Source organism: Rhinichthys klamathensis, unplaced genomic scaffold (assembly GCF_029890125.1).
Source record: "Rhinichthys klamathensis goyatoka isolate OS25496 unplaced genomic scaffold, OSU_Roscu_1.1 h1tg000027l_1, whole genome shotgun sequence".
Classification (NCBI taxonomy): Eukaryota; Metazoa; Chordata; class Actinopteri; order Cypriniformes; family Leuciscidae; genus Rhinichthys; species Rhinichthys klamathensis.
In genome coordinates this window covers 1,911,961-2,049,000 of record NW_026606577.1, presented here as the reverse complement: position 1 = coordinate 2,049,000, position 137,040 = coordinate 1,911,961, and the positions used below count along the sequence as shown (strand labels likewise).

The 137,040-nt window shown below is 39.2% G+C and overlaps 8 protein-coding genes across 9 annotated transcripts; 6 read left to right on the top strand and 2 right to left on the bottom strand.

The window, feature by feature from the left end:
• Positions 1-26,944: 26,944 nt before the first annotated feature.
• Positions 26,945-52,643, top strand: b3gat1b (beta-1,3-glucuronyltransferase 1 (glucuronosyltransferase P) b). 2 transcript variants are annotated; one of them, XM_056244317.1, is made up of 5 exons: positions 26,945-27,006; positions 29,362-29,480; positions 51,518-52,029; positions 52,104-52,400; positions 52,512-52,643. In XM_056244317.1, exons 2-5 carry the CDS (start codon positions 29,369-29,371, stop codon positions 52,596-52,598), a joined length of 1,008 nt encoding a protein of 335 aa, XP_056100292.1. In that variant the 5' UTR covers positions 26,945-27,006; positions 29,362-29,368; the 3' UTR covers positions 52,599-52,643. The 2 variants fall into 2 exon arrangements, with proteins under 2 accessions (XP_056100292.1, XP_056100284.1); XM_056244309.1 differs by lacking the exons at positions 51,518-52,029; positions 52,104-52,400; positions 52,512-52,643 and adding exons at positions 34,178-34,689; positions 34,764-35,060; positions 35,172-35,337.
• A 2,178-nt stretch (positions 52,644-54,821) lies between these two features.
• LOC130078655 (beta-galactosidase-1-like protein 2) lies at positions 54,822-62,562 on the bottom strand. The gene is made up of 19 exons (XM_056244238.1): positions 62,309-62,562; positions 61,721-61,906; positions 61,579-61,647; positions 60,777-60,872; positions 60,329-60,437; positions 60,159-60,251; positions 59,995-60,076; positions 59,463-59,527; positions 59,304-59,388; positions 58,932-59,069; positions 57,838-57,918; positions 57,000-57,106; positions 56,775-56,921; positions 56,615-56,686; positions 55,770-55,848; positions 55,576-55,663; positions 55,381-55,492; positions 55,183-55,299; positions 54,822-54,962 (listed from the first exon to the last, which is right to left on the bottom strand). Exons 1-19 carry the CDS (start codon positions 62,398-62,400, stop codon positions 54,879-54,881), a joined length of 1,902 nt encoding a protein of 633 aa, XP_056100213.1. The 5' UTR covers positions 62,401-62,562; the 3' UTR covers positions 54,822-54,878.
• Positions 62,563-63,296: 734 nt separating this feature from the next.
• On the top strand, positions 63,297-68,451 carry ei24 (EI24 autophagy associated transmembrane protein). Its single transcript, XM_056244297.1, has 10 exons — positions 63,297-63,408; positions 64,046-64,191; positions 64,714-64,774; positions 64,867-64,933; positions 65,036-65,160; positions 66,542-66,661; positions 66,762-66,873; positions 66,966-67,077; positions 67,848-67,922; positions 68,010-68,451. The coding sequence occupies exons 1-10, from the start codon at positions 63,367-63,369 to the stop codon at positions 68,170-68,172; spliced, it is 1,023 nt and encodes a 340-aa protein (XP_056100272.1). The 5' UTR covers positions 63,297-63,366; the 3' UTR covers positions 68,173-68,451.
• A 1,661-nt stretch (positions 68,452-70,112) lies between these two features.
• Positions 70,113-88,339, top strand: stt3a (STT3 oligosaccharyltransferase complex catalytic subunit A). The gene is made up of 18 exons (XM_056244214.1): positions 70,113-70,260; positions 70,899-71,021; positions 71,102-71,162; positions 71,243-71,364; positions 72,292-72,437; positions 74,328-74,418; positions 75,145-75,251; positions 75,401-75,565; positions 75,658-75,838; positions 75,961-76,116; positions 80,463-80,554; positions 80,643-80,798; positions 80,885-81,073; positions 81,173-81,289; positions 81,406-81,508; positions 81,641-81,829; positions 88,083-88,198; positions 88,291-88,339. The coding sequence occupies exons 2-18, from the start codon at positions 70,934-70,936 to the stop codon at positions 88,327-88,329; spliced, it is 2,118 nt and encodes a 705-aa protein (XP_056100189.1). The 5' UTR covers positions 70,113-70,260; positions 70,899-70,933; the 3' UTR covers positions 88,330-88,339.
• Positions 88,340-89,094: 755 nt separating this feature from the next.
• Positions 89,095-96,231, top strand: foxred1 (FAD-dependent oxidoreductase domain containing 1). Its single transcript, XM_056244262.1, has 11 exons — positions 89,095-89,270; positions 90,052-90,269; positions 91,880-91,990; positions 92,216-92,334; positions 92,475-92,569; positions 92,651-92,752; positions 92,898-92,974; positions 93,113-93,273; positions 95,422-95,551; positions 95,650-95,754; positions 95,962-96,231. Exons 1-11 carry the CDS (start codon positions 89,165-89,167, stop codon positions 96,214-96,216), a joined length of 1,479 nt encoding a protein of 492 aa, XP_056100237.1. The 5' UTR covers positions 89,095-89,164; the 3' UTR covers positions 96,217-96,231.
• Positions 96,232-96,927: 696 nt separating this feature from the next.
• cry5 (cryptochrome circadian regulator 5) lies at positions 96,928-103,465 on the bottom strand. The gene is made up of 10 exons (XM_056244251.1): positions 103,193-103,465; positions 102,888-103,082; positions 102,695-102,813; positions 102,459-102,613; positions 98,962-99,102; positions 98,716-98,883; positions 97,844-97,984; positions 97,602-97,753; positions 97,295-97,506; positions 96,928-97,170 (listed from the first exon to the last, which is right to left on the bottom strand). Exons 1-10 carry the CDS (start codon positions 103,405-103,407, stop codon positions 97,112-97,114), a joined length of 1,557 nt encoding a protein of 518 aa, XP_056100226.1. The 5' UTR covers positions 103,408-103,465; the 3' UTR covers positions 96,928-97,111.
• Positions 103,466-104,707: 1,242 nt separating this feature from the next.
• On the top strand, positions 104,708-108,062 carry dcps (decapping enzyme, scavenger). The gene is made up of 6 exons (XM_056244286.1): positions 104,708-104,923; positions 105,363-105,513; positions 106,504-106,649; positions 106,758-106,871; positions 106,962-107,072; positions 107,728-108,062. The coding sequence occupies exons 1-6, from the start codon at positions 104,756-104,758 to the stop codon at positions 107,992-107,994; spliced, it is 957 nt and encodes a 318-aa protein (XP_056100261.1). The 5' UTR covers positions 104,708-104,755; the 3' UTR covers positions 107,995-108,062.
• Positions 108,063-119,828: 11,766 nt separating this feature from the next.
• kcnj1b (potassium inwardly rectifying channel subfamily J member 1b) lies at positions 119,829-120,980 on the top strand. Its single transcript, XM_056244580.1, has one exon. The coding sequence runs from the start codon at positions 119,831-119,833 to the stop codon at positions 120,974-120,976; it is 1,146 nt and encodes a 381-aa protein (XP_056100555.1). The 5' UTR covers positions 119,829-119,830; the 3' UTR covers positions 120,977-120,980.
• The last annotated feature ends 16,060 nt before the right edge of the window (positions 120,981-137,040 follow it).

Sequence of the window (137,040 nt, the reverse complement as noted above, 5' to 3'; positions counted from 1 at the left end):
CCACAATGCTTACAGAATGTAATACCAAGAGGCCATAGGTAATTCTTAGAAAATATATTTTTGAAATTATTAACATTTCCTGATCTGATCTGAACACAGGCATAACATAAATATTGGAGAGAATTGGCAAAGCTCATACATTGCTCTTGGTCTTGAATCTCGCTCGTGGACAATATTATTTTACTAAGAGATATTTAGTTAAGGACTAAATCCGATTATTACTTACACATTTATATAAATAATCATTGTTTTATTATTTTTTATTATTCATTTTATTCTTTATTTATAAATAAAATCATTTGTATTTATCACTTCTCCTTTTTGATTAGATAGATCTCACTGCATCAGGTAAGTAATTATTTTTAATGACTTATGAATTTCCGGTTTGACTCGAAAGTTTACTGAAGTTAAAGGATTAGTTCGCACAAAAATGAAAATTCAGTCATTAATTAATGAATCCTCATGTCGTTCCAAACCTGTAAGACGTTCGTTCATCTTCGGAACACAAATTAGGCCTATATAGCCTATTTGGTGAAATCTGAAAACTTCCTGTTCCCATTGACAGATACGCATCTGACACTGATGCTTCAAAGAGTTCATAAAGAGAAACTAATCAATATGGATTGAGAGGTTTAGTCCAAATTTTCTATAGAGACTTGGTCACTATATGACGAACAGATTTAATATTAGGCTGATGTGTTAGGCTAGTTGATGAATGTTTATGTGAATAAAAGCCTAAATTCAATCTGTTTATCATATAAAGAGATGTGTCTTTAGAAAATATATTGTAGGTATAGTCAGACAGTTTTACGATCTCTTTATGAACTTTTTGAAGAGCCAAAGTGTAACAACAGCTGTCAATGGAGGGACAGAAAGCTCTCAGATTTCATTAAAAATATCTTTATTTGTGTTCCGAATCCGAAGATGAACGAAAGTCTCGGAACGGAACGACATGAGGATGAGTAATTAATGACTTTTTATTTTTGGGTGAACTATCCCTTTAACATGACATCATGTCCTATGGTGCTGAAGCAAAGATGTAGCCAGCCATTGCCATAGGCCATTGCACTACAGCCACTAGATGGCGGAAATAGAAACATAAAGTATGCCTGTATTGTCTTTATGGACTGGTTTCACAGACAGGGCTTAGATTAAACCAGGATTAGGCCTTAGTTTAATTAGGGCATTTAAGTATATTTTATAAACATGCCTTTTTTTATTGCATTATAATTTTTTTTTTTTTTTTACATTGCTAGTGTGCATCTTGAGACAAAACAATGGCACTGAAATGTCAGTTCCAGTTGATTTAAATTAAAACAGCTCAAACATGCATTTAATCTGGGACTAGGTTTAAGACTGGTCTGTGAAACCGGGGGAATAATTAATATAAAACCAATTCATATTTATGGTGATATTGTGTTTATTATTTCAAATAACACAAATATTATTATAAATAATGTTTTTTTATGTTCCATAATTGTTGCAATGTCTTTCTGCTGAAATGTAAGCAAATACTAAATAATTTCTTTTTAAATTATATTATTAATTGAAATTATTATTAAAAAAAATATTATGATTTCCACTGTGACAACCTCCCATATAGAGTGACTTTGACAACATGTTGGGGAATTTTGTCAGACAAAATCAGCCCTGAGAAATAAAATGACTAGTAGCCTTGGTGACTCAAAATTTCAATAATAATGTCTGTACTAAAAAACACTGGTAACCAAAAAACAACTAAAACAAAAAAAATCTAAATTAACAGATTTTAATCAAGTCAAAAATATTATTTAATATTGCTGAATCAACCTAATTAATACATTAATTTGTACCAACAAAATTCATTTTACGGGTTAAATCAATAAAAACAAAACGAAAAACCCCCAGCTTTTTAAAGGGGTCATATAATGCCATTTTTGTACAAGCTAGTATGATTCTTTAGGGTCTAAATTAAAAGTTTGTAATATACTTTAATTAAAAATTCTCATTAGTATAGTAAGAAAACACTTATTTTACCTGGTCAAAAAAAGCTCTGTTTTCAGCACGCCGTTTCAGTGCATATGCCTTTAAATGATAATGAGGTTTGCTCACCCCCCCTCTCTGTTCTGTGCGTACATACACAGTGTGTAACACAATAATACAATAACCATAACGCGTTGTTTATGGAATAGTATAAACGTGGGATTATGAATTATATTGAGAACATCGTACATAGAAAACATGCCGTGATGTACCCTAAGTGTAAACCTTAGACGCATTCATTGTGAAGCGTGCACCTAGCGATTTGCAAAGATTAATATAAATATTAATATAAAGTTTAATAAAACGTTACACTCACTTCAGTTGTTCTAGAGCAGGGGTCTCAAACTCAACTTAACTGGGGGCCGCTTGAGGTAGAGTCGGGGTCAGGCTGGGCCACATCAAGTATTCCACAAAAAATAGTATTCAAGTATTCCAAAAAAGGAGCACAACTGATCCAAACTTCTCAATATTTATTATTAACGTTTCTTCTGAACTGTTCCTCTGAATTTGAACATTCCTTTCTGTACATGATTGGTTCTTCATGAGCTGTCCTTCTGACAGTTGAAGTTCATTTTACAAACTTTCTTTGTCTATAACACATATTTGTGATATTTATATTTGCTTATGTCCTTTTTATTTTCTCTATACAACACATTAATGATATTGAATTTTTTTTTTGGAAGGCACATTTCCTTTTATTATACTTAGAAAAACAATTATTGCTTTTGAAATACAAATATTTGCAGTCATGTCTGCCCGTCTTATTGAATTGTTTCTACACATGTATAGTGTCTCAAATTACTGACTGCACAAATCAGAGCAAACCTTCTTATCAACCTGTTGGACACATTACAAGCTCAAAGTGATTATTCTCACATTGTTTTAGGGTCTCTCTCCAACACGTCGCTCGCGAGCTACCAGTAGCTCGTGGCCTGATTGGTGGTAGCTCGCCAAGGGGCCGTTCACATATCGCGCTCACATATTTTGCGCGCTCAAGTTCGTTATTTCAAATGTAGGCGCGCGGTAAGCGCGCTCATAATTGAAGCGACGCGCTCATTTTTTCCAGGCGCAGTATGTTTGTACTTCGCGGTTGTCTATGACAACTATTGACAACAAACCCACCGTAAGCTGTCACGAGACTATCTATGGTAGCCCATAAGGGATAAAAAAAAAAAAAAAACTCGGCACACGCAATGACGGGCCGCACTAACATTAAAATTTAATGTCAAGTAGGGGGCCACAAAATATCACCCGCGGGCCGCGAGTTTGAGACCACTGTTCTAGAGGTTCAGCTTCAGCAGGAACACGAATAGCTGGTACCGATCCTTTTTCAGCTGCTTAGCAAATCCAGCTTTATACTGACCCTCGTTTATAAAGCAGTCTAGTGAGAAATGATTCGCGCAAACATGAGAGCATTGACGTTGCTCGTGGGGAATATTCCCTTTGAAAACAAACTCAGCCACTGCGTCTTCAGCGGTTCGGATTTAGGAACATTAAAATGACTGCTGTGTTCGTTATTACACCCAAGAACAGAACACCACAATCGCTTACACGCCATTCTGCTTATAGACTGATCCAGCATATCAACAATGACCGCGCCGGTCCGCGCAGACTATGATTGACAGCTCTCACGAGCGAGGGCGGGTCTGTGTTGAAACGGTGCTGTCATTCAACAATCGTGGGAGGGGCGTGCGAGCTTGTAACGTCACAGGCTCGGCTTGATTTGAGTCAGGGGAAAACATATAAGGAGATTAAAACAAAAACACTGGATGGATTTGTATCATTTTATGATGGTTGTGTACAGGCACTGCCAAAACACATTTCAGTACAATCAACTTGTAAAAGTGCATGTACCATTATATGACCCCTTTACGAAAAAAAATGCAGGTTTCCACTTTTTACAATGTGGGGTTTAAATTCCCCTCACTTTTAAACACAGCACAAAGTTCTCTGTATCCTTCTGACATGCTGTTTAGATTTTTACAGCCAAAGTCATATGAAACACTTAATAATATTGCAGTTCAAATAACAGTTTAATGAGTTTAAAGTCTCTAATCTGTCCACCCATGGAAATGTTCAGAAATCGACATCTCCATGTTTAAACTCATTACGGGTGTGTTTGTGCATGTGTGTGTGAGAGTGAGACATACGAGAGAAAGAGAGAAGCAGCACAGAATGCTTTAGCTACTCCTCTTCAGATAAGGTTGTTACAGTGTCTGTCTTGTTTTCTTTGTTTTGTAAAAACTTAGATTAGAATGTCCCTTTAAATTAATCACTAAAAGCATTTGGAGGAGCAAGGGATGAAAAACAAAAATGAGTGAGGAATTTGTACAGGGCGGGAATCGGCACACTTGAAAGCATTCAGGTAAAAAAAAAACTCTTCTACAATTAATGGACTGAACCATCATTAATTCATACTCTGACATTGCTAATGTAATTTCTAAAACAAAGAGACCCAGCCACATGGAAGTGCTGTGCTAAGACAAGGCTGTTAATACGTCGCTGTATGTTTCCTTTCTGGGTTTTGTCTCTCCAGCTGAGAAACTGTGATTACTGTAGCACATGGATGTGACCGTGCAGGGTTTTCTATCTGCGGGCTGAAGGCATCGAGTAGGACAGGGTGTTTCTAAACTCTGTGACATGTGCATGGACATCAATAAATGGACATCAGCCAAACCGCCCCAGGAGCTCACAGCACTGTCCCGTAGTAAAGGATTGCATAGCTTTTAATGACCTGAATAATTTTTTTTTTTTCTGAACCCACTAAAACTTGTCTCTTGGTATATGTGTGATTTGTCAGTTTAACCAGGGCAAGGCATTTTCAGCTTCTGTATTTGCACATCTTTTGTGGAAACGATACATATCAGTTCGAGAGAGAGAAATACAGGGAGAGAGAACATAAGAGAGGAGCGAACGTCTGTCGTTTTTACCAGCGATCTGCCGCCAGATTTGTTCCCTCTGTTGCCATAGCAACAGTCATTATTCATACTTTCAGATTGTAGAGTTTGCATTCAGGAACTGGTTCTATTTGCACAATTTCCAACTCAGTCTGATCTCCTCTTCTGCCTGATTTCCATCTCAGTCTGATTTCACTATCCAGTCTCCACCTCAGTCTGATTTCCAGCTCAGTTTGACTTTACTGTCAGATATCCACGAGTCTGATTTCACTCTCCGATTTCCAACTCAGTCTGATCTCTTCTTCTGCCGGATTTCCATCTCAGTCTGATTTTATTGTCTGATATCCACCTCAGTCTGACTTTACTTTCAGACCGTCTGATTTCACTCCTTGACATCCACCACAGTTTGCTTTCACTGTCTGATTTCACTATCCGATTTCCAACTCAGTCTGATCTCATCTCATCCACCCCAGTCTGATTTTTCAGTCTGATCTTCTTCTCTGCTGGATTTCCACCACCTTCAGCTCAGTCTGATTTCATTATATCCACTTCAGTCTGAATTTACTTTGACAGTCTGATTCATCTAATCTCCACCTCTGTCTCAGACTTCGGAGGAGCAGGTTCCCTAATGCCTGGTTCAGATTACCCGATTTTTTTTTGTCTGTTATAGTCAGATTACGAGATTTTGACTCCTAAAATCTTTTCGTGTCATGGACAAAAAACATGACTACACGTTGCTTTCCGACCAGTCTTCGCGTCCCGTCGCACACGCACGCACACACACACTCTTGCTCTCACACACACGCGCGCACTCACTCGCGCGCGCACACACACTCAATCACTCTTGACGGAACCCGTCGTGGACATGGTCGTGGAGGACCGTTAAAAATAAATCGTGATATCGTGACTCGTGAAGCATCGCAGACGGCGTCGGTTGTCGTCCACTGTGAAATAGCCTAGTTACTCAAGATGAAATGATCGAATCTTGCCTCCCGAAGCCCGTTGTCGATTACGAATCCCCACGAAACCCTACGTCAGTAGTAATACGATGCACCTCCTGTCAATTTGATTGATTGACAGGTAGGCGTGTCTATCCTTTGATCTTCCCCCGCCCCTTCCGGTTCCTCCCCTTCCTGTCCCGCCCCTTGTCCCGCCCCTTCCGGTTCCTCCCCTTCCGGTTACCTTTGACCTAGTTCCGCCCCTTCCTGTTACCTTTGACCTAGTTCCGCCCCTTCCTGTTAAACTTTCTGTCAAAATGATGGATGGCGAGCTTTGACCTAGTTCAGCCCCTTCCTGTTACCTTTGACCTAGTTCCGCCCCTTGCAGTTAAAAAGCTTCTGTCAAAATGATGGATTGTTTGAAGTTTGTTTGATCTAGTTCCGCCCCTTGCGGTTAAAAAGTTTCTGTCAAAATGATGAATTGTTTGATCTAGTTCCGCCCCTTGCAGTTAAAAACTTTCTGTCAAAAATGATGACAGTTTGTCTAATCGTTTGAAGTTTTGCTTGAGATGTATTGGACTTTGTTGTTACAGTTACAAAGCGATGGATTGTTATTTTTTAGCGCATCCCCTCGCTATGCCTAAGCTTATCATAGCAGGTGTGTGTAAAAGTGATAAGAAAAAACTGTAAAAGTGTATCTGTTCTGTAAAAGAATATAAAATAAAATCTTACTAAAACCTCACACAAAAAGTTTAAATAAAATGGAACCACAAAAATATTGCAAACAGTTAAAAATGTATTAGAGAGTTGAAGAAAAAGACATACAGCTTATAAACCAGTGTATGAATGATCTCACACTGACTTAAAACAAAAAGAGGTGCTCTATGTGTGTGTGTGTGTGTGTGTGTGTGTGTGTGTGTGTGTGTCTTTGTCAGAGCAGTAAAGGATGCGCCGCATGCACTTATCTGTCTGTTTAGATAAAATAAAATAATCTTACATGTTTTACAGAGTTGGAAGAAAAATCCCGCGCTAGAGCCGGATCTCTCTGAAAACTATCTCCAATTATATATTTTTTGGACCGTAGGGAGTTAGGGAGTCGTTTGTGTGTGTGTGTGTGTGTGTGCGTGTGTGTGTGTGTGTGTGTGTGTGTGTGTGTGTGCACGCGTATGTTGCAGCGGGATGGATCTCCTCCCCTCCCTCCACATTGCTGGGGACCTTGAAAGTTTATCTCACACAGAAGCTGAAAAACCATGTTGTTCATTTAAAATCTTACTAAATTACTGAAGTTGAAAAGCATTCTGTTCCTTTAAAAGTGTATAAATTAAAATATGTCATATATAAAATAAATAGTTTACTAAATTACTGAAGTTGAAAAGCATTCTGTTTATTTAAAATAAATATTTTACAAATTTACTGTACCAATTATGTTAGATTTAGATAAAAATAAAATCATCTTACATTTTCACCAGGGTTGAAGTAGCTCACATAGATGTCCATATTGACCATTTAAAGTTGAAAAGAACCCCAGAGTATTTCTCTCTTTCTCACACCAGCGTTTGACAGTCAGAGGGGTGTGTTCAGTGATCAGAATGAGACTGTGAATGTTCTGCTAAATTTATTTTCATAGTGTATAAGCATTAAAAGTTTGAAATAGACCTTTTTAAAAATATGATTTTAATTAAATTCAATGAATTCATAAAAAACAAATATGCTATATCGATGGTCTCTGGGGAAAACTTGACTATATTTTTTTATTTATCAGGCTGCATGTAAAGAACTTTGAAATTTGTGGCTCTCACAACTTATCACACACATTGTGTGAAATGTTTAATAATTCCTCAAGTAGTATCTGTGAGAAAATCCCCACATATGGCTATAGTGAGAGAGCTACAATGAAGGCTTTTAGAATCTGTGATGCCTCAGGCCGAGCCCCATTGATAGCCTGCTTATAAGCTCCTTCCGATCACCAGCACATCTTCAGAGAAATACGTTACTTTACAATAATGTTAGCTTCAGGATATAGGGTGACAGAGCAGATGAGCCTCTGTGCATCATGTAATGTTAGTCTGCTAACGCCTTTCCAGAGCCAAAGTTTTGTTCGTACTAAATTTATTTTAAAGCATAATCGTAAAAGTTTAAATATGATCTTTTAAAAATGAAAAGATTGTTTAAATTAAATCTTTATAGTTTTAATACATTCGTATCTTTTACAAGATTACTGTAATGATTTTGTTTAATGGCGACCTAAAGTATAATTGTTATTAATATAGCCATAATGATTTTTGAACTGTAACAGTATATTCTACCCCGTACACCTAAACACGACCATCACAGAAAACTGCATTTTTACATTGTTTTTTACATACTGTTTTGCACTAAGTTGGTTCCATAAAATCAAATAAAGTATATAACTCAATGTATAATGACAAATTTATTCAAACTATTTAACCTTAGTTTTAGCTAAATTAATATAGCCTATATAAAAATTATATATATAAATATAAAATATAAAAACTCCTTACATTTTCATAGAACTGAAGAAGTAGTAGAAACTAACAATTAGTTTTAGATGTCATAAACAAAAACCCACCCAGATCCTTCAGGGATAAACTACAGGGTGAGATGAAGCTTCACACCCTCACAGAGACGAGAGGAGTGACAGTCCAGATGAGCCTCTGGGGTCACAATGCCCCAGCATATGCAATGCTAGTCTGCTTTTCAGAGGTTTATTCATATTAAACTCGTTTAAAAGCATAATCTTAAAAGTTTAAATTAGATCTTTTAAAATTAAAAGACTGTTTAAATCAAATCTTTAAAGTTTTATTAAAACCGTATCTTCTATTTATCTTACAAGATATTCAACTTCTCTACTTCTGTATGATATAAATGATTTGCATAAATTTAACCTAAGGTATTATTTTTACTAAACATCGTTTGTTCAAAAATAAAATCAAAAATGTTATAAATCAAGAACTGTGCTTTGGAGTCTTAGATCTCATTTCAAATAGTTTTTTTTTTGTACATGTTTAAACATGTTGTCAAAGTTTGTCACAATGTTTTTGTTTTAAAAGAAATCCCAGGACTCTACATTGCTCTTATTTAGATTAAGGTGTATCATTTAGAAAATCACCACACATTTTCAGAGACGCGATGTGCCTCTGTGCTCCATGACGCAGCATAAGTTTGTCTTGAGCGAATATTTAATTTTACTCGTCTTAATTCAAAGCATGATCTTACTTTTTCTGCGGTAGCTATGACCTATTGTACGTATAAGATATATCATTTTTACTTTTCTTGCATCTCTCAAACTATCCTTATTCATTGTGGAAGCACACAGGGTGAAACCCTTCACTGAGAATATACTATCGGTTATCTACTCAAAATATATGTAGAAGTTTAAAATGTTAGCATTTGTTGATGCGACAGGCCACATGAACAGACTTTGGGGAGAGCTGATGATACTATAGCAGGAAACATGCCCCTTTAACCTCCTCCATTTTTGTAGGCTTTTTGTTAAATACCCTATAGCTTAGTCCTTAAAAGGTACGCTGTGTAGGAATTCCCCCATCTAGCGGTAAAATTGTATTTTGCATTCAAACGCATAGTGCTCTCTAGCGCTTCGCTTTTTCAAATGCATGTTGCAACTACGGTAACCGCTACGTGCCAAGAAGCTACGACATGTCGTCCAATTGCACTTCATCGAGTTTAACTATACACATTCTACCGTTATGTTGCCTATATAATGAATTACACAACCACGGAATGAAAAAGCTTGTAATTTAGACCATAACACTGACTTAACTGTCGACGAGAAAGCAGGACTTCAGTGTCCCTTTCAAAGTCTTTCTCCTTCATTAGCTCTATCCACCTGGGAAAAGCTATCCCGGTATTTACCCTCGTTTTGAATTTACCGGGCACGTTTCACTTTAAATTAATTTTTAAAGTTTTATCATGGCTACGGGGATTGCATTATGAAGTGCCGTGCAATCTTTCAAATTTGCAGGGGTAGTGACAAGCGCCTCTCACTGACCTTCTTGTGTCCGTTTCAGATGGTTTCAGTCAGCCGGCTCTGAATGAAAACGTGTTGTAGAAACGCGTTGAGGTAGCCTAGTGCTTTTTTGTCCCTCTCCGCTATTATAGTTTTTCAAGATGGCGGAACGACATGGAGGCCTCCATGGACTTACCCGTCAGAACATTGGCAGAGCTAATTTTACACCAATGAAGTCATATTTATGAATAAAGCCATTGAGCTATAAAAATACTTTTTAAAATGTATTTAATTCCCCTTAAAACCAAAGATTAAGTTTAATGACACAACGGTCCCCCCAAAATCAAATACTTTATACGATTTGTATTACACTTTTCAAAGGGTAATCCTACTTTAAAGTTTGAAAAAAATGTAAAAGCACTTCTTCATGTTTGCTGTGTTCTGACACAATGCCATTAATTGGTACTTTTTTACTTTAAACTTCTTTTAAAATATACTTTTCTTATTTATACAAAGGTTCAATTTCAATTCATTTCCTAGCAAGTATAAAGTAAAAAATATGATATATGATATGTCTGATGCAAAGTTTTTTGCAAAGGAAATATGTGCCGCAAAACACCAAACAGTTCAACTCAGACGTAGACTAAAAATTCCCTTGGCTAGAAAAAATCTCTACAAAAGATCGTTTCTTCCTATGGCAGTGATTATCTTACATCGTACAGTGTTTTAATTGAAACAATAGAGCAACTGTTTAACTATATTATTTTTTGTATTTGTGTTGTTGATATGTGATGTGTCTTATGGTACAATGTCAAAGAAAAATTTCCACTCTGTGAAAACAGACTGGACAATAAAGTTCAATCAATCAATCAAACGTAAGGTGGTTTTTCAGATTTTCCGCCAAAAATCAAATACTGTATTATCCTTTTCAAAGATTAATCTAGCTTATAAAGTTAGAATAAAAAACCAAAGATATCTTCATACCTGTTGTGTTCTGACACAAGGCCATTAGCTGATTCTTTTTTCTTTTATAAATTTACTGTCTACAAATATCAGCCTGATAAATATGTACTTAATACACGATTAAACAAGATAATCATGCTACCAAATACGTCTGACACAATGTTTTTAAGAAAAAGCAGTGTTTTAAAATGCAACTAAACCAGATGATTTTTCTTTTGACAGACCTACAGAAATGCCTGTTGATTACTAAGTTTCAGGCATAGCTCAACCATGCAATGTTTGAGAAAGCTAATATTGGTGTAATCTTTGGTCGATCTCACCCTCACGCTGATCCAGGCATAGCTTTTTACTAAAAGAAAATATTATGGAAGTCATTATCAAACTATTTTATTTATTAATATTATGGTTTCCTGCTGATTTAAAGTTTTTGTTTGTTATTAACTAATACCTTTATTTTTTTACATCCAGCACAAATTTTTTCAAAAATTGTTCTCTGACCCCAAATAAACAGATAATGGAATGTTCACAAGCTACAGTTAGATATTCTCCTGCTTAGTATGTGTGTAAATAGTAGTGCTTAAATGTTTGGCTGTATTTTGTCACACCGTAGTGATGCAAAGTTTCACACTCTTGTAAAGACTATGGTCTAACTGTAAAACATCATCTTTATACATGAATTCAAAAGACCAAATCAATAAGAAAAGCACCGTTTATAATAATACATACACAAAAGTTCAAAAATGATGGTTTTATTACTATTACTATTCAGATACCAGACGACACTGGTTCACATTTTGAATGTGTGTCTGTTTTAGGTGTGACTTTTCTTTGAGAGCCGTCAACATTCATTGTTTATAGGAATAAATGACCATTAATTCCCCAGATTAATTAGTGTTTGTACTCTGATGTATTTCTGTTTGACTAAATTGCAACTTTCCCTCTATCTACGATGTGGCATCACACAAAGTATTAACATGCTGTTAATATAAGCAAGTATTACTTGAGTTACTTACTTATAAGTAACTATTAACACGAAAAGCAATTACAACTATTACAACAGAATCACATATGACTATTGCACTGAGAGAGGGGTATTCATTAAGACTGTTAAACAAAGTTCGGTGTTTAAAATTAAAATTGCACAAAAGTAAATGCTAGTGATCAACTTGCTAAACGTAAATACAACATGAGCCATACAGAAAAGCGATTCGTGAGCAGTTGTGAAAGTTTGTAATTGACATCATGTTTCTTTTTGTACAGTTTCAAAAACTATAGTCTACGAACGTGGTCAAACATAGGAATTTATGAAAAACATGAACAGATATTTCTACATGAGATATTTATTTTAGAACATCTTTCAGCTATGTCTATGAAACATCGACATGAAAGATGAGTATTCTGTTTTTCTGTTACCTATAAAACTATTATACTTCAAACTCGTCTAGCTATTTCCCATTTCACAGCACAGTCATAGATACATCGTTATGTTGTGTATGTCGCTAAACAACGGTTAAGCTAATGAATAACCGTTGAAAGGCGGGATGATTCATTTTTTTTAATCCATCTACACCGATACTTTGACACAAGAGTTTTAGGCAGGGGTCTTTTAGGAAAACAGACGTTGTGTTTTATGTCTTAATAATCGTTCTTCTTTTTATGAAAAGTAAGCTGTTTTGTGGCCTCATCATCAAAAATGTTTTAACATATTGTAAATATCAATTGTTATATAAATTATATGTGAAACACGCTCAGTCGCATTAGAGTCGGATTCTTGTTTATATTGAACATTGTTATTGAACCGCTAGTGTTCTTAAATTGTTTACCACGGTTTAATTTTTAACAACACTATCGTAACACTTTTCGTATTTTGTACGATGTTTTCTTTACACCCATGGATATCCGTTTCCTACGGTTAGCTGTAATGTTAGTGAACTCTAGGCCTTCTCTTTTTTCATATACGACAGTATTTGCATGAATTGGCTTGATTTAATAAAATGATGGTTTAAACCACAGTGTAATTTTATACCATCCTAGTTTTTAAATATCTCTTAAAGGAGTCATAATGTAGTATTAACTTTGATACCCACGCTCTATTATAGTCATTTCATGCCCTTCTAAAAAAGAAAAATTGGAAAAAAATAAACACAGAGCTCGTTTGACCCTTATTTCTGAATTAATTATTGTCTCGCGAGATCTGATGCCAGGTTTTGGCTGTCGTGGACGGTCATTTTAATAATGCAAATGAGGGGCGCGTTGATTGGTGGCAGGAAGGAGGGGGCTTGACACCGCAGGTAACTTCAGCATATCATTCCAAAAAGAGATCATGGCGCAAGTTGTTAATGAACCCGACCTGGCCGCGACCCACGGGATTCAACCGTATATGTTTGAGCCAGACTCTGAACCAGAGCTGGAAACGGAAGAGGAACAACAGTCAATTGAAGGACGTCTACATCAACATGTCTCTGAATGGTAAAGACAATTTTTTTGACTGAGACATACATTAACATCAGTAACGAGCTAAAACGTTTTTTTGCTATTTTCTCCCACATAAGTTTAGCTTTAATTTAATGTAGATTACATTAACGGAGATGTAGTCTACTTTGTTTTCAGCTTACAGTGGTTATAGAGATTAACGTTTGCTATGTGTTGTTTTTGCCTTTTTTGACGTTGTGGTTTTTTAGATATTTAATAATTTTCATCTGCAGACATGTAACGTTATGTTTTTCTTTATGTTTATTAATTCTTGACTGTTAAATTTATCTATCCTTATCACATACATTAACCGCATTAGTAGTTAGCTGCTGTTTGTTACACAAAATATAGTAATAAAAACACAGTCTTACCGTTTCAAATTCAGGCAAGTCCCTGATTGTTGGAATGACACCTTTTCCCAAACGTAGCTTCGATACCAACTTCGCCTGATATTGCCCCAAATTTGTAAAAGATTCTTTTGTGAAATGTTTAGCGCAGACACCTAACGTTGAGCAAGTTGAGATGGTTGTTGGAACAGCGTCATTAAAAATAAATTTCATCCACTTGTCCCTTGTAGTTTGGTCAGTTTTGGGTAAAGAAAAAAGATTAGAATGTGGATTATGACAGTGAACCACAGAGCAACTCACGTGTGCACTACGTTTCTGCATCTTTCTTGACTGAATATGATGGGGAGAGGGGCAGGGCGGGCCTCCTCTGCGGTGTCCATATATGGTATATCCGGCCCCGTCTTGACGTCAAGTCGGGGGAGAAAGTGAAATCTCGTATTTGAGTGCGCGTGCACGTTGGCTAGTTTAAGAACCCTGGGGTAAACAAACGCTTCACTTTTGAATATCGGCATCCCGGCCAATGTATAATCGTTAGTCAATCATAACATACATTGATTCTCATGGAAAAGTGAAAATTGCACATTATGACTCCTTTAAATTTGATATTTTAACCCTTTATGCGAATGCGAATATAGAATAGTGCACAAGGATCTCTGAAATATTTTTTTTGTGTAAAAAATCTATGTAGGTCATAGATCTATCTATGTTTTTAAAAATACAAATACATCTTTCTCTAAGTGACCCTCAAAATCTGGGGATAGCTTCCGTGTAGCTATGATGATTGATCAGAAAATTACTTTTGTCGCTTTGTTTGAAGAAACACTTTAATCAGCTGGTGGTTGATAATTATTAAACAACCCTCAATTCGGTAATGACGTGTTTTACGCGATATTGATATCGCGTTTTAATTTAAACTCAATGCGTTAAAGTTCTATAACTGAACTTAATATTTGGTAAAGTTAACTTAAAGCCTTGCTTTCTAACTGCTTTTTACAGAACTTGTTGCAAACAATTCATCCCCCTTTTTTAACCTCTTAATCTTTAATGAAAATATCATTACTGGATCAAGAGAAAATATTTGTCTGTGGCGTGGCTGAGCAGACCAACCCTCGGGCGTCCAGGGCGGTGGAGACCCTTCGGGCGGCCATGGCGGTGCGGACCCTTCGGGCGGCCATGGTGGCGAGGACCCTTCGGGCGGCCATGGTGGCAAGGACCCTTCGGGCGGCCATGGTGGTGCGGACCCTTCGGGCGGCCATGGTGGCGAGGACCCTTCGGGCGGCCATGGTGGCGAGGACCCTTCGGGCGGCCATGGCGGCGGGGACCCTTCGGGCGGCCATGGCGGAGCCCTATGGCCCCCCCCCAAAAAATTCTTGGGGAGAGTGACGGAGTCTGACAATGACTCTAGAATAGAGTCGGGGACAGGCTCTGGAACAGTCTCTGGCTGGGCAAGTGGTGAGGGCTCATTGCTGGACAGGACCAGTGGAGAAGGCTTTGAGCTGGGCAGGACCAGCGGTGGAGAGGGCTTAGTGCTGGACGGAACCAGCGGCGAAGGGGTCTCTGGGCTGGACGGAACCAGCGGCGAAGGGGTCTCTGGGCTGGACGGAACCAGTGGCGAAGGGGTCTCTGGGCTGGACGGGACCAGTGGCGAAGGGGTCTCTGGGCTGGACGGGACCAGCGGCGAAGGGGTCTCTGGGCTGGACGGGACCAGCGGCGAAGGGGTCTCTGGGCTGGACGGGACCAGCGGCGAAGGGGTCTCTGGGCTGGGTTCATGGGCTGTAATGCATGTGTGTGCTGCCCACACACACAAAACAGCCATGGATCCCACAAGGAGCACTGCGTCCTCCAGAGCTGGCTGGACGGTCTCTGGCTGGACGGTCTCTGGCTGGACGGTCTCTGGCTGGACGGTCTCTGGCTGGACGGTCTCTGGCTGGACGGTCTCTGGCTGGACGGTCTCTGGCGCAGGACCGTGGAGGATGACGTGACGTGGCTGACGTGAAGCTCTGGGCTGGACGGGACCAGCGATGAAGGCTCGGCTGGGCAGATGACAGGAACTGGCTCAGATATTTCTGGATCAGCTGGTGTTACTGTGAGGGAAGAACCACAAACCCACAGAGCTCTGTCCATAAATTCAGCAAAAGAAAGATTTAAGTCTTCTAGCAGCAGTATCTGGGTTAGTGGATCATCCAGTCCTCTCCAGAACCGCTGCTTTAAGAACTCCTCCTCCCAGTAAACGTCCTGATGCAGATGCAGGTAAACTGCAACAAATTCCTCCAGAGAACTCCCATTCTGATTAAATAGAAAAGCCTCCATAGCGTCCTCCATATTTTGGTCGGTTCTTCTGTCACGGGTGGTGTATGGCAGGAAGCATGAGAAGACGAGGAATTCCAATAAACAATCAACTTTACTATAAATCAAAACAACAAACAGATACAGGCAGACAGATGGGTAGCAAATGCAAACACCAGGTAACATTGACGAGAACCGACAAAGACAGACTGAACAGAAGAAACTAAATACAGAGACAAATGAACCATAATGATGTGAAGACAGGTGACACAGATGATGATAACGAGGAACAGGCTGGTAAGTGAGGGAGTGAGTTCAGGTGTGGAGACAAGGAGGATTCTGGGAAGTGTAGTGCAGACAAGGACAGACAGGTGCAGACGAGGACTGTGACAACAACACTTGATATGCATTCATTTAAATAGTATATTATCCTAGTTTATTACTATAATTATATTTTGGGGCGGAAAGTGGACATCGAATGTGGCGCGAGGGTCTTTGAAATATTTTAAATGCAATTTAGATGTAAGGTTTTAATGAGATCGGACATGACTATAAAATAAATAATTTTAAAGTCATTTATTCATAAGTCATTTTTTTTATTTCAACATTATACTTTTGAGTATACAATCATATATATTGAAGTAGTGAAGAAAATGACAGACCGGCATTACATCCTGTACATAATGTAAACAATAACGACACTTACAGGTGATCCAGCCACAATATAAAGTCGCGGCACGCAATCATGTTTTGCTCCAGGGCATAGCTGACCATTTATTCAACTATTTCATCAATATCTGTTTTAACATTTTTTGACAACAGTGACACACAGAGATCTGTTACAAACGTACACATACAGAGTAGGTCGTCGACTTCGAATTCCTCACGAGATTCAAGCATCACATCCAGAACTTTTCTGAGGATTACGCCGATCGGTTGTAAAAAACATGGGCGTAACATCTGTCCAGGATCCAACCAAGCCTCTTATGACATCCATTTCTTTTTTGAGATTTTTCACACGTTTGGTATCCCTCGCACAATCATTATTCTCATCACACGCAGCCTCGATGATCCTGTGCATCAAGCTAACCATCGGGCCTCTAAAATGATCTTTAAACATAGAGTCTAGCGTAGCTCTTAAACGACACTCTTTCCCTGTGGCGCACTCACACGCCGGATGGCGCAGTGTCCTCGCTAGGCCAGAACTCAACGGGGACTCCATCAGCTTTTGCGTCGCCATTTCTGAAGTTTTCAGATTTTTCGGCCCCCTATTCGATGGTGAAAGATTCTGTTAGTTCCTGGAATCTCCTGGAAGTCCTTACAGCACAATCGTATAGACTTTGTGCGTTAACGAAGTTTTTGGTTTAGAAGTGTGAGTCGAAAAAAGTGTAGTTTGCGTCTGACAAACAAGAAGGTTGAAGCGGGGTTTTGACAGTCCATGTAACAACCAGACAATGTTCCTTCGACTTTTGATCAATGTTGCAGTAGCACAGCAGTCCGCGACTATTAGAGCTAGAGCCAGGGGTTGTGTGCGATAACTCAGGCTGGGCTCTGTGTAGAGTTTATCAGGACAACTGATAGTGCTCAGCCCACCCCCGTAGGAGGAGTTGTATAGGGGTGTCATCGTCATGACGTCGTAAACCGCTACGTAGGATTAAAGCCTCATTGAATCATAAGTAAAGTCATGGAGAAGTTATGCATATGCCGCCAGAGAGATGTCCACTTACCGCCCCAAAATATAATTATAGTAATAAACTAGGATAATATACTATTTAAATGAATGCATATCAAGTGTTGTATACAAGCAAAGAGATGCCGAGAAAACCAAGAGTTTGCTAGCATCACGGCTAAATGTAGGAAACATTGTTTTCCTGACAAAGACAAATATTTTCTCTTGATCCAGTAATGATATTTTCATTAAAGATTAAGAGGTTAAAAAAGGGGGATGAATTGTTTGCAACAAGTTCTGTAAAAAGCATTTAGAAAGCAAGGCTTTAAGTTAACTTTACCAAATATTAAGTTCAGTTATAGAACTTTAACGCATTGAGTTTAAATTAAAACGCGATATCAATATCGCGTAAAACACGTCATTACCGAATTGAGGGTTGTTTAATAATTATCAACCACCAGCTGATTAAAGTGTTTCTTCAAACAAAGCGACAAAAGTAATTTTCTGATCAATCATCATAGCTACACGGAAGCTATCCCCAGATTTTGAGGGTCACTTAGAGAAAGATGTATTTGTATTTTTAAAAACATAGATAGATCTATGACCTACATAGATTTTTTACACGAAAAAAATATTTCAGAGATCCTTGTGCACTATTCTATATTCCCATTCGCATAAAGGGTTAAAATATAAAATTTAAGAGATATTTAAAAACTAGGATGGTATAAAATTACACTGTGGTTTAAACCATCATTTTATTAAATCAAGCCAATTCATGCAAATACTGTCGTATATGAAAAAAGAGAAGGCCTAGAGTTCACTAACATTACAGCTAACCGTAGGAAACGGATATCCATGGGTGTAAAGAAAACATCGTACAAAATACGAAAAGTGTTACGATAGTGTTGTTAAAAATTAAACTGTGGTAAACAATTTAAGAACACTAGCGGTTCAATAACAATGTTCAATATAAACAAGAATCCGACTCTAATGCGAATGAGCGTGTTTCACATATAATTTATATAACAATTGATATTTACAATATGTTAAAACATTTTTGATGATGAGGCCACAAAACAGCTTACTTTTCATAAAAAGAAGAACGATTATTAAGACATAAAACACAACGTCTGTTTTCCTAAAAGACCCCTGCCTAAAACTCTTGTGTCAAAGTATCGGTGTAGATGGATTAAAAAAAATGAATCATCCCGCCTTTCAACGGTTATTCATTAGCTTAACCGTTGTTTAGCGACATACACAACATAACGATGTATCTATGACTGTGCTGTGAAATGGGAAATAGCTAGACGAGTTTGAAGTATAATAGTTTTATAGGTAACAGAAAAACAGAATACTCATCTTTCATGTCGATGTTTCATAGACATAGCTGAAAGATGTTCTAAAATAAATATCTCATGTAGAAATATCTGTTCATGTTTTTCATAAATTCCTATGTTTGACCACGTTCGTAGACTACAGTTTTTGAAACTGTACAAAAAGAAACATGATGTCAATTACAAACTTTCACAACTGCTCACGAATCGCTTTTCTGTATGGCTCATGTTGTATTTACGTTTAGCAAGTTGATCACTAGCATTTACTTTTGTGCAATTTTAATTTTAAACACCGAACTTTGTTTAACAGTCTTAATGAATACCCCTCTCTCAGTGCAATAGTCATATGTGATTCTGTTGTAATAGTTGTAATTGCTTTTCGTGTTAATAGTTACTTATAAGTAAGTAACTCAAGTAATACTTGCTTATATTAACAGCATGTTAATACTTTGTGTGATGCCACATCGTAGATAGAGGGAAAGTTGCAATTTAGTCAAACAGAAATACATCAGAGTACAAACACTAATTAATCTGGGGAATTAATGGTCATTTATTCCTATAAACAATGAATGTTGACGGCTCTCAAAGAAAAGTCACACCTAAAACAGACACACATTCAAAATGTGAACCAGTGTCGTCTGGTATCTGAATAGTAATAGTAATAAAACCATCATTTTTGAACTTTTGTGTATGTATTATTATAAACGGTGCTTTTCTTATTGATTTGGTCTTTTGAATTCATGTATAAAGATGATGTTTTACAGTTAGACCATAGTCTTTACAAGAGTGTGAAACTTTGCATCACTACGGTGTGACAAAATACAGCCAAACATTTAAGCACTACTATTTACACACATACTAAGCAGGAGAATATCTAACTGTAGCTTGTGAACATTCCATTATCTGTTTATTTGGGGTCAGAGAACAATTTTTGAAAAAATTTGTGCTGGATGTAAAAAAATAAAGGTATTAGTTAATAACAAACAAAAACTTTAAATCAGCAGGAAACCATAATATTAATAAATAAAATAGTTTGATAATGACTTCCATAATATTTTCTTTTAGTAAAAAGCTATGCCTGGATCAGCGTGAGGGTGAGATCGACCAAAGATTACACCAATATTAGCTTTCTCAAACATTGCATGGTTGAGCTATGCCTGAAACTTAGTAATCAACAGGCATTTCTGTAGGTCTGTCAAAAGAAAAATCATCTGGTTTAGTTGCATTTTAAAACACTGCTTTTTCTTAAAAACATTGTGTCAGACGTATTTGGTAGCATGATTATCTTGTTTAATCGTGTATTAAGTACATATTTATCAGGCTGATATTTGTAGACAGTAAATTTATAAAAGAAAAAAGAATCAGCTAATGGCCTTGTGTCAGAACACAACAGGTATGAAGATATCTTTGGTTTTTTATTCTAACTTTATAAGCTAGATTAATCTTTGAAAAGGATAATACAGTATTTGATTTTTGGCGGAAAATCTGAAAAACCACCTTACGTTTGATTGATTGATTGAACTTTATTGTCCAGTCTGTTTTCACAGAGTGGAAATTTTTCTTTGACATTGTACAAGACACATCACATATCAACAACACAAATACAAAAAATAATATAGTTAAACAGTTGCTCTATTGTTTCAATTAAAACACTTTACGATGTAAGATAATCACTGCCATAGGAAGAAACGATCTTTTGTAGAGATTTTTTCTAGCCAAGGGAATTTTTAGTCTACGTCTGAGTTGAACTGTTTGGTGTTTTGCGGCACATATTTCTTTTGCAAAAAACTTTGCATCAGACATATCATATATCATATTTTTTACTTTATACTTGCTAGGAAATGAATTGAAATTGAACCTTTGTATAAATAAGAAAAGTATATTTTAAAAGAAGTTTAAAGTAAAAAAGTACCAATTAATGGCATTGTGTCAGAACACAGCAAACATGAAGAAGTGCTTTTACATTTTTTTCAAACTTTAAAGTAGGATTACCCTTTGAAAAGTGTAATACAAATCGTATAAAGTATTTGATTTTGGGGGGACCGTTGTGTCATTAAACTTAATCTTTGGTTTTAAGGGGAATTAAATACATTTTAAAAAGTATTTTTATAGCTCAATGGCTTTATTCATAAATATGACTTCATTGGTGTAAAATTAGCTCTGCCAATGTTCTGACGGGTAAGTCCATGGAGGCCTCCATGTCGTTCCGCCATCTTGAAAAACTATAATAGCGGAGAGGGACAAAAAAGCACTAGGCTACCTCAACGCGTTTCTACAACACGTTTTCATTCAGAGCCGGCTGACTGAAACCATCTGAAACGGACACAAGAAGGTCAGTGAGAGGCGCTTGTCACTACCCCTGCAAATTTGAAAGATTGCACGGCACTTCATAATGCAATCCCCGTAGCCATGATAAAACTTTAAAAATTAATTTAAAGTGAAACGTGCCCGGCAAATTCAAAACGAGGGTAAATACCGGGATAGCTTTTCCCAGGTGGATAGAGCTAATGAAGGAGAAAGACTTTGAAAGGGACACTGAAGTCCTGCTTTCTCGTCAACAGTTAAGTCAGTGTTATGGTCTAAATTACAAGCTTTTTCATTCCGTGGTTGTGTAATTCATTATATAGGCAACATAACGGTAGAATGTGTATAGTTAAACTCGATGAAGTGCAATTGGACGACATGTCGTAGCTTCTTGGCACGTATAGGTTACCGTAGTTGCAACATGCATTTGAAAAAGCGAAGCGCTAGAGAGCACTATGCGTTTGAATGCAAAATACAATTCCACCGCTAGATGGGGGAATTCCTACACAGCGTACCTTTTAAGGACTAAGCTATAGGGTATTTAACAAAAAGCCTACAAAAATGGAGGAGGTTAAAGGGGCATGTTTCCTGCTATAGTATCATCAGCTCTCCCCAAAGTCTGTTCATGTGGCCTGTCGCATCAACAAATGCTAACATTTTAAACTTCTACATATATTTTGAGTAGATAACCGATAGTATATTCTCAGTGAAGGGTTTCACCCTGTGTGCTTCCACAATGAATAAGGATAGTTTGAGAGATGCAAGAAAAGTAAAAATGATATATCTTATACGTACAATAGGTCATAGCTACCGCAGAAAAAGTAAGATCATGCTTTGAATTAAGACGAGTAAAATTAAATATTCGCTCAAGACAAACTTATGCTGCGTCATGGAGCACAGAGGCACATCGCGTCTCTGAAAATGTGTGGTGATTTTCTAAATGATACACCTTAATCTAAATAAGAGCAATGTAGAGTCCTGGGATTTCTTTTAAAACAAAAACATTGTGACAAACTTTGACAACATGTTTAAACATGTACAAAAAAAAAACTATTTGAAATGAGATCTAAGACTCCAAAGCACAGTTCTTGATTTATAACATTTTTGATTTTATTTTTGAACAAACGATGTTTAGTAAAAATAATACCTTAGGTTAAATTTATGCAAATCATTTATATCATACAGAAGTAGAGAAGTTGAATATCTTGTAAGATAAATAGAAGATACGGTTTTAATAAAACTTTAAAGATTTGATTTAAACAGTCTTTTAATTTTAAAAGATCTAATTTAAACTTTTAAGATTATGCTTTTAAACGAGTTTAATATGAATAAACCTCTGAAAAGCAGACTAGCATTGCATATGCTGGGGCATTGTGACCCCAGAGGCTCATCTGGACTGTCACTCCTCTCGTCTCTGTGAGGGTGTGAAGCTTCATCTCACCCTGTAGTTTATCCCTGAAGGATCTGGGTGGGTTTTTGTTTATGACATCTAAAACTAATTGTTAGTTTCTACTACTTCTTCAGTTCTATGAAAATGTAAGGAGTTTTTATATTTTATATTTATATATATAATTTTTATATAGGCTATATTAATTTAGCTAAAACTAAGGTTAAATAGTTTGAATAAATTTGTCATTATACATTGAGTTATATACTTTATTTGATTTTATGGAACCAACTTAGTGCAAAACAGTATGTAAAAAACAATGTAAAAATGCAGTTTTCTGTGATGGTCGTGTTTAGGTGTACGGGGTAGAATATACTGTTACAGTTCAAAAATCATTATGGCTATATTAATAACAATTATACTTTAGGTCGCCATTAAACAAAATCATTACAGTAATCTTGTAAAAGATACGAATGTATTAAAACTATAAAGATTTAATTTAAACAATCTTTTCATTTTTAAAAGATCATATTTAAACTTTTACGATTATGCTTTAAAATAAATTTAGTACGAACAAAACTTTGGCTCTGGAAAGGCGTTAGCAGACTAACATTACATGATGCACAGAGGCTCATCTGCTCTGTCACCCTATATCCTGAAGCTAACATTATTGTAAAGTAACGTATTTCTCTGAAGATGTGCTGGTGATCGGAAGGAGCTTATAAGCAGGCTATCAATGGGGCTCGGCCTGAGGCATCACAGATTCTAAAAGCCTTCATTGTAGCTCTCTCACTATAGCCATATGTGGGGGTTTTCTCACAGATACTACTTGAGGAATTATTAAACATTTCACACAATGTGTGTGATAAGTTGTGAGAGCCACAAATTTCAAAGTTCTTTACATGCAGCCTGATAAATAAAAAAATATAGTCAAGTTTTCCCCAGAGACCATCGATATAGCATATTTGTTTTTTATGAATTCATTGAATTTAATTAAAATCATATTTTTAAAAAGGTCTATTTCAAACTTTTAATGCTTATACACTATGAAAATAAATTTAGCAAAACATTCACAGTCTCATTCTGATCACTGAACACACCCCTCTGACTGTCAAACGCTGGTGTGAGAAAGAGAGAAATACTCTGGGGTTCTTTTCAACTTTAAATGGTCAATATGGACATCTATGTGAGCTACTTCAACCCTGGTGAAAATGTAAGATGATTTTATTTTTATCTAAATCTAACATAATTGGTACAGTAAATTTGTAAAATATTTATTTTAAATAAACAGAATGCTTTTCAACTTCAGTAATTTAGTAAACTATTTATTTTATATATGACATATTTTAATTTATACACTTTTAAAGGAACAGAATGCTTTTCAACTTCAGTAATTTAGTAAGATTTTAAATGAACAACATGGTTTTTCAGCTTCTGTGTGAGATAAACTTTCAAGGTCCCCAGCAATGTGGAGGGAGGGGAGGAGATTCATCCCGCTGCAACATACGCGTGCACACACACACACACACACACACACACGCACACACACACACACAGACAAACGACTCCCTAACTCCCTACGGTCCAAAAAATATATAATTGGAGATAGTTTTCAGAGAGATCCGGCTCTAGCGCGGGATTTTTCTTCCAACTCTGTAAAACATGTAAGATTATTTTATTTTATCTAAACAGACAGATAAGTGCATGCGGCGCATCCTTTACTGCTCTGACAAAGACACACACACACACACACACACACACACACACATAGAGCACCTCTTTTTGTTTTAAGTCAGTGTGAGATCATTCATACACTGGTTTATAAGCTGTATGTCTTTTTCTTCAACTCTCTAATACATTTTTAACTGTTTGCAATATTTTTGTGGTTCCATTTTATTTAAACTTTTTGTGTGAGGTTTTAGTAAGATTTTATTTTATATTCTTTTACAGAACAGATACACTTTTACAGTTTTTTCTTATCACTTTTACACACACCTGCTATGATAAGCTTAGGCATAGCGAGGGGATGCGCTAAAAAATAACAATCCATCGCTTTGTAACTGTAACAACAAAGTCCAATACATCTCAAGCAAAACTTCAAACGATTAGACAAACTGTCATCATTTTTGACAGAAAGTTTTTAACTGCAAGGGGCGGTGACAAAACAAAACTTCAAACGATTAGACAAACTGTCATCATTTTTGACAGAAAGTTTTTAACTGCAAGGGGCGGAACTAGATCAAACAATTCATCATTTTGACAGAAACTTTTTAACCGCAAGGGGCGGAACTAGATCAAACAAACTTCAAACAATCCATCATTTTGACAGAAGCTTTTTAACTGCAAGGGGCGGAACTAGGTCAAAGGTAACAGGAAGGGGCTGAACTAGGTCAAAGCTCGCCATCCATCATTTTGACAGAAAGTTTAACAGGAAGGGGCGGAACTAGGTCAAAGGTAACAGGAAGGGGCGGAACTAGGTCAAAGGTAACCGGAAGGGGAGGAACCGGAAGGGGCGGGACAAGGGGCGGGACCGGAAGGGGAGGAACCGGAAGGGGCGGGGGAAGATCAAAGGATAGACACGCCTACCTGTCAATCAATCAAATTGACAAGAGGTGCATCGTATTACTACTTACGTCAAACTGATCGTGCCAAAATCGTGTAATCTGAACCAGGCAGTTTAAATCTATTTGAAGAATCTATTTGTTTTAATTCTTTATGTTTTAATTCTGTTTGAGGGTGTATCATTTTCATCCAATTGGTTTTTCAGATGTTTTTAGTATGTTCTTTATTTGTTGTACAGCACTTTGGTTTCAACATCTGTTGTTTTTAAATGTGCTTTATTAATAAACTAAACTAAACATTGGTAAAAACAAAGCCTCATTCTTGAGGTAGCCTAATATTATTCCTCATGTTTTGGAAATTTCAGTTGGTGACGTTGTTGATGATTGCCCTTTGTTTTTGCTGCCATCTCCCATCAGCATCCACAATTGCAGTCTTTGTTGTCAGAATGAGAGGACGCATTCTTCCGGAGGGATGACCTCTCATCCCCCTGCTGGCCCTGGCCCTGGCACCACTGCCCACACTCTCTCTCCATCTCTAATTGTCTTTTCTCTCTCAAAGGCAACTAGCAGGATATCTGACTGATACAATGTGTAAATGGTTGTGTCAAGACAACGAGAGATAGATTCAATATGTAAGTATAACTGGCTTTAATATAACATTTTTAAATGGTGATATGCTTTCTTCTTAAATGCAAAAGTGTGAGATGTATGGGGTTTTAATGTTTTATTGTCACAGTTTTAAAAATTGAGAAGAAATTGTGAAAGAAAACTAAGCTTTTTTTATGCAAGCTTCAGTTGTGCTGAATATATAGATCTCCGGCTTTCTCTTCCAGACAAATTTAGCAACACATCCATATCTCCCTCTGGGACACGCGCACAATAAACAAACCCGAGACAAGTGTGAGGCACTAAGCAGTGCTGCCTTTTTATTGGTTGTTTAAATGTTTGTCTAAACAAGTAAGGAGTGAATCTAGGCCTCTTGCATAAGAAATGGGGACAGACAAAATATTAGGATGCTTATGAAGGATCTTCAGAAATATTGAACCATTGATTATGAAGAAAATGTAAACGAGTTTGGGTTATTTGACAGTGTTTTGGAGAAAATTATGAATGAATCTCATAAAATCATGTCCACAATGAAAAGATTTGTTTGCATTATGCCATTTTTTATGACAAATAAGCACAGTCCTCCACATTCATTTTTTTATGTTTATTTTTCATTTTCCTTTTAAGTTTTACTGTTAAATGCATGCATGCGTTTATAAATACTGATAGATATATTTTTAAATAATTTTATATTAGGTTTTTATATAATATTATGAATATATACAAATATTTATACACTGCCCGGACAAAAAAAAAAGTCCCTGTTTGGATTTAAATAAGCAAATGCTTAAGAGTCTATGACTGGATCATTATTACAGTGATTGTTATGTTTCTAGCATGTTATATGTTAGCCAACAGTTCTTCTAACCCTAATTGATGGAGTGTGTAGCTTTTAATTTCTTAAACAACCATGTATAGCCTGGCGGCGCTCATTATTTTGTGACTTACTGAGACACACAATGGTCTGACCTAAATCTAACACCCAAATTATTGACAGAGAGAGAATGTATGTGCGTGTGTGTGTTTACAACTTGGATGCTCTGCTCCTGACCAGATTTTCATTCATTCATCTTCCTGTTTATGCAAATCTGTGACATTTATTTGTTCTAGTTATGCTCTAAAATATTTCTAAACGATTCTAAATGTGATTATGTGTCTCAATTATTCGCATGTCTCAGTTCCTGATGGAGTTGCCTGCTGCGGGGACTATGAAAAGAGAGGGATAAACACCGGTAAGCTCATTTAACATGCAGAGACACAGAAAAACATCTCTATCATAGGGAATGTCCTGCTGGAGTATCTACTGAAGGCATGAAATTGAAGACACATACTCAAACACCTCTTAAGAGACCAGAGATTGTGAGGATGCATTCAAATTTTTGGTCTCTTCAAATCTCTATTCAATTGCTACTGAAGCAAAGTTTAAAGCTTATACTGACCTATTTTCTGGGAAAAAGAAGCTGCAGAGAATCTCAAGTAGAACCTGACTTACTTAACTCATCCTAAAAGCTATAAATCATGCTGCACATTACAGGGATGTGTGCAGTGATGGCAGCAAATGCTTTCAAAATTGTTCAAATCTCTAACCCCAAGCATTGATAATAATGATTCTTGCCTTAGCAAATGGCACTTATGAAGCAGGGATGCTCGATTATGGCAAACATTTAGATCATGGTTATTTAAAACAATTACTCATTGACTTTGGAAACATCATGCATTTATTAAACTTTAAAAAAACGTTATATATTTTAACTGGAAAACAAATGAAAAATAAATGTAAAAAATTAGGAAAATAAAATAATATCGAAATAATAAATCAAAATAAATATGATCAGCTTTGTTGTAGTGCAATGTAAAAAATTAGGAATATAAAATAATATCGAAATAATAAATCAAAATACTGAAATAATTCAGTTAGACAACATACTGAAAACTCCTAAAAAACATATTAGTAAATTATATTCAACTTATTAAAAAATTCTAATTATTTTTTTAATATATTTGAACTAGAGATATTATTTCAGTTAGACCAACAGGACACAAAAGGGAGCAATGATTAGCCTAAATCATGCCCAGGGCTGTATTCGACAACGCCCCCTATACCCTCATTGACTATTCCCTACATTAGTCCACTAATATATTTCACTTGAGGGAGGGAATGAAACGAGTGATTGAATTCAGCTGCCGCTTTTGCATAGTTTGTGCTTGCTGTTTAATAATCATTTGAAACTGGCAGCTCCAGTATAATGAAAAGATTTATCTTGAACTCAGTCATGGAAACTATGTATAAACCCTAATTAAACCATTTATTAATCAAGTAAAAAGGAATTTATACCTGTATGATATTACACCTTAGCCACATTGGACCAGCGGGTTGGAAAATGGACGGATGGATGATTTTGACAAACACTGGCCTACATACAAATCGTGCCTGACTGTTAACAAATTGTATTTATTTTCAAACTATAAAGTTTATAAAATTATAAAATCAAAGGTTTTAACCTACACTCACTGGTCAGTTAGTGTTAATCTTCACTCAGTTTTAGTCTTTTCACTAAAATTTGACTTTTTAATTTTAATTTGAGCAGTATTAGTCATGTCATTTATTGGCAAAATGGCATCAAATACCAGTCAATGGCATTGTAGTTGACAAGAATTAAAATAAAAAAAATATATAAAACAAAATGGTCAGATATTTTATATATTAATTTAAACGTGTATCAGCCCTTGTGAAAATGAGTACACTTGCAATACAATATTGTGAATTATTTTATTTTTTATTACAGAAAGAGCTGAGATTATTTTTTTTTAATTAATCATACAACATTTATTTTTCTAGCAGGATTAACAATTATATGCTTTTGAAACCTGAAATGTCCCCAAACACTCAGTCAGTCAGTGTGTCTGAATCATGTCCGAACATAACAAAAGGCGAAATGAAACTAGACAGATATCTATATTTATAAACTCATGACTTTGAGTTGAGTGAAAAGTGAAGTAAATCAAGAAATCCAGAGTTTGCTACATATTAACAGAAGGGTTTGCTGAATTATGCAAATGAAGAACCAATCATATTGTAGCAAAATTATGTAATGTATCTTGTCAACTTTGCCATGCTCCTCTTCTATAAAAACTGTTGTATTCTTTTTGCTGGTGGGATTCTCTCTGAAATTTGTCTGAGATCCTCCGGCCGTGATTAAAGCATATTCGAAGGGATTGTCTGGAGTCTGTTTAGTTATTGCTGTTAGGCAAGTTAGGAAAAATCTACCACAGAGCGCATTTACAACATGATTTAAGTTCATGTTTACTTGTGCATTTGCGTTATTTTGTGCAGATGCAAGTTATAATGTCACGCTGTTTCCATCGGATTCCTCTGGTTAGTAGGCTAAATAAATGCCTTTGGGTGAGTTAAGTAAACTGCTTTATTTGACTGGTTTTACTGGTTCATTCACTGTTCTTCCTCACAAAACCCTTTTTTTAACAGAACAATTGAGATCATCTCAATTATCATGTTTTCATAATCGTTGAAAGCTTAAATTGTATCATTTGGTTTAATACCAATCACTAAGGTGACTTGTTTGCCACAGGTAAGACATGCCGAAGAGAAAGGACTTCCTGGCACTTGTTTTGATTGTAGTACCATGGACTTTACTCCTCACGCTTTGGCACCAGCGTTCTGGTAACCCGTTGCTTCCAGTTCCGAAGGGTAAATACTAAGATCGTTCTTTCAAATGCTACAAGTTGAATTTAGTGGTATGGTATCTTACGTTATGGTGCCACTGGCACATGCCGTTAGATGTTGTGGCACATCCATTTAGTCATTTCCATTTTAGTCTGGGACTAGACTTAAGCCTTGTCTGTGAAACCAGGGGTATATCTGCAATAAACTTCAGCGGATAATTTTGCTAAACTAACACAATACAACAATATGAAGGCGTTAGCTAACACAACATTAAAAAGTTACCATAATGTCATTAGGTGCCATCCAGGAGCTTGCGATCTGCAAGTGAAAGGCGCCTTGTGGTGCCATCCCAAAGAGGAACACAATCACTTTCACAGACCTTTATTTTGACTGTCCCAAGTTGGTGGAATGACCTGCCTATATCAACCCAAGAATTTTCAAGAAACTGCTGACGCATCTTTTTCGTCAACACTTGACCCATTAATACTAACACTTACTATTCTATAGCTATTTTTTTTTTAAACCCCACCTTGCTACATGTACTGTTCTGGATTAACTGGCACTGGTCACTGCACTTGCGTATTGTTGCCCTATTGTTAGTTTGATTGCTTCTATTGCTCTCCTCATTTGTAAGTCGCTTTGGATAAAAGCTTCTGCTAAATGATTAAATGTAAATGTAATAAAAACCTGTAATATTGAGTTAATACATATAAAATCACGAACCAACACATTCTCATCTGTGACAGGTTATCCCATTTCTTAAGGGAATTGAAATCTCTGCGGTATCACAACCAGAAGCTGTGCAATGTTGTAGCATCATTGTTTATACTGTGAGTGATGACACGCTGACCGTTCCAAGATGGCGGGCGTGCAAGTGTGTCGGAGCGGTCGAATGTGGAATCTACGTATAGTATGTATGGTTGAGGGCATGTATACCTAATGTATACGTAGATGCCACATTCTCACCTTTCACAGGAGAGAATGTGTCGGTTTGTGTTTTTATATGTAGTAACTCAATATTACAGGTTTTTACTATGGTACCTTTTTATGTTTTTACTTTTAATATGGTAACTTTTTAATGTCGTGTTCGCTGACGCCTTCGACTTGTATTGTGTTAGTTTAGCAAAATCATCTGCTGAAGTCTACTGCAGATATAGATATTCATACATGCGTCTTACTATGGTTGCAGACGCACAGTCAACTTGCTCTTGAGTGGTCACGGACCGGCTTTGACCGTTCCAATATGGTGTACAGGTTACGTATAGCGACCCATAGAAACAGCCACTAATGAGGCATCTGTATACACTCACCTAAAGGATTATTAGGAACACCTGTTCAATTTCTCATTAATGCAATTATCTAATCAACCAATCACATGGCACTTGCTTCAATGCATTTAGGGGTGTGGTCCTGGTCAAGACAATCTCCTGAACTCCAAACTGAATGTCAGAATGGGAAAGAAAGGTGATTTAATCCATTTTGAGCGTGGCATGGTTGTTGGTGCCAGACGGGCCGGTCTGAGTATTTCACAATCTGCTCAGTTACTGGGATTTTCACACACAACCATTTCTAGGGTTTACAAAAGAATGGTGTGAAAAGGGAAAAAAATCCAGTATGCGGCAGTCCTGTGGGCGAAAATGCCTTGTTGATGCTAGAGGTCAGAGGAGAATGGGCTGACTGATTCAAGCTGATAGAAGAGCAACTTTGACTGAAATAAGCACTCGTTACAACCAAGGTATGCAGCAAAGCATTTGTGAAGCCACAACACGCACAACCTTGAGGCGGATGGGCTACAACAGCAGAAGATCCCACCGGGTACCACTCATCTCCACTACAAATAGGAAAAAGAGGCTACAATTTGCAAGAGCTCACCAAAATTGGACAGTTGAAGACTGGAAAAATGTCTCTCTGTTGAGACATTCAGATGTTAGAGTCAGAATTTGGCGTTAACAGAATGAGAACATGGATCCATGGGCGTCAGTTTGGTTTGAAATGTGGGGGGGACAGAGACGCATTCGGAAGGGCATTTTCAAAAGTGCTGGGTACAATGACGCGTTCATTCTTTTTTCTCTTTCGCGCAGGTCATGGTTTGAAAGACGCCGATGTCCTGTAGCTTACTGATTTAAATAAATAAAAATGTATACAAAGATGTGATGATGTCCGACCAAAAATGTGATGGTACTTTGGGTTTAAATTTAATATTATATTAAGATCTAATATAATGTTGTTAGTATCGTGAATTTTTACGTGAATATATATATATAGATCCGCCTGCGATGCGTATGTACTGTAATGGTCCAGTGGCAGAATTTTTGCCAAGCGTGTCGGAGGTTGAGGGTTCTAATCCGCACTCGTATAGTTTTTTTCCCCACATCAAAACCGATAATTGTATATCAAGAATCTTGATATACTTTATCACTGATAAACATTATCGGTTTTGATGATGGGGAAAAAAAACTATACGAGTGCGGATTAGAACCCTCAGAAGCAGGGACACGTTTGTGTGCATTTTGAATTGTGATTTCTCTGGAACGAATAGAATCTCTGCAACGGATTGAAGCGCGCGTCCGAGTGAAGACAACACATTTCAGCGCTAGATCGCCTCTTATTTAACAAATGAATTAAACGAATGCTGCTAGTTAACTAGAGATTTTTTATTTGTATTGGTACATCCGTGACGCGAGATGTTTCAAAAGTGGTGGGGACAATATCGACCCTGGCAAAAAGTGGTGGGGACATGTCCCACCCGTCCCCCCCGTAAATGACGCCTATGCATGGATCCATCATGCCTTGTTACAACTGTGCAGGCTGGTGGTGGTGGTGGTGGTGTAATTGTCAAGTCAAACTGGACAAAATATAAATTAATTATAAACAAGAAAAGAGAAAAAAAAAACTATAGTAGTATCTCGGCCAATCGGAGCAAGGGGCGGAAAACGGGAGAAGAAAAAAAGAGTTGGTGTGTATGAGACGAGTCGGACACGAGCTCTGTCGAAAACTGAACAGCTGGACACGGAAAAAGTGCACAAACTGTAAATACATCGTCAAATCCCGAAGTGGCAGCCGGTGAGAACTTTAATAATTCGTTTGCTTCTGTGAATGGAAGAGAATGACGCTTGTGTAGCGGCAAATCCCGGATTAGTTTGTGACGCAGCATGTCTGTGCTCAGCACGGAAAGTTTCCATGACCTACTTTCTGTTACTGCTAATTACGTGACTATTTCAAGCTAAATTTAGTTCTGTGTAGCAAGCCTTAATGTTATTAAGTTACTGGTGTTTTATTTGTGTACCTTTGGTTTGTATTTCGATTTAATCGCGGGAGAGAGTGACGGATTATTTACAAATTATTTCTGAAGTTCACGTGTGATTAAGCAGATTGTTAAACGTGATCTGATTTCATATTAAAAATGTGATAAAGTGTATGAAGCTTGTTAATATATCGTTTGAGAGTACTCCATTTCAAAAGAGATACAAAAAATGACAACAACGGATGTTTAATAAGCTTTACTTGCTATTCATGTACATATTTTGTATTTTTATTTCTGTTAAAGGCTATGTGAACATTCATCATAATTGATACAATAAAAAGAAGAGTGGAATCCAGTTAAGGCCTTCGTTGATGATGTGTCTGTCCTTTTCAAGCGGGGAAATTGTGCACAAAAAAGCAAAGCTTGACAGTAATGGTGTGGGGGATGTATTCTTGGCACACTTTAGGCCCCTTAGTGCCAATTGGGCATCGTTTAAATGCCACGGCCCACCTGAGCATTGTTTCTGACCATGTCCATCCCTTTATGGCCACCATGTACCCATCCTCTAATGGCTACTTCCAGCAGGATAATGCACCATGTCACAAAGCTCAAATCATTTCAAATTGGTTTCTTGAACATGACAATGAGTTCACTGTACTAAAATGGCCCCCACAGTCACCAGATCTCAACCCAATAGAGCATCTTTGGGATGTGGTGGAACGGGAGCTTCGTGCCCTGGATGCGCATCCCACAAATCTCCATCAACTGCAAGATGCCATCCTATCAATATGGGCCAACATTTCTAAAGAATGCTTTCAGCACCTTGTTGAATCAATGCCACGTAGAATTAAGGCAGTTCTGAAGGCGAAAGGGGGTCAAACACAGTATTAGTATGGTGTTCCTAATAATCCTTTAGGTGAGTGTATGTCTGTAATGGTTGAGTGAACATCAGTTGTACACTCGTTATTGCGGTGCATTTTGGGATTGATTGAGTGCACTCTATAATGTTCACTATGGTTTCTACTACAAGAAACACTACTACACTACTACAAATGGCTGTCCCCTCAAATAATGCCCTATTTAGGGGTATAGGGGGTGATTTCGGACACTTGGCAGTACGATAGTAACAATGTGGTCACATTTAACAGATTAGCTCACAAACTCCTTTATGAAATGCCTACAACCTTCTGGAATTTGCAAGTAATTTGCTCAATTACTGAGTAAATGAACAAATGATCACCTTTTTTTTTGACAAGCTTGATATAAAATGCCACATCACTATTGTTTAATAACTTCAAGCATTGTGTACCGTGACACTGGATGTGCCACAAAATAAAAATGCACAATAGTATATATATCCAGTAATATCCAATATCCACCAAAACTGCTAAAAACGTATATCAGCTAATAATGTGGTACCGATATATTGTCCATTCCTACTCTAAACTCTTTATTTTTTATATTTTCTTATGGACAGTTAACAGAACTGGAGTCAGTAAAGCTCACCAAAGAAACTTTAGACTTCATGATCCCTGCATCATAAAAAACAAGCACGTCACAGAGGTCACCCAGATGAAGTACGTCCACAGCCGCTCTCCACCCTGGTCTGATGCATTGCCAACTCTTCACGTAATAACTCCTACCTACAGGAGGCCCGTCCAGAAGGCAGAGTTGACCCGCCTCACCAACACTCTCCTACACGTCCCCAACCTTCACTGGCTAGTGGTGGAGGACGCGGCGGAGAGGACGGCGCTGGTGTCCAGACTGCTGGAGAACACTGGATTGAATTACACTCACTTGAACATAGAGACGCCTCAGAATCTCAAAGTGCTAAAGAAGCCCAGAAATGCACGCATTCCTCGTGGCACCATGCAGAGGAACCTGGCTCTCCGCTGGCTGAGGCAGAACATCAACCCCAGCTCGGGTCATAAAGGAGTCGTGTATTTTGCAGATGATGACAACACTTACAGCTTGGAGCTGTTTGAGGAGGTACAGTACATTTGATCTGCTGTTCATAGTTTGTGTTCTTTCATATTTCCTATTCCATCCTCTTTGCACCGCAGATGCGTTGGACTCGTAAAGCATCTGTCTGGCCGGTCGCCTTCGTTGGAGGTCTCCGGTACGAGTCCCCCAAAATCAACTCTCAAGGCAAAGTGTTCGGATGGAGGACAGTGTTTGACCCTCGTCGACCTTTTGCCATTGACATGGCTGGGTTTGCATTGAACCTTCAGCTCATCTTCAGCAAACCTCAAGCCTACTTTAAGTTAAAAGGGGTAAAAGGTGGATACCAGGAGAGTAGTTTGCTACAGGATCTGATCACTCTCAGTGACCTGGAACCCAAAGCCTCCAATTGCACAAAGGTGAGTCGAGTCCTAAACCTGAATCTTCATAACCTTTCCAAATCATTTTAGTTCCTTTTTTGTTTTTGGAATTTACAAGGTTTGTAAAAGAAAAATGGGTTCTGGTTTCAGGTACTGGTTTGGCACACCCGGACAGAAAGACCCTTGCTTGTGAATGAAGGGAAAAAGGGATTCACAAATGCCAGCGTGGAAGTATGATGAACTGCTGTCATGCTGTTTTTTTTTTAAATACTGAAGTATCCTGTCAACTGGACCGACAGCAAGAAAGTATTATTCAGTGCACTGAATTTAAATGGTCTCCTTGTCAAAGACAGACTTGAGTATTTGACTAAAACACTCTCACTAAAGGAATTTAAAGGAACTGTAAAGAGTTAAACTCTTGAAAAATTCGCAACAACTACGACTTTTGTCCAGATTTTTGCCCCGTTTGCAGTCTGGATTAGTCTGCCAAAAGTCAGAGCCAGTCTTCCAATTTTAGGAAGTTGAAGATTTTACAGAAATTTGCATGGTGGCCACCGAAGATATCAAACATGTTTGATATTTTGAGCCAATTTTAGAATGGATATTATTTTCATTTGTCACGTGTCTCCTGGCAACAAGGCGCATGTTTCTACGTGAGTTTGTTGTGTTGGAACCATATATATAAACATAGATGCTGTTATGTTACTGTTTCTATGGGCCACTCTATGTAAAGCCTGGTTCACACGGCAGGATAATTAGGCCGATTTTAGCCCCGATTTCCCCCTTCCGACAATCTTAAGGATGCTCCGATTATCGTAAAATAATTTGATCAGACATACCTGCCATGTGTGGTGTGTTAAGAGTGCTCTCGTCTGCCCGGAAGGACGTCGTGACCGCTCCGATCCCAAATCGGGGATATCCAACATGTTGGATTATTTTGGCCCGATTTCTCCTCATGTGTGGTGTCCCCCGGGGACAAACGAGCACGCAGCTTGTGGACTGTGGCGTATAGCCAATCAGAAAGCGAGGTGACGAGGCGCAGAGGAAGCACCGGGAAACAAAATCAAAACAGCCGGCGGCATGGCGCACCAGAAAGTCCGGTGGACGTCGGAGATGGATTCGGTTAAAAACAAACTACAAACTATCGCCACTGCATCCTCTTCGTCCGCCATGATTGTTTACTCTGAAGTCACGTTTGATCTCGAGGGATTTTGCGAGATTTTCCGTCTGACCTGGGAATGCTCGGGAGTCAAATCGGTTTGTGTGTGATGTGTTGATTTTGCCGTGTGGCTGCGCACCACACACGGTACGACCAAAACGGTTAGACCCCTGATTTTTTATCGCCGTGTGTGGGGTCTCTCAGGTTTGGAAAATCGGCCGACCATTTTAAAATCGTCCCGTGTGAACCAGGCTTAAGCCGTCTGCCATATTCGAGTGGACAAAACACCGGTCTCGAGAGCAAGTTGACTGACCGTAGGAAGATGCATGTATGAATATATTTGCAATAGACTTCAGCAGATGATTTTACTAAACTAACACAATAAAAACATAATTTTAATGTCATGGTAACATTTTAATGTCACAAATGTTAAATCGCGTAATGTATACCAGACATAGGACTGCTGCACAACAACTTGAAAAATTCTCTGGAAAACTTCCATTCTAAGAGTGCTTTACTATGCTGATTTGATTTGGAAATTCAGATACAATTTGGATAGAAATAGAATTTGCAATAATCCTAACATCATTGCAATGCATTAACAAAAACTTAGCATCATTGCAATTAATAACATTTTTTAAAGTAACATACTGTAGGCTATAACGGTTAGGTCATTTAATTTTTTTTTCAGGCACTTTGATAGCGTTTCGTACTGTTTTGTAGTTTTACTCTTGACTAAAATGGCATAGAATACCATTCCGCAGCATTGTAGTTGACGAGAATTAACATTAAACAAAATTAATTAAACCAAAATACTCATTTTATACTACAACCCCAATTCCAGAAAAGTTGGGGCATTATGTGAAATGCAATCAAATCGATAAACTGATTTTTTTTTTCTATTCTCTTGAAACTTTATTTACCTCACAAAAGTACAAAAAAACCAATGTTTTCACTGGCCAAATTGTGTTTTGTAAATATAAAGAAATTTTGATTTTGATGGCTGCAACACACTCCAAAAAAGTTGGGGCAGAGGCTAAATAAAAGTAAAAAGATTACAGAATATCCAAGTTTAACTGTTTTGAAACAGTCCACAATTAGCAGGTGAATTGGTAATGGGTGAGGGGGTTGTGTTTGGGTATAAGGAGCATCCACCAAAAGCTCAAGTCTTTGCAAGCAAAGATGGGTCATGGCTCACCACTTTGTGCCAAATTTCATGAGAGAATTGTCAAACAATTCAAAAATCACAATTCTGAATGAAAGATTGCAAAGTATTATGGTCTTTCACCATCTACCATACATAATATTGTGAAAAGATTCAGGAAATGCAGAGAAATCCCAGGCTATGCAAGGCAAGGAACCCCTGTTGAATGTGCATGACCTTCGAGCCCTCAGATGGCACTGCATGAGGAACCATCATGCTACTGTGTTAAATAGCCACATTGGCTTGGGAGTATTTTGCAAAACCGTTTTCACTTAAAGGTACAATATGTAAGAATTTTGTAATAAAATATCCAAAAATCACTTGCACTGTGTGATATATTTCCTGCAGTTGTGTACTTACGATATCCCAAAAGTTCCCAAAGATTTTTTATTTCGGAGAAATTCCAATTTTAAATAATTGGCCGTCCTGGCCAATTTTCACTTGTCGCCTGTCACTGACGTAATATCCGGGTTATCCATGGTTTCCGCTCGTGCAGTACGAGCATAGTAACCATGGCGACAGACGTGGACAACAGCGTTACTTCTAGCTGCACGCTCACGCTATTGTTGTTGTTTTTTTCAAACATTATGGACCATGGCAAGCAGAGTTTGGGGAAAAAGGAGAACTAAAACGAGGATCAGTATCAGCATGGCGGTTTCGAGATGCCGAGAGCTCCACGTGACGTGACTAACTTCAACTTGACAGAGCTCTTACATGTACTTGATTAGACAGGTGAGCAAATGTACATAAAACTAATCAATGTTAAATACGGTAGTTTAACATGATGAAATGTTAGAATATGATCTATGTTATTCTAATGTTGATCTAGCTTACTGCTAGTCTCATACAGCCAACAAACTAACACATAGAATAACATTAACTTTCAACACACTCAAATGCAGTTTAGTGTGATAGTGTAGAGTAGACCAAGTGAAACAGCGCTGCTTTACCTCACAAGCTTCATTCGTCAAATAAACTGACCTGTGTGAGTAATTCAGCACTTGCGGGTAACGTTAGTTTGGTAGAATTAAATGTCCGTATTCCTTTATATCCGCGGGACTCGCTGTGGCGCTGATATCTGTCTCTCATTACGCAATCGCCCCCTACTTCATACCACAGTCATCCATAAGCTTGACGATAAGTTCCATAATTCAACTGGAATTTTGAGTCATCAACCTACGCCTTTGTTGTTGTAAGGTTACAGCATGTTTCAGCTTGTTTTTTGGAAAAAATGGACATTGATTTCTCAGTCCCAAAGACGAAAGGGACCATCCAGACTTTCATTAGTGACAGGTGCAAAAGCAAACATCTGTCATTGTATGGGAGTCCATCAGTGATGTGTGGAGGTGTGTATTGGGATTGTACAGACATATAGGCCAACTGCCATCAAGATGACATCTTTCCTGGGAAGCAAGACAATGCCAGGCCTCAGAACAGAGTGGTTTCTAGATACACTAACGTTACACATTAGAAGGGATGTGCTTGACTGGCCTGCCTGCAGTCCAGGGGTCGTATTCACAAAACATTTTATCTTACCACTAAGAGTTCTCCTAAATAGCAGTAAAAGTTCTTAGTTAAGAGTTTTCTCTTAAAACCTATTCACAAAGCTGCTGAGACCAACTTTTACTAAGGAATAGAGAGAAGTCTTAAGCTAAGAGAAAGGGTGGGGTTGACGTCATTGCTATGGATGATGTCAACACGACTGGCTGATGAGGGGGTCTCTGTCAGTGATTTAATCACTGAAATATTGTAGAACGAGGTATTATGTTGCCATATTCAAATAAAGATTTTAAAATGTAGGCTAAGGGTCACTATTAAACAAGTATATGTTCAGCTAATTGTCAGCCTCTTACATGTCTGCAACTCGAGAGATTACAGAATTCAAGAGACAAATTTTGTTTTATAAACAAAGTTCGGGAAAGCACATTCCAATGGTCTATCTAATCAGTTCCAGAGGAGGCATATACACAGACGACTCACCTACCTTGACAAATTTTCTGCATCCCTCCGCCACCCCAACTCCTCGCTCTCGGCTGGTTCCTTTTCCCAGCCAGGGACAGGGAAATACTCTGGATTTGGGCTAAATTCCGAACTCTGAGCCCTCAATCCCCTCCGATGGCACGCCAAATATGCTTATTTTACTCTTTTACTCCATTCTATCATTTGTAAGTGTGCACGCGTGAAAACAACTGCCACATGTAATCGGACATTATTTATTTATTAAAGATTTATTTGTGTTTTTGTCCTTTTATTATGATAGGACAGTGACAGAAAGCAAGGTGGAAGAGAGAAAAGGGGGACGGGATCGGGAAAGGTCCACGAGCTGAAACTGAACTCGGCTCACCCGACCTGCACACAAGGCTATCGGTGCAGACAATGGGACGTTATTTTCAACTTGACCGCAATGTTTTATTCTCCATCATTCAATGCATTTTGCCTGTACATAATTGGACATTTTTATGTAATGTCATCGCAGATTAAAATCTATAAATCAAAATATTTATTGCATTTATGAAGAAAAGGCTCAGCACCCAAGGCCTATTGCCTCAATGGTGTACAGTGTCTTTGGGGCGGATTGCTGAGGAAAAAGCAATTTTAGGATTTTTTGTTAATTGGTTTTATTGACTTAAGAGTCCTCTTGACTTCCCCTAACCTTTCACAGATTAAGGAGCTGGTTTTAGTGCTAAAATGCTTTGTGGAATACTCTAAGAGCAAATACTTAAGATGTTTTGTGAATACGGCCCCAAATCTGTCTCGGGCCTCGGCCCATCATGAAAAGGAGAATCAGACAACGACGATCACAGACTGTTGAGCAGCTGTCCTGAATCAGGTGAGATTGATGGGCAAAAATTCCACTTGTAAAACTTTGCAACAATCAATTCTCAAATGAATAAAAGGGTGTAATTAAAAGGAAAGGTGATACGACACACGGACACAGTGGTAAACATGCTTCTGTCCCAACTTTTTTGGAGTGTGCAATTGCAGCCATCAAAATAAAAATGTGTTTATATTCACAAAATACCATTTAGTTGGTAAGTTAACACATTACAAATCTTTTCGTTGTACTTTTGTCAGTTAAATAAAATAATTAACAAATCACGGATTACTGATTTTATTGTAGGCTATAGAGGGAATGCATTAACGTCACTTCCCCGCCGGAACACGCCCCCCTCAGCGGGACTGAGTGGCAGAAGAGCTGCTGCGTGACTGGAGTTAATAGGGGAAACGACTCGGTTACTAACGTAACCTCGGTTCCCTGAGAGGAGGGAACGAGTATTGCGTAAGCTTACGCTATGGGAAAACTTTTCTCGAGAAATATTGAAGTCTTTATGAAAAACGCATTGCAGCTGCACAGCATACAGCAATGAGCGAGGCAGCTCGGTCATTGGCTGTGCTGCAGCAACTGCACGAACCTATGACGGGGCGACTCTGAACCCGCTTCCAATGAGCGTGCTTCGCGCCCACGCGCGTCAGAGCCCGCCAAGATGGGCGTGGCCAAGGGCTATATATTGGGCGCCCCGTCGTCTGAGTTCTTTAGGTTCAATCGACTGAAGCAAACTGACCAAGCACAAGCACGGCAGATTACGCAATACTCGTTCCCTCCTCTCAGGGAACGGAGGTTACGTTAGTAACCAAGTCGTTCCCTTTCGAGAGGTTCCTCCTATTGCGTAAGCTTACGCTATGGGAACGCCATGTAAAACGCCATGCGTGCTGACTTCGCTCTATTAAGCCGGAGGCAGATGCCTGAGCCTTCGAGCAAAGTAATTATCCAACGAGCCAGCCGAAGGCGGGCTTTATAAAAAGGACAACGTGGAACGGCCCGATGGGCGTCCAGAGACACACACAAGCACATTTTTATGTATTGTCATGTATGAAAAATCCTCTACATCAGTCAAAGACGGATTCTATGAGGGAGGAGACAATGCTCAGCATGTACACACCCCAGCCTATGCATAGTTAGACCGACAGTATGTTAGAGTGCAATGAGGGGACCTGTAGGTTATAAAACCTGATAAATGTGGACGGTGAGGCCCAGCCTGCTGCCGCACAAATATCTTGAATGGGTATCCCACTCGACCACGCCCACGAGGAGGCCATGCCTCTCGTAGAGTGAGCTCTGATGCCCAAGGGGCACTGAAGGCCCTTGGCTTCATAAGCCAGCGCTATAGCATCAACTATCCAGCGCGATATTCTTTGCTTTGAAACAGCCAGACATTTAGTGCGGCCGCCAAAGCATACGAACAACTGCTCTGTCTGTCTGAACAGGGCAGAACGTTCCAAATATACTCTGAGTGCCCTGACCGGGCAGAGTAAATTAGCGTCGCTTTCGTCTGCTGGAGACGATAGCGCGGCCAAAGATATCACCTGTGCTCTGAAAGGAGTAGAGAGCACCTTAGGAATATACCCGTGTTTTGGCCTGAGGACAACCCTACTGTCGTAAGGTCCAAACTCCAGGCAGGTAGCACTTGATGACAGCGCGTGCAGGTCGCCCACTCTCTTGACCGAGGCGAGAGCCAGCAAGAGAGCAGTTTTGAGCGAGAGCTGTTTAAGGTGCACAGTTCGGAGGGGTTCGAACGGGGCACGTTTAAGTGCGTCCAGGACCATGGCCAGGTCCCAAATCGGCACCGAGGGGGGGCGTGGGGGATTTATCCTCCTGGCGCCCCTCAGGAAACGAACAACTAGGTAGTTTTTCCCTAGTGTGCGGCCTTCCACAGGGTCATGTGATGCCGCTATGGCAGCCACATATACTTTGAGCGTGGAGGGGGTGCGGCCTGCCTCCAGCAGCTCTTGTAAGAAAACGAGCACACTCGGTACTTCGCATGACTCAGGGTTCAGGTTCCTGGATTTACACCAGTCACTGAACACCTTCCATTTCTGGGCATATAAGCGCCTCGTAGAGGGCGCTCGCGCCTCAGTGATGGTTCTCAACACTCCACTGGGGAGGTTCTTGGGAACCCGTTGAGGGGCCACGCATGGAGGGCCCACAGATCGGGGCAGGGATGGAGGATCATCCCGTTGGCCTGCCTGAGGAGATCTAGCCTCAGTGGAATCGGCCATGGGGCAGAGTGGGGCTACCAGGAGCACTGCACATTTCTCCTCCCTGATCCGGCTGGTGACCTGAGGTAGCATCGCGACCGGAGGGAAGGCATACAGCGGGCGGCTCGGCCAGACTTGGGCGAGCGCGTCTGTGCTCTTTGAAAAGAAGAGAGGGCAGTGCGCATTTTCCTTGGAGGCAAAGAGGTCGACCTCTGCTCTGCCAAAGGTTTGCCATAACCACTGAATCGTCAGGGGGTGGAGAGACCATTCTCCTGGGAGAACCTTGTCTCTGGACAGCATGTCCGCTCCCTGGTTCAGAGCACCTGGCACATGCGCTGCTCTCAGCGAGCGCAGGTTGCGCTGGGACCATAGGAGGAGCTCCCTGGCCATCGAGTGCAGGGAGCTCGATCTGAGTCCACCCTGACGATTTATATGCGAGACTACCGTCATGTTGTCCGTTCGGACTAGGACGTGCTCGTTCTTCAGGTACGGGAGCAGGGCTCTGAGAGCCAAAGCGACCGCTTTCAATTCCAGACAGTTTATATGTAGGCGCTTCTCCGGGTTTGACCACAAGCCGGAGACAGGCCTGCCCTCGTAAAGGGCCCCCCAGCCTATTTTGGAGGCATCTGTCGTGATCATTTTTCTCCTTGTGTTCACGCCCAAACTCACGCCGGACTGATACCAGTCGACAGCTTTCCAGGGCGTCAGGGCTTTTATGCAGCCGTGATTCGCTCTGATTAAAAAGTGGCCCGAGTGCCACGCGTGAGTGGGGACACGGCTTTTGAGCCAGCGTTGGAGAGGGCGCATGTGCAACAATCCTAGCTGGAGTACAGCTGATGCTGAGGCCATGAGACCGAGCATCCTTTGAAATCGCTTGACGGGGGCGCGCGCACCCGCTCTGAACGATGTTGCAAGGCGCCGGATAGTGAGCGCGCGCTCTGACGAGAGGCGCGCTGTCATCTGCACTGAGTCTAGCACTATTCCCAGAAAAGAAATATTCTGGCTGGGGGATAGCCTGCTCTTTGCAAAATTGATTCTTAGACCCAGGCGATCTAGATGACTGATAATCCAAGACCTGTGTGTCACTAACTGGCTCTCTGATTGTGCTAGGATTAGCCAATCGTCGAGATAATTTAGTATTCGCACTCCCCGCTGTCTCAGGGGGGAAAGTGCTGCATCCATACATTTCGTAAATGTACGGGGTGCCAGTGACAGGCCGAATGGTAGTACTGTGTACTGGTATGACTGTCCCTCGAAAGCGAATCTCAGAAAAGGCCTGTGATGAGGCGCTTTTGGAATGTGAAAGTAAGCGTCTTTCAGATCCACTGATAGAAACCAATCCCCTGGGCGAACTTGCGCGAGGATATGTTTGGTTGTTAACATTCTGAACGAGCGAATCATTAAAGCTTTGTTCAGATGTCTGAGATCCAGAATGGGGCGGAGACCGCCATCCTTTTTCGGGACGAGAAAATAGCGGCTGTAAAAACCTGCCTCGCTCATAGAGGGAGGGACTGTCTCTATAGCGCCTTTCTCTATCAGTTTGAGCATCTCGGTGCGTAGAACATGTGAAACATCTTCTCTCACTTTCGTCTCGTCCACTGCTGTGAAGCGGGGCGGTCTGCGAGCGAATTGAAGCGAGTAACCGTGTTTTATTATGTTCAAAACCCATTTCGGCATGTCGGGGATATTTTCCCAGGCTTTCGCTCGCACAGATATGGGCTGAATGCTGGCTGGGGGCGTGTCGCAGTGACGTATGGCTCCCGCCAGCGAATCGCCTTGTGCTAATGTCGAGCTTACAGCTCTCAGCGGCGCGGGCGCGCGCTGAGCAGCTTTGTTGAATGCCGAGTGCAGGGGTGTGTGTGAGAGTACAGGCACGCTCGCCGTAATGCTCACAGAGCGAGATGGGGAAATGTTTAACACTGTATGGGTAGTGCTTATGGGTGGGGAAAAATAAACTTAGGGTGAGTTGGGGTGCATGCATAACAGCGGGCACACACGCCACTCTTATAAAACTTCCCGCTTTTACTGGGGAAGTGTTTATAACTGTGGGAACAGTGCTTATGTGTAGTGGTGCATACGTGACAGTTGGCACACAATCTACATTTATGGGGCGTCCAGCTTGAGCTGGGAAAACATTTGGCACTGCGTTGACAGTTTTGATATGTGGGAATGCGCACTTTGGTGTGGACACGTGACCCTTTAATGACACAGGCAGAAAATAGCTCTTTATGTGATTTCTGTGTGTCGCCGCAAAAACGGCGTTTGTTTGCAGGTGGGCGAGCTGTGTTGCTGGCACATTGGCTGCTGTATAGACATTTCCAGCCGCCTGTAAGGGGACTGGGTAATGCTTTAAACGTTTTGGAGAGAACGGTCCGGCTCTTGCGAGACACGCGCTCCCCCTTTTTCTCCCTGTAGCTAGGAGGACTTACGAGGCTCTGGGTTCAGCACAATCTTGGGCCGAGGTCCCCGTCGCTCGGGCGGTTGCTTCCTGTTGGCAGAGCGCGAGCGGCGTCGAAAATCTGTTTCAGGTCTGGGCTGAGAGACGGGAGGCGCCGTCTTAGCTCGCTGCTGCTGAGGCGGCCTTTGGCGGCTCTGCGATGAGCTAGCTCGTTTGGGCAGGAAGTGACGCATAGCCTGCGAGTCCTTACGGGCTTCGGTGAAGCGCTCGGCGAACTCCTTCACCGCTGGTCCAAACAGGCCGCTTTGTGAGATAGGCGCGTCGAGAAATGGCGCCTTATCTGCATCCTTCATCTCTGTTAGCGTCAGCCACAGATGGCGCTCAAGGACAGTCAGGTTAGCCATAGCACGGCCGATGGATTGGGCGGTGGCTTTTGTAGCTCGCAGCGCTATGTCAGTGGCGCTGCGTAGGTCCTTAAATGCCTCAGGATCGGGTCCAGACTCGTCCATACTGCGGAGAAGTTTAGCTTGAAACACCTGGAGGACAGCCATAGAGTGAAGCGCTGATGCAGCTTGGCCGGCGGCGGCGTATGCGCGACCGGCGAGAGCTGAAGTAGACCGGCAAGGCTTCGAGGGATGAGAAGCTTTAGCTTTCCATCCAGCGTTGGAGGGTGGACACAGATGATTGGCCACAGCCTCCTCGAGGGGCGGAGCCCCCTCATAGCCTCTTTCTTTCGCGCCGTCCACAGAGGAGAGCGACAAAGAAAAAGAAGGCTTCAGGCGAGCGGAGTGCGGGGCTTTCCACGACTTCGTGAGTTCATCGTGAACCTCCGGGAAGAAGGGGGAGGGTCTTTGTCGAGGGGCTTGTCGGCGCCCCTGCAGGAACCACTCGTCCAGTCGGCTGCGGGCGGGTTCTTCCGGGGAAGACCAGTCGAGCCCGAGGTCTTCCACGGCCTTAGACAGGATGCGGACGATCTCAGAATCCATGCTGGAGCCCGCGCTCGTGCCCGCTAATGTCGATGGCGCGGGGTCGAACGACGAACCCGGCCACTCGTCGGATGCAGCATCACACGAAAAACTGTCATCCTTGTCATCGTCATCCCCTGACGCGCCAAACGAGACGAGCCCCATCGCTCCGCTGGAGGGGTGCTGGTCCGCCTGTGTGAACTGGACTGGCGGCGGGGAGTCATCAGGTGGTGGTGAAGCACGCGGGGATTGGCCCGGCGTGACACCACTGCAAACCGCGTGCTCCGGCGGCCTCTGTGAGCGGCGCTTTTTCTTGCGCGGCTTGACCAGAGGAGATGGCAGCACGGAAGAGGTGGGGTCTTTCGCGGTGAAAACGGCGAAGCGAGCGCGCAGCTCGGTGAGGCCCAGGGCGTCACACTCGGGACATCCGCCTCGAGTAAGGGCAGCCTCTGCGTGGTCCGGTCCCAGGCAGCGGGCACAGATGATGTGATGATCCCCGTCCTGAAGAGGGCCTCGACACGAGGCGCAGGAAGGCATTTGAAACAACGGCTTGTAAAATTTGCTCTTTTAGAAAGTGTCGCGGGGGCGAACACTGAAAGCTTTTGTAAAAGGATATTCAGATGATGCGCGCCGGATGGCTTAGCAGAAGGGCGATCGAAGGCGGCTGAAGGCGCCGGCGTCCTCAAAGCAGTCCTGCTGTAGGCTTGTTGATGGCGGCGGCGAAAAGACTCCAACAAATCCGGAGGATCCAGCGAAGAGAAGGTTCTTTGCTGAAGGAGATTAAATCTAAAGAACTCAGACGACGGGGCGCCCAATATATAGCCCTTGGCCACGCCCATCTTGGCGGGCTCTGACGCGCGTGGGCGCGAAGCACGCTCATTGGAAGCGGGTTCAGAGTCGCCCCGTCATAGGTTCGTGCAGTTGCTGCAGCACAGCCAATGACCGAGCTGCCTCGCTCATTGCTGTATGCTGTGCAGCTGCAATGCGTTTTACATAAAGACTTCAATATTTCTCGAGAAAATGAGTTTTCCCATAGCGTAAGCTTACGCAATAGGAGGAACCTCTCGAAAGGGAACTGCGTTAACGCGAGTAAAACAAACTATTATCAGTTTAAACTAAAAGTTGGACTCGATATAGTGTTCCTTACAACTTATCAAAGATCCAGTGATCCATGGATATTGACATGCAGCCAGGAATCGTGTTTCCTGACATTTATATGTGCCTGATTTCGACGCCGGGGAAATAAATGAAGACAATTTGCCTGTAAACGTTTTATATAAATACAATATAGATAGGTCTAAATCCGAGTGATCACTTACATTAATGTTATACTGTATATCATCATATCGTCCAGCCCTAAAACTTGTATAGTTTTTTGTCAGTGTTTATTTAAAAACATCCAATTATGCAGAATATAGTCTGTTCTGTAGCTTTTTGCAGTCTGTAAAAATATACAGTACCTCAGATTTCTGGTCAAATCTAGTTGTACAGTCAATCGCAAAGCTCTTTCCCGTTTTAGATGTGTTTTGTGTGATTTTCACGGCGTTCACGCAGAAAACAAATGCTGCCGCTCAGTCTTTTTGCCACTAGTGGGCGTGACCGCATTCACTCCGGCCGACGCTGACGTCATGCGCATACCCTCTATTTTACAAAATGTCTCAACTTTTCTGGAAAAGGGGTTGTAGCTATATTAAAGGGCATATTGCAGGTTAGAGGACCCAACGAGTCAATGTATAGAAAAATAATGTAGGAACTAGATTTTCTTTAAAATATACTTATAAATACGCTACAGAAGCTTCTGGAGTCGTTTTTGTGAGAAAATTTTACTTCCGCGTCTGAAAATGGGTGTGGCGGGCGTGACGTAACGGGCGGGAGAGCGGTCGATTCAAACAACAGGAAAACAATGGATCGCAATGACATTTCGGACGCTGAGGAAGTACTTACTCGTATGACGGACCACAGCCATACAATTATGAGCCTGCTATGCTGCCAAGAGAGCAGGACAGGCCAGGACTAATGTCAGACAGAACGGTCAGAGACACCATGAGTTGTGGTGTGAGAACCAGTGGAGAACAGGACAGGTGTCTTGGTGAGAGACTAACGATATACACTGTGCTGTGCTCACAATATTGTACAGATTATTACCATCGTATATCAGGCCAGCAGACATTCGTATTTTTAGGTTAGATTTATACTATTAAATGTATAAAAACTATACTTGAGTATATTTCTATTGTACTAAAAACATACCCAAGTACATTTTTAATACATATTTTTCACCTGGGTTATAACATAAATAGAAAATTAAAGATTTGAATATTTAAACAACCTGAGTAATTTTGTTTTTCAATTACAAGTTGGCTCTATTTAGGGCATGACTACCTCTATCACACTATTTCATGCCATTGGTACAGTATTAGACGATCAATATTTTTGCTTCGGCATCCCATTTTGAACTGCATCATATCGCCGGGATGATAATCCTCCGATCTGAAGTGAACGCTACACACGACCGCGATTCTCGAAGCCGATGCGGAAGAGAAATCCCGTCTCTTCACCTGCACAAACCGCACCAGACACGAAAGATATACAACAACACCGTCCCTTTTCTTGTTATGGAAACCTGTGGACTCGATGTCCTGACAGGCCGGAGTTTTTGCAACCTCCACAAACAATAATTTACCATGACGATGATAAATTAAAATACAAAAACTACCGAAAACACATTGACTCACGGCCGCTCTCACTGAATACCAGCCTACTCTGCACTGAGGCAGAGAAAGTCTAATATGGGGAGAACTCCCACTCACATTAAACTTCCGGGTTCTGAACTGTTGCAGTTCCACTCTGGGTCCATATGAGGGCGCTCACAGGCGGAGTGCAGAATGAATGGAGGTCTATGGAGCAATACCCCTAAAAATCCACTTTTCTCAGGATATAATTTTTTGTCTAGTAATTCGAATGTTGTATTCGAAAGAAGATGCAAAGAAATTACACATTGCTGGGTGTTAGATTTTTTAGAGTCACTTATTTGCTTTAAAAAGTCTTTTAAAATGTCAATGACGTCATACACATCGTACGACCAGAGACCTGCTTTACGGCAATCCTTCAGTCACTTTGGTGCTTATGGTGCTTACGCGCATAGACAGACTAGAGAAGCCGCGAAATTTAAAAATACTACTGTTATTGTGTCACGAAATGTAGTTTTAATAGTTTTTCAGTCGACAATGTAGTTGTTGAAAGCTCAAATATGTGGTTTATTTATAAAGACAGCGCTTATTTAAAAATTTGATCTGACGTTTTCGGAGTTGTGATATCCTACCGGGGTCTCAGCGCTCTGCACCCCGCCTGGAACAGCCTTTACTCGGTTAGTGCTTCTGACGTTTGTGGTTAAACATGACATATAATTCGTCTTGTGTATATCTAACGGGCGATCTTTGGTCTCATTAATCTTGTTCCCTGGCAAATCGTTTTGGCTGACGGCAAAGTGAAGTTTCATAACTTTATATTGTGGCTATTTTAACGTTGTATCCTGCTGTGTCTGAATCGTTTACTTTATTTATTGTCTTGTATAACTCTTCTTATACCTTTTAGGCTACTTATACTGTTATAATGTCTCTTACTGATCAATAAAACTGAAAAATAGACAGGGTTGTGTCATTTTTTTTATATAGCCTATATTTTATATAGCCTTTTCATTACTATTTTATTTGCTGTACTGTTTGTTTGTTTATTTTATTGACTAAACTATTTACTATTACTTCTCACTTTATCTTATATTTACTATTTGCACTGCACTGTAGTTGTACCATATCGTATTACCATAGATAAAGGATCCATCAGTTATCTTTGTTATTGCTAAAATCGGGTCAATCACAGAAATGCTTTTTCCACAATAAGAAAACTATCGCAGCAACGCTCCAAAGCGGCCATCAGGGCGTCTATGTATTTATTATGTCTATGCTTTTGCGTTCTGCACTTTCTTTTCTCTCGAGGCATCTACTACACAACTGACACAGGTAAATACATGTGGTCCCGCTTCAATGATGCCACGATGCCATCAAGCGGTATCTCTGGTCGTAATCAGTCCTTCACTGACCAATCAGCGTCCATTAGCAGAATGCTAGCGTGTTATGGGCAACAACAACTCAACCTGTAAGAAATCGAAAGGACATAAGTACTCGTTCATTCAACTTTCGACCTATAACCTATGTTGGACTTGCAAAACCTACATTCAAATCTAAGATTTCTCAATGACAATCGGGTGAAAAAGACAAATTTAGGCGTTTAGCCCATAGACTCCCATTCATTTTGCACTCGGACTATTGCCCCCAGTGGAACTCTGGTGGAACTACAACCAAAAAGTCGGTACAATAGGACTTAATAGGGAGTGGCCAGGCTTTCCGTAGACGGGCTTTGACTGGCGAGGCTGAGGCTCCCTAGCGTGACGTAAAATGACGCGATTTTGAAAAAAAAAGCCGTTTTTACGAGCAGTCCAAGAAACGCTCACTTTATCTACTAAATTAGTGCCCTTATGTCGTTTTAAAACATTTAAAATCCTGCATTAACTTTTCATATGGTATTTTCATACAAGGTTATATATTAATTTAGATTTATTTTTTTACCTGCAATATGCTCTTTAAATTAATTTAAACTTGTTAAAAGTTGTGAAAACCTGAACTGCTGAAACAATAGCAAGTTGCATCAGAACACTTTTACCGTAGAACATTGTGAACTAATTTAGTTAAAAATTGCCCGAGTTTTAATAGGGAAAGATTAGCAACATGATTAAGTTAAACTTTACGTTCACGTCATTTTGTGCAGCTGCACTTTTCGTCTGATTAATCCCATGGGTAGGCTATTACCTTTGGGTGAGTTAATTAACCTAATTAAATTATAATTCAACATCAGAATTTTTTTCAACGGAATGCGGAACAATAATCGTTTTATTTCAATTAGGCTATCCTGTTTTTATAATCGGAGGAGGTCAAAATTCGATTAATACCAAACCCCAAGGAGACACTTTTTTTGACAGTAAAATATGCCGACGAGAAAGGACGTCCTCCTGGAGCTCGTTTTTGTTGTGTTAACATGGACTTTACTCCTCACGCTTTGGGTCCAGCGTGCTGGCAACCCGTTGCCTCCAGTTCCGATGGGTAAATATAGATCATTCTTACGTTTTAAATGCTACAAGTTAATTTAGGAATTTAGTGGTGTGTAATCTTACGTTTTGGTGCCATGGCAGAAACAGGTAGATGTTGTGGCTCATCCTGTTGCGAGTGTGGCATATGCTGGTGTAGTATCTTTGTGGATGACGTTGGCGTAGCGATTGTAGCGATGTGGTCGCATTTAACAGATTAGCTCACAAACATTAGCGCGATAACTTTTTGAATCTTTTTTTTTTTTTTTTTGTCAATAGGCTTACCACTACCTGGAATTTACAATACTCAATTAATTGTGTTCACTTCTTGACATAGGTTAGTGCATTTATTGAGTGAATGAATGAAAGTGATCACCTTTTTTTTTATTTTATTTTTTATTGACAAGCTTGTTATAAAATGCCACATCACTATTGTGCAATAACTTCAAGCACTCTGTGTGTACCATGACACTGGATGCACCACAAATTACAAAAAGTGCACAATCAATATCCAATATCCACCAATTTATACATCAGCTGATAATGTGGTACTGATATATTGTGCGTCCCTATAAACTCTTTTTGATGGACAGATAACAGAACTGGGGTCAGTAAAGCTCACCAAAGAAGCTTGAAACTTCATGATCCCTGCATCATAAAAAACAAGCACGTCACTGAGGTCACCCAGATGAAGTACGTCCACAGCCGCTCTCCACCCTGGTCTGATGCATTGCCAACTCTTCACGTAATAACTCCAACCTACAGGAGGCCCGTCCAGAAGGCAGAGTTGACCCGCCTCACCAACACTCTCCTACACGTCCCCAACCTTCACTGGCTAGTGGTGGAGGACGCGGCGGAGAGGACGGCGCTGGTGTCCAGACTGCTGGAGAACACTGGACTGAATTACACTCACTTGAACATAGAGACGCCTCAGAATCTCACAGCACTGAAGGAGCCCAGAAATGCACGCATTCCTCGTGGCACCATGCAGAGGAACCTGGCTCTCCGCTGGCTGAGGCAGAACATCAACCCCAGCTCGGGTCATAAAGGAGTCGTGTATTTTGCAGATGATGACAACACTTACAGCTTGGAGCTGTTTGAGGAGGTACAGTACATTTGATCTGCTGTTCATAGTTTGTGTTCTTTCATATTTCCTATTCCATCCTCTTTGCACCGCAGATGCGTTGGACTCGTAAAGCATCTGTCTGGCCGGTCGCCTTCGTTGGAGGTCTCCGGTACGAGTCCCCCAAAATCAACTCTCAAGGCAAAGTGTTCGGATGGAGGACAGTGTTTGACCCTCGTCGACCTTTTGCCATTGACATGGCTGGGTTTGCATTGAACCTTCAGCTCATCTTCAGCAAACCTCAAGCCTACTTTAAGTTAAAAGGGGTAAAAGGTGGATACCAGGAGAGTAGTTTGCTACAGGATCTGATCACTCTCAGTGACCTGGAACCCAAAGCCTCAAACTGCACAAAGGTGAGTCGAGTCCTAAACCTGAATCTTCATAACCTTTCTAAATCATTTTAGTTCCTTTTTTGTTTTTGGAAATTACAAGGTTTGTAAAAGAAAAATGGGTTCTGGTTTCAGGTACTGGTTTGGCACACCCGGACAGAAAGACCCTTGCTTGTGAATGAAGGGGAAAAGGGATTCACAAATGCCAGCGTGGAAGTATGATGAATTGCTGTCATGCTGTTTTTTTTTTTTAATACTGAAGTATCCTGTCAACTGGACCGACAGCAAGAAAGTATTATTCAGTGCACTGAATTTAAACTGTCTCCTTGTCAAAGACAGACTTGAGTATTTGAATAAGACACTCTCACTAAAGGAATTTAAAGGAATTGTAAAGAGTCAAGAGTTGTTGTGTTGGAACCATAGAGATATAAATATAGATTCCTCATTAGTGGCTGTTTTTATGGGCCGAAGCCATCCGCCATATTGGAGTGGACAAAACACAGGTCCGTGCACACTCAAGAGAAAGTTGACTAAAGCCCTATTCTCACGGGATAAGTATTACCTGGTGACCTCTAGTCATTTGTAATAATTGCAGAGGTTGTCTGAGATCTTAATCCCGTGCAAATCGGCCATGTCTGTAATTTGTAAAGTAAAAATTCCCCCGCAAATGACCTACTATATTTCGCCGAACACCGAGGTCCTGTGATAATATTAGTCCCGTGCGAATCGGCATCTCTGTGATTTTGCGGGATCGTATATCATTTTTTCAAGGTTTTTGTTTCATGTGCGTCTTTTTATCCACCTTTCGCGAAGAATGGAGGCTGTGTTGGAGTGTTTTGATAGTATTTTGGGTGCTGGGTCATATCGCTATACACAACTACACAATTTGCAGAAAAAGAAAGCTGAAAATCACCAGAAGAGCAAAAAACAAAAAGAATGATTAGATGGAGATGAATGACATGTACAGCAGCATGCGGTAAGGAACTTTATTCTGTTCATGTCATAATATATCATACAGCTAGAGCTAACGAAAATACATTTCCAATCATCAGAACGTCTCATTGACGTCACATCCGGGAGATAAGTCAGTAAATTTGAGTAAAATCACAGGCTTCGGTTATCCCGTGCGAATGCGCCACACGAAATTCAGATGTGGTGGGGTAATTTCTAAATCACACGAGGTCCCCAGATAAAACTAATCCCGTGCGAATAGGGCTTAAGTGTAACCGTAGTTAAATGCGCGTGTGAATATTTATATCTGCAATAGACTTCAGCAGAGGATTTTACTAAACACAATACTACAAGATGAAGGCGTGAGCTAACACAACATTAAAATGTTACCATAGTATAAAAACCTGTAATATTGAGTTAATACATATAAAAACACAAATAAACACATTCTCACCTGTGATATCCCATTTCTTCAGGAATTTAAATCTCAGCGGTTTAACAACCAAAAGCTGTGCAATGTTGTAGCATCATTGATTCTTACTGTGAATGACGATACACTGACTGTTACAAGATGGCGGGCGTGCATATGTGTCTGTAACAACTTACAGAAAAATGCCCTGGAAAACGTCCATTCTAACACAGCTTTACTATGCTGATTTGATTTGGGAGTTCAGATACAATTTGGATGGAAATAGTATGTATAATATAATGCAATGAAATGATGCAAACATGTTCTAAGTTTTTGTTTAAAGCATTGCTATGATACAGGGTTGTGAAAGGTGATTGTTGAATGTCTCTCAAATAAGAGTCACACTCCCAAATCTCTGTCCTATTCTGACCCTAGATATGACTCGAATTGGAGTCTCTCTCCCCCCCCCCCCCCACCCCCTGGAATTTAGGCAAAAGTCTGATTGCTTAGAAAGTTATTAATTAGCACACCCTTTCCTCAATTAAACTGCTCAATGCACAATGCTAGTTGAAGTTTAATTCAAACAAACCTCAAACCATAAATACCATTTCAGCATGAAATCATTCTCTGTGTTTGCAAAATGGGAAAACATGATAATGCTGGAATAAATGGGTGGCTCTGGAAATTGTTGAAAGAAATATCAGTAACTTGACTTCCTGTTGCCTTAATGACCAGTGTAATATTCAAGTTTTCATAAAAGAAATCAAATCAAACTGCACTAACACAACTAATGTCAGCTGGTAAACAGCCAAAGAGACAATAAAAAAAAAGTACAATCTAGCTTATTTCTTGCTAACAAATGAAGATCAAAAACACACTCAACTGGCAGTCCAACTAAATTTTTTGTTTTTGAACACAAAAGTATACACAATTTAGCATTTGATGAAATGATACAGTTCCCAGCAAGACTGCACGTTTTCATGAAAACTTTTGAATGTTCATGGAATGCAAAGAGCCCATGTAAATAATAAAATGTTTCTAATAATTGTTTAACAATCCAACAGTGACATAACTTATTCAAATTTTATTTTTTTTGTTCAGGCACTTTGATGGTGTTCATGTCTTTGATGTCTGTGTCTTGATTAAATGTCAACTATCATTCCCAGATCAGGAGAGTCTTCAAACTGGATTTTAAAATCCGCTTCTGCTTCTTCAAACACAATCACCTGTTGAAAACAATAAAAGAACAATAGATCTTTCAGACTTTGTGTTTATTTCTCGTCAGTGAACCTAAATCCAGCACTCAAATTCTGAACATTCTATTCAAGATTCTAAATAATTTTACATGGATTCAAGACTGATATTTGCAGTAATTCTTCAGACAAAAGCAAAAAACAACCACCAGTTCTATAGGAGCCAAATAAATCATAATTTATATAAACTGACTTGGTTCATTCCACTGTTGAGGAAGGGTCCTGGTAGAAACAGAGCTTGCTGTGGTCCAGCATCCCAGTACCGTCCAATGTTTTGCCCATTAACGAAGACTACACCCTTACTCCAACCCTGCATGGGGACATAATACTCAATACATTATTTCTGACCATATTTAAGTGTTCAAATCTTGTCCAGATTCATTACACTCACTGGCAGCTTCATGAAAGTGTCACTGGGATACCCATTCACGAATAACCTGCCCTGGAAAAAGCCTGGGAAGCTTGGTTTGTTAGTGACAGACTTCCAAGGTGCCCTGTACAAGCTGAAATAAAAGCACTGATGATTCTTGAAGTTTTTTATCCCGAATCTTTTATGGCCTGTCACGTCATGTGAGATTTTACTCACCTTACAATAAAGCCAGGAGTCATATCCAGGCTATATATTGTGAAGTCTCTAAGTGGCGTATGATTTAATAAAATGTCCCCAACGATACCTGAAAACAGATTTCGATTCTGATGGTGATGGTTATGTTTGAGAGGCTGTGACAAGTTAAAACAGAAAGCACTAATGGGCAAAAACTTAAAGGCATGGTATTGTACCTTTGCGCTGGTCATCCATGTCTTTACCGTAATGCACACGGCCGCAGTTCTCCACCAGCAGACTCAGAGTGCGTTTCTCCTACAGAAAACCAATTATTTCATTAAAAGTACTGTAAGACAGTAATATTGTGAAATACGATTCCAATTTAAAACAACTTTTCTATTGGAATATATTTAAAATTAAATTTATTTCAGTGATGGGTTAGGGTTAGTCACTAACCAGTCTTCAGTGTCACATGATCCTTCAGAAATCATTCTAATTATGATGATTTGGTGCTCAAGAAACATTTATTATTATAATCAATGTTGAAAAAAGTTGTGCTGATTAATGTTTTTGTGGAACCCTTTTTTTTGGATACTTTGATGAATAGAAAGTTTTTTTTAAAAAAGAAACATTTATGTAACATTTTATGCCTTTACTGTAACTTTTGATCAATTTAATGTGTCCTTGTTGAATTAAAGTACCCAGCTAAGAAGGAACGCTCTCATATAACTTTAGGCTAACGTTCTGCCAAGGTTCTCAAAGTTATGAGCAAACGTTCTTCCAGTAACGTTAATAGAATGTTCACTCAAAGTTTTCTGATCTTTAATAATGTTCTCAAAATGTTAGCACAAAAAATCTTTTTACACATTGTTCGAGAAGCATTTAAATGTTTTAGTTGAATGTTGGTCTAACGTTTTTTAAATGTTACTGCTTGTTACGGCTATTTGCAAGATATTCAAATTTTTCAAGTTTCACCTGTATAGTATCAATACAATTAAACGACAATATATATAAAAAAAGAGACTCAATATTGCCAGAAAAAAATAAGATATAAAGATTAAAAAATGAAATAAGATCATACCTTTCCATCAGGAACCGCTAATTCTAAATTCCTGTGGTGAAATATACCAATGAAACTTTGGTTCACAAAAACCTAGGAAAAAAAATCCTGATTAAAATAGAATTAAAGCAGATGCATATTCATGCACAACAGCACAGCTTGACTGTTTATCAGCACTAACCATGGCTCTGTCTTGGATGTTGTGTTCTGATTTTAAAGAGCCTCCTCTGATGATGGTGGTCTCATAGAGGGTGTATCCATACGCCTGGCCATTACCGTTATTCACAGGCAGATTCTCCATATTAACAGGGAACTGAGATTTGAAAGGCTTAAGGGGGGAAAAGATTTTGAGATTCATTTCTCAGAGTTAGTATTTCTCCACTGTAAATTAGACTTCTTACCTTACCTTGTGTGTGTATGGCAGAGCGTCCCACAGTGAGAGGTGTTGAAACAAAATAGCCGCCTCATATTCTTCTTTCCAGCGGACACCAGGCATCTCAGGGAGGATTTCATCTGAAGAGAACCACAGAGACTCAACACATGAGCACATGTGAGCATATTATTACTAAAATAAAATGTAACTTTCTCCTCTGACGAAAAAAGGCCAGATGGGCAGGGGAAAAATAATATTAACCAGTAATATCTTAGTACACTTTCCATGATCCAATCAAATCATAATGGATAAAATCAAGGCTTTAATGCCCCTATTATGCTTTTTCAGATATTATCTTTCATGTAGTGTGTTTGTGAATGTAAAAGGTCTGCAAAGTTTCAAAGATCAAAGTGCATGACACATGAAGTTATGATAAAGAACTGATTCTGAACTGTCTGAAATTAATCGTTTGTAATTCCAGTCTTACTTCCTGCCTCAAACACTGTAGTTGTAGCTCAGGCCTGGAAGAGTCTGGTTCGTGTTGCAGACGTTGTTTTCTGTGCTGAGGAAAGCAAATCTACTTTGCATGCACTTCAAAAGGACGAGGCCTCAAATTGACACTCATATCAGCACTGTGTATACAAGTGCTGAGGAAGCTCAAATTCAGATTTGGTAATGGGTGTTTGGTCAAGCGGAAGACCAATCACAGCAGACTGGGCCAACTGACCAATCAGAGCAAAGCAGGCTCTTGGAGAGGAGGGGCTTAGATAGACAGACGAGACCTCAAAACAAAATTAGGGAGCTTTAAAATAACATAATAGGGGCACTTTATTTTGCATTGAATATTCTGATAGAGGAAGGGATCACAAACTGTTAAAAGTGCTGAGAAGATCTCTGAGAAGATGGTATTTAGGTGTGTAATCTCCTGCTTCTGACAGAGGAGCATCATAATCTGAAAGAAAGATAGAAAGGCTTGTGTTATACACAATGCTATATTTTTAAAGCATCCAATAATGAACTAAAACCAAACTTAAATGGACATTTGAACATACGTCACCGTGATAAGAACTATCTAAAATGCCAGAAACCATCTTTGGAAATAAATCATTTGAAGTATAATTGGATTTTTCAGTTTGGCTCGTGTCCCATTTGATAAAATGAAGCGGGCGGGCTTTATGACTTACACTGCAGCCAGCCACCATGGGGTGATCAAAATGTTTTGGCTTTAATAAAAAAGTAGTTCAAATTTGGTTCAAATACAAGCACATGGCTGCATTTAAGTCCACTTTTTTTATGCCCTTCCCCCGCTGACTTCCCTCCTTCTCATTCACTCGGATGTACAGTGCGTCATTGCTTAGCACGAGTGAGTGACCACTACTGGCCGTACCCTTGAAATGGGTTTAAATGGAATACCCGCCTAACCCTTGATCACTTGTGTAGAAATTAAGTGTGAGGTGAGCACTGCAAGTTGCTGTTGTAACATCACAATTGTGTTGCATTGTGGTTTATGGTGTTGCATACGCGAGTATGTCTAAAAGTGGAGTTAAACACAGCCACTGTGTTTTGCAGCTTTTTGAAATGCTAGTACTCTAAGCTTGATACCTCCACACACTGGCCATATTGTGAAGTACATCACCCAAAAATGAAAATTATGTCATTATTTACTCACCCTCATGTTGATCCAAACCTGTATGACATTCTTTCTTCTGTGAAACATAAAAAAGAAGCTATTTTGAGAAATGAATCAGTGTTATGTTTGTCTAAAGTATACAATGGAATTCAACAGTCTCCAGCGCTCTTTAAAAATCATACAGGTTTGAAACAAGATGAGGGTAAGGAAATGATGACAGAATTTTAATTTTTGGGGTGAACTATCCCTTTAAAGTTGATATAATTTTAATGTTAAATACTTTCTCCTATCCTAGTTTCGCATGCAGTCATCATTAAGATGACAGGAACACAAACCATAGCTTGTGACCAGAGCTTTGTAAGAAGGGCTGGCCAGCGCTCCATTCATAAATCCGAAGTTTGTCCCTCCGTAGAACATGTACAGGTTGATGGACATTCCTCGCCTCAGTATCTCTCTCACCACAGCAATCAGGTCTGACATTAGAAAGAAATTTCACATCAGTGCTTTGGCCCTTCATATTCCTCATGTTAAATAAAAATTTGAGTATAGAAAAGACCCCTTAGGTTTTTTTAAAATAGATAGATAGATAGATAGATAGATAGATAGATAGATAGATAGATAGATAGATAGATAGATAGATAGATAGATAGATAGATAGATAGATAGATAGATAGATAGATAGATAGAGCCATATGATAACATCTTACCCTCTGCAGGAAAACTATGGTGTAAACCGCCCCATCCATCACACCTCCCCGTCCAGAGCTCCATCACCAGCACAGGACTGTTGGGCTTCATGCATTTAAAGTCATTTAAAATATTTCATCTAATACTTACATCTACAAAAAAGACACTGAAATATCTACCTGGACTGCTTCCAAATATTTGATGTCATCATGATTCATTTTCTGTAGATTTAGAGTTCTTAAAGCTGTGATGGAGGAAAGAATGTGTGACAGTAGGCATTTTTTAAACACCATTCAATTTGGGCTCAGTAAGATTTTTTTTTTTTTTTTAAGAAATCAATACTTTTATTCAGCAATGACACATTAAATTGATCAAAACTGACACTAAAGATTTTTGTTTCAAATAAATACTGCTCTTTTCAACTTTCTGTTGATAAATACTGTTCTTTTCAACTTTCTATCACATTTTCCACAAAAACACTGAGCAGTTTTCAACATTGATAATAATAAGAAATGTTTCTTCCGCAGCAAATAAGCATATTAAAATGATTTCGGAAGGACTAAAGAGTAATAGGTGCTGAAAATTCAACTTTTCCCAGCCTTGGTGAGCATAAGAGACTTTGTTCAAAAACATAAAAAAAAAAATCTTACTGACCATAAACTGCAAAAATCATTTTTGCATGTAAGTTCAGGTGCTGTGTTCTGTTTGTACCTCCTTTGATTCCACCATATTTTAGACCCTCGTGGTCGTCTGATGTTAGGAGAACTTCCCTGATGCCCCTTTCTTGGAGAGCCTGATAGAAATTATATAAAAAAATCTGCCAGTCTGTAAACTTTAATAAGTATCAAGGAAAAGTGTACAATGTTCACTGTTACCTCTTTGATAAATGACATGTAGTTTCCATCTTTTGCATATGATCCATATTTGTTTTCCACTTGAATGGCAATGATAGGCCCACCTTTCTTGAACTGACAACATATAAACCAACATCAAAGATTACTCGGAGAATGTTTTTGAGAACTTTTTGTGTAAAAAAGAATCCTACCTGGAAAGGGACCACTTTCGGAATGAGCTTGTCGAAGTACTCGTTTACAGCCGCTATGAATCCTGGGTATGTGGTTCTCAGCAGCATCTCTCTATCACGCAAAAGCCAGCTGTAGAGGGAGGTGGTTTGTTTGGGGTGGTAAATTTTTTTTAACAAATTTATCTTTTAGTGTGAAGACCCAGTATCTGTAGCTGTATGTCAAACATCTGTGGCAGGAACAACATACTTTAGGTTTTGTTTCGTTAATGCCAAACTTAAGGGTATGTCTTTCATTCCCCTCATGACACACATTACCAAAAAGTGTGGCAGATAATGTCAGTTTGATCAAATACTTCCTTTGTTTGCTGCCTCACAACTTTAATCACATTTTCTCTGGAATTTGCAGAAGTCGACTTAAAAGCTATGCTACAGGAGAGCCATTTTTGTTCTATTTAACAGCAGAAATTACCTGGGCAAGCCTCCAAGGTCAAGATCAGAGCCTATGTATGGTCCCGGACGTAAAATTACCCAGAGTCCCACCTCTGCAGCCAGGTGAAGGAAAGCTCTGAATTGGATGGGCAAAAAAAAAAAAAAATTTGACACCTAAAAATGATCATACTGAAGTCACACTGAGAAATTTTAGCTAAAAAATCAAATCAAATAAATAGCTACAATAAATAAGCACATTTATGTATTTAGAAATGTATTATTGTCATTTTAATAATGAAAGCATTTAACACCAATATTTAAAATAATAATAATAATAAAATACTTAGTAATACTTGAAAGTGGGAAAATCGTAAAGAAGCACAGTAAATTATTTAGAAATTATTTAGTGTCATTTAATATTTAAAGCATTGAACAAAACATTTTCTGTAACCACTTGATTTCACTTGAATTTCTATCATGCCATTTACAGCCTTTATTTTAAAAGGTCTCTAAATTTTGAAATGTTATTGGTCTCATCCTTTAGTTGTGTTGCTATGGAAGACCTTGGATCTACTTTAATGACGTATTCCCAGTGGTGTGCAGATAATGATACGAACCCGGATGAAACAAGAACGAGAACAAATTCCCTCCTAACAACAACACACCGACGGTATTGTCAGAGGACCGGCAACAGGAGCTCTCTGAGATGTTTGTCTAACTAAGTGTAAGTCTAACAAGGCATTAAATAGAGGCGAGATCCTTCCAGGATCAGAATATACAGATCTCATATAGTGCTGATTTTCTCACATGTGGGAATTCAAGAGAAAGGGAGGAATTCTTACTCTATATCTAGGCCTCCCTGGAAGCGAAATTCTCCATTTTCTGGCTGATGGAGAGACCATGGCACATCACTGCAAGATAAACACAGACTGATTATTGCACACTCCTCAGTTCATAGACTGTGATTGCCAATGTCAAACCTACACAGTGAGAGTGTTGAGACCACAGGCTTTCATTTTCACCATCCGGTCCTCCCAGTAGGCTCTGGGCAGGCGGAAGTAGTGTAAAGAGCCACCCAGAATACGGAACGGCTCTCCTCCCAGAGTGAACTGGGAAGAGTTTACTCGCAGACCCTTTGAGCGATTTATCCTTATCTTCCCTGTCGGACCTCTGGACACACAAGAGAAACACATGGAGAAAATAAAACATTTTGTTATTATTTTATTAATTAAATCATTTAACAAAAAAAGTTGGAATTCATAAAGAAGCTAATTATTTAGAAATGAATTATTGCCATTTTAATAATTAGCATTTAACATACACACATGCATACACAAACAAACAAATAAACGTTGGAATTCGTAAAGAAGCACAGTTACAAAGAAAAGTTAAACATTAAATGTTCCCATACACTGCATTTTTCCCATTTATGAAAATAATTACCACCCAACTTATGCTGCGATGAATATACCTTGTGAATTATTATTATATATATATAATTTTTATATAAAAATATTAAACATTAAAGACTTTTTACCTTCGAATATACGTTTTAAATAAAATGTCTCTTACCTGAAGTGTCGGTATATAATAAAGCACGCGAGACTCAATAACAGAACAGCATATCGCCTCTTGTGATTGTTTCTTATACTGAAAACAGCCATGCTTTTCTGATTTAAGTGCTATGGCAATGCTACAATAAATAAGTGCCCGCCAAGTTCCGGTAAAAGGGAGTGACATTTATGCCGCAAGTTTCTTGGAAGCAAACAGAAAGCGTCGCTTGGGTATCTACGGTGTAGTTCCAGTCAATCAGAGCGGTCTAAAAACTACAAATCCCACGTTGTGTCAGATCGCCCCGCGCATGCGCAGCAGCACTGGCCTGATGCTGTTTTGTTGAGAGCTTGAGAACAGAGAGTGAAACTTCAAGGCTTCAGGTGAAGATAAGATTTTAGCCTAAATAGGCACATGAGGTACGATGTGCTGAATTAATATGCATATATGGTTTCTATGGTAATATGTGTCCGATAATAGTCAGATAATGTTGTTTTTTGCTGTAGTTAGCTGCTCAGCTAATGATCTACTGGCTAATGCTGCTGGTTTTGTTTACTAGAAATCTGGTCCATCAAACTGCTTCGTGACAGTGTTCTTTGATAATCAAAACTATATCAATCTAATTTGACCTGATAGCAAGCGGCCTTTTAGAGATATGGAGAGTTTTTTTTGCACCCAGCTTTAGTTCTAATCAAAATATCTTTCAAAAACATGTTTGGTAGTATATATGTGTGACCCTTGACCTTAATCACGTAGAGTTCTATTAGGGGATGTTTTCAACGTACATGTCATGTCATTTCAGACGTGGACCTCTAAATTCCATCTATTAAAATTAAAGAAACTTTATTTTATTGCTTTCTTTTACTATGTTTTTCAGGTTGTTTTCAAAGCTGCTGGATCAAATTTGTAGATCAAATGGGTTTACACTCAAATTAAAGCATGAAAATGATATGAAGCCACAGTGATAAAGAGTTATTTTTCTCTGTACAGTTTGCAGACGTGTCCTCGTCCTGTCATGAGATCTTGCCTGGCCCCTGGCTGCTCCTCCTGCAGTTGATGACTCTGCAGCCGGTGTGGAGATGACGGACAGTGTCAGAGCGTTTCTCCGCAATGTTGCGACGGTCGGCACCTAATTTTATTTCTAATAAACGTTCTGATTTAATGTCTCATGACTTGAATGATATCTACATCATAAGTTTGCATCTGGTTCAAAACAGAAAGTTTTTCTTTACATTAAGATCAGCAGTGTTCTGTACAACAACACAGAACAAATTTCACAACATTACATTCCAAATATAATAAAAAAAAAGATTTATGTATACTTACAAACAGAAAGATGAGAAAAGATATAATAATAATTCAAAAAGTTCAATAAATAATTACAAATATGAATTAATGAGAATATATTTAGATGAAATAAATCTATTCATCAAAAATCCTGTAAAAATAATCACTGTTTCCACAAGTGTTTTCAACATTGATAATAGTCAGAAATGTTTCTTGATCATCATATCAGTATATTAGAATGATTTCTGAAGGATCATGTGACACTGAAGACTGGAGTAATTAGGCTGAATATTCAGCTTTCCCAAGACATTTTAAAAAATATTAATTGTAATTAATATTAGCTGTAATAATATCACACAATATTACTGTGTTCATTATATTTATAATCAAATAACATAATTCGATCGATTTTTAACATCATTCACACAAGCTTGCTTCAATCTAAGTGACAATCTTTTAGTTTCATTTCAGGGGATCAAGGACTCCATCCTGGGCATTGGAACCATTTCCAAGCTGGATGCTCGGATTCAGCAGAAGAGGGAGGAGCAGAGGAGGCGCAGGACATGCGGGACCCTGGCAATGAGACGGGCTCAGAGCGAGGAACGAAAACAGGACAGGTAAATGTGCCATTTCACCCCTTTTAGTCAGTGGGCCCGCCTTAATTTTCCGCGTGCTGCTCCATCTCGCACACAGTAATGTCCGCACAGCTTTCAAAGTACTTAACCGTGGATGAGCGCAGATGGATGCGTTTGACACAGGCACAGTACCATTGCTTTTTATACAGATGTCAGAGGGAAGAAAAAAGAATAAGAATAGTAGCGTTTCTGCCATTGCCTGCAAAGTTTAGCACCAGAACCAAAACAATTGAATAATATGCTGCTTTGTTTACTATTGTTTCGCTCTTTACGCACTCTTCTCCGACTACTGCACAGTACATCACAACTGTACATATTGCCACTTAGTGGACTCTTCTGTCTCCACATTTACCTTGCGCATTTGCTGTTGTACACGGACCCTCCCGATGATGAAAATGATGTCATGCGACTGTGGACCGTTTCAGAACGAGTACGGCTGAAGTATTCTTTGAGCCTAATACTAGAGGTCCTGATAAAATGTTTCTTCGCTTTTTCCTTTAACAGTGAACCGAAACTAGCAAGTCGAATTTTCCAGTGCTGTGCTTGGAACGGAGGCGTATTTTGGGTACGTTTTTATGTCTCTTGTCGGTCAGCTATGTTTTGCTCTGTGTGTTTCACTATTATATTACTAAAAATCTCATTTCTTTTATCTCACAGCTAAGTCTGTTCCTGTTTTATCGAGTGTTTATCCCACTGCTGCAGTCCATCACTGCTAGAATCATAGGTACACGCCTCTTTTATAGAAGTTTCATGCCATATACTCCAGATATTTCTTTGTATATTTGATATTTTCTTTTCTATGCCTCTCCTACTGATGTGTTTTCAGGTGACCCTTCTCTGCATGGTAATGTGTGGTCCTGGCTGGAGTTCATTCTGACATCTGTATTCAGTGCTCTCTGGGTTCTGCCTCTCTTTGTGCTTAGCAAGATAGTCAACTCCATTTGGTTCCAGGTGAGACTATTTTTCACACATGGTTTTGATCCTGTATGGTGTAGAAATCAGAATTATTTTAATCAAGCAGTTTATTAGAGCAAACCAACAGACTAGTAGATTACTACCAGATAAGTAGGTTGAGACAAGTTGGAGCTAAACTCTGCAGGACCATTGGACCATTTTTCCTGCCGACCAAAATTTCGTTCTTTTAAATGTAGGCCCGTCACGCGTGGCAAGCGCGCTCATAATGTAAGAGACGCTGGTGTGACCACAACATTCCCCAACATCAAATGGCAAATGTAATGTAATCGGAACGAAACCACTCGTTATTGTGTGGTTGACGGACCGTTTATCAGTCTGGACCAATGCAGCGCGAGCCGATCTTAATCATCAGCACTGTTACTCTACACAGCGAAATCCAGTAAAGAAAGCATCTGAATTCGCCACTGAAGTAATAACATCACTGCAAGATCTAGTGAGAAACATTCACTTTTCTCCGTTATTAACGGATCAAACAGCGCTGACGTGGAAACCAGGAAGAAACATTGTGCCATGAATGAACTATCCAGTGTCCACAGATCAGGAACATTCACCATGGGTTTACTGTAGTAACACTAATAACTGTAACCATGGAAGTTTGGCAGGAATAGTAGGCTATAATGCTTTCAAGTAACATCACGTCGGTTTTATTTTGACATTATGAATACAGTTGCCGCCCTCAAATGTTAATCTGAACTAAAATAAACCTTTGTTTATAACTACTACACTATTACATTTCATTTTGTCCAAGGAGCTGTTTTGTTTTATAAGCTCCTAAGAAAAGTCAAGTATAGCTCCATCATTGCTCAAAGTTAAAAAAAATATCATACTTTATGATGTTAGTTATAATAAAAATATAATAAAAAAAATTTAAATCAAGGAAATTTCTCTGGCATTTCTTTCTTTTCGCTGTATCCGAAACGTACCGAATCGTACCGAACCGAACCGTGACACAAGTGTATCGTATCGAACCGAACCGTGAATTTTGTGAACCGTTACACCCCTAATATGTATATATATATATATATATATATATACATACACTGGTACCGTAAAAAAGATTTACAAAAGTTTTTGTAATGTTCTTGAAAGAAGTCTCTTGAAATATTTTTGTGTACAAAAGTGATACTTTTTTTAAAACAGAATTCTGTAAACAGCATTTATTTGAAATATAAATATTTTGTAATATTAATATAAATTTAGATAGATAGATGGATAGATAGATATAATAGTAATTATTGAATTTGACAGAATCAATGAACATTTATATATATATATATATATATATAGGCCTATATATATCTGTTTTTATAATATTTCAAATGTAGAGTTGTGAGTTTTGGTATGTTTTGTTGGGCAGGACATTGCTGATCTGGCGTTTGAAGTGTCTGGACGTAAAGCTCAGCCTTTTCCCAGCGTCAGCAAGATCATTGCAGACATGCTCTTCAATCTTCTGCTCCAGGCCCTCTTCCTCATACAGGTAGAAGATCGCTGAAATCGGTGATGTGATTCACTCAACTTGTTCCTTTTTCTCTCTCTGCCTTTTTCAAACTCGCCTCCTGCGCTTGTTGGTTTTTTAGGGATGGATTGTGAGTCTCTTCCCCATTGATGCTATTGGTCAGCTGGTCAGTCTCCTGCACATGTCTCTGCTCTACTCGCTTTACTGCTTTGAATATCGCTGGTTTAATCACGGTATGCTCTTGCTCATCTAATCAATTTTACATCAGATCAGCTTTCTGTCTAAACCTTTCCTGATTGAAAAGGTTTTTGTATCTCTTCTGAAGGGATTGAAATGCACCAAAGGCTGTCAAACATTGAGAGGAACTGGCCGTATTATTTTGGTTTTGGTTTGCCCATGGCACTACTGACTGCGCTGCCCTCTTCATACATCATAAGGTACAATCAGAGTCTATTTCAACTCATTCTGACCCTGACCATCTTTTGTTCTGATTGTGATTAATACTAACTCTGCGGGTGGGGTCCTCAATGCTGTATGATTTATCTTCAATTATTTATAGTTTTTATTTTATTGTATTATATTGTATTGTATTTTATTTTTCTATTTTATTTATTTATTATTTTTTTCAACCACTCTATATTGCCATTCTATGGGGCTGTTTACACGACACTGGTTTCAACTAAAAACTGAACTTTTTATGCGTTTTTTTTAGCCATTGATTTAAAAGACAAGGCTGTTTTGGAGGCCTGAAAACACAAACTTTTGAAAATGGGTTTCAAAGTGCAAGTTTTTGAAAATGATACCGTTATTGTCTCCATGTAAAATACAAAAATGTGAATTTGTGACGGTGACGTCATGCACATGCATATTACGTGTTCAGTCTATAGGCGTATAGTTTTTCCTTTACAAAGTGACATCGCCAACTACTGGCCAGGCAGCAGAATGCAGCGTTTTAGTAATTTTTGCAGGTCCGTTTAAACGGGTATAGTTTGACAATGTTGTCTCTGTACGCGAAAAAACTTTTCTGCTTTTAGTTTTAGTTATCGTGTAAACGTACCCTGTTTGAAAAATGTCTGAATTTTTTGTTTTATTATTGTATTTCTGAAACATCCCTAGTGTTTTCCTCTGCTAAAATGTTTAGTATTATAGCAGCATGGATAATGTATCATTTCTGTGCCTCTACTGAATCTTGCACTCTTTCCTCCAGCGGCTGTTTGTTCTCCATTCTCTTCCCGCTTTTCATCATCAGCGCTAATGAAGCAAAAACCCCAGTCAAACTCTAGTAAGTATTTTAATTTTTTTGTTTTGTTTCAAATATTATTTACGAAAAAGCAGCGATTTTAATGTTCTACATCATTGTTTGTCGCAGCCACTTCCAGCTCCGCCTCTTTTCCCTGGTCGTCCTCATCAGTAACAAACTCTTCCACAAGACGGTTCACATGCAGAGCTCCATCACGACCTCCACGTCCACAGAGAAACTGCCCTCGCCTCACGTATCCCCAACGCGCCAGCGACCTCTACCCCCCCAGTGACCTCTTTCAGGAGTCCTAACTTTGTTCGAGTTGAAAGAGTCAGGCGGATAGGAAAACGATTAGGTTTGCGTCATCTGAATTTGAAAGTGTGTGTCGACTCGATGTTCTTCTGTGGGATGAATCGGACAGGTTAGTATTGTAATTGCCCGGTGTTCAAGACTGGATACACACAAGGTCATGATTCTCTATGTGATTTTGTTTTGTTTTGTTTTTGGACTATTTTTGTACCCATGACGTGCCATTTGGGTGATTTGTAGAGACAGCACAAAGACCTCAGCATGCACATTTCCTGTGAACTGGCCCACCCTCTTCTTTTAGGCCCTGTAGTTTCTATCTTGACTAATTTTATCTATTTATGGCCTTCTTTTTAATTTTATGTAATGACTTCTTCTGCCTTGTGTGGCCCAGACAAATGATAATGTGTTTATCAGTTAACACTAAGCTCTATGACATGCTTTAGTTAATGAAAGGGCCCCAACTTCCCCCAATGGTTTATTTTTCTGCACGGAAAACTGAACTAGACTGAAAAACGATCAAATTGAAAGGCATCTTTATGCAAGGGATGTTTCTTGATCTAAATTGTTATCTGCTAGACTTTTTAAAGCTCATTATTTTATTGACTAGACATCATCTTAAAGGAATAATTCAGCCAAAAATGAAAATTCTATCATCATTTATTCTGTTATCTGTGGGACACATAAATAGAGATTTTGCAGAATGTTCATGCTGCTCAAGTCACTATATTCTTTTGTTGTATTAAAAAGAGCCGTGTAAACGTTTTGTGTTCCACAGAAGAACAACATTTGGAATGACATGAGAGTGAATAAATGATGACAGAATTTCGTTTTTTTGGTTAAAATATTCTAATGTAATAATGTAAAACTCAAAAGGGAGCTGCTTTTCATTTCGCATCTTTTATAATTTTGGGAATACCATGTCAACATGATCCAGTGTCATCTGTTATGGTTCGGGGATGATTTTCAACAGTATGCACAAGTTTTATTCCTCTGCTGCTGTCAGTTGACACTGCCAAACTGTGTGACACGTGTGAAACTGTTCTTTAAATGATCACGGATCCAGTTTCCGATGAATGCTGGCATGTCAAGTGGATATCTACTGTGGTGTATGTTCCTGGAGTTCAGTACCTGAAACCTGCTTTTGAACATTTGAAACTGAAGCACATGCTAAACGCCCGTTTTGATGTCATTGTATCTGTGGGGGGAGGGTGGTGTGTATTTTAAAAAGGGTTGTAATTATTGTCAGGAGTCCATAGTGTTACACCTACAGACAGATATTTGTGAGTGACATTTTGTAAAAGTATTACATTTATTTCAATAAATTTGGTCTGTATACAGTACTCGTTTAGAGTGGACTTGTTATTTAGCATTTTATGTTTATGCATTTGGCAGATGTTCCTATCAAAAGCAACTTACTTGAGAATTGAATTTGAACCCATGACTTTTGCTCTGCTGTTTGAGCTACTGTTATGTTTTATTATATAGTGCTGTCAAATCGATTAATCGCATCTAGCATAAAAGTTTGTGTTTATATAATTTATGTATTCTAATCTTCTAATCATGGTTGCATCTAATCTCATGTATACATCAGACGACTCAAGTCATTTTTTATTGCAAGATAAAGCAGACAACTATCCTAAATAAACACTTTGCTTTAGAATTATACAGAGCTTCATGAAAATACCTTTTTCCCTTCTTGACATTATGAACGTGTACGTGAAATGTTATCAAATAATTAAAATAACATAAATATGTTATGATACTTGATCCTTGACATGAAACTTGAAAGTTCAAGTTTTAAAGTTGATTTGAGTGCAGCATGGACTCCACAGTGCTGACTGTCTTTCTCCCATTAGGACACGTCATATCTGGAGCGCCATGCGGAACTCGTCTTCTTGACACACTTGAATGACATCTCGAAGACCAATCAGCGGAAGCCGTTCTTGTGGAATTGCGACGCTGAGCCAATTAGCGCCCTCTCTACGTGGATGGGCGGGACTTGAACGGAGAGAGGGTTGTGTGTGAGAGTGTGGAAGGGCTGGAGTGAGTGAACCGCCGATGAATAAGACTGGTAATTGTGCAAATGTATCATTTTTAAGCTCATTTATCGCAACTATACGGGTTTGTTGTCATTATACTTACTCATGTGCATTGAATAATACATTTACATATGATAAAATAGCTTGTGAAAGTGTGACATAGGTGTGATATTAGCTAGCAGCTAATGAGCTAATGAAGACTTTAATAGTTTATTTTCACGAATAGTTTGTCAGGAAAACACGGTGTTAATGTGCATGTTGATGCTCTCTGAATTGATTTATCTGCCTGTACGTATGAGTTTAAGTATTAGGTAGTAGGATTTTGCATAGGAATTGTGCACATACTGACTCTTCCTGATTTCACAGAGACTGTACACTTTAATAGATGATAAAATGTGCAGATTGATCGATTTCTTAAACTGCTTTACCCCTAAAATTCGTATTTGACGCTTAATGGATTTAGAAAAATCTCTTTCATCAGGTAAAAAAGTAATTAGCAGAATTGCATAATCCTTTAGAAGTTTAAATCTGGAAAAATGTGTTTATTGCTTGTAACGTTACATAGTTTGTTACTAAAGGAGTCCTATCCTACACTGGTCTCGCATTTCCCCCCCTGAAGTGTTATATTTTAAGTTACAATTCAACATGCTGTTGTTGTCCCTTTTGTCAGGTATAAAGAGTTAGTCCTGCCTCCTGTGTGTTAAGATGACCAAGATGGGCTTCCTGCGACTGTCCTATGAGAAACAGGACACCCTGCTGAAGCTACTCATCCTGTCTATGGCAGCCGTCCTGTGTGAGTGGATGCATGTCCCTTTATATCAGAACTCCTGACTAGATGCCAACTGTCCTCTAATTCTTGTCATTTTCTTCCAGCGTTCTCCACCAGATTGTTCTCCGTGTTGCGGTTCGAGAGCGTCATCCATGAGTTTGATCCGTAAGTACAGCTTTCGGGTCGTTATTTTAACAGCATCCCAAGAACCTGTTTAACTGAGTTTCCTGTTTGTTTAATGACAGGTATTTCAATTACCGGACCACTCGCTTCTTGACAGAAGAGGGTTTTTACAAATTCCATAACTGGTTTGATGATCGGGCTTGGTATCCACTTGGGAGGATTATAGGAGGCACAATCTATCCCGGTACAGCTGAAGGACACTCATTTCAAAATTTATAGCAACATAAGGTTATCTGTGTTTTTCAGTCATGCTGCAACAATGCCATTTTATTTAATGAAATGTTGCCCTGGAAAATATTATTTCCAATAGAGAGGAGTTCTTGTTGACAGTGCTGATGTCATTTCCTTATTATTATTGCACAAACATTAAACAAACTTCTAACCATTTGGATTAAAGAGATAGTTGCCTCAAAGAAAACTGTCATCATTTACTCACCCTCAAGTTGTTCCAATCCTGTATGAGTTTCTTTCTTCTGTTGAACACAAGATGATATTTTGAAGAATGTTGGTAATCAAACAGGTGATGGCTATTTGTCACTCCAGTCATGTGATATTTATTTATTTACCACTTTATATAATAGATTGCTTTAAAGCAAGCAGCATTGCAGTATTAAACATGAAAAATAGTGTCAGTGTTGCTTTCAATTAGAATTACAACTTCGATTTCTACTATAAAGAAGCTCTCCAGTTTATTTGAAATGACGTCACACCAGTTTGTTCATAGATTTAGCTTGAAGTATATCTGGCATTTAAACTTTAATGTGTAACTCTGTGTAACAGATACATTAAATTGTGTAGTATCATTACTTTAATTTACTTGATTGGACTTTTTTTGCCTAATGAACATCAAAACTGGCAGAGATCTCATAAACGTGAACCATATTTAGGGACTCTGACTAGCAACAATCTAGCAACCAGCCAGAGAGCCTGGCATCCTCATAGCAGCAGGCTAAAACCACTTTAAACAATGTAGCTTCTTTATAGCAACCACCCTGTCATTTTGTTGGTGACTTTTGCATCTATTTAAAACCTATACATCACAATATATAATACAGCTCCTTTTGCCAAATTAAATGTCATGTGTTTCTTCTTTTTTTTCTCTTCTTTACAGGGTTGATGATCACATCTGCGGCTCTGTATCACGTGCTGCACTTTTTCCACATCACAATCGACATCCGCAATGTGTGTGTGTTCCTTGCCCCTCTCTTCTCCTCCTTCACCGCTATCGTCACCTACCACTTCACCAAAGAGCTCAAGGTGAGGTGAACCTCAGCACTCACCCATCACACCCTTATCAGTGGTACCGGCTCATAATGTATCTATCTAAAGGCTAGCCCACACTGAAAGATTTTTAAAATATTATAACATTTTCAAAAATGTGAGAGACCTCAAACCTGGCGATAAATAAAATCATAGATTTAACAGTTTTGTTCCTATAGTGTGTGGAGTGCCGCAATGTGATCAAGACCGCACACCACACACTTCCATTCACAAACAACCAGAGTCCCGACTGTGAACATGAGAAATCTCGCAAAATCTCTTGCGGTCAAATGTGACTCCAGAGTAAATTAACATGGCGGACGACGGGCAAAAAGAAATGCCGATAATAATGTTTGGACTGCTTTTTATAGAAAATTCACCGAAAAAGGTTTGTGTTTGGCCTGCTGCACCATGACTGGTTGTTAAGCTCACTTTCTTAGGGCAGTCATGGCCTAATGGTAACAGAGTTGGACTGGTGACCCAAAGGTTGCTGGTTTGATTCCAGTACCGGCAGGAATATGACTGAGGTGTCCTTGAGCAAGGCACCTAACCCCCAATCGCTCCCCGGGCGCCACTCAAGGCTGCCCGCTGCTCCGGGTGTGTGTATCCACGTTTGCAGTGTGTGTGTGTGTTCACTACTCACTACTCTGCTCCTAATGTGTGTGCACTTACTTGGATGGGTTAAATGCAGAGGTCAAATTCCAAGTATGGGTTACCATACTTGGCCATCACGTGTCACTTTCACTTTCACTTTATTTGGTATCGTTTCGTTCCATGTGACAATCTACAGTGCGTGTGCGTTTGTCCTCAGGGTTCCCCCACTCAACTAGCCTGGGAAAACCCAGACAACTTCCGGCAAATTTAGATTTACTCTGCGAGTTAGTCTGGCAAAGAGCTCATTCAAGCCCATTTCTAATCCGTCGAAATCGCGGCACCAATCAGAAATGTTGGGGCGGGCTTTACACGATGACGACAGCACAGCGACGGTGAAGCAGATTTTGTACATTTTACAAAGATGGATGCCGCCGTGGAATAGGGGTGTGAGGGTTATAGTTGAACACTGTCATTAGATCTCTATAACCGCCAAAACCATGTTATACAAATATTTTTTTCACAAAATGTTTTTATCATAGAGAATGTTTAAACACTAATATCAGCTTACGCGGGAAAATGACGTGTTCGATGCGCAAGACTGACCCCATTTCGCTTGGCTGTGTGCACGGCTTTTTTTGTAACAGTGCGCGCGGCACCGCGTCCGAGGATGAGCATGTACGTCTCACCGCACCGGCACGCAGTTTGCGCATCTAAATTGCAAAGTTCATTGCAAAGTTTTTTTTGTTAAGCTTTTGTTTACTGTGTGTGATTTATTTAATGGAAAGCACATTCACTTCTAGTTGTCTTGCTGTTAATTTTAAATAAACATAGAGCAAGTAGCTAATCAGTGTCTGCTCGTTTATTGAAGTTGTTCTATAACGTCGCTCTGCATACGTCATCTCCTTCATCGCTCTGATAGGTTTTAGGTCTATCCAATTGCCCCCAGAGGCCTTTGAGCGACGTCTGTTGGTGACGCCCCTTTTGGAAATGATTTGTCTATGAAGCTTTTCCAGACCATAACTCAGTTACAACTGAGAATGGTCTGGTTTTAACCAGGCTACCACACAACAGAATTCTGATCGTAAATATTCAACATGTTGGATATTTATGATTTGAGGTCGGTGTGGCCTCTTAACACACCTCACACCGCAGGAAAATCTGGTACGATAATCTGTAGAACCATCAAGATAATCAGGACTTTACCTGGGATTGTCAGAAGGGTAGAGTTGGGCCCAAAATTGTCCAGATTATCAACTAACGGCTCAATCTAATTGAAGTAACACTTTGTTCCAGGATGCGGGCGCAGGGCTTCTGGCTGCCGCCATGATCGCAGTCGTCCCTGGATACATCTCTCGTTCTGTGGCAGGCTCTTATGACAATGAAGGTACAGTCTTGTTTCAGAGGTATTGTGTATAATGTTATGTTTTTAAAAAGTAGTCATCAAGAAGGTTTAGAATTTCTGTCAAAAGTTTGTGGTCGGTACGTGTTTTTTTTTTGGGGGGGGGGGGGGGGGGGGGGGTTTGCAAGAAATTAATACTTTTATTTAGCAAGGACCTATTAAATTGATCAAAAGTGACAAAGATTTATAATATGTTTTAAAATAAGAATTTAAGGTTATAAATTATTTTTTTCAAATAAAAGCTGTTCATTTGAACTTTCTATTCATCAAAGAATCCTGGAAAAAATCTAACGATTTCCACTAAAATATACAGCAACATGTTTTCAACATTTGATAATAATAAATGTTTCTAGAACACCAAATCAAAAAATTATTTCTGAAGGATCATGTGACACAGAAGACTGACACAGAAAACACAGCATCTGAAATTCAGCTTTGCATCTCAGGAATAAGTTGCATTTTAAAATAGAACATTTAAAATGATTTAGTTATTTAAAAATAAAGTCACAGTATTACTGTTTTTGAAATAAATGCAGCCTTGGTGAGCATAAAAGACTACTTACAGACCCCAAACTTTCAAACGGGTGTGTGTGGTTTATTAATTTTTAGTATACACATAAAACATTTATGATATATGTAGATATATGTATGTATAAATGTATATTTAAAAAAATATATAAAATATAATTTTGTTTCCTTTGGGATATAAAGGAATCGCCATTTTCTGCATGCTGCTGACGTACTACATGTGGATCAAAGCAGTGAAGACGGGCTCCATTTACTGGTCATCCATGTGTGCGCTGGCTTATTTTTACATGGTGAGCCAAAATTTCAGACCCATTGTCGCTTTAAATTGGGGTTGTTTGAGAGCAGATCATTCAATGTGTGTTTTCAGTTGAATCATTATTTTATTTAAATACACAAAACAAGTGATTTCATTAACAGCAACTTTGTGTGTTGGCATCAGGTGTCGTCCTGGGGTGGTTACGTGTTTCTGATCAACCTCATTCCGCTGCACGTGCTGGTGTTGATGCTGACCGGCCGTTTCTCTCATCGCATCTATGTGGCGTATTGCACAGTCTACTGCCTGGGCACCGTCCTCTCCATGCAGATCTCTTTTGTTGGATTCCAGGTGAGGAGCTGAATATCAGCTACTAAATACTAGTAATTGCTTTCATTATAAACGTCCAAATAGATAAGTAATCTCTCCTGCTCTTCCTGTAGCCTGTCCAGTCCTCTGAACACATGGCTGCATTCGGAGTGTTTGGCCTGTGTCAGATTCACGCTTTTGTGGATTACCTCCGGAGCAAGCTGAACACGCAACAGTTTGAAGTGTTGTTCAAGAGTGTCATTTCGCTGGTCGGAGTCATCCTGCTCTCTGCAGGTGGTGTGCTCATGCTGACAGGTAATTAAATAAAATAATTACATTTCTGAATTTAATAATAATTAAATGTTGTTTTTTTTGGTCATTTAAATATTATTTTTTATTATTTTTAAATAGTTTGTTTTTGTATTTGCTTATGTTAGGGACAATCTCTCCTTGGACTGGCCGTTTTTACTCTCTGCTGGATCCTTCATACGCCAAGAACAACATCCCCATCATCGCCTCTGTGTCTGAGCACCAGCCCACCACCTGGTCCTCCTACTACTTTGACCTGCAGCTTCTGGTCTTCATGTTTCCAGGTACAGCACCTTCCTGAGTTCCTTTTTCAAATTCGTAACTTTTTGCGTATAGATTAGTACGGAGCCCCTAAAGGGACAAGGTGAAGAAAAAAATATAAGATGGGATGAATAATTATTTGGCAATACTTTTGCGTTGTCTGGCAAAATGTTTACGTTCCCCCGAGAAACTTTTTGTTCACTCGCAAAGAACACAAACGAACGCAAAGTTTCTCTTGGGAACGCAAAAGCATTGACTTTTTTCATTGATTTTTTTTCTACCATCTAATTTTTTCTACCATCTAATCTTTACCGTGTCCCTTTAGAGGCTCCGTAGATTAGAGCTGCATGATTCTGGATAAATTGAGAATCACTTTTTTTTTTTTTTTTTTTTTAACAGACATCATGATTCTGAACAAAATAACATGTAATTTACTAGAAGTTCTGACAAAAATGTAAATTGCTGCAGTTTATTTAAAATGTTTAATTAATCTGAATTATTTAAAACAAACTGGGTTTGATTCAATGACTTGCTCATAAATACTTCACTTTTTTCATTACTGGATGAATTAGTGTTTTTGAACAAATCTCTTGAATGAATGATTTTTTTTAACAGTCAAACATACACATACATTAGGGGTGTAACGGTACACAAAAATCACGGTTCGGTACGTACCTCGGTTTTAAAGTCACGGTTCGGTACATTTTCGATACAGCAAAAAGTAAGAAATGCAAGAGAAATTTCCTATTTGTTAAAAGAAAAAATATTTTTTAAATAAGTGTGAGTTTTCCTACATCTTGAAACTTTCAGGTCTATAAATGGGTGTCATCTTTGAAGGATGAACAAATAATGTTTTGGTCATCACATTAAAAATAACATTTAAATATATGAAGTGTTCAGATGCAAAAGCCATTTGAAATTTTCTTCTAGAATGATCATTTTTATCAAGCTTGTATATTTAAGTTCAGTAATTTCACTTAAATGGCAATGAAGATTACCTATTAATTGTCATTTGAGTGAAATTACTGAACTTAAATATACAAGCTTCATAAAAATGATCATTCTAGAAGAAAATTTCAAATGGCACTTAGCTTTTGCATCTGAACTCTTCATATATTTGAGTTTTGAAGTGCTGGAAAAAGATGTGTGAAGTACTTGAAAGCATTTCACTATTCCAGCCAAACTGGTTACAGTTAGTGTTACTATATTAAATCCATGGTGAGTGTTGCTGGTCTGTGGACGTAAAGTATTAGGCCTAGCCTACTAGTTCATTCACGGCACAACATTTCTCCTGGTGTCCACGTCAGCGCTGTTTGATCTAATAGAGATCTACGGTTAATAACGGAGAAATGTAAATGCTTCTCACTAGATCTCGCAGCGATGTTATTACTTCAGTGGTGAATTCAAATGTTTTCTTTACTGGACCTTAGCGCTGTGTAGTAACAGTGTCGCTTGAACAAGATCGGCTCGCGCTGCACAGATGTTGCTGCTCCGAACTGATAAACGATCAGTGAAGCACATAATGAGTAGCGCAGTTTCGTTCCGCTTGCTATTTGATGTTGCGCAACGTTGTGGTGGTCGCGCCAGGGTGAATTTTGTCGGCAGGAAAAATGGTCCAAGGAATCGTTCGGTTTGTATGCGTACCGAACCGGAAGCCTCGAACCGAAACGGTTCAATACGAATACATGTACCGTTACACCCCTAACATACATACATTTTTAACAGTCACCTGTCAACACCTGGTGGTGTAACTATGCAATCGATACAATTGTTATTCAAAAGGTGATTTGCTCTATTTTCCGTAGACATCAGTGTTTTTATCCAAGCTATAAACTTTTATCCCTGTACTTCTGTGATAACATGATTATTTGCAACACAGTCTTTTCAACCACACGGTATCGTTTGTTTAGCTGTTTCATACATGAAACTGCTCTCTCTGGATCAGCAACTGCGCAAACACCGAATATTCTGGTGCGATTTTATCAAAGGTTTAATGGACAGAGGCGAATCATTGTCATTTAGGAATAAGATTGCATGGGTGTTTGAATCGAGATTATGTTATTGTTTCCTCTTCTGTGCTTGATTTAAAAATGTATTTACTTATCTATTTTCAAATTTAATTTTATATAAGAAAAATTAATTTCAGCTTACTGTCTCTTGTATTTGCACCCCTGTTGCCACTTCTAAATTTATGTCTTAAGACCTGTTCACACCGAGGACCGTATAACGATAAAGACGATATTGTCCTTAAAATGGTTCTTAATATATAATTAAGAACGATTGATATAGAATAGTCCACACCACATATATAACGATAACTTCATAGAGAAGCAATATCATTGGAATCACTTTCAGAACTATTTTCTCCAGCCGATGAATGATAAAAACATTAAAGCAGGATGGATTCTGATTGGCTGTCAAATAGGGATCGACCGATATGGATTTTTTAGTGCCGATACCGATACCGATTTTTTTCCCATCAGCCTTAGCCGATGACCGATACGGGCTGCCGATTTTCTTGAGCCGATATTTGGAGCCGATACATTTTGCTCCCTCAATTTACATCATAAAAATGACATGATGTTAACAAATGTTACAGGTCTCAATTTAATAAAAGTAACATTTATTTAACTTAAAAAAACAATATTTAACAAATAGTAAAAACATGTGAGGTAGAACAAGAACAAGTAGATAAACAATATTTAACAAATATTAAAAACATGAGGTAGAACAAAAAAAAATTCAGTGCTGAAAATAAATATTTAAGCATAAATAAAATAATTACACTTTTGCACACAGTAGCAACCAGCATAATAAAGTGCACAGTGCACACTGTACTTCATTTTAAAAGTAACGAACTATTTACTGCCATGGTTTAAATTTTTCTACATAAAATAAAATGAGCATGTCTAGTCTCTAATATCACTGCGATGGCGAGGGAGACACACACCACACGCGTCCAAACCTCAGCCAGGTGGTCGCTGAATAAATCTCCCACAAAAAGCACGGAACAACGTTGGTATTACTTAATCCTATGACCAGTGTTCGTAACAGCTACCGTACGCATACTAGGGCTGTCAAAATTGTCAAAATGGCTCAAATGGCGTTTGCATATTCCCTCTAAAAAAACATATTTGAACATATCGTCGTGCATTTGGTCAATGACGCGCATTACGTCAATAACAGGACAAATTAATACAAAGAGACATAACTACTAGTATTAAGTAGCTTATTTGAGTTTAAACATATTTGACAACGTATTACTACAAAAAAAAACGAGTCAATCACCTAATGGCCAAGACCGCAGAGCTCACTCTGGCACTCACCCTCACGCTCTCCGCGCATACCGGTTTAAATGAACAACAACAAACAAATGTTGAGTGCTGATCAAGAGTTTTGTGCAAGCAATTTAAGGTTGCGAATTTAAGGTCCCAAATATAGCAGGCTTCATTTTAGTGATTGAAACAAATACATTAATTGAAGTTTCACAGTACATAGAGCCGACACTGAGCGCTCCGAGCGAGCTGTGCTGTGTACGTTAGTCTGCTACCGCGGGCGTGTTTTTCCACATTCGAATATTAATTTTCACCTTCAAAATTCAGGGTTTTTTAACTATTCGAATATATATTCGTATTTAGAATATTCATTGACAGCCCTAATGCATACTGGACGGATAGCCTACACAGCTCCCTACATTGCAGCTCCCTAAATACAATGGCAAGCAAGCAGTTTTATAGACGAGGCATTCGCGTTTTCCATTTGGACCCACAAACTTGCTTAGCTATATAGTTGCAACCACATAACAGTTATAGAGCAACGTGTTTCCATTTTCAAAGTGTGTGACAATATTTCAGCAGTCAAACAGTTAAAAGATGCTTTGAAAGTTTAAAAGTTACCGTTATCTTGAAGCGCAGGTTGCACTCTGCTAGTGGGGGAGGGGCAGTGCAGGGTCTGCACGTGAACTGCAGCGTCTCCAGCAGCACAGAGCTGCCTGTGGACGCCTGTCTATAAATAATGCCGGGAAAAAACTATCGGCGAACGCAGCAGCCGCGTATCGCCCGATTCCGATACACGTAAAAACCGCAAATATCGGCCCGATATATCGGCCGGCCGATATATCGGTCAATCACTACTGTCAAAGCGCTTGAGCATTTAAAGCTGCAGACGACAAAATTGCAGCACATGCTTAGAATAAACAGAATGATTGTGTTTGCTGGTGTGGACTCAAATATAGTTGTCTTTATAGTTATCGATCTTGGTGTGAACAGGCCATTATACCCACTAGAACATGCTGTTTCTAATAAAAAAAAATTATATTAAAATAACACTGCATCAGATGTGTTTAATCTGTCATCTCTTGTTTCTCCAGTTGGCCTTTATTACTGCTTTAACAACCTCTCTGATGCCACAATTTTCATCATCATGTACGGCGTCACCAGCATGTACTTCTCAGCTGTCATGGTAAGACATTTCTACTCTATTTTGGTTTGAAGTTGGTTTTTCTCTTCACAGTGGAAGCTCTGACCCTAGTTTTATCTGCTCTGCTCAGGTACGTCTCATGTTGGTCCTGGCCCCCGTCATGTGCATCCTGTCTGGCATTGGCGTTTCTCAGGTCCTCACCACCTACATGAAAAACCTGGATGTCAGCCGACCGGACAAGAAATCCAAGAAGCAGCAGGACTCCACCTACCCAATCAAGAATGAGGTACGATCAATGCTCTGTTTAATCTTTCTCAGTTTTGCTTGTGTCATTGGTTCACTCAGTGATGCTCTGCACTGATTGGTCCGTAGGTGGCGAGTGGCATGATTCTGGTCATGGCGTTCTTCCTCATCACATACACTTTCCACTCCACCTGGGTGACCAGCGAGGCTTACTCCTCCCCCTCCATTGTGCTCTCCGCTCGCGGTGGTGACGGCAGTCGCATCATCTTCGATGACTTCAGAGAGGCTTATTACTGGCTCAGACACAACACACCGGAGGTTGGTGGGATCCATCAATCCATTGGCCATCATAAACTTCCTGCTTCTTTTGATTCTGAACAGTTTTGCTAATCTCACATTGCTTTTGTTTGTGTACAGGATGCTAAAGTCATGTCGTGGTGGGATTATGGGTATCAAATAACAGCGATGGCCAATCGAACGATTCTAGTTGACAACAACACTTGGAATAACACTCACATCTCCAGAGTTGGTCAGGTGATTGAGGAATATAGTTTTGCTGTTTACAGTTTCTATAATGAGATTATATAGTGGATTAAATATATTTTAGGCATTTTTATAAATGTTTTTTTTTTAAATAAATATCTTTGCAGGCTATGGCCTCCACAGAGGAGAAAGCCTATGAGATTATGAGAGAACTGGATGTTAGCTACGTCCTGGTGATCTTTGGTGGATTGACGGGATATTCATCTGATGGTACGGTCTTAGATTAATTTTGAACCACCGAAGCAGCTTTGTGGTCCTTAACGTTTGAGTTGTAATATCTGGATTGGATGAAACCTGAATAACATGTCAAAAATTTCATGAGTTTACATGAATTTCTTTTAGACATCAATAAGTTCCTGTGGATGGTCCGTATCGGGGGCAGCACAGACACAGGGAAGCACATAAAGGAACACGACTACTACACTCCCACCGGAGAGTTCCGTGTGGACCGCGAAGGGTCCCCCGTCCTGCTCAACTGCCTCATGTACAAGATGTGCTACTATCGCTTCGGCCAGGTCTACACCGAAGCCAGTGAGTATCTACTCGTTCAGCTATTTACAATATTTGCTCCGTTTGATGTTTTTCCAGTTAACATCTTGACGCCCACTTTTAATGATCCTGCCTATATATATATATATATACAGTATATATTTGATATGTATACGTGTTATTAATATTTTATTATCATTTAGTGTTATTTTAATAAATATAATTATTGTTTTGTTATTTAATATTATTTTGAGTATTTTATTGTTTTATTGATTACAGTAATGTTTTATTATAATTGTCATACTGATCAATATTATTATATTTAACATTATTTGAATTTAATATTCTTGATTTCTTTTTCTTGATTTCTTATTTCTTAATGAAAATTATTTTTTTTTAACATGAATTTGTTTAATATTTTATATATAATATAATATGTTCTTATTGATTCATATTTCCTATTATTATTTAATGTTATTTTATTATTATTTTTTTTTTTTTTTTTATAAATTTGTTTATTGATTTTTCCAGTGACATAACAAAATCAAGAGGTAACCATTCGGGAGTCAAAACAGTGTCAAATACAACTAACAAGAAATTAAAATAAAATAAAGAAATAAAATACAAAAAACAACCCCCAAAAACAAATAAACAGAAAAAAAAAAAAAAAAAAAAAAAAAAAAAAAAAAAAAAAAAAAAAAAAACAGTCACCCACTGCAAAATAAAGGCCCAATATGTTCACTTACAGAGAGATAAATAAAAAACATCCCAGCATGCTACAAATTCCCACAAGAAAAAAAAAACTCACAATTAGAAGACAATCAGGGTGGCTACTCTGGAATAGCTGTAAAAGTCAATCCCTCAACATGTGCAAAAAATGGACCCCAGGTTTTATTAAACTTTGCAAGAGAACCATGTATCGAGCACCTAACTTTCTCCAACTTCACGAACTGAAGGATGTCCCTGATCCAAGACGAGTGAGAAGGCGGCGCAGGAGACTTCCACCTCAATAAAATCAAACGTCTAGCCAATAAGGAGATAAAGGCTACAAAGTCAGCTTTATATTTAGGAAGCTGCAAAGTAGGAGGCAAAACCCCAAACAAAGCGGTACATGCTGTTGGGTCAAATGGAACCCCTGTACAAACAGAAATAGAATTAAATATCTGCGTCCAAAAATTATGTAGTGAAGTGCAAGACCAGAACATATGGGCATGGGTAGCTGGGGCCTGACGACATCTAATGCACATGGGATCGACATCATTATAGATTTTAGAAAGCCTAACTCGAGTGAGATGGGTACGATGTAGAATTTTGCACTGGGTCAGACCATGTCTAGCACAAATTGAAGAGGAGTGAACCCGACGCAAAATGGCCTCCCACAGATCCTCCGAGATCCCTTCCCCTAGATCCTCCTCCCATTGGGTTTTAATTTTATGCTGCGGGGTAAGCTGCAAAGAATGGATAAGATTGTATAAACATGAAATAGCACCCTTAATGGTAGGCAATGGGGTTAAAAAGGAGTCAACTAGAGAGGCATCTGGGAGATTTGGGAAGTTGGGGCTAAGATTGCGAGTAAAACTTCGAACTTGAAGATATCTAAAAAAATGCTGCCTAGGCAAATGGAATTTCTCTGAGAGTTGCTGGAAGGATGCAAATGTACCAGCAATATACAAGTCCCTAAATGCCTTGATGCCGTAGTCAGACCACAACGAAAAAGCCTTATCAATTAAGGAAGGGTGAAAAACAGGGTTAGCTGATAAAGGTGCTAGAAAAGAGAAGGTCTGTAGTCCAAAATAGCGTCGAAATTGCTTCCAAATTTTAAAAGTGGATTTAACTAAGATATTATTGCAAAAAGGGGAGGAAGAAAAGCTAAGAGGAGCGTGGATGAGAGCAGTCAACGAAGCAGGTTTAACAGAAAACATCTCCATACTCAGCCATGTAGGAGAAACTGGTGCCCCCTCCAGAGAAATCCAAAGCTGAATTATTCTAAGGATGGAAGCCCAGTAATAAAACCTCAAGTTAGGAAGGGCCAAGCCCCCAAGGGTCTTAGGTCTCTGCAACAGCTCCTTTCGCATACGAGGGACCTTCCTGTTCCAGATAAACTCAGTGATTAATTTGTCTAATTTGTGAAAAAAAGACTGAGGGAGAAAGATAGGTATGCACTGGAAGAGATAAGACAATTTGGGAAGGATATTCATCTTAACCGAATTGACCCTGGCCACAAGGGAAAGAGGCAACAGTGACCACCGTTGAAAGTCCATCCGTATCTGATCTAACAAAGGGGCAAAATTATAATCAAACAAATCTTCAAATCGGTCACAAATCCGGATACCAAGGTATTTAAAGCCAAATGGAACAATTTTGAATGGGAAACCCTGAGCAGCATTCTGGGCACCTTGATTTAAAGGAAACAGCTCACTCTTGTCCAAATTTAGTTTATAGCCTGAAATCTGACCAAATGAACTAAGGATGTCAAGAGCAGCTGGAACTGAGATAGAGAGATTGGACACAAATAGTAATAAGTCATCGGCATATAGGGAGACCTTCTGTTCAAGACCATATCTTGTTATTCCAGTGATACGTGGCTCTAAACGAAGCGCAATAGCCAGAGGTTCGATAGCAACCGCAAATAAAAGAGGACTCAGAGGACAGCCTTGACGAGTGGAGCGGTGCAAAGGGAAATACTCTGAATGGGTGTCATTAGTTCTGACTGAAGCCATAGGGGATGAATAGAGCAACTTAATCCAAGAAATGAACTCTTGGCCAAAACCAAATTTCTCCAAAGCAAAGAAAAGGTAATTCCACTCCACTCTGTCAAAAGCCTTCTCCGCGTCTAATGAGATTACGGCTTCCGGCCCCATTGACGTAGAAGGATTATAAACAACATTGAGAAGTCGTCTGAGATTATAGAACCCATGTCTGTTCTGGACAAAACCTGTCTGATCAGGAGAGATTATTAAAGGCAAAACTGATTCCAGTCGCATAGCTAATAATTTTGACAGAAGTTTTACATCTACAGATAAAAGACTAATTGGGCGATAACTTGAGCAGGACAGAGGGTCCTTATTCTTTTTTAAGAGTAATGATATAGATGCCTGATTTAGAGTCTGAGGTAATTTAGAAAGAGTAAGAGATTCATTGAACATTTCTATCAAAACTGGTGCTAATTTGTCAAAAAAGGTCTTGTAAAACTCCGTTGGAAAACCATCCGGGCCTGGACATTTTCCAGACTGCATAGAAAATGTTGCCCGTTTTAGGTCATCTATGGTGATTGGGTCCTCTAACTGCTCAGCAATATCAGCATCTACCTTAACCAACTCCAGTGAGTCAAAAAAACTATCCAGGGCAGACAGATCAGACCCAACCTCTGAAGTATATAAAGAAGAGTAAAATTGTTTAAACTGATCATTAATTTTTTTAGGATCGGTAGTGACGCCAGAAGGAGTATTAATTTGTGAAATCTGCTGAGAGGAGGAAGCCTGTCGAAGCTGATGGGCCAAAAGTTTGGTCGCCTTATCCCCAGATTCATAATAACAATATTTAGCCTTAAATAAGAGCTCCTCAACCTCTTTAGTAGAGAGAACATCAAACTCAGCCTGAAGAGAGAGACGGTCCTTATATAAGTTAGGGGATGGGGAAGACGCATAGATATTATCAAGCTGGGAGATTCGTAACCTCAATTCCTTTAATTTTTTTTCCCTTTGTTTGTTCTCATAGCTGCTGTATGAAATAATTTCACCTCTAATGTATGCTTTCAAAGTCTCCCAAAGAAGGGAGGCTGATATCCCTGGAGTACTGTTGGTAGTAAGAAAAAAGTCAATTTGATTAGAAACAAACTTAACAAAATCCTCATTAGATAGCAGGCGCGTATTGAGACGCCAGGGGGGGCATGTACGTTCGCGCTCCTGTATGAATAACTCCAGTGTGGTCGGGGCATGATCTGATATTAGAATAGTATCATAAGAGCAAGACTGAACAGAATGGAGAAAGCGGTTGTCCAGGAGAAAATAATCAATACGAGAAAAGGAGTGATGTACATGAGAGAAAAAAGAATACATTTTACCAGACGGATTAAGAAAGCGCCATGGATCAGAGACCGAGAACTCATCCATAAAGGATAAAATGGTCTTAGAAGACTTTGAGGGCACTCCTGGTCTAGTAGAAGAACGATCTAATAACGGATTAAGCCAACAGTTGAAGTCACCCCCCATAATAAGAAGATGTGTGGACATGTCAGGTAATTTGGCGAACAATTGATGGAAAAAATTGTCATCATCCCAGTTTGGACCATACACATTAGCCAGAATCACAGAATTACTATATAGCTTACCCGTTACAAACAAAAACCTTCCATTGGGGTCAGCTATTACATTAGAGCACACAAAAGGAACCGATTTGTGAATCAGAATTGCAACACCCCTAGATTTACAATTAAAACTAGAATGAAAAACTTGACTGACCCACCTCCCCTTTAATCTGATATGGCTGGAAGATTTTAAGTGAGTTTCTTGAAGGAAAACAATATGGGCTCCTAATTGTTGAAGATGGTGAAGAACTTTGCTACGTTTAATAGGCTGATTTAGACCATTACAATTCCAGCAAACAAATTTGAGTCCTGCCCCTGATTGTCGAGGCATCCTAGACTGCTGCATGCCAGTCAAGTATTAGTGTACACTGCAGCATAGAATGTATAACAGTCACAGAAATAAATTAAAACATGGGCGACCTGACTAAACAAAACACACAATGAAAGAAAAAGGGAGAACTCCTCACACACACCCCCACCCACCACCCCACGAGCTGAAGCGTCTTCCCAAATAAGACGCGCGCAAATCCCACAAACTACCAAAAACATCCTAACACGCTCCGTTAACAGCACAAACCAGTAACGTTAGTGCTCATGCGAGTTTGTAATAAAGCATAAAATAAATATATAAACAAACACAGTAGCAAAATATGAAAAGTGACTCAAGTCCAAGTGACACGAACTTTTACAGGACAGCTTCAGAAACCGGGTTAAATTAACCCCCAGTTTACCAAACGAACTGCCAGCCGCTTTCAAACTGTAGCCCCAGAAGAGACGCCAGACTTTAAGTTCACCTTGACAAAGTCCATCGCAGTGGCTGGGTCCTCAAATGTGTGTGTAACTCCACCGGGAAGAGTGATCTTTAAAATCGCGGGAAACCTCAATCCAAACTTCACTCCAGAACACGAATGTAACAGACGTTTAACGTCCGTGAATGCAGCGCGTTTCTTCGCAACTGACGAAGTGTAGTCAGGAAACAGAAACAGCTTCTTGCCTTGATGGAGAAGAGGAGCCTCGCTAGCCCGGCGTAAAATGTCATTCCTCACGTGAAAAAAGTGCACACGAATCACAAAGGGTCGGGGTGGTTTACCATCACTGGGCTTGGATCGGAGAGTGCGATGCGCACGATCGAGTAGGGGTAACTCCCCCAGACCGAGGGAGTCCATCAGCAGCTGGGCAATAAATTCGGTTGGGCGCCCACCTTCGGCCCCCTCCGGCACACCTACCAGCCGAATGTTGTTCCTCCTCGCTCTACCCTCCAAGTCCTCACATTTGTCGGCCAGCAGTTTAACCTCGGCTTTCAGCGTGGAAACTGTTGAATCCAGTGAAGTTATCAGGTCACTATGGTCAGTGCATGCTCGCTGCAACTCCGTGATAGCTTGATCATGAGAGCTAAGTTTTTGTTGCATCGGTTCAATTGCGTGTCTAAGCTCCTCTCTTACCGAAGAAATGTCTGCTCGAAGCTCGCAAGACAGCGAGTCTATTTTTCCGCAAATGTCCCCTTTCAACTGGTCTAACATAGCCCGGAGGTGATCCAAATTGGGCGCACACTCGGGGTCCGTGATCACCTTCGGCGGAGATGCGGGCTCAGTCGAGGGAGAGGCCTTAGCACGGCCTGTGCGAGCCGCGTTTCCACGTGAAGTTGACATTGTCGATTGAAATTCCCCCAAAACACACCAAAACTGACCAAGTACTTGTCACATATGTACACCAGCCAAATTAATGAAAAGAAACTGTGTTAAAGTGTTAAAATAAACAAACTCGTGGAGCAAAAGGGAGACACGTCCTACATGCTCGGTGTCCAACAGCGCCCCTTTTATTATTATAATATAATTATATAATATAATATTTTCACTTATGAATGAGTGACATTACAGAAGTACATTAGGTTGCAAATGCTGTTTCATGTTAACTTTAATTCATGGTTTTAACAAACAAAAAATCTAAGAAGTTTTGGACGACTAGAACTATGTTTACCTTTCATTTCAGAGCGTCCTCCTGGTTACGACAGAGTTCGTAACGCTGAGATTGGCAACAAGGACTTTGAGCTGGATGTGCTGGAGGAAGCGTATACTACAGAGCACTGGCTCGTCAGGATATACAAGGTAAACTTGAACTCACCTGTGCGTCTTTAACCGTTGTTGTCCTTCCAAACCATCCTAACTTCCAATGATGATCTCCTGCTTTGCCTCCATAGGTCAAAGACCTTGACAACCGTGGCCTCTCAAGAACGTAAAACCCAGAAACTCAAAATCCCACCCCCCTCTCTCGAACACACAGCACTGAACGTCTGCTGCCCCCCTTCCCACGATCTGAGGAGAAAGCGTGAAAACTTTTTTATACTTTTGTTGTAATTGCTGAAAGAGATTTTCTTTTCATACCTTTTTTTTCTTGGTTTGTTTTTTAAATTTGAACTTCAAATATGATGTTTTGTCTGTACTTGGGGCAGAAAGGTGTCAAATGATCACCTGAAAAGGTGAGGGATAAATGTTTAAAAATGTTCAGAAGTCATTTCTGCAATCAACTGGCCAGATAACCGTTTGATTTGTCTTTAAATGGGTGAATAAAGGAGTGACTGGGATAAAACTGATCAGCGTCTTTCTTTTTAACCAATAAAATCACATGCATGCCCAAGTTTGCATCAAGACTCACTGAGATCTAAACCCCAATCAATATCACACCCCCAATATGCTTAGACCAAGATTTGTTGGTCCGAGAACCAAGTAGTCTATTTTAATGCATTGAAATAGAACGGCTTATTTAAGTTATGATAATTAAAATGGATATTACACTGAGTTTCCTTGGTTTACAGTTCATATAACGACTGGGAAAATTCAAAAACGTCGATCACTCGCACACAATATAAGGGAGAAATGATTTTAGAAGCTTATATACACGCCGCCTAAGGGCCACTCATGGAACCACATATGTGGGCTGGTCTTGCTGTGGCATCATTGTGAGCATGCGCACATGGCCAAATGTTTTTACCCTCCACTGTGAGCGGCGTGTCAGTGGTAAGGTGATTGGAGTGTATTTTCCTGAATAAAGATAACAGTCTGACGACAATTGCAATGTGGCGCAAGTTGTTCGCCTCCGTCCCTGCTTTCAGAGCACCGAAAACGCCCTGTCGGAGTTTTAAAAACAGCAGCAGGAGCGCTGAAAAGGACTTTAATAAAGGTGAGTTGATCCACTTAATATACTTCATGTATTCATACTAGTATGGCAGGCGTTAAACCTTGCAGAGCGAAATTTAAGCAGTTGGAAGAATCACGCGTGTCCTCCATACATTCTCGTTTTTTTTAATCCTAGTATGCGAAAGGTTAGCTTATTAATAGTCATTTGGTCATACTGGCGTTGCTTGGTTTACTTCCTTGGAGCTTCCAGTCACGTAATCAACATTCATGAGCCAAGCCTGGCTCGCAGTAGTCATTCGTCCATTGATTGGCCAACTGCCTAACTACCTCTTTCCTCTCAGCAAATCAGTGAGGGCGAACGTAACGGTGCCTAATTAATATTCATAGGTCTGGCTTTCACTATAGTAGGATTTGTAAATTCGCCTCCTGCATAAAAATAGTATTCAGACTAATACAAAACAGTAATCAAAATTATATATATATATAAAAAAAACCATAAACCACACACTCTCTTACCATATTTAATTCATAAATAATCCTAGTCAGTTTCTTCGTATATTTCTCTCTCTTGCATTTTTGGGATAGAATATAATTACCAAATAAAATAAGGGTTTTCTTCCTACATTCATTTCTACATGTATGAAGGAGAAATTTACCACAAACCAGCATTACATTAACATAAAAATTCTGCCGCCTTATCCAACAATATTACAAACACATTATGGTTTCTAGCCTGGTTGGTAATGATGTAACCTCTGTCTCCAGCCAATAAAACATATACTCAGAAAACGTTTAGGTTATCTGTCATATGTAACTCGTTGCAGAGCTGGAAGCTCAGTTTCGGGCATTTCGGGAGAAAGCGGCCGCGGCGATGCCCGGCAGTGACTGGAGCCCGTTTGAGTTGACCCCTGGCCTGCCCCCTGAGAGGGCCGATGTGGTGATTGTAGGAGGGGGAGTCGTGGGATGGTCCATCGCATACTGGCTGAAGAGGAAGAGTGTGAGGGACAGTCTGAGAGTGCTGGTGGTGGAGAAAGATCCTACTGTGAGTTTATCCAAGGGCACTTAGGAGCACTAGTGAGCATGTTTTTGATTCTACAAAGGTGTTGTAAAGGTAAGCAGCTCACTAGGTTTTGAGACAGAATAGGCTATATACTGTAGGATGTTAATAACCATGTCTTTTCAAAAGTTCACCCTCAAAAAAGAAAAAAAATCGGATCATTTACCTCATGTTGGTCAAGCAAGTATATTTTATTTCTTGTGTAGCGCTTCAAACAGACATTGGCTCATGTTCATGACTCGTGGAAACAGGTCCAGCTTTAATAAAATAATTACAAGTGGACATCTATATTAATTTAATTCGATTTGAAATATTCAATCTAGGTTTACACTGAGAAAGGTTTGATGATGAATATCAAAGTGAAATAAGCAAAATGATCGTAACTTGGATAAATATCTCTATTATGGTAACACAAACCTCAGTTCATAAAATGCACAGAAGTTTTAAATTAAATATATTCAAGAACATATATTTGATTATGACCCTTTTTCCCTGCATCATCAATTATTTATACAACGAAACCAAATTAGATTTACAATGCAACTCCTTCAATTCAAATGAAACTGAATTTAAAAATAATAATCGGATAGGGATTTGAGTCTGTCTGGGAGCCTTGGAAAAGAGAAATCCTGCTTTCCCATAAACAATCCCATCCGCTCTGTGTAAAGCCTCTTACTCATGGTGAAGTTTTTCTCTCTTGTGAATTAAACTTGAAAACATAAAGGTGAGTAAATGATGATGCAATTAATGTTTTTTTTTTGGGTGAACTGGCATATATTAAAATCATGACACCAAAACACACACACACACACACACACACACACACACACACACACACACACACACACACGCTACTGCTAATAGAGACGGACGTGAATCTCGTATAATATCTAGGCAGGTGGAGGGTTTCAGGGGAACTCTGATAATGCGCTAGCCTGGGAAAACCCAGACAATTTCCGGCAAATTTAGATTTGCTCTGAAAGTTAGTCTGGCAAAGAGCTCATTCAAACCCATTTCTAATCCGCCGAAATCGAGGCACCAATCAGAAACATTGGGGCGGGCTTTACACGATGATGACAGCGCTGGGATTTTGAAGCAGATTTTGTAGCCTACATTACAAAGATGGATGCCGCCGTCGAACATCACTCGTTCGAATCAGCTATCGCGTCTGTTTTAAGCGATTTGAACGTTTCCTTTTTGTTAAAAACCGAGCAAAGAACAACACTCGGAGATGTTTCTCCATCGCTCTGCATACGTCATCTCCTTCATCGCTCTGATTAGTTTTAGGTCTATCCTCGACGTCCGTTGGTGACGCCCCTCTGGAAATGATTTGTCTATGACGCTTTGCCAGACCATAACTCAATTACAAGTTACAACTGAGAATGGTCTGGTTTTAACCAGGCTAATAATGCGCTGCAGTACTACACTGAACCAGACTATTTAAATTCTGAATATGATCAAGCAATTCCATTGGATCCAGGATCAGCAGAGCCAATCAGCTTGTGCCATCTGGTAATGATGTGATTGCTTTCAGAATTAGAGTTATATATTTGTGTGTGACTCTTTTTTTGTTCATTGCACAATTCTTTCTGCAGTATTCTCAGGCGTCGACTGTGCTGTCATGTGGTGGAATTCGGCAGCAGTTCTCCCTGAAAGAAAACATCCAGCTGTCAATGACTTCGGCTGATTTCTTGAAGAACATTAATGTAAAACCTTTTATATTGCACTGTTAAAAGCTTCCTGAAACACTATTCTTGTTACATGAAGACTAGGCATTAGTATTTCTGGAGAATTTAAATAAATATTTTGTTGTAAATGTTTCTACATGTGCTTAAATGTTCATTCAGCAGGATCATTTGTGCTGGTTTAGAGTTTGAGAATACTGATAAGTGTTTGTAAATGTGTATTTCTGTTCTGTTGAAATGCCACAGAATCATCTCTGGGTGGTAAATGAAGACCCCGTTGATCTGCAGTTTAATCATTCAGGATATCTCTTTCTCGCCAGCGAGAAATCAGCTCATATTATGGAGGAAAACTACCGCACTCAAAGGTGACCGGACAAGTTGAATCACCGATTTAATATCAGGATATCGAAATTTTACTTTGTGTTAACTCAACCTTTCCTATCATCTGATAAACAGACTCACAATACAAAGTTAAAGATGAATAAAACTAAGATTTCATTCGTAGACACGCTGGTGCGAAGGTCGCCCTCCTGTCACCGTCCCAGCTGAAGGAGCGATTCCCCTGGATAAACACAGAGGGTGTCGCTCTGGCTTCCCTTGGTTGGTGAATGTTTTCCAATCTTTGATACATCTCACATGTGAGCTTCATTACTGAGTAACGTATATATTTTCCTTACCAAGGACTAGAGAACGAGGGCTGGTTTGACCCCTGGTCTCTTCTTAACGCTCTCAGACGCAAGGCTGTGTCTATGGGAGTCTATCAGTGCTTCGGAGAGGTCACAGGTCAGGATTCACAATTACAATTTTTGTCAAAAGAATACTGCAGGATTTCTTACATTTGCTATTTTTTTAATTTAGAGGTTTGCTTGTAAAAAAAAAAAAAGTACTTTTAAAAATTTGTGGTGATTCTTTTGAATGTGATTTTCAGGTTTTAGATGCTCTTCAAATGTGGCAGAAATCGCAGATGGAGACTTTGTTGATGTCAAAAGGATCAAATATGTCAATGTACGTTTTTATGCTACATCTCAGAACCCGCCAGCTGTTTAACACACTGTTTTGACACTCGTTTTCATCGTCTATAAATAGATGCTCTAAAGTTGAAGTGCACTGATAGCATTACAGATAGAAGTGATGTCGTTTTAGGTGCAGATGCCCAACAGTCTGGAGTATCAGCCCGTGGAGAGTGCCATTGTGGTAAATGCAGCAGGTGCAAACTCAGGGAAGATCGCCGCCATGCTAGGCATCGGATTAGGCCCGAAAGAATCCATATCTGGCATTCCGTTTCCTGTGGAGCCCAGAAAGAGGTTAAGACTCATGTTTGTTCAAATTTGTATATGGTAATTTGCAGTGGTTTCTTACCTACTTGGACGAATAAGCAGTGGCATACACTCTAAAATAAAGAATATTTTTATATTATATTATTATTTAAATATTATAATTAATTAAATAACATTTTTCACACACTAAAAAAATATTTAATTGTAATTTAACTGAATGAGCAGTGCTAAATATTTTAAAATAACTGTTGAAAGATATATTATATTAATAATTATATATATATATATATATGCATAACATATGGGTGCGTGTACACTATAAACACACACACACACACACACACACACACACAGTTGTGGTCAGAATTAATGGCACCCCTGGTAAATATGATAAAAAATGGCTGTATTGTTTATCATTTAGATTTTTCATTAAAAAAATTAGCAAAAATCTAACCTTTCATTGAAGTAAAAGAATTGAAAGTGGGGGGGAAATCACATTATGAAATAAATGTTGATCAAAGATCAAAAGGATAAACAATGCAGATATATGTTTTACAGCCATTTTTTATCATATTTACCAGGGGTGCCATTAATTCTGACCACAACTGTATATATATGGAATCATATAAATACATAAACAAAAACATTTATGTTAAATGCGATTAATCACGATTTGACAGCACTAATTATATTATATTGTATTAATATGTTTTATCATTAGTATTCAATAAAAATAAATATTATTTAATTGTAATATACATTAATGAGCAGTGCTAAATTTTCCAAAATAACTGTTGAAAAAAAAAGATTTTAGATCATATTATATTAATTAAATATGTAATTTTAATAAATGAACAGTGCTAAATATTGTAAAATAGCTTTTGAAAAAAAAGATATAAAACTATTTAATATATAAATTAATTAAACGATTTAAAGGGACACTTCACCAATTTGCATTAAGCTTTGTATTGTTAGAAACCAAGTCATATATTATAATGATCGTGGATTTTTACTTTATTTTTCCCTGAGATGGGAGAAATAAGGATTTAAGTGTTTTACTTCCTGCTTATTATGACGTAAAAATCGTAATTTTGCGTCATAATAAGCAGGAAGTCACATTTCATTGAAAAGTGTAGAGACTACAAACAGTAGCTCATCATTTATTCAGGGGGAGGGGCCCACTCACGCTACAGACCTATTACAGATCAGTGGGTGGAACAGATTGCCAACACGAGCGGGTAGAACGACATGACCAGTCCGCCTCAACTCGAGCCAGTGCGGGCTCCTCGTCCGTGACAGGCAGGTCACGGTCTCGCGTTCTACCCGCTCGTGACGGCAATCCGACTGAAATATCCAGCTCCAGATTGCCAGCACTGCGGGCACCAGTAAGTTGAGGAAGCTCAGGAGGAACTATTGTTGTTACTATTGTACTGTTGAACTTTTATTGTTATCATAATTATTTTTGTTGATATCATTATTGAAATAAATGGTTCACATTTTACGTTGTTTTCCTTATCAGTGTTTTATTCCACGTGTATGTTAGATAAATTTGGACGACCAACATTCCATCAGTGGAATTACATGATAATAGATAACAAAATAATGGTCATGCCTACATATTTTTATTCTTATTTTGCAAATCCAAATTGCATTACAATGTTCAGACTGAACATTCAACATAAATCGAAACGAGGAGTAATGATTATGATTTGAATGATTATGATTATGACAATAATGATTTCGGCAACAAACTAGATTTTTTTTCTGTGAAATGAATTTCAAACTCTGGCGGCACCCAGCCTTGTAGACGGGAGAGTGCTTTCTCTGAATCTGATAGGCGGATACCTCCTCAGCATTGTTCTGGATTAGTAGGAGTGGCTTGCGGAGCTGTGCAATGTGGTGCATTGTGGGAGTTGTGGTTTTCAGTACAAATCCGCCCTAAAGTTACTTTCTGTCTTTACTCGGTCAAGAAGGCACCAAATTCGAAAATTGTATTATATTTCGACTACATATATGACCCACTTTCAATAAAGATGAATGTTCCCACGGGTGAAATGCTCCTCTAAGTAATTGATTAATTGACTCCATTCATCGATCCATTCTCCAGACAATTAAAATGGCATTAATGATATAATTGTGGAGTCTCACTAACTGCATCATTGGTATCTCTCACAGGTTTGTTTATGTGGTGCATTGCCCCGATGGACCAGGGTTGGATACTCCATTTCTGATCGACTATTCAGGGGTTTACTGTAGGCGAGAGGGACTGGGAGGAAATTACATCACGGGAATGTCACCAGAGGAGGTATAGGCATGTTTTGATCTGAACTCAAAAGTATGAGTTTCAAAGTCTGCATGCATTCGTTCGTTCATTCATTCATATATTATTTCTGCCTTTTGCAGACAGAAGAACCAGATATCAGTAACCTTGATGTGGACCACGAGTTTTTTCAAGAGAAGGTCTGGCATCGTCTGGCCAATCGTATTCCTGCATTTGAACAACTGAAGGTGAAAGTCGTAATATAGAATTGTTTTTCATGTTATCCGCTTCGTGAAGGGAAAGTTTTCTTCAGCTTTCTTTGTCTCGGGACTAATTTAGCAGTTTCTGATGCTTTTAAGATGGTAAAGTGCAGTGTATGGCTTAGAACTGTGTGTTGGTAAATTCTACCGCTTCGTTTTTTTTCCAAATTAAGCACTTTGCTTTATATCTGTCAGGTTTCAGGCGCGTGGGCTGGATTTTACGACTACAACACCTTTGACCAGAATGGCCTTGTAGGACTGCACCCTCTAGTGCACAACATGTACTTTGCCACGGGCTTCAGCGGTCACGGACTACAGCAGTCTCCTGCGGTCGGACTCGCCGTGGCTGAGCTTATTCTGGACGGGGGCTATAAGACCGTCAACCTCAGTGCTTTTGACCTTAAACGGATCTTCCTGCGGGAGCCCATACTGGAGAGCAACATTGTGTGAAGACTGAAGAGCACAAAAACATAGAGTATCTGTCCTCAGGATGGAGCCACTTAACATGAACGTTGCAAGAAGCACATCATGGTTCAGACAGAACTCTCAACGGATCAATGGAATCGATTTTTCAGGAGGATGAGTTCAGTTTGGTAATGGAACATTGTAAGAAAACTCAAATTATTAGGACATTAACGAGGAGAGTTATAAAGGCGGCTGTGGTTTCAACAAAACTTACTGTTCAAGAAATATTTGAAATGACTCAATGGTAGAGATCAGGGAATTCATTTGTTATTTTGTAATTGCATATTTAAATATGCATATGACATAGATCATGAAATATCATATTTTTTCATATTTGTCTTATTCACACTGTTTGAGAAATGAATACCAAAAATAATCATAAACTTTAAAAGTTTGTCCTTAATGTAAACCGGCCTTCATGGACTGAATTTTATAAGTCTGTATATTTTTAAATGTCTGTTAATATGGATGTGAATACAAGTGAATATTGTGGAAGAATGCTGAAGAAAATGTGCTGTTTTTATTGTAGCATAATTTTATTTTATTTTGTAAAAAAAAAATCTGAATATATATATATATATACACACACACATATATATAAATGGCATTTTCTGCTTTACTTTAAAGTGTATATATGTGTATGTATATATGAGAAATTAATACAGAATTTAAAAGAATATATACACTCTTTAAGCATTTAAAGTGCACATTTATAGCATGCAAAAATGAACATGTTTCTTTAGTGTAAGAAGCATGACAGCTAAACAATCTTTTAAAATTTTGCATCACATATGTATCAAAGTTATAAACGGTATAAAGAACCATAATTGACCCATAGAGGAACACAGTATATCAATATTCAAGATGAGAGAGTCCAGCTTTATCTCTTTGCCTTCTTCTCAAGCATCTCAATGATAGGTGTCGCTTTGCGTTTTACACCTGGACAGAGAAAACAAGAATCAAACTCAGACTCAAAATGTCTGTTTGAGTTAAGAAACTCATCAGAAGATAATATATGTTTATAATTGTGAATAATATCAATATTTTAGGTCTAAATAATTACCTTTAGTGATGGGTTTGTCCTCTGGAGAGCGCTTTGCATAAGCTGCTTTCATTCTCTGAATATTCTTTTTATGGACAACTTCATGCTCCACAATAGGACGAGGGTAATCTTTTCCCACAATGCACCCTGCTCTCTCCTGAATGCTCCGAGGAGCTTTCCAGGGTTCATATATGTACTCAGCAGGGAATTTCTTCAGCAGCGGAAGGTATTTCCTGGTAGACATGTGAAGAGAGTTGAGTTATTATTTAGTAAGTAGTTGTTTCACAGATACTTTTAAAGCAGAACAGAATGTAAAAAAGAAACTAACTTGATGTAATCCCCATTTTTGTCTGTTTTCTTGCCAAAGGCGATGGGAGAGTAAACCCTGAAGTACTGATGGAAGAACGCGCTGGCAGAGAGCCACTGCCAGTTTCCTGCATTTAACGACCAATCAGCATCCAGCAGCAACTCCTCAAACACCTTCGGATGACAGTGAGCAGAAACACAGCAGGTTAATGATTATATGTCTCATCTAGCTGTGCTGTTCTATACTATAGCTGGTCCTCAAACCTTTTGGCCCTCCTCCCAGCTTATCCACAAGTCTCCTCGGGTCAGGAAACAGGCGACCGCATGCCGGGCCAGATGATGGATCCAGCCCTCCTGACGTAACTGTGTCATGATGGCATCAATGAACGGGAAACCGGTCCGGGCCTGAAATCACACATACACGTCTTCTGTAACCAAAACTGAAATGATTTTTTCTATTTATCTTAAAACAGAAGCCATATATTTAATTAATAATCAATTAATTAATCAGATCAACATTCAAATAAAATCAGAGCTCTATATCAAATTTGTTATCGCTCATAAGGCAGTTTTAATATAAGCTTTTTAATGATACATTAATTCTTTGTTGAATAGTTTAAACAGTTTCGGACTTGTTTTCATGATTGTTTAATGTATGTTTGAATTAATCTGTCAAGACTAATCACAAACAGATTAAGTAAAAATAGAATGACAAATGTAATATAGTGAATATCGTTAGCAAAATATCTTTAGAGCTTCTTTCTAGCAAACAAGCTGCTACTTTTATAGTACAAAGCTCATTGCAATTATTGGATGGTAATGTTTATTAAAGATTTGTTCACATATCAACTGAATACAATCCATCAAAATGAAATCGATTAAAAACAACAAATTGATTTTGTCAACCCAAACATGTCAGCTGACATGTTTACCTGTTGTAGCGTATCCACACTGTGTGACTGTGCATGAAATAGACACTGACAGTCAAAACGCGCCGTTTCCGTCAGTGATTTCGTCCCTTGCTAAAATACTGGCGCATCACTATATCATTGAGTTTTTAATACATTACAATAATACATTTTAGTACAATAAATACATTTCAATACAATCAAAAAAGCACAACAGCTTCGCTTTACCTCCCTCCATGCAGCGAGGTGCTCAGGATTGTTTTCCCAGTCCACCTGCACACAGTGAGGGTTTCCTTCCATTCTGTTGAAGTTTGGGATCCCGACGGCAGTCGTGTAGAAAAACTCTCTCCACAGCAGCTGGCCATGCAGGGAAACCGGAGGTTCAGAGTGCTTCTTCTGCAGGAGACACATCACACTCTTGAACTGTTAAACAACTGCTAGCGGCTCAGGTCATGCGTGAGACACCTGACGTACCCCTCTGTACACGTCTGAGAGCCTCCACCAGAAGGTGCGCGCAGACAGGCAGCCGAACCGGACATAGGGGCTCAGGACGGTGGTGCTGGGGATCAAGGCGTTGGGGGACGTCTGTGGTTTTTCAAACTTGCACACCCACCCCTGCAAAAAGACAACAAAAAAAAACATTTGGCAAGATGATGTTGTTATATATTGATTGTTTTGCTTGATTAAAGCTTAAGATTTAATTGTATTGATTGAAAATATTTGTATAAAATATGATACAGCATGAGGTTAGACGTATATTTATTGGAATCATTGTATTGCATTTCATGATGTATTTTGATCGCCACAATTAAAATGACAATTAAAATGACCTTTAATCATTCAATTAAATAGTCAAATTATATTTCATTTTTTAGTTAAGATATTTAAAGTGGGAACTAATATGTATATGCATTTTTATCTATGAAGCCTATTCTAACAATTAAAACATTAATATTAAATCTTATTTATTTCCACTATAAAAAGTTTTTATACCATTGTTTTCAAATATTTATATACAGTATGTATATTATACACACACACACACACATATATATACACTCACCGGCCACTTTATTAGGTACACCTGTCCAACTGCTTGTTAACACTTAATTTCTAAGCAGCCAATCACATGGCGGCAACTCAGTGCATTTAGGCATGTAGACATGGTCAAGACAATCTCCTGCAGTTCAAACCGAGCATCAGTATGGGGAAGAAAGGTGATTTGAGTGACTTTGAACGTGGCATGATTGTTGGTGCCAGAAGGGCTGGTCTGAGTATTTCAGAAACTGCTAATCTACTGGGATTTTCACGCACAACCATCTCTAGGGTTTACAGAGAATGGTCCGAAAAAGAAAAAACATCCAGTGAGCAGCAGTTCTGTGGGCGGAAATGCCTTGTTGATGCCAGAGGTCAGAGGAGAATGGCCAGACTGGTTCGAGCTGATAGAAGGGCAACAGTGACTGAAATAACCACTCGTTACAACCGAGGTATGCAGCAAAGCATTTGTGAAGCCACAACACGCACAACCTTGAGGCGGATGGGCTACAACAGCAGAAGACTCCACCGGGTACCACTCATCTCCACTACAAATAGGAAAAAGAGGCTACAATTTGCAAGAGCTCACCAAAATTGAACAGTTGAAGACTGGAAAAATGTTGCCTGGTCTGATGAGTCTCGATTTCTGTTGAGACATTCAGATGTTAGAGTCAGAATTTGGCGTAAACAGAATGAGAACATGGAACCATCATGCCTTGTTACCACTGTGCAGGCTGGTGGTGGTGGTGTAATGGTGTGGGGGATGTTTTCCTGGCACACTTTAGGCCCCTTAGTGCCAATTGGGCATCGTTTAAATGCCACGGCCTACCTGAGCATTGTTTCTGACCATGTCCATCCCTTTATGGCCACCATGTACCCATCCTCTGATGGCTACTTCCACCATGTCACAAAGCTCTAATCATTTCAAATTGGTTTCTTGAACATGACAATGAGTTCACTGTACTAAAATGGCCTCCACAGTCACCAGATCTCAACCCAATAGAGCATCTTTGGGATGTGGTGGAACGGGAGATTCGCATCATGGATGTGCAGCCGACAAATCTGCGGCAACTGTGTGATGCCATCATGTCAATATGGACCAAACTCCCTGAGGAATGCTTCCAGCACCTTGTTGAATCTATGCCACGAAGAATTGAGGCAGTTCTGAAGGCAAAAGGGGGTCCAACCCGTTACTAGCATCGGGTACCTAATAAAGTGGCCGGTGAGTGTATATATATATATATATGTATATGAAGACCTCCGATACAAAAGCCTCTATAAGCCACCTCTGTCAAAAAAGAGATAATAATATTGAGTGAATGCTCTCCGCATATAGTATACGCTCATCAAATACTTTCACTTCAAACTCACTAAATCCCAGTCTCGCCTTATTCAGAAATGCCGGTACTTGGGTAGAAACCTTTACATAGGAGCCTGATAAATATGTTAAAGCTCCAGTCGGCAAGTCTGGCAGATTGAGTGGATTTAGGAAAATTTTGAATGTTTACAACTCTCATGCCCCTCCCCCACTATCAACGGATACCCTCCCACCCAGTTCATGCTCGTCAGTGCGTGTGCACCAGATTTTCAGTGAACGCCAGGACTCTCAAGTGTCACGCATTGAGCGTGACAGTCACTCATTTCGGTCTTTTGTCACTCTCTCCCGCCACACATTGTATTTCTCACGCTGAAAAACTATTTGAAATATATTTAATATGCCGCAGCGCCCAAAACTCTGGCCGCGCCGCTCTCACTGTGGAACCGGCATGAATCAAGCGTGTTTCCTCTGGTGTTGTTCGTCGAGCTACACAATAGCCAATCAGAAAATAGCACTATTGTATCTGGGTAAGATTTAACGCAACAACCAATGACAAAAATGTATCCAACCCCCCCGTCGGCTGGGTGTCACTCTTACCTGTCTTCAAAACTTGAGAGCCCTGGAACGCGCCCGTCTCATCAGCATCCATCAACACCATGGAGTATTTGGAGGTATGCTGTCCTGGCTAATCTACCGATAGATTGCAATTGCTAACGTCATTTATACTCTAAATGAGCTTACTTGATTTTCCGCCATCACTCTTCGTTACTGCGCGAACTTCCACGAACTTCAGGCATGTGCATGTGATTGTAACGTGCGCGAGGGTTGGCGTGTGCCCGATCTGTGATTGACAGTCAGATCTCACACCCCCCTGCGCTGATTGGACATGATAAACCGGGAGCTGTGGATTTTTGCAAAACAAATAACACGCTCCAGGTGGAGTTAGAAGCTCGGGTTTTTTTCTAAAACCACTTTATTTATGTTGTTCTGTCAGATTATAGTGTCGATTTCACTGAATATGATCAAAAAAATGTTGCCGACGGCAGCTTTAATATTAAACAAAAACTTTAGATGGACTTAGAGGCTTTTGCATTTAATATTCAAATATTGAATGTTGTAGGTTGATTTATTTAAGGTCATATTTACATTTTGGTGGTAAATTTTTTTTTTTATATATATGTCTGACTTTTATAAGGTTCATAGTCTGCGTCCGAAATCGAATACTTCCCTACTATATAGTATGTGAAAAACAGTAGCAGTAAAAAAAAACAAAGGAGTAATATGTCCGAATATATCGTATTTGAATAATGATGACATACTACTTCGGCCGAGATTCTGAAGTACGCATTCGCTAGACACTTTACTATCCCATGAGGCCAAGGGAGAGGATTTATGAATGGAAGTGAAGCGACACAACTGACCCTGGTAGCTCACATGACAGTAACAACATGACAGATGTAGTACATCTGAATTTCATTCATACTACCCCATATTCGCACTACATAGAACATACTTTTAAACGGTTGTGAAGTAAATGAAGTTTCAAATATAGTACCTACTTGGACGCAGCAATATATTTATGCTATTAAAATGCACTGAAAGGTGTTAGGGCATGTACCATTCTCTGCATGTGCTCCTCCAGCCTGCGCAGAGCTTCCTGTTCACCCCCCGGGAACAGATCTGGTCCTGAGGATGATGTATCCAATCCAAGATCTTCAAGCGTTGGAATTCCAAACTTCTCTTCATGGTCCTCAGAAAATGGAGTGGACACACCTTCCAGAGAAAGAGGCATAATGAAGGAGAGAAAACCAGCAACAATCCAATCTCATTCAGTATGATGTCCGGGGCGGATACCTTTCATGTCCTCTTTGGTTGGAGCAGGAACAGGTTTTTTAGGGGGTCCGATGGCTTTCAGCACACTCTGGAAGCGAACGTAAGTCAGGGGAGTCTTGCCGTTGTTCTCGTCGATAATTCTGTATGAAAAAGCAGGTGAGTGTTTCTATGCAAATCTTTATCAAAATATGATTTACACATTATGACGCTTTACCTGTCAATGTTGTGGAGAGTGTGAGAAATCTTTGGAATAACTTCCACGCCATATGCCTTGGCCAACTTCATGACTTCCTTATCTCTGCTCTGACTGTACGGCTCCGTATCAACCTCAAAAGTCAACCGAGTGATCTTCCATTTCTCAAAGAGCTTTGGAAGGACCTCTGTGGGCGGCCCACTGACAACAAACAGCCTAGCGGTACAAGAAATTACACAAAACATGCTTGAGAAAAACATCTGTCCACATTTGATCCTCCACCCCATCTTTAGTTTTCCTTAGAATAGTTTTTTTTTCTTCCCTACCTGGAGTTGAGTTTCTTCAGACTGGAGTCCAGGTCTTTGAGAGCTTCCATCAGAAATCTCCATCGATTGATGCCGATGTGAGTGTTAGTGGAGTACCAGGGGTCCAGCAGGAACAGGGGGTAGATGTGTCTACAGTCTTTCAGGGCAGCGATCAGAGCAGGGTTATCATGTAAACGCAGTCCTTTGCGGAACCAGTGAACGGAGTTTTGGCTCATGGTCGCGTTCGGCACGCACAGACCTCCACACAGGTAGTCAAGAGGACACTGGAAAAACTGGTACAAATAGTTTTTTTTACACAAAAGTCCATTTACACAAATGTGTTTTATATAATGTTGGTTTTAAAATGGACTTCAATAGAAATATTTTCATAATAATAATTTCTGTTTTGTATTTTTTGCTTGATATTTTGTTAATTTCCCCTTTTTCTATTTTTTTGTTTATTTAAAAAAAAAAATTAAGAGGTTTAAAAGGAACTTAACTTTTTATATAAAATATATATATATAAAAACTATCAAATCCATGTCTACCTCAAACCAGTATCTTTCATTTCTGCCTCTCACTTTGAGCTCATTACACTTTTTGTCTGAACTGCCATTTTCTATTGAAAACATAATTCACGTAAAATGAGATTTCAACTGTATATTAATATTGTTAATGGTATTTCATTAGTTGAATATTGAGTACCGCAACGTCTTGTATAGTTGCGCTTTCAATTGTACTATATTTTTAAATTCCATTCACGCTTATTTGTATATCCCATTTTACAATACATCTCGTTTCAAATATACACATATAAAAGTAATTTATTATTCATGTGATGGTAAAGATGAATTTTCAGCATCATTACTCCAGTCTTCAGTGTCACATAATCCTTCAGAAATCATTCTAATATGCTGATTTGCTCAAGAAACATTTATTATTATTATCAGTTTAAAATTGTGCTGCTAAATTTTTGAGTGGAAACGGTATGTAGTAGCCTACTGCAATAGTCAAATAGCTTATTATAAATCAAAATGTAGATTTAGACACAATGAAATGAATTTCTGACTCTAATGTAGGCTACCTCATTTAGTTGATATCATTAGTATTACTACTACTATTATTGTTGTTGTTAATATTATTATTATGCCATCGATCTGATTTAAAACTTTGCCAGTACACAGAGTATTACTATTTTGCAACAAGCATTTTCTTTCCTCCGGTTGCGTTTAAAGTCTCTGCAATCAAATACATTCTGAGTCAATTGTGCAGTATAACTAAACTAAATACTCAATAGCTAATTTGAACCTATAAAAAAACATCAGTACTTACAGGTTACGTGCATAGACAGTAAAAGAGGTGAGGTCTCGCTGGCGTTTTGTAACAGCTTTCTTGATGTTACAAAAGATGTAAAAATTCAGCAGCACGTGTCTCACAAGGTCAGCCAATCAGAGACTGTTTACATGCCTAGGCACGTCCATGCTAACCAATCAGGATGCGGTCGGTGAGACATGCGCAGAGGGTTATTTTTTCCGTGTGTTTCCCGCAGTGAATCTTGATTGGTTGATTTCCAGCGGGTTAATCATGGCGGAAAGCGAGAACGCCGGAGCTGCAAAAAGACCTAAAACAGACGCGAACAATGAGCGCAGAGACGCGGGAGAGCTATCACCCGACAGCCCGGTCTCGGACTTTGAAATCACCCGCATTCTGCGTGAATGTGCGCGGGAGAAGAACATCTTCATTCATGGGAAGGTGCGTGTGCAGGAGAGAGACAAGAAAACACGCTGGGAAATAACTAACTACCATCAGAAATCAAAACTAATCATTTATTTATCTGTTACTAATTACTGATTTATTCGTAACGTTACTGGGTACTTATTTCTAAGGTACTAGTATCTATTGCAACTTTTCAAGTAGTTATTTGTTAAATGCTAGAACGTAAGTTATTTATAAACGCTAAGCCAAATGCTCAGTCCTAACATTTATATTTTATGGATTGATAACTTTATTATAAGTGTTATATCTAACCGGTCAGAATGATTGCTAGAGTTCATTTAAAACTCTGACTAGTGACTAGTATAACGAGGAACATTGCTAATTGCAAATAACCTGCTAGCTTGTTCACTAGTTAGTTTAAAAGGAATGCATGTTTAAATGACTTGAAATCCTTGACATGTGTTGTGTTTCCTAGGTGAAGGATCAGGATGCTGTTGTGATCCTGGAGAAAACTCCCATCAGACAGGACACGCTGTCTGAGTTACTGAAGAGCAGTCAGCTCCAGCTGGAGATGAAGAATGACGTGTACAGCACATACCAGCTGCAGGCACCAGCACACCTGAATGGTAGGATCACATGTTTTCACCAGCCTCTGTTTGTCCATATATTAATAACAAATGGCAAACAGAATGGGATTTATATACTATGAACAAACTTCATGAAATCAACCCCAATGTTTGAAGAAGTTTTATCATATCTCAAACCGATGGGACCAGATTGTTTAGGCATGGGCATTCCAGAATAAAGCTGAATTTTCAGAATCATTACTCCAGTCTTCAGTGTCATGTGACATGGTCCTTCAGAAAGCATTCTAATATGCTGATTTGCTGCTCCAGAAACATTCATTATTATAATCAATGTTGAAAACAAACTTTATTTTGTGTGGAAACCGTGATCGATTTTTTTCCCAAGATTCTTTGATAAATAGGAAGTTGAAAGAAACGGCAAAAGAACAGCATTTGTTTGAAATAGAAATCTTTTTTTAACATTATTATACATGTATTTACTGGCAGTTTTGATCAATTGAATGCATCCTTGCTGAATAAAAGGAATAAAAAGAAATCTTACTGACCCCCAAATTGTGATCAGTCGTGTGTGTTTATAGACTGTCTGGCCCAATGAAAAAAGAAGTATTTGTTTGGATTTAAATAGGCAAACTTAAGAGTCTATGATTGAATCATTATTGCAGTGATTATTATGTTTCTAGCATGTTGTGTTATGTTTCTAACCCTAATTGATGGAGTGTGTAGCTTTTCATTATTCATTATATAAATAATTTAAAAAAAAATTTGCAAGAACTTCTTTAACATCCCCTCTATAATACATTACACTTTTACCTGTCGATGTAACAAATAATCACTGTCCCCAGCACTGCTGCCATCACCTTCTCGACAAGTTTCTTCAATTTGCAATTTAATTATTGAAAAACTTGCATGACTGCTTGTTGAAAGTCCAAGACTCTATTACATGCAATGTACAAAATCCACACCATCATGAGTTAAACCAAAAGTCCATTTGAAGGTTGATTTATGACCGTTAAATTTTTTTTGTGCCAGAAATCAAAACGACAGTGATTTGCCCTGCGACAGAGAAGCATGTTAAGAAGTATTTACATCAGGAGGTTTTTCTAGTTGAAGAATCAGGGGAGGATTATCGTACAGTCACCCTACCGTACATCAACAGCCAGAGCTTCAGTGTGCAGGTGAGGCTTCAGTGACCTCTGACCCTTCATTTCACTCTTATTCCTTATATATATATATAAATACATACAGCTTATAACCGCACTGCCCATGTTTCGTTTTCATTTCAGTGGGTACACAATATATTAGAGAAGAAAGCTGAGGCTGATCGGATTGTTTTCGAGGACCCGGATCCTGTTACTGGATTTGTTTTGTTGCCCGATTTCAAGTGGGATCAAAAGCAGGTGAATTTGCGATGAATCTGTGTCAGAATATTTGAGACTCCTTTAATAAAAGGCCAGTGAAAATCAATGATTGTTTCCTTAACTCTCCAGCTACAAGACCTGTATTTGATTGCCATCGTCCACCGGAGGGATGTTAAAAGTTTGAGGGATCTTACATCAGAGCACCTGCCATTACTCACAAACATTCGCAGTAAAGGAGAGGTGAGCTATAGATTCATCTGTCAAATTCATCGACAAATTATTTTCGTTTACAATGGAGAAAGTGGAACTGTTATTCTGTTGTCCACTAGATGTCACTGTTAATCTGAACATGTAGTCCCATTTAAAAAAACCCAACAACATTTCAATGGGCACAGGACTTGCATTCTGTTGCCTCTTGTTGATTAGATTGCTTCTATTGTTCTCATTTGTAAGTCGTTCTGGACAGAAGCGTCTGCTAATTGATTAAATGTAAATGTGTACTTGCTTTTTAAAAGTATGGCGCAGTGGTTACCACATAGTTCGGGGTCGGTAAGCCTTTTATGGTCACCAAGATGGCATTTATGTGATCAAAAATGCAGAAAAAACAAGTATTGTGAAATGATTCACTGTCAGTTTTATTCAATGTAAGGCTTCCTTTCAGAATAAAAGTATTTATTTCTTTAAAAAAAAAAAAACTACTGATGTTGATCTGTGGTGATCCTGTGGAAGATAACAGTTTGATTCCAGCCTGCAACATATCACAAAAGCACAATCTCAAAATCCCCCAAAATAACATATCAACACCATACAACGGCAGATTTTTCCAAGTGCATTTGTGAGGTGTAGCACGGCTGCGTACGTCAAATTGAAATTCAAGTCTTGTCTGTGTCCACAGGACACCATTCAGCGGCAGTACGGCGTCCCTCCGAGCAAACTGCGCGTTTATTTCCACTATCAACCGTCGTACTATCACCTCCACGTCCATTTCACCTCGCTGGAGTACAGCGCTCCAGGAAGTGGAGTGGAAAGAGCCCACCTGCTTTCCGATGTCATTCAGAACTTGCAGGCAGATTCCAGTTACTATCACAACCGTAGCCTGGCGTTCCCACTGCGGGCCGATGATGGACTGCTCCTCAAGTTCAAAGAGGCCGGGAAACTCTAGAGACCTGTTGTTGTTTTTTGGGAACTTCAATTTTTTTTACTTGTTTTTTTTAATGTTATGATGTCGTTATTGCAGGTTTAAGTACACAGACTGCTAACAAGATTTAAAAAATTGCATTATTAAAGGCTTAGTTCACTTTAAAAAAAACTTTTGCTGATAATTTACTCACCCCCATGTCATCCAAGATGTCCATGTTTTTCTTTCTTCAGTCGAAAAGAAATTAAGGTTTTTGATGAAAACATTCCAGGATTTTTCTCCATATAATGCACTTTGCTGGGCACCAAACGGTTCAAGGTCCAAAAGACAGTTTCAGTGCAAACTGCAAACTGTTCAAATGGCTTTAAACGATTCCAGACGATGAATAATGGTCTTATCAAGCGAAATGATCACTCATTTCTAAAATAAATAACAAAGTTTAAGTTTAATAATGTCAAATGCTCGCCTTGCTCTGTTCTGTGATGCACGTTCGTGACTCTCCTGTTCGAACTCGTTCATCAAAATGAACAAATCTTTTTTCGAGTCATTTGGTTCATTTAACGAACGAAATGAACGAATACACTCGGAAAAAGATTCGTTCATTTTGATGAACGAGTTCGAACAGGAGAGTCACACAGAACAGAGCAAGGCGAGCATTTGAGCTTATAAAACGTAAACTTTGTTATTTCTTTTTTAAATGAGCGATCGTTTCGCTTGATAAGACCCTTACTCATCGTCTGGTGTCATTTAAAGCCATTTGAACAGTTTGCAGTTTGCACTGAAACTGTCTTTTGGACCTTGAACCGTTTGGTGCCCAGTAAAGTGCATTATATGGAGAAAAATCCTGGAATGTTTTCATCAAAAACCTTAATTTCTTTTTGACTGACATGGACATCTTGGATGACATGGGGGTGAGTAAATTATCAGCAAAATTTTTTTTTTTAAAGTGAACTAATCCTTTAAGGCCAATTCACACTGCAACCAACCGACACTTCGCCGATTGAACATGCTGAGTCGGCGCTTGTCGGGTCGTGGAATGTCTGAGAATGTGACTTGCTGTAATCTGGTGGTTGTCTGTGTTGGTCAGTGTCTATCGGTGCCGCGAGAATCGGCCTTTACAGAATCCACCCTGTGTAGTGTAATGTGGTCATGTTTTGATCTTGTTTGTGGTTTTGTCTAAATCCGGTTCGATTTTGTGATTTTAATACATTTTAATTCTGCATTTTAATAAAGTACTGATTGTTTTTAAATCATTTAGTTGTGTTTTGTCTGTCATGCTGGCTTAATATTTGAAGAGTAAAATATCACGAGTGCAACACAACTGATACAGTTTTTGCTTTTTCAGTCGTTTTCAGATTGTTTTCGTTAACAAACGTAGTTCTTTGGTTCAGAGCTCATTGTAAATCCAGGGATAGAGAGGCAGAAAAAGTCTCAAACTCCACAGCAGAAAAACAGGATTGACTGTTCAAAGTTTGTTTACGTGCTGCTTGTTTATGTGGTTTAACAATGAGGTTTTTAAAGAAGATTTAACTGTTACCCTTTACATAATCAAAGTCTTACAATGCCCTCTATTGACAGGGAATCACAGGATAGATTTATTTCTCTTTTGAATATCAATTCTCTTTTTAAAGGAACAAACGGTTCACTCAAATTAAAATCTGTCATTAGCAGCTTTAGACGTCTTGGAATATAGCTCCCAGATTGTATGATTGATACAATCTTTGTATTATTACAATCAGATTGTATTATATTTTTTGGCCTATTTGGAGATTAATAGTCATCTATGTTAATTATTTTCGGATAAAAATCAGGTTTGGAACGACATGAGGGACAGCAGATGATGACAGTTTCCCACTTGCACCTCTCAATCATTCTCATTACAGCTTGACATCCAGACTTGACTAATGTTGAGATGATTTATAAGTCAGAGACTCTCATCTTTGTGTTGTTCCTCTAAAGCACCTGAAGCCAGTCACAACAAACCCCTTTGAGAAAGACCTTAGTAAGAGGACAAATATAACTAATGGTTTTCTTTCCTTAAGGGTTTTGATGCATCTGGCTTGGCTACTGCTAATTTCAGTGTTGTCACTAGCTAAAGCTCTTGTGTGCTCCCACTCATGTGGCTTTAGCTCCTTGTTATATGGTCATTATTTCCAAGTAATTACCAGGTCTTATTACTTATCTGCTGTGATATGTTTGGCAGCAAGATTCAATATTTAGACAGAAAATTCCAGAGAAGAATTTAAACCTCCTTAAGAGCTTTTAAATGGCCTTACGGAGGGTCTCCAGAACAATTACATAATTATACCACACAAGTGTTGCTGTCAGACTGAGCCTCTCCATCTCCATATATCACTTCAGTTCAGAACAACGCTTTTGTAAATTATTTTTTAAATAATCTCTTTCTCTCTCTCTCTCTCTCTCTCTCTCTCTCTCTCTCTCTCTCTCTCTCTCTCTCTCTCTCTCTCTCTCTCTCTCTCTCTCTCTCTCTCTCTCTCTCTCTCTCTCTCTCTCTCTCTCTCTCTCTCTCTCTCTCTCTCTCTCTCTCTCTCTCTCTCTCTCTCTCTCTCTCTCTCTCTCTCTACATACATACATACATACATACATACATACATACATACAGACATACATACAGACATACATACAGACATACAGACAGACATACAGACAGACATACAGACAGACATACAGACAGACATACAGACAGACATACAGACAGACATACAGACAGACATACAGACATACATACAGACATACATACAGACAGACATACAGACAGACATACATACAGACATACATACAGACAGACATACATACAGACATACATACATACATACATACATACATACAGACATACATATATACATATATATTTTAAATGTAAAGTAATGGGGCCACCACCATTACAAAGTGTAATGAGAACTTACTGGTGTATTTATGCATTATGTTGAAGTTAAATGTGATGGAGCTTGTTAAGTCTTGGCTTGTTTTCTCCTGTAATGCCTGATGAGTTTGGAGAACACCTGACCAAGAGATCAGAGACCATTCCGCCATATAGCATCTCTCCAGTTCCTTCAGATTCCCAGATCCATGTTAGTGGTGCTTCTCCTCTTCAGTTCAGCCCACTCATCAGGTCAGGGTCTGGGACGGTCATGGCAGATGCTTCATTTTGTGCTCTGTAACAAATTTTTGTATTGATTTTGATGTTTGTTTTGGATCGTTGTCCTGATGGAAGATCCAACCAAGGCCCATTATAAGATTTCTAGCAGAAGGCGTCAGGTTTGGATTTTTTATCTGTTGATATTTGATAGAATCCACAATGCCATGTATCTAAACAAGAAGTTCAGGACCTCCAGCAGAAAAAATGCCCACAACATTAAAGATCCAACGATATATTAAATTGGACACATGGGGTACTTTTTATCCTTGTGTGCACCAAACCCATCTAGCATGTTTGATGCCAAAAAGCTCTTTTTTTTAGTTTCAACTGAACACAGAAACCGGTGCCATTTGAAGTTCCAGTCGTGTCTGACAACTGAATATGCTGGAGTTTGTTTTTGGAGGAGCGAGGAGGGTTTTGGGGATGTAGGGGGTGTTTGATTTTTTTTTATATATATTTTTTTTATATATATATATAGGCTTTCTGACCCCCAAGACTCAACTAATCTCTGCAATTCTCCATCGGTGATCCTTGAAGAGTCTTTGGCCACTCAAACTTTTATCCTCACCGTCCATTAAGGCAATATAACCACACGTCCTCTTCCTGGCAGATTCGTAACATCTTTAGTTGATTGGAACTTCTTAATTATTGCCCTGATGGTCAAAATGGGGATTTTCAATTATTTAGCTTACAGCCACTTTCTATTTTGTGATGCTTAAAAAATCTTTTGATGCACATCAGAACTATATTCTTTGGTTTTACTCATTGTGATGGATGATTAAGGGAATTTGGCCTTTGTGTTTCCTCATATTTAAACTCCTGTGAAACAAGAAGTCATGGCTGGACAATTTCATGTTCCTAGTGCCCCTGGTGTGCTAAAAAAGGTAAACAATAATTGGAATATACTTCAGAGATATTGTACTCGTAAAAAATTCTAGGGGTGCCTATAATTGTGGCCAACGTGTTTTGGAGAAAAACATTTATTTCATAATGTGATTTCCCCCCACACTTTCAATTCGTTTACTTCAATGAAAAGTTAGATTTTTGGCAATTTTTTGAATGAAAGATCAAAAGGATAAACGATGCAGATTTATTTTTTACATTTATTCTGAGCACGACTGTATATATATATATATATATATATATATACACACACACACACACACACACGCACACGCACACAGACAATTGGAATTGGAATTGTTCATTACAAATCAGGTTATTGGCAAAATAAAGTGAAATTCAACTGAAAATGCAACTTTTAATGACTTCTGCAGTCTCAATTTTTCAACCCCTTCATGGCAAGCATCTTTAGCACTTAGTAGAACACCCTTTTGCTGTTATGACCTGTTGTAATCGAGATGTATAACCAGACACCAGCTTCTGAAAGCGTTTCTGAGGAATCTGAGCCCGTTCCTCATGAGCAATGGCCTCCAGCTCAGTAATATTCTTGGGTTTATGTGCTGAAACTGCCGCCTTCAAATTCCACCAGAGATTTTCTATGGGGTTAAAGTCAGGTGACTGTGACGGTCACTGTAGAATCTTCCAGGACTTCCTCTGCAACTAAGGCTTGGTGGAATTTGAGAAATGCTTTGGGATCAATGTCCTGTTGGAAGGTCCAATAACGCCCAAGCTTCAGCTTCCTCACTGACGGCATGAAGTTTTCTCCTAGGATTTCCTGATACTTCAATGAATCCATTTAGCCTTCCACACGCTGCAGGTTTCCAGTGCTAGACCTTAACAGAATCAACCAGTTTAACAAAACCAGCGCTCTTAGGTACAGAATTCGGTTGTTTTCGTTTCAACACCACAATCGGCGATTAAATGACCAACTTTGTGGCAATAAAAACATTCCCGATCCTCTTTTGATTTCACATTAACTTTCGGTCGTAACAAACTATTCTGATTCACATGAGAAGACATAGCTCTCTCAGAACGTGCAGGAGTGAACACATTTTTATGCGTCAGTACAAATTCATCCGCAAGAACTGAAGCTTGCGATAAAGACGACACTTTTTGTTCATTTAAATATACAACTACACGCTCAGATACGCAGTTCTTAAAGTCCTCTAAAAGTAGTAATTCTCGCATGTCTTTAACATCATTCACCTTACTTGATGTGCACCACTTATCAAACAAGATGCTTTTTTTCTCTCGCAAATTCAACAAATGACTGATTAGAAATCTTCTTATGACACCTAAACTGTTGTCTGTAGGCCTCTGGCACTAGCTCATAGGCACGCAAAATCGCAAGTTTCACAACCTCATAATTCACGCTATCCTCTAAGGACAACGTAGCGCAAACATCTTGAGCCTTACCAGTAAGCTTGCACTGCAACAGCAAAGGCCAAACCTCTTTAGGCCAGTGGAGTGTGGAAGCAATTCGCTCAAACACGCTAAAATATGAGTCAACTTCTGTTTCCCGAAACTGCGGCACCAGAGAAATGTCTACTGACCTCAAAGTTGTTTCCCCCCGAACCAGTCCCTGCCGAAACATCAGCGGCCGGTAAGGGTTGCATAACTGGAACAGGTGTCACTTTGGCTGCATTCAATTCAAGTTCACGCAGCTTAATCTGCGTCTCCGCCTCGATTTCGAGTCTGCGGACTTCAAGTCGAAAATCCAAATCCGCTCGGCGGACTTCTGCCCGTTCACGTGTCTCCATCTGGAGTCGCGCTATGCGAACCTTCGTTCGCGCATCACTTCCTGTAAACTCATCGGAGTTCGGCGAAAAAGGATCGAAGGGCGGCAAAACGGCTTTGGCTTCAGAACCCTCTACCTCAGCCGTCTCGCTCTGCTCCTCCTCAGGGCGACTGTCAGCACCAGGAAAAACTTCCCCAACACCTGCAGGCAACACTAAAACACCTAGTTCTACCAACCTTTGGGATACAGTAGACCTAATCTCTTTTTTAAGCCGCTGCTTCGAAACAGCAATCTGAAAATGAGCAGCAATACGCAGCAAATCATCTTTCCTACATTTGTCTAACTGCTCCACTGTAGGTGCACTCACAAAGGTCTCTAAATCAAAATCAGCCATACTAAACTCTCTAGCTAAGGTATTAGAACCCACACTCTAATTTCTGCCTCCTACAACACTAGCTCTTCAAAACAACAACAACAAAAAAAACCCGCACATGGATCTTCCACCAACCATGCCAGCAGTAATCAATATCTCGGGAAAAATATAATTAAATTATCCCGGACGAGCCCCCATTTAATGTTACGAACCGTTGTGGGTCTAGGGCTGGTACCGCAACATTTATATATTGAGTATACTGCTGGAAGTGGTGTATGGTGGAAAAACACATGTCAGGCTCATTTTGAAGAGAAAATAACTGGAATTTATTTCCATAAGCCGAAGCCACTGAATCCAGTCAAATAATAAGGTGCTATATACAATAAATGATAGGGTGAACAAACAAACAATAAAAATAGGAAAAGAACAAAAGTGGCGCCAAAAGAAAGAACGCAAGATAACAAAACACTCCTTAATCTAAACTAATCTAACCAAAGTAAAATGTAGAAAATAAACCGAAATCTTCGGTGCATCCGGCACCCTAACTAAACTATCTAATAAAACAGAAATACAAGGAGTGGCGCTCACTTCTTACCTGGTGTGTCTAACAATTATCTGCTACGGGTGCAATGTATATCGCGATATACTTGCCTATGTTCTTTCCCCAGAAAAGCAAACAAAAGGTAGACAACACAAATTAATCTCACCCATCCAAAAGGAAAACATGTCAAGTACATAGCACATAGCACAACACTCATTCAGGCAAAAGTATAAACAAACTCATTCCGCTACTAAGAGCTCAGATCGCTACTAAGATCACAAATCACTACAAAGAGCACAGATCACTATGAAGAGCACAAATCACTACGAAGAGCACAGAGTTTGCTACCAAAAGCTACAGAGAGAGCCTGCATCAATGAACACAACATCCTTTTAACCAGCTAGGACGGCCTCCAATTAATCATCAAGCCCCGCCTTAAGGATGAATGACGTCCGACTCGGCCAATCACAGCAACCTATAAGCAGAGATAGGGTGATAGAGACAGAGAGAGGATAATGAGCATAACGACCAACACGTGATACACACCAATGTGCACAAAATAATAAAAACATAACACACACGCGTGGAACGTAACAAGGATGCAAAGCAGCCCCAGAGCATCACCGAGCCCCACCATGCTTAACTGTAGACAGTGTGTTCTTTTCAGCATATGATTCATTCTTCTCCCTCCAGACATATCACTGATCCATAGGGCTGAAAAGTTCCAGTTTTGTTCCATCGCACTACAAAACAGAATCCCAAAACTTCTGTGGCTTATTTATATAATTGAGTAAATTAGAGCCAACTTTTCTTGTGCTTTTGGGTCAGTAGTGGTGTAAGTCTTGGAGTTCTGGCATTCGTTTAGTAAGTGCCTACTGTGCAAGGCTGCAAGCTAAAACCTCAGTGCCTGTTGCCACCAAGTCTTGCACTTAAGGGTCTTTCTGAACCTCCCTTCTCAAAAATCTGGTTGCAGCCATTGATAGCTTCCTTTTTCTGCCCCGTTCAGGTAGTGTCACCACTGTTCATTTGCTTTTGAACTTGCGAACTATGCTTTCAACAGTCTCTCAAGGAACATTTAGACTTTTTGTATCCTGTTACTTGTTTGTGAAGGGTGATGATATCTTCTCTTAACTATTGGGACCATTCTTTTGACTTAGCCATATTTTTAACATACAGTCAAACGTGACACTCAAGAAACCTAGCCAGTTCAGATATTATGTGTTCTAGCTCAAGTACACCTGGTGCAACTATGAAGCCCTTGATTAGTTGCACGAGGTGTGCTTGAGACAACATCTGTTTTGCAGATTTATGCTGTTGTGAGGGATTCTATCCAGGGGGTTGAATAATTGAGACCGCAGAAGTCATTAAAAGTTGCATTTTCAGTTGAATTTGGGGAAACCACCTGAAACATTTGTTGTGTTGAGCGATTTTAATTATATTTAAATTTTTTATTTTTTCATTGCAAACAGCTGAAAAGTCTAAATTTTGCCAATAAACCTGATTTGCAATGGGGGTTGAATAATTTCGATTACAACAGTGTGTATGTGTGTATATATATACACACATATATTTACAAATGTTTATGCTAGATGCGATTAATCTCTGACAGCATATATATATATATATATATATATATATATATATGTATGTATGTGTGTATCTATATGGGAATGAAACCCTTGACTTTGCCATTGCTAGTGCATTTCTCTATTGTTTGTGTCATGAGGATAGCAGATGAACCCAAGCGCAGACGGTATGCAATCACACAACGTTTATTGATAACAGAAAACAGGGGAAAACAAAACCCACGAGGGGGCAACACGAACGAGGGAAGACTAAACTAGACTATAAACAGACAGCAGATACAAGATCGAAACCTATACAAGACTATTTACTAGACATTTACAAGACAGGGTACTCACAGGTAGTTCACAATGTATGCCACTGAACCGGCACAGGACAGCAAACACAAGGGGAAAAAATAGGGAGAACCTACTAATGACAACAGGTGATATTGATAAGGTAATAAGGACAAAACGAGGATAACAAGGGGGCGGGGCAAGGGAACAAGACAACAAGCACACAGCCCAAACACACAAAACATGGGTCTGTCATGATCCTGCCCCAAGACTTAACCCTCTGATGGTCTTCAAAAAAAAGTCACACTCGTGGTCTTCGGGGTCTATTGGACCCCAGACAACAACATTTAATTTTGTAACCGAACAATATATATATTTTTTAACAAATATAATTTTACTCTGTTTATTAATGTTTTTTACTCAACATTTGTGCAGTTTTTGGAGAATTTATGATTTTTTTTTTAAATTTCTATAAATAAATAAATATTTAATTAAATAGGATTTTTACAAAAAAACAGCATTTTATGTTAAATAAACTTTATAAAAGACCCATATTTCTAACTTTCATTCCTGGGGATACCATGGATAATTTTACAAGGTTTAATGTAAGATTTTTGCCCATTTTTTGGAAAATACAGGTTAAAACTTGTAATAAATCACTTTAACCACTAGATGGCTATAGAGCTCCATTATATGCTATTTGCTATTTGAATTACTGAAAGATATAGTTTCTAAAGTTGGATTCAGTTGGATTCATATCTAAATATTATAAAATCACAATTATAACAAAAATAAAATAATTTTTGTCAAAATTTAGCATTTTTTGTACTGAAAAAACACTATGCATGGTAAACCGCATGACTTCTGCAGACAGGGTTGGAGCAGGTTTGGCACTTCACTGTTGTTGTTGTTGTTGTGTGTGTGTGTGTACATTTTATTTTTATGTGTACAGTGTCACCAATTTATTTTTGTGGTGGTTCTTCATTCTGTATGATTTTATTTGACAAATTATAAGACTTTTTATAGCCTTACAAATGTATTCCTGTTTGTGTGTCTCTGTGTGTGTGTGTGTGTGTGTGTGTGTGTGTGTGTATGTGTGTGTGCGCACATTTTCAATGCGTCTAAGTGTTACCAATTTATTTTTCTGGTAGTTCTGCATTTTAGATTATTTTATTTTACAAATGATAAGAGAACAGTTTTTATAGTCTGTATGTATTCCTGTATAAATGTATTCCTCTTTATGTGTGTGTTTGTGTGTGTGTGTGCGCCTGTGGTGAGCATGATAATTTTGGATTGTGGATGTTTTTTGCATTGTTGGAAGTGTGCCACTTTATTTCTGTCATTTCTGTCTATGTGTTCTACGTTGTTTCTGATTTTGATGATGTTATTTTGTCTATTTTGATTGCGGGGTCCAATAGACCCCGAAGACCACGATTGTGACTATTTTTGTCACGCCAACATAAAAACAGATATCATTAATTTTTATTTTTATTTTTTTGTAGATCTGGAAAGTGTTGAGAGCCGTAGAAAGTTTCAAACCATTTGGACAAAGAGAACATTTTTTTTAATTTGAGCAAAAGTCATTTGGGGTCCAATAGACCCCGAAGACCATCAGAAAGACAAGGACTAGATGGCAGAATCATGACAGTTTGAGCTGCAGTATTAAAAAACAACAACTTTCTCTGTAATGATTTACATATGAGATATGAGTGTGGTTTGACAATGTTTGCCAATCTGAGGTTTATCTTACTGCAAGTGTTACAGAGGAAGTTATTTTGGCCACATGTGAGATAAGTGGTATTTGTGTAGCTCTCTGTCAGCTTCTCTTTACCTGAGCGGCTCTGTGTGTTTGAGTGAAGTTTTGAATTACATGCATGTTAGTTTTTGATTGGGATTACAAGTTTTCTGCCCCAGTATCCTGAGTTTGAAAAAAAACATTCATGCAGCAAAGAACATCTCAAAACTCACATCCAGCTTTCTTCTTTAGTTCTAAATTCCTTGCGCTGTGATGTTTATTTACATTCAGCGCTTAAGCCAAAGTCTTAAACTTTTATTTTCATATGATTAACTTAAAAACTGTAAACTTAAGAGCTGGACATTTTCACAAAATTTAGGAGTTAAACTTTGCTTCACTGTAAATTACTGTCCAGATCTCAAAACATTCACATCAGTTTATTTAAATGCAAATGCAGAGTTGTGGATCAGCGTGACTGGAAATGTGATTCAACTCAACTCTTTCTTTGTGTTGTTCTCTGCAAAGCCTTTGCGTTCCCATGGGTACAAGCAGCGAGGAACTACACACTGCTGAAGTTCCTCTTTTCAAATGGAGTTCCCTGATTGCAGTCGAGGGTCTGAGGAGGTATTTGGATAACTGGAACATTGACTCTCAATGCAAACCTATCCCGTATGCTATAATCGTGGACTCTTTCATTCGTTTTGTTATGGTTTGCGTTGGTTGGTTGGTTGAGCGAACTCTAGGTCTGATGTGACTGTGAGGTTAGTTTTTGTAACCATTTTCTAAGCTGTCTTTGCTTTATAGTGTGTAAACTGTGGCATGTGCCTGGGATTAGGACATTTCATTGAGGATTTTAGCAGCACCCTGATGTTTATATGCTCAAGAGAACTTCATGGCCTGAACCTCAAGCAGCACTGAAGTTTGCTGGGACGTTTTCAGTTTGTAGGTATGTGGCGTATACTTTTTCACACTCACATTTATAGCTGACAGAGAAAGCAATTATTGCTGTATTGGTGTGTTTTGAGTGGATTATGAGCTGCAGTATTTATCTTTCATTGCCTACAGAGGTTTAGGTTTGTAATTTACAACATATGCATTTTAATGTGCTTTTCTTACAGAAGGAAAATTAACTTTCACCTGAATTTTACCACTTGCAAGACATCAAAATATTATTGTCGTATTAGAAATCATTAGGAGGAAAGATTTTGAAAATATTTTTTAGCATTAAATTATTTTATAGTAGGTCTATTAATAATAATAAATGCGTTATTTGTGTGTTTGGGTATTGTATGCACAAATCAGTTGTATGCAAGGGCACAATTAAAGTATTTTATATAATTATATATAAAATTATTATAATATTAAACATTAAACAAAAATATATATACGGTAATATTTAACTAGATTATTTTTATGTCAATTGCAGGACACTATGAATAATATATTTTTTTAAAATAAATTTATTTAAAACATTTACTTTTAATCATTAAATTAATCAAAAGTGTTCAGTGTTGTTGATTTATGCATTTCTGTTTTTCTGCTAGCTGAAAGATGTTCCAGTTCATCCGGAAACAGATTCATAATCACCTCGTGGAGCGGAAAATTAGGAAAACACGTCTTGTTACGAAGGACGGCCACTGCAACATTAAATTTGGGACTGCTGAATATCACAACCATTTTGCTTTCCTTCTGGACTTCTGGACTACATTTGTTGAGATTCGCTGGTGTTTTGTAATCATTTTATTTGCAGCTGCCTTCACGGGAAGCTGGTTCATTTTTGGTTTGTTCTGGTATTTGCTTGCGAAAAGTAATGGAGACTTGGATGTTCTCCAGAACTCGTCTGAATCTCACCAGATGAAATGTATAGAGAACATTAACAGCCTCACGACCGCCTTCTTGTACTCTTTAGAGACCCAGACGACTATTGGCTATGGCGGTCGGGCTCTCACGGGTCACTGCCCGGGCACGGTCGCCCTGTTGATCATCCAGTCCCTCATGGGCGCCATCATAAACTGCTTTATGTGTGGACTCATTTTGGCAAAGATCTCTCTCCCGAAGAGAAGAGCAAAGACGGTAACCTTCAGCGAAACAGCAGTCATTTGTCTTTGGAAGGGGAATCTGTGCCTCCAGATACGAGTGGCCAACCTACGAAAAACTCTTCTTATTGGCAGCCACATTTATGGAAAGCTTCTGCAGACCACCATCAGTCCAGAGGGCGAGACCATCATACTGGATCAGGTGAATATTGACTTTTTGGTGGATGCTGGGAAGGACAATCTGTTCTTTGTTTGCCCGCTTACTCTGTACCACGTGATCGACAAATCCAGCCCGTTTTCCGAGATGGCTACGGACACTCTTCAGCAGCAGGACTTTGAGTTAGTGGTCTTCCTGGAGGGTACGGCTGAATCCACCAGCTTGTCCTGTCAAGTCCGAACGTCCTACCTTCCGCGTGAGATCAAGTGGGGTTACAGCTTCCTGCCTGTCATCTCTCGCACCAAGGATGGGAAATACCGTGTCGACCTGTCCAATTTTTCCAAAACTGAACCAGCTGTGACTCCGCACTGCGCTTGCTGTTTTCACAAGGAACATAACAAGGAGCTTATTCTCCAAAGACATGGACGTGAAGGCATCGATAACCTGGGATTTGATGTTATTGACCTTCAAGACTCTGTTGATGTAACTGAGAAGGGTGATTAAGGGTTTGCCTGATTGAGAGGCACACAAGTATGAAGTAAACATCCTGTGAAAGTTACAAGCCACAGAAAAAAAAGAGAGTGGAAGAGGACTCACCATAGACAGTTATGTCCCCTAACAAACTAGCTGTGTTCCAAAACCTAGACAGACTTTTAAGGTATTATATGCGTTTCTGATAATAATGTTGCTAAGATACCTTGTTTTGATTACATTGTTTCACTATATTAGTGACAACATTGCATAGACTTCCATTGATTTTATATAAGGTTAATGATCACCAGCATTTTTTTATTATTTTTTTTTAGGATTTTCTGTATACTGAAGCATTCCTCGCATTCCATTCATTCCTAAGGGGGTCGAATTTACCTGCGATTTGTAACTTTTTTTTATTTTATTACTCCCACATAAACTCTGTATTCTTGGTTCAAGTGCGACAAAAGTCCTAGGTCTTGGACCCCTCTGATGAATACTCAATTTTTTTATTTTAATTTCGAGTTTCGGGTCAAAATGTCCAGAGGGAAGGCTTTGATCAATTTAATGCATCCTTGCTAAATGAAAAGCATTACATCTTTTTCGATTAAATGTGTGTCTGTATGTAAGTGTGTGTGTGTTTCTGTGTATACATGTATATATATATATATATATATATATATATATATATATATTCATATTCAGCTTAGCAACATGTTAGCAGCAAACTGAGTCGCATTTGTATGATGCACAGACTTCCTGGCTAAAGCAGTTGACAGGGACGCCCTGAAAACAAACCAGTTACCATAGTACCATAAACCATTCAGTTTGAAGGGGAAAATTAAGACTAATGCTGCATATTTTAAGATGTGTGATTACACATGCATCTCATAACCTGTCACTGATTTTTTTTTTTTTTTTTTCACAACAGTCATTTTATTAATTTAGCTGAGAAAAAACATCGGTGTTGGATTTTTATTTATTTATTTTTTTGCTTCTTTTGAACTGCACAAAAATCTTTTGTATATTTGTCTTTAGTTTTCCCCTCACTAACCACACCCAGGGCCGTTCATAAGGGGGGATAAAGGGGAACGTTTTCTGGGGCCTAGCCGCAAGGGGGGGCCCATGCAGTCCAGCAATAATTATGTTCATCCTAAATATAAGCAAAGGTTACCATATTTTATTTTTAACCAAAATAGCACCATTTATTGTTGAAAGTGAGAAAAAAAATGCATTTTATTTAATGTTGCTTGAGTAAAATGTAGCCTGTGTCATAATGAAAACACCCCTCTCCTGAAAATGGTCTGAGTAGGCTATTTTTGTTGTACGTAAAGTCAAAACGCCAGCGCTTCGCGCCAGTTCGCGATCAGCAGCACAAGTGAGTGACACACGATGGAGTGCGCGAATTGACACGGTAAGACCATAGACAGTAAAAGAAAAAGTAAGACCTATTGCTCACCACCTCCCCAGTGTGATTGAAGCAATTGATTGCCTAAAATCGTACTGTAAATGATCTAATGAGGCCTTATCAGATGCGCGAGGACTGAGAGAATATTTCATGTCATTTACAGCAGTTGTCATGTGCACTGTCCGGCTAAAACTACTACAACATATCGAAGATAGGATGGAATTTGCTTCTGCAGAGTGGCAGCCTTAGATGTTGGACAGGTCACGGGAATGGGGTTGTTTCATGACAATTTATTTATTTTTGTTCTTCATTGGTTGTTGCGTTAAATCGTACCCAGTTACAATAGTGCTATTTTCTGATTGGCTTTTGTGTAGCTCGACTAACAACACAGAACGCGCTTGATTCCTGCCGGTCCAAAGTGAGAGCGGCGCGGCCAGAGACATTTGGGGCGCTGCGGCATATTACATATATTAAAAATCGTTTTTCCGCGTGAGAAATACAATGTGTGGCGGGAGTGCGTGACAAAAGACCGAAATGAGTGACTGTCACTCTCAATGCGTGACACTTGAGAGCCCTGTGTGTGTGTGTGTGTGTGTGTATAGACCCCATAACTGAGTAAGTCTCTCCTCTCTCAGTTAAATGTATGTGTTAATGTGAGAGAGAGAGAGAGAGAGAGAGAGAGAGAGAGAGAGAGAGAGAGAGAGAGAGAGAGAGAGAGAGAGAGAGAGAGAGAGAGAGAGAGAGAGAGAGAGAGAGAGCATGATATGAGTAGCATATTGCAGATTTGGGGAGGGCCCATTCACTGGACCTTTTCAGGGGCCCAGTCATTTCTGTGGTCGGGCCTGACCACACCCACAGTGTAAACCTTTCCTTTAGCTAGAATACTGCATTTGAAGGCAGATATTTTTGTAGACATCAAGGCAGCTCTCTAGGTTTTGGAACAGAGTCGGTATTTGCATATCTGTGTTAAATTTTACTACGTTTTTCATTCTGGTACATAAAGATCTAACTTCTAACAGAATCACTGGAGAACAATTAGTGAAACTCCATTAGAATACGTTTTTTAAGTGCTCTTTGATTGCAGACATTGACAAGAGACGCCTGCTGAGTGTTCAATGGAGGATTAGAGCTGAAGCCAAACATAAGAGTAGTGAGTGGAACCAAGTTCCCCCCTGCCTCAACATATGTTACTAAATTATTAATATGATAATGTTATTAATGTCAAAGCATTCAAATAATTCAGGACCAGAGAGAGTCCTTAATGTCAAAATGTCATGCACCTTCGAGAATAGATGCGATTTGAGAATGAATGTGATTTTTCTAATTGCATTGTAAGCATTTTGCTGTGAAGATTAAAATGGACTGACCTATAAAAATAAGCATTCTCTCTGAATTGAGCAGCTTTTAGAAGGTCATAACATTTTAGAGAGGGTGGAAAGGTTTGTTTCTGCTTGAATGTCATACATTTTTATCTCTATTCACTTATATGGGTGAGTAATTTCAACATTACATAAACAGTAAAATTTCCTTTAATTAAATGTTGAAGTGTTTTATCCATGTATTGTCAATGAATTTGCAGTCGCTTTGAAATTGGGATTTCAGGAGGGTCGTATTTCTGCCTTCTAGAGTTTTGAAAATCTGACCTACACTCTCCGGGTGACCTACCACCAGTAGTTTAAGTAATGTCTGACAAAATACACATGCTATAATTCTTTACATAAATATGCACATGACAAAAAATAGCATAACAAACCATCAGATAATAATACGTGCTAAAACATGGGTAACACATTTGGTCAGGATATGCTAGCACTGTATTCAAGGAGGAAAAAAACATTTTTTTTTTGCACTGCGTTTAACTCCAGGTTATCGTCGTTTTAAACCCCTCTTTTATCCCCGGGTAGATGAATGTTTCACACTTGTCATTTTGTAATTTAGTTTTTTTTTAATGATATCAGTTTTGTTTTTATTTATTTTCATTTTAAGTTTAGTGAATTTAACTACTTCTTTAAAAAGCATTATTTTGTTTTTAGATTGTAATGTTGCAATGTTAGAATGTAATGTGATTTGACCCCTTTTTTGGAAAGACTGCAAGGTTACATTCACTATGTTTGTTTTCATAGCCTTCAATATGAACATTGTTTGTAAGACAATATTGATCAGGATATGAATTTAAAATAAAAACAATTAAATACAGCTTTTTGTTTTTATTAAAAAAAAATGTAAATACTGAGATTATACCATTAGCTATTGCCATTTAGCCCAAAAATTACAATTTTTTGGGGCTATTGCCCAACCCTACCTTATGGCATGCTTTAAATGTGGAATTTTCCATTTTTAGCTAAGCAGTAATGATACATTATTGTCACTGTTAAATGGCTATTTAACAATTTGCCTATATTCAGTCCTGCATAAGCTAATTCAGTTTGTTTGCCCCCCCCCCCCCCCCCACCCCCCAATTTTTTTTGCACCAGCCGCCACTGAATTTAGTAGTGAGGTTCACACCACTTTTCCCAGACAAATTCATTCGTGCCTCAAATTTTTACAGTCAGAAACATCTTGTATTGTATAAACATTAATTTCAGCGTTTGAGGAGGGAAATTGTGACGGAAAACGCATCAGTTGGAAGTCAAGACGAGACCGTTTCAGTCCATTCAGGTAAAACTTGATATGTTAAACAATTAGCAAACTGGCAATATGAGGATGCGCAATGATAGAGCATTAAACACGTCACGTGCGGCATTCGTCCAATGACACTGCAAATCTATTCAAACAAGAATATTAACAGGGTTTAGGAATGTAGCTAAAGTGTGAGACGTCCATTTACGAATAAACTACTTAATTGTTAATCCCGGCTAAATTATGAGCAGTGTGAAATATGAAGCAAGAGGATCTCTTTTACCTGGGCTTTATGACCCAAGGTTTAACTATTTCAGATTTGTATTTATATGAAAGGTTGTTATTGATCATATTTCATATTGAGCATTAACTAAATTATCAAGGTTGTCTGCCAAATGTTGTGGTGTATAGCTAAATGTAACTAGCTTAACCTAGCCTGTTTGATTAGAATGTTTTTTTATTTATTAATTTCGTATTTCTTGTAATTGCATTCAGTGAGTTCATTTTTCTATCTGTACAAAAGCTTTATGTAGGCTAAAAAAAAAACCTTCCCAAAAAGAATTAGGCTATTAATCATAATGTGTTATCAATTATAGGAGAGACAGTTTTACAATCCAAGAAGTGGATCATAGAATCATCTATATTCAAATAATTTGTAAAATGCATCAAAAATCACTCTGTGATTAACAAAAGCTTACGACTCTTACACGTTTTGTTCATCGTGATAATCTTCACACATGAACACAACTTTTATGAATTTTGAAGTGTAAATACAATCGGCAGAAGTCAAAAGCTATAGAGTGGTGCAGGTATGACATCATTTTGTAGGCCAAAACGTAGAAGCGAGTTTAGCACGTCCGGTCCCCTCGTCCCGTTTTGAAAAAGGTGTTTGCTAACAAGTGCTAAATGGGACTACAGAGGCTGTCGAGGAGAGTAAACGTCATCACGCCAAAAAGGTAAACTCAGTCCGCCTTAACAGCATCGTTATGGATATGTGCTCTTACAAACTATTTGAACTCAAACGTTCTGGGAAAATGTTTTTAGATAAAAACAAAGAGTTGTCGGAAGCTTATTAGTGATGGTGACGTTGAATTCGTGGGACCATAGTTCGTTTATTACCTTTAGCAATTTCCTTCTGGTGACTGCATTTAGGCTTCAAAATTCATAAAAGTTGTGTTCATCTGTGATAATCATCTTGATGGACAAAAAGTGCAAGTATCATAAACTTATATTGATCACAGAGCTTGTATTTAGCGATGATCCAAAAGCCTTTGGGAAAATCCTATTGGGTTTTTGTCGAGGGAACCAGCATGATGCTAACTGCCGGTTGGCCAACAAAGTGACGTCATACCTGCACCACTCTATACGTAGGCTATAATGGAACTACACCACAGTCACATGACTTCAACATCACCATCACTGATGCTGCATTCACGCCATGTTGTAATTACCGCAGTCTCAAGATGACACCACGTGACGTTATATTCAGAGCTGTTCATGTCCTCGGACTGACTGGGAATTATGCATTTCTATGGCAACATTATCAACGCCTAAATGAATCTGCAGCGGTCACCTGGTACAAGTAGGAGCTCTCAAACAATTCCCATCCTACAAGCTGTAATTACGAGCTCTACGAGGACGTGAATACGTTTTACAAGTTGAAATCACTTAATTGCGGTAAAAACGACTTGGCGTGAAGAACACACCTTAAGCTTCCGACAACTCTTTCAGTCTTTGTTTAAAAAACATTTTCCTTGAAAGTTATTTCAAACATTTAACCAAAACCCCATTGACTTCAGGATGACAGAAACGGAAAAAAATGCCAACTCATTTCCAGGTTTTAGACAACAAAAATACATCATTCCTGCACCTCTCCATTTGTCTCCATAGCATCGGAGCAACACACCAACTCTCTTTCACCTCCAAATGCTCTGTAAACAAAATGGCAGCTAAAACATTTTTTTTTTTCTAATTTCTTAGCACTGTTCGCAGAGATACTTTGATGCCAGAGTCTCTATGTGTGGCTTGCTGGATACAGCCAATGTATCACTATAACTGCGACAGTGAACCGCTTTTTTTACCCTTCCTTCACGGCATCAACACCTCTCCGCTTAAATTTACCGTTTCCGTGATTTAAAGAGTGTGTAAGACCTGGGCTCAGGATAGACGTCTAATTTTCTCCTCATTGAGTGATAATTGGGCACAAACTTTGATGTTCTCATTAGTGGACTTTGAGGTAAGATATTGTGAAGTGTTTCAGTGTAATTTCCAAATAGCCTTCTTTTGCTTTAATGATACAAAGAAAGAGCAAGATTGAACAAAACCTGATGATCCATGTTGTCCACAGTGATTTGAGAATGATCAAATACATCTTATCTTTTGTACAAATATTATGTGACTCAGTTTTACACCTCAATTTATTTCTTTTAAATCTTTCAAAATCCTAAAAAAATATACATTTTGGTTTAAATGGAAATAATCCAGATTTTTTAAATGTGATCTCAGACAGCAATTTACCATTTCTCACGGTACCGTATGTGTATGAAAGTGATTCTGATTCAATATTTCTCTTAATATGCATTTTAATTCAGAAAAGAACATTTTACAAACCTTCAGTGAACCATATCTGACATTAGAGACAAAAACACAATCTCCAAGTAAGCATGTAAACATTTTTGTTTTAATTCAAATTTGTGCAAATGCAAAACCATAATCTGGCCGAAGAATTTGTGTGTGTGTGTGTGTGTGTGTGTATATATATATATATATATACACTCACCGGCCACTTTATTAGGTACCCCATGCTAGTAACGGGTTGGACCCCCTTTTGCCTTCAGAACTGCCTCAATTCTTCGTGGCATAGATTCAACAAGGTGCTGGAAGCATTCCTCAGGGAGTTTGGTCCATATTGACATGATGGCATCACACAGTTGCCGCAGATTTGTCGGCTGCACATCCATGATGCGAATCTCCCGTTCCACCACATCCCAAAGATGCTCTATTGGGTTGAGATCTGGTGACTGTGGAGGCCATTTTAGTACAGTGAACTCATTGTCATGTCCAAGAAACCAATTTGAAATGATTAGAGCTTTGTGACATGGTGGAAGTAGCCATCAGAGGATGGGTACATGGTGGCCATAAAGGGATGGACATGGTCAGAAACAATGCTCAGGTAGGCCGTGGCATTTAAACGATGCCCAATTGGCACTAAGGGGCCTAAAGTGTGCCAGGAAAACATCCCCCACACCATTACACCACCACCACCAGCCTGCACAGTGGTAACAAGGCATGATGGTTCCATGTTCTCATTCTGTTTACGCCAAATTCTGACTCTAACATCTGAATGTCTCAACAGAAATTGAGACTCATCAGACCAGGCAACATTTTTCCAGTCTTCAACTGTTCAATTTTGGTGAGCTCTTGCAAATTGTAGCCTCTTTTTCCTATTTGTAGTGGAGATGAGTGGTACCCGGTGGAGTCATCTGCTGTTGTAGCCCATCCGCATCAAGGTTGTGCGTGTTGTGGCTTCACAAATGCTTTGCTGCATACCTCGGTTGTAACGAGTGGTTATTTCAGTCACTGTTGCCCTTCTATCAGCTCGAACCAGTCTGGCCATTCTCCTCTGACCTCTGGCATCAACAAGGCATTTCCGCCCACAGAACTGCCGCTCACTGGATGTTTTTTCTTTTTCGGACCATTCTCTGTAAACCCTAGAGATGGTTGTGCGTGAAAATCCCAGTAGATTAGCAGTTTCTGAAATACTCAGACCAGCCCTTCTGGCACCAACAATCATGCCACGTTCAAAGTCACTCAAATCAACTTTCTTCCCCATACTGATGCTCGGTTTGAACTGCAGGAGATTGTCTTGACCATGTCTACATGCCTAAATGCACTGAGTTGCCGCCATGTGATTGGCTGCTTAGAAATTAAGTGTTAACGAGCAGTTGGACAGGTGTACCTAATAAAGTGGCTGGTGAGTGTATATATTGGTTTAGTTTAGAAAAAGGAGCAATCCTCTTTATCAATCTGGCGGCACTTCAGGAGTTTGAGGAAAGTCTCTATCTTGTGCGCATCTCTCCTGAAGCAGTAGAGCACACTGTAGCCTCTTCTCAGAGACTCAAGATCGGAAGAGACAATGTGATTGGATGTCTCTTCAGGAGCCTCCAACAGCAAACCCCCTTCACCCAGTATCTGACAGAGATAAAGAGAGACAGATTGATTTCTAAACACGTTTCCAGATGAAGGAAAAAAAAAAGTTTGGTCTAATAATTTCCGAAACTTTATATTTACCTGTCTAACCAGAACCAGAACCCCCTGCTTCAGACTCGTTAGTTTGGTAGACATCCATTTGCTCCTGTTAAGCAGGGCACTTGAGGCGTTCTCATAATTCTCAAGAGACGCCTGGAGATCTGCCAGTGGATCAGTCCAGAACTGGATCAGAATCAGGACTGAGTGAAGGATCCATTTATCCTGGAGGGAAAAACAAAAAAGACGTGTTTATCTAGGGAGAATGTTACTCTGTTACAGTGAATTTCATCAGATGCCATTAGAGGAACTCACAGATATCTGTTGGATTTCACTTTTAGACATCGACACTGTTTTTGGAGCACACATGCTCCCACTGGGAACATGCAGATTCACACCTCCGAATGAATCGAGCATCTCCTCCTGAAAATATTTAGGAATTAAATTATTCATTGAAGTTTACATATTCTCATCTTTAGTGAGACTGAAGTCATTGCAAACTCCAAGAAGCAGCTTTTATAAGCTTAGCTTTAGGTTCATCCCTCTGTTACTCACAAACAGCAACTTGGACTCCTGTGAGACGCGGTAAATGAACTCTGCATGTTGAACGGCTCGGTCCAGAAGCTTCTCCAGTGAGATGGTATAGGATGTTCCTCCAGTATCTGGATCTGGACAGTCCACAGGGGATGCGATCACGGCCTGCAGTGAGCAGAGCACAAACGCCACACAAACCTGGAGAACTTCAGCACGGGTAGGGGACAAAAGGAGAGAGATTCGTCACGTTCACATTGGTTTTATAGCAATATTTTATATCAAACCAACTATATATTATTCGTTAGTGAGAATATTTAGTATGCATATAGGCGACTCCTTATTTATAAGCTTTTCTAACTCTTAGCAAGATATTCTTTAGCTAGTCATAATGAAATAATATTCTTTTAAATAAATTAGTTTGAGCTATATTATCTTTTCCAATTCAGCCAGATGCAAGGACCCTGTACCTATAGTTGTCTTCATTATTGTGGAACAAAAGAAAAGTCTTGTTGGATTCTCTGGTTGTGGTTCTGTCATGTATCTATGCCTTATATACTCTACTGCCTTTATGAATAATACAGAACTTGAACGTAAGTGATGGTAAGTTGATATTTGTGACCACATGTCTCTGTTTTTATGCATCATCTCTGACTAAAGACATAAAGAGATGCAGATGTTGTTTCTGAGTGTTTCCTTTACAAATTGTTTTTTTTGGCTAATGTTTAATTAACCCCATCCTGTCACATTTCATCTGAAACTACATTTTCTAATACATCTTTAAGTATTACACATGTGGTGATCACATTCACATCATATTAACTGAGAGACTGTGGTAGATTTATACATTTAAAAGAACTGAGAAGAATGTAAATGTGTACCTTGAAATGCAAGTTGCTTTGGATAAAAACGTCTGCCAAATGCATAAATGTAAATATATAAATGTAAATTCACCATAAAAATCAAAACTGCACTCACATGACATCACAGCAATAATAGCAAACCACTGTCGCCCAATCAAATCCTGATGACCAAAATCAAATACCACCCTACATTTTGTTCTTGTTCGAGAAACTTTCACTCAGATATCCGTCACATTAGGGAAGAAAAGACTATCACAACTTTAGTTTAATTCAGACTTTAAAAATGAGACTAAAGCAGGATTATTTAAAGGGGTACTTCAAATTGGGCTTTTAATAAAAGTTGGCTGTCTATACAGTAGAAAGGTGTCTTTTAAAAAAAAAAACTGTGCTACCTGATTAGAGAAAACAGAGAAAAAAAGACTGTTGTCTTCCCTTTTGCCAAATAGGTAGGGAAACTTCACCACCCATAATGCACTTGGCATGTTGCCGTCCAAGGCCACTCCCACCAGTCTGGTATGGATAGGCTTACAAGAGTCAAATATAGCTTTGCTTTAGTAGGAAAAACTTCTTAGCAAACTTTTAGTCACAATGGTATTGACTTGTGCAAATGTTTAGCGGGGAATGGGTTACAAAATCTAATTAGACTTAAAAAAAGCATGCACACCGATTGCCTTGAAAAAAAAACAAGTAAAGTGAAATAGGAATAGTATGTGGTACTGACAAATGCTTAGTATAGTTCACTTACACAAGAGTTCTAGTAACTAAAAAAGAACTGTTGAGAGTACTTGATAATTTACTTTGAATAAAATATAATTGTTACCATTGTTGTGTTTTGCATGCTGAATGTTAAAGTCTGTGTTACTCAAGCATGATCAATTGCAAGATTGTCACAAATATAGAGGGATTATATAAACCCAACTAAAAGTTTAACAAGGTGTTTAGGACATAAATTATAAAAGATCATACATTGACATGAAATACATTATTCATTAATACACACATCGATATATGTATATATCTTTTGCTGATAAATTAATGTTTGTCAGGCAACACAGATTATGAGAAAACATTGGCCATTTACATATACTACCGACATCGTAACAATACAAAGCAAGTTAAAAATCGGCGATGTTACACTTTCATTTAATTTCAATACAATTATAATTTAGTAAGTGCAAAAGGCCTAAAAATATAAGCCCCTAAAATTCCTTTATTAGAAACAAAAACTGGGACTAAAGTTTATTGTGCATGCATGCAAAATCCTCAGTCCCCCAGTCAACCCCCCCCCCCCCCCCCCCCCATGTCTCTTTAGGTGCTTTGTGCAAATACGTCATCAGAGAAGAGAAGCAATGTCATGGCAAGAGGGAGAGGAAGTTATTTTGATTAAAGGTGTAGTAAGTGATTTCTGAGAAACGCTGGTGAAAGTGGATTGGACCGAGCACCACAACTCACTAGTAGCAAATCAGCAGCAGGGGGTGTGTCCACTCATGATGGGGGAGGAGAGAGATTTCAAGATTTCAAGATGTTTATTTGTCATATGCACAGATTTACACCATGCAATGATATTCTTAGGTTGCAAAAAGTTTCCCACAGTATAAAATGTACACAATATACACACAATATATTTAAAAGATGCAAGTGTAGAATTGCATTCGGCAGAGAGACATTAAAAGCATCATAAAAAGCATGTACATTGAACAATGCAAACATTCACAGTGTAGTGCAAACAGTGAATAAAGTGCTAGTATGGAGTTGTCAATGGACTGACTCATTCAACATCCTGATGGCCTGTGGATAAAAACTGTTTTTAAGTCTGGATGTTCTGGCTTTCATGCTCCTATAGCGTCTGCCAGAAGGTAACAATGTGAACAGTATATGCAGAGGGTGTGTAGTGTCTCTGATAATGTTATGTGCCCTCTTAGTTACCCGGGTTTTGTAAATATCCTGAAGTGATGGAAAAACTGTTCCACAGATGTATTGTGCAGTTTTAATCACACGTTTGAGAGCTTTCCTTTCCTGTACTGTGCAGTTTCCAAACCACACTGTGATGGAATTAGTCAGGATGCTCTCCACTGTACATCTATAGAAATTGCTGAGGAGTTTGGTGGACAGACCAAATTTCCTCAGCTTTCTTAGAAAGTACAGCCGTTGTTGAGACTTACTGACAATGTGCTGGGTGTTGTGAGACCAAGAGAGGTCCTCACTGATGTAGGTGCCAAGGAATTTAAATGTTTTCACCCTCTCTACCTGTACTTCACTGATGTAAAGTGGGCCGTGCTGATCATCTTTCCTCCTCCTCGGGTCGATAATCATCTCCTTAGTTTTCTCTGCATTTAAGGAGAGATTATTTGTGTGGCACCAGGACACCAGCTGAGCCACCTCCTCCCTATAGTCGGTCTCAGCCCCACCAGTGATCAGGCCGATGACTGTTGTATCATCCGCAAACTTGATGATGGTGGTATTACGCTGAGTAGGGGCACAGTCATAAGTGAAGAGGGTGTACAACAAAGGGCTCAGCACACAGCCCTGGGGTGTCCCTGTGCTCACCATCCTTGTACCTGATGTCTGGGTACCAACTCTGACTGTCTGTGGTCTTTCTGTGAGAAAGTCCAGGACCCAGCTGCAGAGAGAAGGTGCCAGTCCAAGGATGAGGAGCTTCTCAGCCAGCTTGGTTGGGAGGACCGTGTTGAATGCCGAGCTGTAATCGATAAAGAGCATTCGAACATATGTATCCTTGTTCTCCAGATGTGTGAGAGCTGTGTGGATGGCAGTGTTTACTGCATCATCAGTGGATCGGTTCCGACGATACGCAAACTGTAATGGATCCAGTGTGTCTGGAATGGTCTTTTTAATGTGATTCATGACTATCCTCTCAAAACATTTCATCACAATTGAAGTGAGTGCGATGGGACGGTAGTCATTTAAACATGTTACAGTGTTTTTCTTGGGTAGGGGGACAATGGTAGTGATCTTGAAACAGGTAGGTACAAAAGATAGTGAGAGGGATAGATTGTAAATGTCCGTTAGTACCTCAGCCAGCTCCGCTGAGCAGACCTTTAGTGCACGGCCTGGGATGTTATCAGGGCCTGCTGCCTTCCGGGGATTCGTTCTCCTCAGTGTCCTGCGCACCTGAGCTGATGTCACCGTGAATGGAGAGCTCTGTGCTGCCTCTGTTGGAATAGTCCCTCTGCTGGTGTTGAGGGTGTCGAAGCGGGCGTAGAACTTATTCAGCTCATCTGGTAGTGTGCCTTGGTTAGTTGTGACCTCCCTGCTCCTCTGCCGATAATCTGTGATGTGTTGCAGGCCCTGCCACATGCGCCGGGGATCCGCGGTGGTATAGTATCCCTCCAACTTCACTCTATACTGTCTCTTGGCTTCTCTGATGGATCTGCGTAGATCGTATCTGGCCTTTTTGTAGCCCTCAGCGTCACCAGAGGCAAATAGAGTGGAACGGGCACGCAGCATAGACCTTACATCACAGTTTATCCAGGGTTTTTGATTTGGAAATGTTTTATAGCGCTTGATGGGGACAATGTTGTCTATACATGTGCTAATGTAACTAATAACCACTGAGGCATATTCTTCTAAATCCATAGTGCAGTCCTCTCTCACAGCAGCAGTCCTAAACACATCCCAATCAGTACTGTTAAAGCAGTCCTGTAGCACAAGATCAGTTTCTTCATTCCATACTTTAACAGTTTTACTTACTGCGGGAGCCCGTTTGAGAAGCTGCCTGTAAGATGGATATAGAAACACGGAGATGTGGTCAGACTGTCCGAAGTGGGGGCGGGGTGCTGCCTTGTATGCACCCTTAACGTTGCTGTAGGCGTGGTCCAGAATGTTGTTGTCCCTCGTCGGGAAGCTCACGTACTGATGGTACTTGGGGAGAACAGTCCGAAGGTTGCAGTGATTAAAATCCCCTGCCACAACAAACACAGCATCGGGGTGCGCAGTCTCGTGCTTGCTAATAATATCGTGCAATAGTCCAAGAGCTGCGGTCCGGTTCGCCCGCGGCGGGATGTAAACAGCCACAAGAAACACAGCACTGAACTCCCTCGGCAAATAAAAGGGTCTACACTTAACCATCAGCACCTCTATGTCCACTGAACAATGTTTCTCCATCACCTTAGTGTCTAAACACCATCTGTCGTTGGTGTAGACACAGACGCCGCCACCTTTGTTCTTCCCCGAGGCCGATGTGCGGTCTCCGCGGTGTACAGAGTGGGTCTGAAGTTGGATGGCTGAATCTGGCGTGTTGTCTGTAGTCCAGGTTTCCGTGAAAATCAGAGTACAGCACTCTCTGATTTCACGTTGTGTTGTTGTCCTTGTTCTCAGCTCATCCATTTTATTTTCAAGGGAGCGGACATTAGCTAACAGCAGACTTGGTAGCGGTGGTCGTGTAGCTCTGGCCTTTAGCCTAGCATGTAGCCCGCCTCTCTTGCCTCGTCTCCGCCGTGTTCGTGCTGGCCGGATGTAATAGGTGTCCAGGTATGGTTGAATAAAAGGTTCCAAATTATGCTCATAATGAGCTACTTTGATGCTCAAAAGTGCCTCTCTGCTGTACACGATCCTTCCGTTCTTGCACCTTACATTAACTGTACACAGTAACACTAAAATAAATACAAAAAAGAACCTATAGCGGGAGCACTTCGCAAACACGTCTGCCACGCTGGGCGCCATATTCATGAGAGAGTGAGCAAGAGGGAGATTTGAAGAAAGACTGTAGAAAGAGAGATGGCTGAGAGACATTACAAACGAGAAAAGCTCAATATCACTGGAAAAGAAGGGTTATGATCAGGCCAGAGCTTAAATATAAGAAAAGTTTTCCAGTGCTGGAAAGACTTTAGCAGGTAGGCCTGAAAATGGATGCCAAGGTGGCTTTCTGGATATCCACAACACTGAAATAGGAACTTGAAGCTTATGTTAATCAATTGTGCATGAAAGTTGCGTTCATTACTGTAACAGTATGTGTATGTATGTATACTCTCTAGCCTATAATGATAAAAAAAAATAAACAAATGTATAAATAATTTCACTTCAAATAAATTTGTCATGTTCCCATATTTATTTGGCGAGCAGCTGTGGTCATTATCGTAAAAAAAAAAAATTGCCTAACAAACTTTATATGATACATTTAGTTTTAAATAAAATGTGAAATAAATTGATAAATATCATATGTAGATGAACAGCAAAACGTTTGATGAGAGCCCGTAATCAACACTCATGACGTGGGAAAGTCTGCGGTGTCTTCCTCATTTTATTATTCATAGTTTTCCATTTTCATCAGGGTGTCCACTGAGCAGGAAGACACGAGGAGAGAAAGTCTTAAGGTCTGTGCAAGGATCAGATGTCAGACTTGTGACGTTCGTCATGTCAAAAGTGTCATCTTTACTTCTTTATGACGTAAGTAAGGATGAAACAGCTGAAAAGTGGAACAACAGTCATGTCTCAAACGCAGCACAGGTGCTTACATAAGAAACTACAACCAGATTTGGTGAGTAAAATAATTTTTTTGTTTTTACTATAAATGTATGTGATTTTTTTGTGGCCATTTTCACTCTTAAAAGAAAAGGATATATATAAAACTTTCACTCTTAAGTGAAGGTTCTAGAAAGGTTCTATTCATAACCTTAAAGTGTTCTAGGTGCTTCATATTTAGAAACTTTTAGCTTTTTCCATCATGGGATCATTTAGTTTTATTGAATTAATTCGGTTTTAATTCATTTTTAATTGACATACAATTGTATGAATTAAACAACTCGTAAACATCCTTAATAACTATTAAAAAAAAAAAACCCATTGAACATGAAAGTATTGTGCAATCATTTAAGACATTTCTCCTTATATAGAACCTTTTAAAACTATATCTTTAAAATTGAGTCAAGAACCCAGGCCAGGGTTCTATAGAACTTCACTGAAACTTTTTTTCTAAGAGTGATAGGCCTATTGTCCACCATCAAATTAGCTGAAGGTGGCCACTAATGATTTTGTGGGGGGGAAATGAAATTTTGAAATGTTATATATATTTATCAGGCAATGTATTGTGAAAATGACTGCATGGAAAGGGTCTATGGTGTTTGTCTTGCACTTCAAGACTCATGGGAACATCACCTCACATTGAACACGGGTTGAACATGGCAGAGGTTTGATGAGGTGGCAGGGCGGACGTTTTAGTCACTAATTACTTACTGTTTAGCAAATGCAGTTCACACAAGTCAACTTACAGGAGACTAATTGCAATTCCAGAGTCAGGTCAAAACCTCAAGGGCACAACAGTGACAGAAGTTTCAACAAGAGTGGGATTTGAAGAACTTGAGGTGAGATTAACTTAGCTTGACGGGAGAAATGTGACGTTCAGAAGACCAATCAGATATTCCCATCAATTTGTAATAACAATTTGATTAGTCCATGGAACACATAACACATGCTTA

What these genes read in the sequence shown, in the direction of transcription:
- b3gat1b (XM_056244317.1), top strand. Translation starts at nt 29,369, where the DNA reads ATGCCGAAGAGAAAGGACTTCCTGGCACTTGTTTTGATTGTAGTACCA. An exon ending in GCTTGGAGCTGTTTGAGGAG is followed by an intron (nt 52,030 to 52,103) that starts GTACAGTACATT and finishes TTTGCACCGCAG; the next exon opens with ATGCGTTGGACTCGTAAAGC. An exon ending in AAGCCTCAAACTGCACAAAG is followed by an intron (nt 52,401 to 52,511) that starts GTGAGTCGAGTC and finishes TTCTGGTTTCAG; the next exon opens with GTACTGGTTTGGCACACCCG.
- LOC130078655 (XM_056244238.1), bottom strand. Translation starts at nt 62,400, where the DNA reads ATGGCTGTTTTCAGTATAAGAAACAATCACAAGAGGCGATATGCTGTT. An exon ending in CGAAAGTGGTCCCTTTCCAG is followed by an intron (nt 60,252 to 60,328) that starts GTAGGATTCTTT and finishes ATATGTTGTCAG; the next exon opens with TTCAAGAAAGGTGGGCCTAT. An exon ending in ACACTTTCATGAAGCTGCCA is followed by an intron (nt 55,300 to 55,380) that starts GTGAGTGTAATG and finishes GTCCCCATGCAG; the next exon opens with GGTTGGAGTAAGGGTGTAGT.
- ei24 (XM_056244297.1), top strand. Translation starts at nt 63,367, where the DNA reads ATGACGGACAGTGTCAGAGCGTTTCTCCGCAATGTTGCGACG. An exon ending in GGAACGGAGGCGTATTTTGG is followed by an intron (nt 64,775 to 64,866) that starts GTACGTTTTTAT and finishes TTTATCTCACAG; the next exon opens with CTAAGTCTGTTCCTGTTTTA. An exon ending in AAAACCCCAGTCAAACTCTA is followed by an intron (nt 67,923 to 68,009) that starts GTAAGTATTTTA and finishes TGTTTGTCGCAG; the next exon opens with CCACTTCCAGCTCCGCCTCT.
- stt3a (XM_056244214.1), top strand. Translation starts at nt 70,934, where the DNA reads ATGACCAAGATGGGCTTCCTGCGACTGTCCTATGAGAAACAGGACACC. An exon ending in TGGTGTGCTCATGCTGACAG is followed by an intron (nt 75,839 to 75,960) that starts GTAATTAAATAA and finishes TGCTTATGTTAG; the next exon opens with GGACAATCTCTCCTTGGACT. An exon ending in GACGGGATATTCATCTGATG is followed by an intron (nt 81,509 to 81,640) that starts GTACGGTCTTAG and finishes AATTTCTTTTAG; the next exon opens with ACATCAATAAGTTCCTGTGG.
- foxred1 (XM_056244262.1), top strand. Translation starts at nt 89,165, where the DNA reads ATGTGGCGCAAGTTGTTCGCCTCCGTCCCTGCTTTCAGAGCACCGAAA. An exon ending in TGAAAAGGACTTTAATAAAG is followed by an intron (nt 89,271 to 90,051) that starts GTGAGTTGATCC and finishes AACTCGTTGCAG; the next exon opens with AGCTGGAAGCTCAGTTTCGG. An exon ending in ATTTCTTGAAGAACATTAAT is followed by an intron (nt 91,991 to 92,215) that starts GTAAAACCTTTT and finishes GAAATGCCACAG; the next exon opens with AATCATCTCTGGGTGGTAAA.
- cry5 (XM_056244251.1), bottom strand. Translation starts at nt 103,407, where the DNA reads ATGAGCCAAAACTCCGTTCACTGGTTCCGCAAAGGACTGCGTTTACAT. An exon ending in CTGAAGAAACTCAACTCCAG is followed by an intron (nt 103,083 to 103,192) that starts GTAGGGAAGAAA and finishes TTGTACCGCTAG; the next exon opens with GCTGTTTGTTGTCAGTGGGC. An exon ending in AGGAGCACATGCAGAGAATG is followed by an intron (nt 99,103 to 102,458) that starts GTACATGCCCTA and finishes GTCTTTTTGCAG; the next exon opens with GGGTGGGTGTGCAAGTTTGA.
- dcps (XM_056244286.1), top strand. Translation starts at nt 104,756, where the DNA reads ATGGCGGAAAGCGAGAACGCCGGAGCTGCAAAAAGACCTAAAACAGAC. An exon ending in TCAAGTGGGATCAAAAGCAG is followed by an intron (nt 106,872 to 106,961) that starts GTGAATTTGCGA and finishes TTAACTCTCCAG; the next exon opens with CTACAAGACCTGTATTTGAT. An exon ending in ACATTCGCAGTAAAGGAGAG is followed by an intron (nt 107,073 to 107,727) that starts GTGAGCTATAGA and finishes CTGTGTCCACAG; the next exon opens with GACACCATTCAGCGGCAGTA.
- kcnj1b (XM_056244580.1), top strand. Translation starts at nt 119,831, where the DNA reads ATGTTCCAGTTCATCCGGAAACAGATTCATAATCACCTCGTGGAGCGG.